This window comes from Cajanus cajan, chromosome 9 (assembly GCF_000230855.2).
Source record: "Cajanus cajan strain Asha chromosome 9, NIPB_CcT2T_4, whole genome shotgun sequence".
Taxonomy (NCBI): Eukaryota; Viridiplantae; Streptophyta; class Magnoliopsida; order Fabales; family Fabaceae; genus Cajanus; species Cajanus cajan.
In genome coordinates, this window is record NC_138525.1 from 43,607,698 (window position 1) to 43,751,876 (window position 144,179).

Sequence of the window (144,179 nt, forward strand, 5' to 3'; positions counted from 1 at the left end):
ATGCAATGCAAAAAGAAAATATTTTTGGTCTTTTCTAGGAATAAGACTAGTACTTGGAAGTCTAAGTGTACAAGTTGCACTATCAAGGGAGGTGAGCTACTAAGAGCCACTTAATAACCAAGCCTTTTCAAGTGGAAATCACTAAACTTCCTTATGGTAATCTCAATTCCACAAAACTTTTCACAAATGTTTAATGATTTATGATTTTCACAAGTGTTTTTAAATGATAACTAAACATGAACAGTTAATTCTACACAAAGCTAGTCGAATTAAGACAGTAAAACAAAGCAATTAAAGTTCAAACAACTCAAAGGAAGCAAGGTTAAGCAACTACTCGTTTTGCTCTAAGTGGAAGCTTGAAACATATGAAATTTCCAAGCCACTTCCACTAGTACTACACGTGAGTGAGCTACCAAGGGATTAGATATACCTGACCAGCTTCTTAATACTCCCTCCAAGCTTTACAAAATTGATTTAAAATACAAAAGAAATTGCAAAAATTTAAACTACACTAGAAAACAATTTGTGGCGGCTTTAGTGACCAATTAGTGACAGATTTGTTGTCCAATTTTTCTAACACTTGTTTAAGTGTTTCAATCCGCCACTAATCTTTGTTTTTGCTTGCTCCTGGACCCTGCACAAAGAACACAACAATGTGATTAATGTAGGCTGCTCACAAGGTTAAGGGAATGATCACTCTTGTGAAGGTAGTTTAGGAAAGTTTTGGTCACTAAATTAGGTCAAATTTGAATGTCTTTTGTGTCCAAATCTTTCCTACTTTTTGTTGAGTCAATGTTTGATCATTAAGCGAGGATTTGAGGTCACTTCCAGCACATAATTTTTAATCAAAGAAAATAAGACAAGCAACAAAAGCACAACTTAAAAAGCTTATACCAAAATTAAAGAGTAAGGTGTTTAAGACAAGACTCAAAGATTAGCCAAAAATTAAAAGAAGCTAGCACACAAAAGATAACCTATCAAAGGCACTAGAGTGGATTACAAAAACAAATCTAAGATTAGAAACAAAATTAAGACACAAAATATGTGGCTGGACTGAAAAAAATTATAGACAAGAACACACCAAAACCGAGAGCTAGGTATACAAGATTTTTCACTCCTTTTGGCTTTTTCTTTTGCTATTTTCTTTCTTTTATTTTTACAAAATATTTTTCACTTCTTTTTCTTTGATTAATCAGGAGTTTAAATGCCTTTTTAACACTTATAGGTCTTGGCCTTAGGCTATAAAAACTGCAGCAAAATTTTTCACACAAAACAAGAGGTGTTCACTTGCATTTTGTAACTAGTGCTTCACAATTTTATAGTGTTTTTAGGTCAAATTTTTAAGCACTCATTCTTTTGTTTTTCTCATGCATTTTGAACACTTACACCTCTGTTTTGCCTCTGTTTTAAGTGTATAATATTTGTTAAAAGTTTCAGCCACACAATAAGACTCAAGGAAACCTAATAGGAAAACGTGTTTAGTATTTTTTTTTTTTGACAAAACTTTTAACAAGACATAAAGGAAGCCTAACTCTAAGAAATTTGCTAGAACTAATAGCAAATCATGAACTAAAATATGTAAAACAAAAGCACATATAGGTAAGGTTCAGATTCAATAAGAAAATATGCAAAAAAATTTGGACACAAACAACACACAAACAATTAGGCTAAACAAGCTATTCTAGGAATTATCAACATATAAACAACTACACATAACTTTCTAAGAAAAAACAAGGATTCAAGAACAAAAATCTAATGCAATGGATGAAGTCCAATCACAGAAACATGCTAGGAAATGACAGACTCAAACAAAAACAAAAAGAAGCACAAGCAAATAGGTCCTAAACATATTGATTATGAAAGAAAATCAAAATACAATCAATCAATGGATCTATGGATAGAAATTTTTTTCAAAAAAAAAAAAGATCTGAAATGAAACTCAAACAAGACACACAAGAACACAAAGACAACAATACGAACGGACCAAAAAAATTAAGGAAACTTATCTCCAAGAAGAACCTTGCTCTTGATACAAAAAATGATGGCAAAGGAAGAAGAAGTGAATGAAGATGTTCCTCTCCTTAGCTTCACCTATGCTTGGATCCTCTTCAAGGAGACTTGAACCAAAGGTAAGAACACTTGATTGGAGGAATATTTTCGGATCTAAGGTTTCCTAGGCTATGGATGGAAGCATCCAAGCTTAAGGAACAAAGGAAAGCTCACTTCAAAAGGTAGAAAACCTAGCTAGGGTTTCTAAAAAGTGATGGCTCTCTCTTGGTGACTTTTAGACGAAATTTGGCTGAAGTAAGCTCTCAAATTTCATATATGTCAAAAGTGAATACAATGTGTGAGGAAGGATCTTTTGAATTTTCGGAATTTAGGTTACACTTGACGCCACATGTGAGGCCTCCACATTGGCGCCAAGATTTGAATTCAAATTTTGTATTTGAATTCAAATCTTGTCAAACATGTACAAGTCCGGTTCCCATGAGTGCTAGGTGTATTTAGGTTTGATTTAGTGTGCATTTAGGGTTGAATTTGAGTCACACATGTTCAGCCAAGGTGATGCCATCCATGTGACTCAAAATGCAACTTAAATGCATGCTAAATTAAACCTAGTTTTGCCTAATTCATTTAAACTAATAATCCTCCTTAAATCCTAATCTAATGACCTAAATACAATGGTCAATCAAATACAATAAATAGGAAAAATTACAAGAATGAAAATGAGTCCAATATTGGGTACCAAAAGCCCAAAGGCCCATGAAGCCCAAAACTAGGCCCAATAAGCCTATGGCCCAAAAAATGCTACTCTATGTGGTCCAAAATACAAGACCAAAATATGTGAAACTTATACTAATATAATATGTACAAAATATAAGAAAAATGGATTTATCAAGAGATGGCCCATGTGAAGCTCAAATTGGGCCTTCCAGGCCCATCGGGCCCATAGGGCCTTGACTGGCCCAATCCTCCATGCCTAGCCCACTCCTCTTGGATTTTTTAGGTTGTCACCTCTTGCCTTCCTAAGCATGATTCCATCAATAGGGAACCTACCTCAAACCCTAGAAAACCTCAAATATGGCCTCGGATGACTCAGTGAAGTTTCATAATCTCAAAAACCTCAACGCCATCCTTCTCAAAGAAACCACACACCACCGCCAGCAGATTGACTCTCTTAACTCCGCCCTCTACCGCTCCACCGTTGCCTCCGACATCGTCTTCGCCTTCTTCTAGAGCTATGCCAGGGAACTCACCCTCCGCCTCGATGATCTTCTCGCTGATAACCAATCGTAGATTGCGCATCTCCGAAGCGAGACCAAGCTCTTGGAGGAAAATGCCGATACGAGAAGGAACTCGCTGCTCTTGACGCATTTGAATGAGTGTTTGAAGAAGGACAAGCATGGCCACAAGATCCTCCGTATTATCGCCAAATTCCTCCCAGGTCAAATCCCTAATTCCTCTTAATTTCCCTATTTTTATTATTTATTATTTATTATAACTCACTAAATCATGAACAGATTCAACGCGTTTGGTGAGCGTCGATGTTCTCAACAAGTACCTGGAAGAGAGGATTTTCCCCAAGCTGGGCAAGAGGAAATTCGCGGTGCTCTATGTTCACATCGGCTTCTAGAGGAGAAAGAATTTCCCCGGAATCTCCAGTCTCCTGTGGATCTACAACGCGATTCCGGCAGCCATGAAGGACAGTTTGGTAGTCGTCTATTTCATTCACCCCGGCCTCCAGGCTCGCCTCTTCCTCGCTAGCTTTGGTTGTTTCCTCTTCAACGCTGGGTATGTGAATTTTAGATCCGGTATTGAACAATTTTTGTAACAAGTGTGTCATGTTGGGGTTTGGTTGCGTGTGGTAGGCTCTATGGGAAGCTGTGCTACGTGAGCAGGGTGGATTACCTGTGGGAGAGTGTTCGTGGGAACGCATTTGAACTCGCTACTCCTGCAATAAATTCCTTAGTAACTTGGAACTAATGATGGGGTTGTTTAATTGCTATGTTCGAGAGTACTCACTTGTGAATCAACAAAAGGTTTGTGCTTATATGTGTGGATGTCTGTTGTTGTGATTTTATTTATTTTAACAAATCAACATTTTGCTATTGTCTAATTGGCAGACGACCATCAAAATCTACAAACTTGTTGGAGAAGAGAGGTTTCTTCTTTGGGCAGTTTGTAGCATACAATTACAGGTTCTCCCTAGTTCTCTTCTTTTTATCTGAAAGTGAAATGCCATGATATGATGAATAGATTAGAAAGTAAGTTGTTTGGCATAGAACCTACACAAATGCTATTAGGTTAATGGTGATTCAATTATGAACATATTGCATTGCTGGGATAACAAAAAATATGACTAAAAGGTCTTTGAAATATAAAATTAACTTCATTCATTGGTTTTTTAGAGAAATACTAGTAACACTCCCTAACACTATCATTTGAACTTTAAAATTTATTGGAAATTACAAATTTTTGTGGGTCCACTTATTATTTAATGACTTTGATTTTGTAGTTTTTAATAAATTTTAACCAATGATAGAGTGTGTATTAAAAAAGGAGTGTGTTACTTTGCAATGGGATAGTCTTCAGTTGGGAATGATAATTATTTTTTCTAGAACATATTGTAATGATTTATTTTATGGGCACTCTTGATAGGTACTTTGTGGCAATGGAGAAGACAAACTTTTATTTCTAGCCGAAAGCTTACTTAAAAAACATGTTGCTTCTCATAGCTTACACGAACCTGAAGGTGATGTTATTCTTTCTTATTTGTTATTAATTATTTGGATAAAAATAAATTTGTCTAGATATAAAAGGAAATTATAGTAAGATTTGAGAATAAAAGACCTTCTTCAAGAATGAAAATATAAACAAAAGAGATTTAAAAACATCAATGAAGCAAAGCTTACACGTGTCTAATAAGAGAAACCTCTAACAAAACCACCAGATTTACATCAAGTAGAAGCCAAATATCTTCTCCTTTACCAAAGGCATAATAATGCATGATATAAGCGTATACTGCATCTTTCCAGAGATGTTTGGCTTTTTAACTAAAACTAAAAGTCCTCATTGAATACTGGGCCAAGGAAAATCTGTTGTGATTTTTTATGCTTACTTGTGATTATTGGTTTAAAGTTCAACCTATATTTCTTTTTCTGAAGTTTTTTTTTTTAAAAAATAAAATCTATTGTCTTGTTATTGTAAGTTTGATTGGTTAGTATTGAGGTTTTGGTTCAATATACTATACACATTGTAGTCCTACCTTCTCTTCATTGTTTTGTCAATCTGCTGCATGAAATGCAGAATGTGAAGCTTGCTAAAATTGCTCTCATACCTAGGGCTGGCAACATGGTCAATGGAATCCTCCGAAAGCTAGTTGTGCTTAAGGTTTTACTTTTCTGATTGCAATAGTCTTAATTGTGATAGTGGCAAATTATGAAGAATTTATGAAATCCATTGATGTTTGGTTTGCAGGAGAATGAAACTCTTCCTTTGCCCAAAGTGGAGGGTGATGACCGCGCTCAAGCACCAGATTTGGTAAGCCTGTAAGTATCAGCTACTCTTCAATTTGATACTGATTGTGAATTTTTAATTAAGTTTTGCAATTTTAATTTATTTACTTTCGTTTATTTATAATTAAATATTAATTGACATACTTATTATTTAGTTAATTACACTTTTGGAAGGCCTTTTTTATTAACATGATTTAGAAAAAAAGCCAATTTTTTTTTGCTCAACTGATGTTAATAAAACTATGGAGATAAATGATTGGGTTTAGTTTTTTATAGTGATCCTTCTTTGGAAGTCACCTGGAAGTCCTTTAATCCCAATTCAATGCTGGCAGGGCATGGAATTGGGCAATCCTCTCTCCCTCCTAAAACTTGCCACGAAAAATAATTCAAACACAATGCATTATTTAAAAATCCTTTTTCCAATAAAGGTTTCTAAGTATATGATTCTATATTGCAAGTCTGCTAACACCTCGATTTATGGTGACTCTGTTTGATTCTTTCATGAAATTGTTAGTGGATTTTATGCTTTTGTTTAGAAAATGTAATATGTAAAATTAATGTTTCAGGTTGATTTTATGATTCTTTATCTTGTTATTTGTGTAAAAGTAGTTTTTTTCCTCTGCAATCTGAACTTGATGCTGATATTTATAGTGGTTGTTCTGACTTTTTATTTTTACAATATTAGATTGTGTCCCTCTACCTTGCATTCCTAGTGGTACTTGGTATTGTAAATATTGCTAGAATGTTTTCTAGAAAGATAGGCATGGGCAGCATAATTTGAATGCTTTGGTAGTTGGAAGGATTGCAGGCACTGATATTTTTGAACAGATGAACCCAAGATGTATTCATGTTGTCAAAAATGTAGAAGTTGATCATGGTGGATGTGCCTTGGGCAGGCAATTCTGTGTTATTTATTTATTTATTGGCAAGCTTTTTAATGACAAAAAGTAAATTTTGTTTATATTTTAATTCCTCTGGCTCTTCTGTGGGTTGTTATGACTTCAACAACCAACTTAAAACTGGCTGGTATAACATATGGCTTTTCTATGGATTGATATGATGAGCATGTGTCAGCCATTTTTTTTCTGTTGCTTTTGAAATATTTCTTCTGGATCCAATTTTCTGGGTTCTAAAATAAGCATTTTTTTTTTTTTAAAATGCAATCTACATCGGTTCTCAAGAAAATCGATGTAGATTTATGCTTAAATATACATCGGTTTCAGAACGAATGTAAAAATGTATACATTTTCTACGTCGCTCTATTCTACATCGGTTTTACAACCGATGTAGATGACTTTAGAGAACCGATGTAGAATATGCATCTTGTATTAGTGAGGAAGTAATATGACAAAACCAAAGAGAGCCAAGAAAGACACAAAGCAACAATTAAAGGTTTATTTTCAACACTAGCACTCAAAGGAATAGTCCTAGGAATGGCTCTAGAATTGATTATAAAACCAAAACAAAATTTGTGCTAATATCTTGAGTATCTTAAAGTCCTTTTCCAGCCACTGGACATCAATCAAACCTCAAGAAAAATCACACAAAAATTCAAGGCCAAGTGCTCCTGATAGTTTCTTGTTTTCACTTTTCTTTTTCTAGGTTTTTCTCTTTTGTTTTCTTTTCTTTTTCTTGTCTTTTTGTCTCTTTATTTTCTTTTTCCTTTGAATACAGAATATGGTCACTTAAAAAAGAGGCCAAACAATTAACAAAGAAGTTTCCAAGTGGTGGAGAAAAGAAGAGCAAGAAGTGTAGGTATACTAGTAAAAAGTTTATTCACAAATGTTACTAGTTGTGGTACTAGTTTGTTCTTCTTTTTTGTACACTTTTATTTTCGTTTTTAATACACTTCTTACTCTGTTTTGTTTTTTAAAATAAGCACACAAAAGACACAAGGAATTTCTGGCCAAAAATTGCTAAGAAACTAATAGCAATTGAAGTTCACAAAAATTGACTCTAGAACATGTTAGGACTAATAACATGCATTAGAATCATTTTATGAGCACACTAAGATTTCATATATGTCCAGCCAGCAATAACACCATACAAGAACAGAGATGAATGAATATAGATTCAAAAAAAAAGGGCACACAAAGGATTTAATGACAAGCAAAACAACTACACATGACTCTAAGACAAAACTAGAAGATTAAGAAATGAAAAATGCTTGTATTCTTGTTTCTTTTTAGGAATTTCATTTTGACCGAATTATTAGGAGTCCAATGGAAGATAAAACCAATCCTAAAACATTAAAAAGAACATACAAAGAATACCTAAAGTCACACACAAAGATTGATTCATAAGAGGTAGTGCATGAATCAAAAACAAGCAAGACAATGTAGGTTTGTTCTATAGATTTATTAATGTGACACATGAACAACTCAAGGCACACAAACACAAGACAATGGAAGGAAATACATGTAGGAACACTTTAGACACAATATTACATGTTTTTGACCGAACAAAATTGAAAGAAAAAGCTCAAGAACGAATTTACCAAGGAAACCTGGCTCTGATACCAAATGATGAAAATCTTGTTGAGAAACCGGATTGATGTTGATTCCTCTTCAAGTTCCTCCCTAGACCTTTGGCTCCTTGATTCTTCTTAAGCTTCTCCAAGGTCTCTAATGGAGAAAGAGACCTTGGAAGCACCACAGTTTGGTAGAAACTCTCTCAAGAGACGCCACTCCTTGGAGAAGAGATAAGTCTCTTCAATTCTCACCACACTCTTCTATGGAAGGGATAAGAGAATTGGATGAATATCAAAGAGGTTAGGACTTTTAGAAGAGAGAAAAATTTCTGAAATTTTTTTGGATTTCACTATTAAATATTCCAAAAGTTGATTACAAGTGAAAGGAAAAGAGTTATATAGGGTGAGGGAAACTTATGGTGCAAGCTAGGCTAACTATGGTTCAAGAGAACCATGGTTAGCTTAGCCTGACCGGTCTAGTTAGCCTTGGGAGGCTTGTGGAGCAAGCTTCTAACTTAGAAGCTTGGAAAGCAAGATAATTTAGAAGCTTGGGCTACAAGTTTTCCAAGTGTACAAGTGAGACTAGGAATTCCGGCCAAGGCTCCAAGCTAGGTGGCTAAGCTTGTTTCTCCATGTTTAGTCCAATCAAGAATTTTGGAATTGGTTTAGTTAGGTTCACCATATGATGGTGAGGCCTAGCTAAATAAATTCCTTGAAAAATATGGAGCAAAACAAGCCCAATATGTAAAATTTGGCTTAGGCCCAGTCCTGGCCAATTACTAGTTGCACCTTCACACCTTCTATTTGTCACCTCATTTTCACTAATGAAAAATACAAAAATGGATGACCCAGAATACAAGGTCAAATGGAGCAAAAGTCTCCAAGTAATATACCTTAAATTCTAAAAGGATAACCTAAAATAAAAGAAAGAAAGTGCCTTACAAATACAAAGGCAAAATACAACTATACAAGGATTACTATGTACAAGTATCATACAATGTATATACAATGGAAGCTTATAAGACTAATAAGAGGAATCATACTCAATGCTCATGAAGAGCAAAGGTCTGAGAAGCACCTCCTCTGTAGAAGTCTCTTCTAGCTTCCTAACCATGGACCTAGTTAAAGGTCCAATGGCCTTCATGCATGCCTCCTCCTTGGATGGTCCTCCATCACCCTTAGTATGTGCTCTCCCCCTTACTTGATTATTTCTACTTCTCCCTGAGATAGGTTTAATAGATTCATTCAAATTTCTCCCCCTTTGTAATCATCAAAAGGAATAGGGGTTGACAAACAGTAGTTTATTTTTCACCTATCAGTTCCATTCCTAGCCTATCTCTCAGCCAGATATATCTATCTTCTTAAAGAGGCTTGGTAAGATATCAGCTAATTGTTCCTCTGTTTTAACATATACTAGATTGAAGGTTCCTTTTTGCACATGTTCTCTAATAAAATGATGTTTAATATGTTTAGTCCTAGAATGAAAAATAGGGTTTTTAGAAATGTTAATTGCAGCAATGTTATCACAAAGTACAGGAATACTACTTTCATAAATGTCGTAGTCTTCCAACTGATGTTTGATCAAAAGCAGTTGCGTAAGGCATTGTCCTACGGTGACATACTCAGCTTTGCAAGTTGATAAGATAATCGTGCTTTGTCTTTTGCTGGTTCATGAAACTAAGCAGCGTTCGAGAAAGTGACATCCTCTACTAGTGCTTTTTCTCTCCTATTTGTCCCCTACGTAATCTGCATCACAATATCCTAATAGGGAAAAATTCTGGCTTCTATAAAAGCTAATTCCTAGGTTAGCTGTTCCTTTAAGATATCCCAAAATACGTTTAACAGCTTGTAAATGTATCTTCTTAAGTCTCACTTGAAAAATCTGGTGCAGACACTGAACATAATGTCAAGTTTGGATACTGTTAGGTACAAAAGTGAGCCTACTATTCCTTGGTACATGGTGCTATCCACGTTTGGTGAGTCTTCGTCCAGACCAAGAGTTGTAGATGGATGCTTTGGAGTCTTCATTAGTTTTGCATCTTCCATCTTATACTTCTTCAGTAGCTCTTTCGTATATTTTGTTTGATGAATTTTGATTCCTTCGTCTGATTGGACGATTTGGAGTCCTAGAAAGAACTTCATTTCTCCCTTCATCCTCATTTCAAATTCATCCTGCATAAGCTTGGAAAAATCTTGACAGAGATTGTCATTTGTAGCTCCAAATATTATGTCATCAATATAAATTTGAACTATTATGAAATCATCTTTCAGTTCTTTTCAAAATAGGGTGCTATCAATTTTCCTCTTATAAAGTTGCTGCTTATTAGAAAAGAACTTAAGTTTTCGTACCATGCTCGTGGTGCTTGTTTTAGTCCATACAAGGCTTTGTTTAGTTTGAAAACATGGGTTGGAAGCAAGTCGCTTTCAAAACCAGAGGGTTGGTTTACGTAAACTTCTTCTGAAATTGTTCCATTTAAAAATGCGCTTTTAACATCCATTTGATACAATTTCATACCAGTGCATGCAACAAAAGAAAGTAGTATTCTAATAGCCTCTATTCTAGCAACAGGTGCAAAAGTTTCAATAAAGTCTATACCTTCCTGTTGTGAGTATCCTTTTGCGACTAACCTTGCTTTGTTCCTTACCACATTTCCTTATTCTTCTTTCTTGTTTCTATACACCCATTTCCAGACATCATTCTTTTGGAATTGGGTGAGTTTTTCTTGCATGGCTTGGACCCAGCTATCGTCTGATAAGGCTTCGTCCGTGGTTTTTGGTTCCACTTATGACAACAGTGCAATTTGTGCTTGGGTTTTCAATGAACTTCTCATTCTTACTGCATCTTTTGCCTCGCTAATGATCTGTTCTTGCGAATGATGAGCCATCATCTTCTAGTTTTGATTGACAGGCTCTCTTTCCTCTCTATCATCCTGTTGATCTTCAGTTTCTTTAGACTCATCTTCCTTTGACTGATTTTTATTTACTTTTATTCTCAAAGAAATTTCCTAGCTCTGATATTTCTTTATCAGGCTTGTTTTTGTCAAACTTAACATGAATGACTTCTTCAATAGTTATGGTTCTATTGTTGAAGACTCTATTGAAGACTCTATAGGCTCTTGACCTTTAAGAGTATGCAAGTAGGATACCTTTGTCTATTTTTGAAACTGTTCATTTTCAAATTCCATTTTCTTCACAAAAATCTTGAAACTGTTCGTTTTCAAATTCTCCCCTATGATCATTTCTTATAAACGCAATTGATATTCCTTTTTCATTTTGAACCCTTTTACAAAATACATGGAATACCTTGAAGGACTCATCCTCGTGGGTTATGAACAACACCCATGTCCATCTAGTGTAGTCATCAACAATGACTAGTCCATATCTTTTACCACTAACAGATGCAGTCCTAGTGGGATGGAATAGATCCATGTGGAGCAGTTAAAGAGGTCTTGAGGTGGAAACATGATTTTTACTTTCGAATGAACCTTTAACTTGTTTCCCCTTTTGACATGCTTCACATAAGCTATTTGACTGGTACACAAGACTCGATAGAGCTCTTACGAGGTTATGCCTTTTTAGCTTTGAGATTAATCTCAAGCTTGCATGACCAAGCTTCTTGTGCCACAACCATTGGTTTTCATAGGATACTAGACAATCAACATTTTGATTTTCTAGTTCATTAAGCATTATTTTGTGCAAGTTATTGCATCTGTTAGCCGTAAATAATATAGATGAATTAGTTTGACTAACAGTACATTTATTTTTATTGAAGGATACTTCGTAACCACTGTCACATAATTGGCTTATGCTCAGCAAGTTATGTGTTAATCCTTTAACATATAAGACGTTATCAATGGTGATAGAGAAATTGATACCTATTTTACCTATCCCCATGATTTGTCATTTCTATCCTCCGCCAAATGTGACTAGGCTTCCTTTCTTGGACCTGAGGTCTAGGAACATAGACCTTTCGCCTGTCATGTGTCGCAAGTAGCCACTGTTTAGGTACCATGACTGGACACTTCCTTTTCTTGTTGAACAGATCTGTAACAAGTATTATTTTAGTCTTTGGGTCCATAAATGTTAGCATTCGAGGTTTTGGAATACCCCTTCTTATGCATGTGACTGCACTTAGGCATGAAATGCCCATGCTTCCCATAAGTAGGATATGCAGATGTACTTGATTTGTTTTCTGATTTAGAATCAACATATCCTAATCCAGACTTATCATTTCTATTCCTAGAATATTTTAAAAGATTTTCAAGATTCTTAGTTCCTAGGGTGAACTTTGATAAATCTGATTCTAGTGATTCATTTTCTTTGTTTAGCAATTTTGCTTCTTCAAGACCTATTTTTGATTCTCTTAAAAATTTTGCATTTTCATTTTTGAGTAAAAGATTTTCTTCAAGTAGTTCTGAAATTTTTTTTCTTTTGTCCTTTATATGCTGTAGAGATCTTTGCTGAATCAATTAAAAGTTGATTATATGCATGCTGAAGATCCTTGAAATCAGATTCACTATCCTCTTCATCATTAGATTCTGATGATGAGTCTGTGTCTGTCATGAGACATATGTTCGCTTGTTCATCATCGTCAGATGATATCGTGTCTAGGTCTTCCCAAGTGGCCATGATGGCCTTCTTATTCTTTTCTTTCTCCTTTTCCTTTTCTAGTTCTGGACATTTTGTTTTGTAATGTCTTGGTTTCTTGCATTCATAACATAGTGGCTATGCTTTGTCTCTTAGAGTTCTGTTGTATTTTATCTAGTGTGACCCTCCCTTTTTCTTCATCATACAGTATATATTTCTAGACAAGAAGGATATCTCATTATCTGAGTCACACGTCTCTTCGTCCCAGCTCTCATCGGACGCTTTTTCTACTTTTAAGGCTTTTTGAGGATGATACACTTAGTGTAATGGACTTTTGTTTTCTTCCTGCTTCATCTTGTTGTAGCTCCATCTCATGGACTTTGAGTAGTCCTATGAGTTCTTCCAGTGAGAGCTTTTCAAGATTCTTGGATGCTCTCAAGGCTGTGACTTGGGGTCTCCACTTCCTGGGTAGACTACGAAGCAATTTGTCAATATGATCAAAATTATCAAAAGTCCTACCTAGAAAAGAGAGTTCATTTATAATAGTTTGAAATCTTTCAAACATAGTTTGGATAGATTCGTTCTCTTCCATCTCAAAGAGTTCATACCTATGGACCAACAAGCTTAGCTTGTTCCGTTTTACCTCCAAGGATCCCTCATAAGTTATGGCTAGGGTATCCCACATCTGTTTAGCACTTTTGAAGCTGTGCACTTTGGTGTATTCTTCCTCAGTCAAAGCACACATGAGCGCATTTCGGGCTTTAGAGTTCAGTATGAACCTTTTTTTTGTCCATCATTTTAGCATGCCTTGGGTATCTCCCTACCAGCCTCGTTCAACGGAATGTAATCTCCCTGTTCTACAACCTCCCACATGTTTATGTGACATGCATCAAAGAATGCAATCATTCTTTATTTTTAGTAGTCGTAGTTGGTGCCTCTAAAGAGAGGTGGGCAGTTCACCTCCTGTCCTTCGTTTTCCATTGATCTTACCCCTGTAGTGTTAGATGCTCAACCCTAAGGGTCAAGTTCTCATACCAATTGAAGTTTAGTGGAAAACACACAAAAGGGGGGTTGAATGTGTATTAACGAATGATTTCAAAAACATTTTTGCAAAGGGACTTATTTCTGTCTGAAAATAATATTTCAACCACTTAGAGAATGTACAAGATTGGTTAAAAGAAACTTTGCATCTGAAAATCTATTATCTGCTCAAAAATAGTTTCTTAAGTCAAACAAATATAATTTCATCTAAATATTGTTTAAAAAATAAGTAGTAGTGGATGAAGCTTTTCAGTGTAATATATCAATATAGGTAAAACTGTGTTTGTAAATCAAATAACAATGCACAGAGTTTTATACTAGTTCACTTCTGGTTCATCAACTTCACTTGCTGACGCTAGTATTCTTAAACCACTTTTGGTTGCCCGAGTATTCTCAACCACTCCTGGTTCATCAAATTCACTCACTGACGCTAGTATTCTTAAATCACTTTTGGTTTTTCAAGTATTCTTTTGCTAGCCTCTTCAAGCTTTACAGACGATAGATATTTTGAGTGTGTATTTAACTCTCAAAGAGAGGATAGTATGGTTTCTACACTCGCTAAGGTATTCAAGCTTAGTCTTACAAGGATATGTGTTTAGAGTGTGTATGTAACTCTCATAGAGAGGATGGGGTAATTTCTACACTCACTAAGATAAACTATCTTAGTTTTACATTGATATTCAAATCTGAACAAGAAGAGATGTTTGATTGTTTTGACGCTTGCTTTTGCTTATATTGCTTGTTGCTTCTCTCCTAATCGTTTCTTCTCTAGTCTTGATATTTATAGCCCTTGTGATAAATCTTTCCGTTTGAATTTGAATGTATCCGTTAAGGCAAAGCTTTCCATTGGTGTTGATAATCATTTGTTCATGGCTACACAGATCTTTTTTATTTAATGTGTTTGATCTTGCATTAAATGCTTGCTTGTTGAATTTGTGTTACAAGAAGTCCTTTGCGTAATTTGTTCCTATTTATTTTTTACTTCAATCATGACCTAGGTATGTTTGTCCTTTTTCTGTCATTGTAGCTGCGGAGGCATTGCCTTTTTCTAAAAAGTAGATGTACTTGCCTTGACACATGCAACTTTGACTTGTGAATTCATGTGCTTTTCTTATAACTGAAAATGATATATGATCTTCTTCGTTGTGACTAGTTGACTTCAGACACTTTTCAACATGTTTTGTTTGTGTCTGGAAATTTGAGTCTTCATCTAAAAGTTGGACTTTGACTTTTTCATCTTGTCTGATCAGTCATGAAGATGGATGACTTTTATTCCATCTAGAGTATTTCTTCATCTTACATTATCCAACAACTGATGTTTGTTTTGTTGACCTTTATGTGGTTGACTATTGAGCTTCATCTGATGTTTATTTGGTGCTGAGCTAACTTTTTCTTGGTCTAGTTTTGCTCTTGTTTTGATTTCTTATATTGCGCTCTAGATTGTCCTTGACATATCTTCGTTTGATATTCGTTATCGTCTGGTGCGTAATTCATGACGCTTCTATCATTTGTCTTGATTTGTTTTTTTCGACCATGCTTCATGCTTTAGTTTTTCCTATTCTTATATGTATCTGGAAATTTAATTCTTCGTCTAAAAGTTGGACTTTTACTTTTTCATCTCATCTGATCAGTCGTGAAGATGGATGACTTTTATTCCGTCTGGAATATTTCTTCATCCTGTGTTATCCAACGATTGATGCTTGTTTTGTTGACCTTTGCGTGGTTGACTATTGAGCTTCATCTGATGTTTATTTGGTGCTGAGCTAACTTTTTCTTGGTCTAGTTTTGCTTTTGTTTCTAATTTCTTATGTTGCGCTCTGGATTGTCCTTGACATATTTTCGTTTGATATTCGTTATCGTCTGGTGCGCAATTCATGATGCTTATATCATTTGGCTTGATTTTTTTTGTTCGACCATGCTTCATGCTTTAGTTTTGCCTGTTCTTATATGTATTTGGAAATTTGAGTCTTTGTCTAAAAGTTGGACTTTGACTTTTTCATCTCGTCTGATCAGTCATGAAGATAAATAACTTTTATTCCGTCTGGAATATTTCTTCATCTTGTGTTATCCAATGACTAATGCTTGTTTTGTTGACCTTTGTGTGGTTGACTATTGAGCTTTATCTATTGTTTATTTTGTGCTGAGCTAACTTTGTCTTGGTCTAGTTTTACTCTTGTTTCTGATTTCTTATGCTGCGCTCTGGATTTTCCTTGACATATCTTTGTTTGATATTCATTATTGTCTGGTGCGCAATTCATGATGCTTCTATCATTCGGCTTGATTTGTTTTGTTCGACCATGCTTCATGCTTTAGTTTTGCCTGTTCTTATATGTATCTAAAACACTACTACATAGGTTAGTATAACAATATGTCTTATATTTGTCATATTCAAAACCTCGCTAGGAATTGCTTCGTCTGACTTAACAATCTTCCCTTTTTTGATGATGACAAATATAATCTATCAATTCGTTTTAGATATAATATGGCTGATATACAAATTCATGCCAATCAAGCAGTTTATGCATTTCATACATACATCGGATCAATCAGTAGGTATTTAAGATTTTTAGGGTACTAAGGCTTTCCCCCTTAGTATGTGCTATCCCCCTTACTTGATTATTTCTACTTCTCCCTGAGATAGGTTTTATAGATTTATTCCAATTTCTCCCTCTTTGTAATCATCAAAAGGAATAGGGGTTACTAAAGTCCTTAATGAAGCGCTTTTAGAAATCTGCATGGCCAAGAAAAGATCACACCTCTTCCCCGCAAGAGGGGTAAGGCAATCGTGCAATAACAAATACCTTTGGTAATTTGGTCTCATTCAACATAGTCCTAGCTAATTCCTTAAGAGACCTATTTTTCCTCTCAACTCACAGAATTTTTGAAACAAAATATTTTGGAATTCACCTCCATGGTCACTTCTAATTGAGGTGATGTTTGTGTTCTTTTCATTTTGAAAAAGCTTGGCAAATTTCTTAAAGACATGAAAAGCTTCATTTTTGTTTGCAAGAAACATAACCCATGTGAATCTTGAATAGTCATCTACAATAATTAACCCATAGTAGTTCCCACCTAGACTTATGGTTTTTGAAGGACCAAACAAATTCATGTGAATTAATTGTAAAGGTCTAGTGGTTGAAATCTGATTTTTGCTTTTAAAGCTAGCCTTTACTTACTTGTCCTTTTGACAAGTATCACATAGTTTGTCCTTACTAAACTTGAGTTTATGTAATCCTATCACTAACTCCTTTCTAATGAGTTTGTTTAAGTGATCCATGTGAATATGTGCAGCTTTCCTATGCCAAATCCAAATATTGTCTTCTTTGGTTATTAAGCACTTGGTGTTGGAAATTTCTATTGAGTGCTTTAAGTTTAGGATGTATATGTTGCCAATTCTTTCTCCAATGAATCTAATTTCTTTTGTCTTTTTATCACATATTAAGCAACAAGTATTATCAAATTCAATTTTAAAGCCTTTATCACTAAGTTGACTTATACTCAGCAAATTATGTTTCAGCCCTTCAACAAGTAATACATTCTCAATCAATGTTAAGGAGGAGGAGTTACCAATGTTTCCATAATCAAGAATCCTCCCTTTGTTGTTGTCACAGTAAGTAACAAACCCTTCATTCTTCAATTTTAGACTTGAGAATTTTAAAGGATCTCCAGTCATATGCCTTGAGCAGCCATTATCAAGATACCATAATAAGCTTTTGGCATGTTTATGCTTTGATTAAAATCAACTCCACTTCTATCAAAAGTATTTCTTTGTCTTCCCAAAATGATATTCAAATTTGCATTTCCATTTGTAAACTTTGCAAGAGTAATTTTCAAACCATCATTTTCCTTTTCCAAAGTCTTGCAATTTTCCCAAACACCTTTTGAAGAAGGGGAGGTTTCACAATGAGCTTCATTGAAGTTCAAAATAGTTTGAAGATTGTCATGCTCATTTTTCAAATCCTCAAGCTCTTGTTCAACTTTAATTAAAGCATTTTCATACCATGATAGCTTGTTTTTAAGCTTTGAATTTAAAGCATCTAATTTCACATCCTTTTTGTGAATTTGAATGAAGGCTTCTTGAAGTTGATCATAGTCCGGATTAGATTCAAGGTCAGAATCACTTACTATTGTGTCTTGATCAGCTCCAGCCATCAAACACAAATTGTTCTCTTCCAATTCAGATTCATCACTTGTTGTGCTTGAGTTATTGTCTTCCCAAGCAATGTAGGTTCTCTTTCCTTTGCCATTTTTCTTCACTTTCTTTTCCTCTTGTTGCTTCTTTAAGAGGTTTGGACATTCAGCTTTTATGTGTCTGGTTTCCCACACTCAAAAAAATTGTAGGACGATGTACTTGTTTCCTCTTTCTTATTAGTCTTCTTGTTGAACTAGTAGGGAGAATTCATCTTTTTTCTTAGGAATTTTCTGAACTTCTTCACCAGCAAGTTGAAGTTCTCTGTTTCAGAATCATTGGAGCTTGATTCTTCACACACTTCTTTGCCTTTGACTGATTTCAAGGCTCTTAGTGACACTCCCTTGCCCTTTTTGTCCTGCTGTTCATTTTTCTCAAATATATGCAACTTTTTCTCATGCTCTCTAAGCCTTCCAAAGAGAGTAGCAAGGGTCAATGAAGTTAAGTCCTTTGATTCTTGATGGAAAACTTGATGGAGAATCCGGATTGATGTGAATCCTCTTGAAGTTCCTCCCTAGACCTTTGGCTCCTTGATTCTTCTTAAGCTTCTATAAGGTCTCCAATGGAGGAAGAGACCTTAGAAGCACCACGGTTTGGTGGGGAACTCTCTCAAGAGACGCCACTCCTTGGTGAAGAGATAAGTCTCTTCAATTCTCACCACACTCTTCTATAGAAGGGATAAGAGAATTGGATGAATATCAAAGAGGTTAAAGACTTTTGGAAGAGAGAATTTTCGTGCAAATTCTAATCTCACTCAAAAATATCATCCAAAAGTATTTTACAATGAAGGAAAAACGAAAATATAGGAGTAGGAAGCTTGGAGAGCAAGCTAGCCTTAACCATGGTTCACTAGGAACCATGGTAAGGTCTAGCTAACCTTCCATGGTCTAAAGGCTTAGAGAGCAAGCTACTCACTTAGCTTGCTAAGCTTGTGCTTCAAGCTTCTAAGCTTGAGTGTGAACAAGCAATGTGAACACAAATCAAGGTGGGCGGCTCATGGACTTTATTTTACTCCAACCGGTTTTGAAAAATGATGATTTGGTTTAGTTAGGTTCATCCAATGTGAATGAAACCTAGCTAAATCAAATCCATGAAAAATTAGGAGTAAAATGAGTCTAATATGTAAAATTTTGCCTAGGCCCAATTGCTAGTAACACTCTCTAGCTTGCTAGTTACACTCTCTAGCTTGCTAATGCCACTCCCAATCCTACTACTAGAAAAATAAGGAAAGAGTGTATTTCTAGATTAGGTTAAATGGAGTCAAAGTTCCCAAGTAACCTACCCTAGAAACAATATACAATAGCTACTAAAAGGAAATAAAGTGCCTATCAAATATAAAGGCAAAAATACACCTATACAAGTATCTACTATATACAAGATACAAGAAAACAAACTATACAATGTATGTACAATGGAAACTCAAGAGACTACTAAGAGGAATCATACTCAATACTCATATTGAGCATAGGTCTAAGAAGCACCTCCTCTGTAGAAGCCTCCTAACCATGGACCTAGTTAAAGGCCTAATGGTCTTCAAGGGTGAGCCTCCTTAGATCAACCTTCACCCTTTTTGGTCTTACCTCATCCAAAGGGATCCTTGGGGATTAGATTTCCATCATACCCTCCCCTTTCGAAAGGATTTGTCCTCAAATACAGTGGTCCTTCCACAAAGATAGCATCACCTACAATGGAAACAAGAAACAAAGCATTAGGGATGACATATTCATATAACATATGTGGAAAGTGCACCCTATGAGGAATTCCTTCTATAGTCCTAGCAAGGGTCCTTAGACTAGGAAGGATGGGTTCTCTAAGCATAAGAATAGGATCCTCACTATAGTGTATTCTTAGTGTAAAACTAAATCCTAAAAATGTGAAAGTGCTAAAACTATAAGAAACTAATGAAGTAGTCTTACATACTAAGATATCTTGCCTAAAGTACCCTATGTAGTAACGTAGGCTTCTATAAGAAAACAAAGTGAATATAACAAGGAAACTACCTAGACAATCCTTGATCATATTAAATATTAGATACATCATGGAAGAGGGTGTAAAGAGTTTAAGGAAAGTCATAGAATCTAATTTGGTCTTGAAAGGAAGTAGTAAAGTTATGTTCAAAGAAGTTTGAACTTCCCTTAAGATCAAAAATAGAAAATAAGACACCATGAGATATATCTAATAAACAATATAAACCAAAGGTTGGGTGCTTTATTAGAACAACTAAAGTAAGAGAAGTCCTAAATAGACAATGGCTGTCTACTTTGGGCACCACCAAAGTAGTAGCATAAGAAGTAGAACTAGGTGAAGTCCACTTCTTCTTCACAAGACTAAGAACTTGAGATCCTTTATTTTCAAAATTATTTAGGTTATGGATCTTAAGCTCTAAGTCTGTGGCAGCAATAGAAAAAGAGCTAAAATCTTTGTGAAGAAGAAAAGTCTTTTTGCAATCATTTTGAATTAAAAAGTGACTTTCCTTTTGCACAAGATTTTTGGAGGAGACACTATCCTCCTTACTCTTTTCCAAGAGTAGTGTCTTTTTAGTATTAAGAAGGTGAAGAGGTTGTTCAACTATAAGACATGATGGAATAACACTAAGGCCAAGAAGACCAAGAGGTGATATATTGAAGGAAGCAAGAGGAATGGGTTAGTGTTGAAAAACCATAGAAGGAGTAAGCCTACTTTTGGGCCTTAGCTCCTAAGTTTTTATAGCATTTATTTTTATTCCTATTTTTGTCCTTATCTTTAATTTCCTATTTTACCCTTGTATTTTGGGGTGCTTAGGACTTAGAACTTATTTTCCTTGTATTTCTCATTTTGCCTTTGTATTATGGGGTGCTCTAGATAATTAGGTTTTTAATTTTGGGCTAGGGTGTTAATTAGAGGGTGATGCATGTTTTTTGGTGTCATTGGGTCTATTTTTGGTGTTAGAAAAGCTTAGGTCCAAGTGGAGGGCAAAGGTTGCATGGTCTTATCATGCACCTAGATATAGCCAATCTAAACCCAAAGATTCCATCTTTGGCCACCAAGTTGCATCTAGGGTTCATTTGCATTTCATTTGGAATGCATTTGCCTACTCCAAATGCAACCCTAGATGCCTCCCCTCCTATAAATACCCAACACCCCACACCTTGTAAATACTTTGGAATTTATGATATTAAGAGAGCCTTTGTGCCTTAATATTCTTCCTTAGTCCCCTTGGTCATTTCGGCCACCTATCCTTCTCATCTTCACCGTGAGTGTTCTCACCTTTAGGAGTGGCCTTCATCCATCAATGAAGTGAGCCAAAACCCTAGAGTACCACCTTAGCATTTCATCAAACACCTAGCCTCCATAAACACCATTCGCCCATCTCCATCTCCAAGGCTAGAAACCTTGAGTTCCATGATCCAAGGAGTCCGGTCATCCCTCTTTCACGCTCTTAACTCAATCCATGCAAGGAGGGTTGCCATCAAGACATTTCTTAATAGAATGTTTTATTAAAAATTGACTTCTAGGAACAACTTCCTTGGAGGAGACACTACCCTCCAACTTTAGAACCTTCTTTTTCTCCTTTTTTTTTTTTTTTTTTTTTTGATTTCATAAATACTTGATCCTCCAACACTTGTGAAGGTGAAAGAGGAGTCAAGGTGTGTTTCTTGCCTAGGTGGACTAGGCAAATTTTGTTTGTAACACCATCATGAATGGCCTTCCTATCATGTTGCCAAGGCCTTCCAAGTAAAATGTGGCTTGCATCCATTGGAATTATATCACACAAAATTTTATCTTTATATTTTCCAATGGAGAAAGGAACATTTACTTGATCCTTAACTTCTATAGGTCCATCCTCATTAAGCCATTGAAGTTTATAAGATTTAGGATGGGCTATAGTAGTTAGGTTGAGCTTATCAACCAACCTTTGGCTTACAAAGTTATTACAAGATCCACTATCAACAATGAGAGAACAAGTTTTCTTAAAAATTTTGCATCTAGAATGGAAAAGGTTCTCTCTTTGTGATTGGTCTTGATCATTGGGTTGGTTAGTAAGTAACCTTTGAGCAATGAATAGGTCACCTTCACATGGTGCTTCCTCACTAGAACTAAGGTTTTCTTTTTCTTCACTTGAGGAGCATGAAGAAGATGAAGTGCTTTCCTCACTCAGGATCTCATTGCCCCTAATGATCATGGTCTTTTTTGTGGGGAATTGGGAAGCTATGTGTCCCCTCCCTAAGCATTTAAAGCACTTTATGAAACTAGTCCTAGTTTCATCGGAAGATTTTTCTTTTTCTTTTTCTTTTAGTGGCCTTTCTTTTGAATAGGAGGGTTGAACCTCCTTCTTGAAGTCCTTTCTAGGGTATGAGGTTGATTCCTTCCTAAGGGTAGGCTTTCTCTTAAGTTGTTCTACTCTCACATAAAGTTGAACTAGTTCATTTAGGTCTCTATAGGGTAATAGTTCAACTTTATCCCTAATCTCTAGGTTTAGGCCACTTTGAAACCTAGCTATGATGGTTCTTTCTTCTTCTCTAATTCCAGCCCTCATCATAAGCAACTCCATTTGTTGCCTATATTCCTCAACACTAAGGTTTCTTTGTCGGAGTCTTTGGAGCTTGTCCATCAACTCCCTCTCAAAATATGGAGGAATGTGCCTTCTCCTTAAGGCACTTCTAAGCTCATTCCAATATTGAATTGGAGACTCATGATGAGTTTTTCTTTCCCTTTCAAGGGAAGTCCACCAATACATGGCATACCCTTGAAAGCTTAGGGTAGCCATGGGAACCTTTCTCTCTTCACTCACATTGTGGTAAGTGAAGAGTTGTTCAACCTTCATCTCTCAATCTAGATAATCATCAACATTGTCTTTTCCATGGAAGGGAGGAAGGTCAAACCTAGGTTCTCTAGAAGATGTTGTTTCATGCCTAGGCCTATGTTGCCTAGGGGGTCTTTGATAGTAGCCATCATCATGGTGACTACTATAAAACCCTTCACTTCAGGATGAGTGAGTGTGTGAATGGTGACTATTGGACTTAGATGTTTCTTCTTCATGTTTATGCCTATGGGACCTAGAAGGCCCTTCACCATCATGTCTTTTGGGCCTAGTAGGCCCATGACCCTCATTGCCGTGGGGTTTGCTAGTCTCACCCCCACCACAAGCTTATTCAACAACTCTTTTATTGTTTCATTATTTTTTTTATTTTCTATCTCTTTTTTCCTAATATAATTCCTAAGTTCTCTAAGTTCATCTTTAGTGCTTTTATGACTCCTAGGAGAATAATGACCATGCACACTACTTTCATGAGAATGATCACTCATTTTTGCCGGAAAGGTTTTCACAAATCTTAAAGAATTTTGCAAAGTGAGTGATAAAGATTTTTACAAAAGATTTTCTCTTTTTGGTGCAATACTAAGTACTTGGAGGTCTAAGTATACAAGTTGCACTATCAAGGGAGGTGAGTTACAAGGAGCCACTTAATAACCAAGCCTTTTCAAGTGGAAATTACTAAACCCCCTTATACATTTATTACAAAACAAATTTTTCACACAAGCAAGTAAAGTAATTGTGTATGTGTGCACGAAAACCCTAGTAGGCAAAGGAAGCCTTCTAAACAAACTTAGAAATTAAACAAGTAGAAAACGTAAAGCATACACTAGTCGTAGGGTCCTGGGGTGGAAGTCCAAGTGACACTTGAAGCCTTTTGGGACACTTCCACAAGTCCTAAACGTATTATGAAAGCAAGTAAACTAGGCGTATCCTAGTGGAAGCCCAAATGGCACTTGAAGCCTTTGGGGATCCTTCCACAAGTACTAAACGTATCTAGGAATCTTTATTTAAGACTATTTAGGAAGTGGTGGAACTTAATCAAAAGTTTTCCCAAACAACCACTCCTAAATGTAAGTTTGTTTTCAACAAAAGAAAGTTAAAAATTAACCCAAGGGTAGGGTTAAGGAATTACAACAAGAAATTAATACAAATCAAAAGAAATTGGAGAGTCTCTTCAAAGGTCTTGAGGGCTGAATTTGGAACAGCTTTTGCAACAAGTTTAGTGACCAAAATGTTTGAAAATGAGGAACTCCACAAATCTGTCACAACCTTCCAAATCCGTCTCTAATTCCCTTCCAAAATTCATCTCCGACCTTCAACCTAAAATAAGAAAAATGTGTTGGCTGCAAAATGAACAAACAAGTGAGCCTTTCCAAGGTGTTTCACTCAAGTAATATGTACCTCAATCTCCTTCAAGTGTTGACCCCTTTGAGATTAACCCAATATGTCTCAATTAGCCCTTCCTTCCAAGTGTAATGGCTTGAAAAAGAATTATATCTCACCAAGGATTAACAATCAATCAAGAGAGAGTAGAGGCCAAGAAATTAAAACTGAAAAGCACAATTAGAATAGGCTACACTCTTATAGGAATTAATGTGACAAAACAAAGAGAGCCAAGAAGACACAAAGCAACAATTAAAGGCTAATTTCAAAAGCTAGCACACAAAAGATTAGTCCTAGGAATGGCACTAGAATGGATTACAAAAAACCAAAACAAAATTTGTGCAATTGTTTTGAGTGTTTAAAAGTATTTTTCCAACCACTGGACAGCAAGCAAACTTCAAGAAAAATCACACAAAAATTCAAGGCCAAGTGCTACTATAGTGATGTTTTGTTTTCACTTTGCTTTTTCTAGGTTTTTCTCTTTTGTTTTCTTTTCTTTTTCTTGTATTTTTTTCTCATTTCTTTCTTTCTTTTCTTTGAATAGAGAGAGTAAGCACTTAAAACATAGGCCACACAATTAATAAAGAGGTTTCCAAGTGGTGAAGAAAAGAGAAGTAAGAAGAGTATAAGTGTAAGTGTATTAGTCAAAATTTTCAACACAAAATGTTACTAGTTTTGGTACTAGTTTGTTCTCATTTTTTGTACACTTTGATTTTCGTTTTTAATACACTTCAAACTCTGTTTTATTTTTCAAAACAAGCACAAAAAGACACAAAGAATTGCTGGTCACAAATTGCTAAGAAACAAATAGCAATTGAAGTTCACAAAAATTGACTCTAGAACATGTTAGGTCTAACAACATGCATTGGAATCATTTTATGAGCACTCTAAGAATTTTTAATGTTCAACCAGAAATGACACCATATATGAACATAGGTTAACACATTTAGATTTAAAAATGAAAAGGAACAACAAGGATTTAATGACAAGTAAAACAACTACACATGACTCTAAGACAAAACTAGAAGATTAAGAAATGTAAAATGCTTGTATTCTTGTTTCTTTTTGGGAATTTCTTTTTAGTCCGAAATTAATAGGAGTCCAATGGAAGATAAAAGCAGTCCTAAAACATTTAAAAAGACATACAAAGAATACTTAAGGCACACACAAAGATTGATTCACAAGAATTTAGAACATGAACCAAAATCAAACATGACAAGGTGAGTGTGTTCTATAGATTGATGGATGTGACACAAGAACCACTCAAGGCACACAAACTCAAGAAAATAAAAGCAAACACTTATAGGAACAGTTTAGACACAATATAAGATGTATTTGACCGAACAAAATGGAAGAAGAAAGCTCAAGAATGAATTTACCAAGGAGACCTAGCTCTTGATACCAAATGATGGAAAACTTGATGGAGAATCCGGATTGATGTGAATCCTCTTGAAGTTCCTCCCTAGACCTTTGGCTCCTTGATTCTTCTTAAGCTTCTATAAGGTCTCTAATGGAGGAAGAGACCTTAGAAGCACCACGGTTTGGTGGGGAACTCTCTCAAGAGACGCCACTCCTTGGTGAAGAGATAAGTCTCTTCAATTCTCACCACACTCTTCTATAGAAGGGATAAGAGAATTGGATGAATATCAAAGAGGTTAAAGACTTTTGGAAGAGAGAATTTTCGTGCAAATTCTAATCTCACTCAAAAATATCATCCAAAAGTATTTTACAATGAAGGAAAAACGAAAATATAGGAGTAGGAAGCTTGGAGAGCAAGCTAGCCTTAACCATGGTTCACTAGGAACCATGGTAAGGTCTAGCTAACCTTCCATGGTCTAAAGGCTTAGAGAGCAAGCTACTCACTTAGCTTGCTTGGTAAGCAAGCTAAGGAGAAGCTTGTGCTTCAAGCTTCTAAGCTTGAGTGTGAACAAGCAATGTGAACACAAATCAAGGTGGGCGGCTCATGGACTTTATTTTACTCCAACCGGTTTTGAAAAATGATGATTTGGTTTAGTTAGGTTCATCCAATGTGAATGAAACCTAGCTAAATCAAATCCATGAAAAATTAGGAGTAAAATGAGTCTAATATGTAAAATTTTGCCTAGGCCCAATTGCTAGTAACACTCTCTAGCTTGCTAGTTACACTCTCTAGCTTGCTAATGCCACTCCCAATCCTACTACTAGAAAAATAAGGAAAGAGTGTATTTCTAGATTAGGTTAAATGGAGTCAAAGTTCCCAAGTAACCTACCCTAGAAACAATATACAATAGCTACTAAAAGGAAATAAAGTGCCTCTCAAATATAAAGGCAAAAATACACCTATACAAGTATCTACTATATACAAGATACAAGAAAACAAACTATACAATGTATGTACAATGGAAACTCAAGAGACTAATAAGAGGAATCATACTCAGTACTCATATTGAGCATAGGTCTAAGAAGCACCTCCTCTGTAGAAGCCTCCTCTTGCCTCCTAACCATGGACCTAGTTAAAGGCTCAATGGTCTTCAAGGGTGAGCCTCCTTAGATCATGATGGAATAACACTAAGGCCAAAAAGACTAAGAGGTGATATATTGAAGGAAGCAAGAGGAATGAGTTAGTGTTGAAAAACCATAGGAGGAGTAAGCCTACTTTTGGGCCTTAGCTCCTAAGTTTTTATAGGATTTATTTTTATTCCTATTTTGCCATTGTCTTTAATTTCCTATTTTACCCTTGTATTTTGGGGTATCTTAGTCATAGGATTTATTTTCTTTTGTATTTCTCATTTTACCCTTGTATTATGGGGTGGTTTAGATCATAGGTTTTTATTTTTGGGCTAAGGTATTTAATTAGGGAGCTAGACACATTTTTGGTGGTGTTTGGACCTATTTTTGGACTTAGAAAGGCTTAGGCCCAAGTGGAGGGCAAAGGTTGCATGGTCTTATCATGCACCTAGATATAGCCAATCTAAACCCAAAGATTACATCTTTGGCTACCAAGTTGCATCTAGGGTTCATTTGCATTTCATTTGGAATGCATTTGCCTACTCCAAATGCAACCCTAGATGCCTCCCCTCCTATAAATACCCAACACCCCACACCTTGTAAATACTTTGGATATTGAATATAAAGAGAGCCTTTTGTGCCTTTATATCTTTCCTTAGTCACCCTTGGCTATTTTCGGCCAAACCCTACCATCTCCACCTTGAGAGAAAAACCCTAGAAGTGGCCTTCATCATCAATGAAGTGAGCCAACCCTAGAGTGCACCTTTCAAGCCTTTCATCAAACACCTTCTACCCAACCTCCATTTTCATCCATTCCATCATCATCCATCCTAAAACCTTGTACCACCTTTGAAGAACTTGATCCTTGGAGAAGGCGTCCTCTTCCTTTCTCATCACCTCATGTTCATGCAAGTAAGGATGCCATGAGATCAATCTTCACCCTTCTTGGTCTTACCTCTTCCAAAGGGATCCTTGGGGATTAAATTTCCATCAATTCTTCTATGGCAGTAACCTTTGCTTGCCATGATCTATCCAAGCATTGCAGAACTTTCAGATTTAATTTTTCTTCTTCAAATTTCCTGTCAAGATCAACAAAGTGATTTATCAAGTGTGTAAATCTCTTTCGAAAATCAGAAATTGATTCACCATTTTTCATTCTCAACAATTCATATTCTCTTATTAGAGTATGCTTTCTAGATCTCTTTATATCACTTGTTCCTTCATGAGTGACTTGCAAAGTGTCCCACATTTCTTTAGCAGATTTGTATTGAGAAATTCTGAAAAATTCATCAATAGACAATGCATATGTAATTATGTTTTTTGCTCTATAGTCATATTGAGCTCTTTTCCTCTCATCATCACTCCACTCAGTCCAATGTTTTTCTCTCTTCCCATCATCATCTTTGGTCATAGGGATATAGGATCCATTTTCAATTGCATCTCACACAGCAATGTCAATTGCTTCAATGAAAATTCTCATCCTAATTTTCTAGTAGACATAGTTTTCACCATTGAAAACAGGAGGTCTATGAATATAGAAACACCCTTACCTTAAGGTAGGTTGCTATTGGCCATTTTTGAAATCTAGAATAACACTCAAGAACCTTGCTCTAGATACCAATTGTTAGAAAAGAATGGCTCAATTCAAGAGGGGGGTGAATTGGATTCTGTGACACTTTAAAAATTTTCAGAGTTCTTAGGATCTTTATTTCAATTCAAACTTTTCTAATATGAATTTTCAAAGAAGTTCCTTAAAGACTTGTTAATGAAAAATGAGTCATATATGCTTTCTTGATTAACCTTTGATAAACTTCAAAGTTAAGAGCAATCAATATACAACACTTTGATTTAGTTTAAAGCAATGTTGTGCATACAAACATGTTAATCAAGAATAATCTCTTTAACACATAACCAAGTTATTACTCAAAGTAAAAGATAAGGGTAATAGAAGATTGCACAAGTCTTTTATCCTGGTTCAGTCACTCCACATGTGACCTACATCCAGTCCTTAATCATAACCTGATCAAGATTTGTTCCACTATCTTAATGAAGAAGTTTTACAAGCATACCACACATGCATACAATCCTACATTCAAGATAATCACTTTCTTGACCCCAAGAAAAAACCTCTTGTAGAAACCCACTACAAGAATTCCTTACCACTTGAGGCACCTACTCAAGATTTACAATTATTCACAAAGAATTAAAGGAATGAATTCACCTGAAAACAGAACAAATCAGATAGTGAACTCAGAAGCAAATCTCAATCTTTCTTTTCAAGAATGTGATGATGATGATGATCTTCTCTCAAAGCATTTCAAAAACGTTTTACTTCTTGGTTTCATAAAGAAATCTCTCCAAGAAGGTCACAAAGACTTCACAATAACATTTTTCTCTTTTTGATTCTCAGTTCTATATTGTTCTGAAGTTTCAAAAATGTGAAAACTATTTATAACATTTTCAGAACTAGATAATCGATTATTTTAAAGGATAATTGATTATTTTGTTCTTCATGATTTCTAGAAATCAACAAAGAATAGATTAATCGATTATTTTACAGGATAATCGATTATTCCAGAGAGTGATTCCTAGGATAATTGATTATTTCACAAATAATTGATTATTACAGCAAGGCATCCTTTTCACCTGTTGCTAGAATAATCGATTATATTTTATGATAATCGATTATTTTGAGTCAGTTTTCAAAAGCTCTATTTTATGTCTCAAAATAACTTTTCAAGTTTCTAACTCATCATCATACTCATTCTTAATCAAATTAGATAAAGATTAACCTATGCACAAAGCACACGCATGAAAAAATAAGCTCAACAAACAATACAACTTATGAGCTACTCCTATTACACATCATAATAGCTATATTTTCTTCTTGACTTTGTTTTTGACTTGTTGATGTCCTTGGTCAACCTTGATTCTCAGAATCAACACTTTGTTATCATCTAAACCTTCATTCTCCAAGTTTGAGCTGATTCACCACTCCGTGAATCTCAACACTATAGTGATCTTGGGCTTTCAAAACCATAGTTTTCTTTGTAGGACATTAAGAAGCAATATGTCCTCTTCCAAGATACTTGAAGCACTTAATTTCACTTAACTTAGATTCTTTGAAAGTTGATTTTTATTTTTCTTTTTTCTTTTTCTTCTTTGGGATAAGGTTGTGAAAAGTGACCCTCCTTCTTAAAACTCTTGGAATAAGAGGGAGTGGAGTCTTTTCGAAAATATTTTCTTTAGAGTTGATGCTCCACCCTTGAACAAAGTTGAACAAGTTCATTTAAATCTCTATAAGGAAAAAGTTCAAATTTGTCTCTTATCTCAAGGTTAAGATCACTTTGAAATCTAGAGGTTGTGGTCCTCTCTTCCTCCCTAATCCCAGCTCTCATCATGAGTAACTCAATAGTTTTCCTATATTCTTCCACACTAGATGACCCTTGTTTCAATCTTTGAATGTGGAAGAAAATATGCACAAAAGTTTTGATGATGCCAAAGTGATTATAAAAGCATTGAAGAAGAATCAAGGTTGAGTTAAAGTAAGTTGATGCAAGAACAAGATTTCAAATGTTACATAGATAAGTCTTGTTCTAACCTCCTCTCCAGATTACATATGCTAATTATAACTAATTATTTATGGTTAATAATATTTATATTATTATAATGTGTAGAAAAGATACTTAAACAAATGAATTAAATTTATCTAATTAAAGTTTTATTCAATAAAAGTCACTAGATATTACAAACCATTTTATAACAACTTAGTAAAACAAAACTCCCAATCCTATACTCTGGCTTTTTTGCATCTGACCTTCTAACCGCACATTCAATTTTTTTTTTTTTTTGCATTATGAGATCTCCAATATCTAGGTTTAAAAATATTTATGGGGTTAGACATTTAATTTCATTCATATCTTACACAAACAAATCAAACAAGCACATAATAAATTCATACAATTATCAACACACACAACAATCTGATAATATTTTTCATTAATAATAGCCCAAATAATGCAATATGCTTATGAGAATGAGATACAATTTTTGATTGAAAATATACTTTTAAAAATCATTTTGACTCAATACTCCATGGAGATTTTCCCTTTCGAGTGTTTAGTGAATGATGGAGGACCATCCATGGAACTTCATGTGGGACCCATCAGTAATCCATGGCTAGGAGATTGGAAGAGGATAAGGAAGTCAAAAATCCTAGAAGACATGTTTCTTAAGATTAAAATACACTAATCATTCTCCTAAGCTTTGGTAGCCTACAATTTATGTTTATGCCTATTGTGCCCTTGTCTTTGATTTTCCATTTTTACCCTTGTATTTTGGGGTATCTTAGACATAGGATCTATTTTACTTGTATTTCTAATTTTACCCTTGTATTTTGGGGTATTTTAGTCATAGGGTTTATTTTCTTTGTATTTCCCATTTTACCCTTGTATTATGGGGTGCTTTAGATCATAGGTTTTTATTTTTGGGCTAAGGTATTTGATTAGGGTGGGAACAAAAACCTAGACATATTTTTTGTGGCTATTGGACCTATTTTTGGTGTTAGAAAGGCTTAGGCCTAAGTGGAGGGCAAAGGTTGCATGGTCTTATCATGCACCTAGATGTAGCCTAACTAATCTCAAAGATTTCATCCTTGGCCACCAAGTTGCATCTAGGGTTAATTTGCATTTCATTTAGTGTGCATTTGGCTTGTGAATTTCAGCTATGCACTCTCCAAATGCAACCCTAGATGCCTCCCACTCCTATAAATACCTTAGGCTATGCATCATGTAAATACTTTGGAATATATGAATTTGAGTGAGCATTTTTGCCTCAAATCCTCTCCTTAGTCACTAGGTCAATTCGGCCCACCTCTCTTATATCCTCCTTAGAGTGAGTTTAGGGATACCTTGAATGCCCTTCACCTCTACTTAGTGAAGAGAGCCAACTAGAACACCCAAAACACCATCCTCCCTTCATTTTTCATATTCGCCTAAGCCATCACCATCTACGCCCACCTTCCTTTTTGCCTCACCCTTGAAGGAAATCCACCCCCTAAGGTCACAATTTTGGCCTTGGCAAGGAGCTCCTCTTCACCATTGATGTTTGTTCATCCCGTTGGTGGAAGGAGTCCATCATTTGGTATCAGAGCCTAAAGCACAAAAGGAGGTTCATGAATAAGTAATGAACCATGGAGCAATATAAGAAGACATTTTTAACAAGGTTTTCATGGATGACAATGAACTCAAAGATGATGCAAATCAAGACTCAAAAAAAAAAGAAAAAAAAGAAGAAAAAGAAAAACCATCTTTTAAGGCATCTTCCTAAGACACTAAAACAAGTGATATCAAGTGTTTCAAGTGTCTTGGCCGTGGGCACATTGCTTCACAATGTCCCACCAAGAAAACTATGTTTTTAAAGGGCCAAGATCACTATAGTAGCCTTGATGAAGCTACTTCCTCATCTTCAAGTGATGAAGAAGAAGTTTTAGAATCCGAGGAAGAAATCTTACCTTGTGAAGGAGACTTATTGTTGGTTAGAAGGCTCCTTAACAATCAATCTAGTGAAATTGACCAATCACAGAGAGAACTTGTTTCAAACAAAATGCAAGGTCTTAGAAAGCACTTGTTCTCTCATTGTAGATAGTGGGTCAACTTCCAATTGTTGTAGCACTAGATTGGTTGATAAGCTAGCCTTAACTACAAAACCTCATCCTAAACCTTACAAAATGCAATGGATCAATGAGGAAATAGGTGTTGTAGTTAACCAACAAGCAAGCATACCAATATCTATTGGCAAGTATAAAGAAGAAGTTTTGTGTGACATATTGCCATTAGAGGTTAGTCATGTCTTGCTTGGTAAACCATGGCAATTTGACAAGCAAACAATCCATGATGGCCTCACAAATAAAATAAGTTTCCAACACTTAGGTAAGAAGTTTGTGTGGTGTCCTCTATCACCCTCTCAAGTGAATGAAGACCAACTCAAACTAAAAGCTAAGAAAGATGAAGAAGAGAAAATTAAAAACAAAAACAAAAAGAAAAGAAAAGAAAAAAAGAATTTTTCTTTTGAAGAAAAAGGGCTAGAACCTTAACCCTTGTGTCATCCTCATTCTTTTGGTGCCAAAGAAAGATGGCAATAGAGGATGTGCACCAATTTAGAAAGCCATCATTGAATAAAAGGCACTCAATCCCTAAGATAGATGATTTAGTGAATGAATTGCATGGGGGCCATAACTTTTTCAATAATAGTGATGCCTCTTTGGCTTTCTCCTTCCCCTAGCACTTTCATTCAACAAATTGTGTACCTAAGGATTGCATAGCTAAGTTTTAAGTAGTTTCTTTCCCTAATTGTGGTCTCACATCTCTTGAAGGTACCAAATGGAATGATTGAGCTTGAAGATTTGTGGTCAAATTCTTCTCAAGAAGGAGGGGATGATGGAGGACCATCCATGAAACTTCATGTGGGACCCATCACTAATCCATGACTAGGAGATTGGAAGAGGATAAGGAAGTCAAAAATCCTAGAAGACATGTTTCTTAAGATTAAAATACATTAATCATTCTCCTAAGCTTTGGTAGCCTACAATTTATGTTTATGCCTATTGTGCCCTTGTCTTTGATTTTCCATTTTTACCCTTGTATTTTGGGTATCTTAGACATAGGATCTATTTTACTTGTATTTCTAATTTTACCCTTGTATTTTGGAGTATTTTAGTCATAGGGTTTATTTTCTTTGTATTCCCATTTTACCTTTGTATTATGGGGTGCTTTAGATCATATGTTTTTATTTTTGGGCTAAGGTATTTGATTAGGGTGGCAACAAAAACCTAGACATATTTTTTGTGGCTATTGGACCTATTTTTGGTGTTAGAAAGGCTTAGGCCCAAGTGGAGGGAAAAAGTTGCATGGTCTTATCATGCACCTAGATGTAGCCTAACTAATCCCAAAGATTCCATCATTGGCCACCAAGTTGCATCTAGGGTTAATTTGCATTTCATTTGGTATGCATTTGGCTTGTGAATTTCAGCCATGCACTCTCCAAATGCAATCCTAGATGCCTCCCACTCCTATAAATACCCTAGGCTATGCATCATGTAAATACTTTGGAATATATGAATTTGAGTGAGCATTTTTGCCTCAACTCCTCTCCTTAGTCACTAGGTCAATTCGGCCTACCTCTCTTATCTCCTCTTTAGAGTGAGTTTAGGGATACCTTGAATGCCCTTCACCTCCACTTAGTGAAGAGAGCCAACTAGAACACCCAAAACACCATCTTCCCTTCATTTTTCATATTCGCCTAAGCCATCACCATCTACGCCCACCTTCCTTTTTTCCTCACCCTTGAAGGAAATCCACCCCCTAAGGTCACTATCTTGGCCTTGGCAAGGAGCTCCTCTTCACCATTGACATTTGTTCATCCCCTTGGTGGAAGGAGTCCATCAGTGAAGCTAAAGCTTAACATCACTCTGTCCAGTGATTCGGCAATGCCCCACTAAACGCGAACAAGTAGACAGTAGTCAGAGTGTTAGTGCACCTGGCAGGCTACCACGACACAGAATCAATAAAGATTGGACATCTATGGGATTGTCCATGCCCAAACACTCCTTAGACCAAAGGTCTATCCCCCAGACCAGAGGTCTCGTCTTACCCATTCTACTCAAACTACATTTACTATCTTCTGACTTTGGTAGCATAAAACAAATACCTTAGTCAAACTTTCACAACTATATGAAGCTCTCTGTAACTTTATCCTTTTCTTTATCCATCTCGTACTGCCAACTGTCCTTGACAGTACCCACTATCACAATCAATCTCTTGTCACCAATGTCTCAGCTAGTAAAACATAAAGAAAAGAATTTACGTAAAAAGTATCATTTCAAAATTACAAAACTCGTTCTTTTTCTATCAAATATCCTTGGTACAAAATTCATTTATCAAATATTTATTTATTAAAATTCTTTTCTTTTCCCCCCAAAAATCTTTTTACTAAAAAATGACATTATGCAATATGCAATATGAAATATGCAATAAGCATCACTATTAATCTATCACTTCAAAAATTATTCTCAATCAAACTCTTTAAATACAATTCAAACAATTTTAATAGAAACATTCAATCATAAACAATCAACCACTTCAAGATTCAACTTTAAAACATCAAATTTGTCAAAAAAGTACAATAAAAAACCATATCAACTAACCTAAGGTTCCATGAATCAAAACTTATAAGTAAAGATCAATATTTATTCTACAACTATATGGACATGAATAAAATTAAACATCTAACTCATACCTATTTCTCCAAGCTTGCTAGTTTTCTCCTAATATCCTTGATTTCTTCTTTTCATACTTCTTTTTCTTTCTCTTATCTTCTTCCTTTCTTCCCTTTTTCTTGAAATTTTAGTTGTTTACTCCTTGTTTTCCTTCTTGGTTGTGGAAAAGATGGAGTATTTTTTTGGGTGTTTCTTTGGCATTGGTTTATGTCTAGTTGTTAAGGGTTGTTGGTGAGCTTTTTGGTATGTGGTTTCTCCTATTTATACTAGTCTCCACCTCTATTCTCCAATATTTTAAATGTTGAGATATTTCTTGATATTTCCTAAGATATTTTAATAACATAGTGATTAGGTGTCCATTTTGTAGATATTTATAGGACTTTCTAGAATTTCCTTGAATTATTTAAGAATCTTAATGATTAAGTTTCCAATTTATTTAATAATTTGGTGATGAGATGTCCACTTTCTAGAATTTTGTAGAGTTATTTAAATATCTTAATGGTTAAGCATCTAATCCATTCTAGATTTCTATTATGTAGAATTTTATAGAACTTTCTTGAGTTATTTGAATATCTTAATAGTTAATTTTCCAACCCATTTAATCATTTGGTAATTAGATATCTACTTCGGAGAGTTCTGTAGAACTTTCTAGAACATTGTAGAATTATTAAAATATCTTGCAAATTAATTATAATTTTGAGAAACTAATATCATCATTAGAATCTTGATCATTAAAAATATAAACTTTTGTCTCTTGATCATCTCTTAATTATGTTAATTAATATTAATTAAATAAATTAGGATTTGCTTTTGTGTCATAATTTAATTGGTTGAGACTTGCATTTTAATTTCACCTAACTATACATTTTTATTAATAATTCTAAGCATACTATATCGATGATAAAATTATTATATCCTTTTGAACATTTTTCCACAATTTTCTAGCTTAAGGTTTTAGCAGAATATTTTTATCTAGTTAAATTCTTAGAGAATTTCTATAAATTTTAATTTAGAAATTTTCTCTCTTAACTGTATTTATTCTTAATCTACACTCAATAAATTATTATTTAAGTTATAGATTACTTAAATTTTCTCAAATTGAGTTTTTCATATTTTATAGCGTGCTCTCAACGCTGTCCGAGAAACAGTCAAATTAGATAATAAAATACATGTTATTAAATTTAGAAAATTTGGTTAAATAATGTTACATAAATTTCATTCACAGTAACTTACATAATATTTAATATATATATATATATAATAATAATTTGCAGAAAGTTATAGATAAATAGTTACAAAATTTAGGATGTTACACTTGTCAACTTAGCTAAGTATGTAAAAGAATCTTTTAGAATTGCAAGTATGCTTGGCCTTGAGAATAAGTTTTCAAATATCTCAAATTAATCTCTTTAAATTTAAGCAAGTTTTAAATTTTTTGAAAGTAGGTAAATATGTTTTCAAAAGACTTAACAAAATCTTTAAAGAATAGTTCAAATCATTTCTAAAAAGAGATTTTTGAAAGAAATTATTGATATAAAGTTTTCTACATAGAAGTTTTTGAAACAATGCAAAAATATGTTCTGGTAATCCATTACCAGACCTTGTAATCCATTACCAGAACAAGGAAACTTCAAAGTTCATAGTCTGAATACAAAATGTGTTCTGGTAATCGATTACCAGACCTTGTAATCGATTACTAGAAGAGAAAACTTCAAAAAATTTGAATTTAAAAGTTACAACGTTTCAAATTTTTTGAACTTAAAACTGTTGTAATCGATTACCAAGTCTTGTAATTGATTACTAGAGTATCTTTTCTGAAAAATTATAAAGAGTTACAACTCTTCATGAAAAGACATAACCTAAGAAACAATTGTTTATAAATACATATAATTTTTCAGAAATAGGTTACGAACTCTATTATGAAAAATTCATATACAAAAACATCTTGGCCAAATTCATTTGCATTATTCTAAAAGAGTTTATTAATATCATAAAAGTGTATATCTACTCTTTGTCGCCACCCGCCGAAACGGACGTTGGCATTCGCGACGATGGTCGGACTCTTCTTTTAGTTTTGAAAAATGATGGATTGTTAGAACGACTTATTCTCAAACTGAGACCTCATCGGACTAACAATTTTGTTAAATGATTCTCACCAACCCATGTTAATCCCAAACGGGACCCTCCATGGATTAGTGGTTTTCGCAAAAAAGGGGTTCTTGGAGTCGCCACCAATGTTTTACTCAAAACATTGGAAAAAGACATAAGGCAATTGATTTTCGCAAATCAACCTTGGCCATTACAACCAGAGTTGGGTAAGGGAGTCGATTACGTGTGGGGAAGGTGTTAGCACCCCACAACGCCCCTTTTGGGTTCCCTATGACGGATTATTTCATAAATAAAAGCGTAAAATTACTAAACTACCCCTATTTATTAGAACGATTATAGGTAAACTATCTACATGATGAAAGCTTTAAACGTGCAATGCAACAATCAAAAAGCGGTAAAAGAAAGGATTTGGAAAGAAACCTTCGAAGCGGGCTTTTATATACTCAAAAAGGAGTTAGGAGGCTTTTTGGCGCTCCTTCCCACTACACGTTCGCTCGCTCCTTTCCCTAAAAATAATATTTACTATGGAAATCAAAGAGATTTCCCTTCGACTTGTTCGAGTCTCAAGCTAAAGGCTCATGAACTCAAGAACTTAGTCGGATCAGCTTTCGGAGAGATTTCTAGGGCAGAGAATAGCTCAAAAACCCAAGAATACTCAGCCAGAGAGTGGAGAAATGCTCCAAATGTGTGGAAGACGAGCCAATGACGTCCTATTTATAGGATTGAGGCGCAGTACGGCCTAAGGAGTCAATATGGCCCGTACTGAGTTTTTGAACTACAGTACGGCCGTACTGAAGTTCAAAAACTTCAGTACGGCCGTATTGATTTCATTATGGCCGTATTGTAGTTCAAATGGCTCATTATGGCCGTACTGAACCTCTAGGAGGGTGTATTGAGCTCCAATCCTCACACACCCTTATTCTAAGCTACTCTAAGACTTCTAGACCTACAAAGAATCATCCTAGGGTCTTCCAGGAGTCCTTCTGGCTGACTTTCCTTCGGTCTTCGAGAGTCTTTGAGTCTTATTTCCGACCCGGACAATTTTAGGGGTCTACAGCTGCCCCCCCTTTACTTAGTCGATCGGCTTTTTTTGTGTACCGGTTGACAAGTAAAGGAGTTGACCCAATTGTCCGGGGAGTAAGCCATCCTTCCGACTTGTAGTGTCTTCAGGTGGGAAAATTGTTGAGTAGCCTCTCCAGGTTGAGTTTGCCCTCTCCAGGGTGAGTATTAGTCGTCGCCTCTCCAGGCTCGTGCATACCTCGGTGTTTCTGACGACTTCGGTAGCGTGAGTTTGCCCTCTCCAGGGTCTGCATGCCTCCGTGTTTCTGACGACGTTGGCAGCTGCATACCTCCGTGTTTTTGACGACGTCGGTAGCTGAGTATTAGTCGTCGCCTCTCCAGGCTCGTGCATACCTCGGTGTTTCTGACAACCTCGGTAGCGTGAGTTTGCCCTCTCCAGGGTCTGCATGCCTCCGTGTTTTTGACGACGTTGGCAGCTGCATACCTCCGTGTTTCTGACGACGTCGGTAGCTGAGTATTAGTCGTCGCCTCTCCAGGCTCGTGCATACCTCGGTGTTTCTGACGACCTCGGTAGCGTGAGTTTGCCCTCTCCAGGGTCTGCGGTTTGCCCTCCCTAGGGTTGCATACCTCCGTGCTTCTGGTCACTTTGGTAGCGTGAGTTTGCCCTCTCCAGGGATTTGTGATGATTTTGTCTCCACAGTCCACGATGCTGCTTCGACGGTTGTTTTTGATTTTGGTGCCGCTGAGGGCTGGATAACGCAGGGATCCATCTAGGGGATGTGCAGTTACTCATAGGTTCTTGTGTCCCAACTTTCCATTGCGTAGTTGGTGCCCACTGGGGAAATTCTGATTCCTTGGGGATGCAGACACAAAGATGCTCTTTCTGAGGTGAGCGATGCCTTATGGTTGGCTGACGTCCTTTCGACGTTGGTGGAGTATCCCGGTTATCCTTATTCGGGTGACTTTTTTTGATTTTCTGGTTTTGTTGCCTCTGCGTAGGCTGTTATCCGCTGGGGGATTCTGTCGTATTGATCTTGATTGACCTCTTCTGTTAGGCGGATTATCTTGACGTTCGGTGTTTGGATGAATACCGAATTCCGCTTGGGGAATGGTTATTGATCTTTTCGGATTTTCTCTTTTTGAAGGAGTGCCTCTGAGTAGGCGAATGGGGATTGAGGATCTTATGTATCCCAGAGTATTATTTAGAAAGCCTTTTCAAGCTTAGCTTCACTCGTCGCTCGAGTTGGAAAGCTATCTTCCACTGAGGAAGTCTAAGTCCTTTGACTCGGATATTTTATTTGGATGATCATGCTTCCATTGGGGAATCTTGCTGATCTTGCTCTGATAGCTTTCACTGGGAATTCGGCCCAAGAGTGCAAGCTGAGATGTCTCTGGGGAGTATTATTTCGGCAAGCCTCTCCGGGCTCAGTTATTCTGTACGATTGTTGGATTTTCTGAATTTTTGCCTTTTTTGTCGATTTTTTGGCTTTTTCTGTTGGCTGCTGTCATACACAAGAAATTTTTCCTATTTTTTTTATTTTATGCAACTGCCTCATGATAAGGTCTTTGAATGTGCAACTAATGTGTGTGATGCACAAAATGCAAGTTTAATCATTTTGTTAATGTTTTTAGAAAAATGAATGGCTCTCCCTATCCTCCTCTTCTTTGAGGAATTTCTATCGTCGACGTGAGGGAGGATTTCTGTTAGCCTCTTACGCAGGAGATTACGGATTTTATAGGAACCCCTCCAACTTTCTTTATTGACCGATTATTAAAGGAATTTCGTATAATTTTTTTTTTTTAAGAAACACCAATTTAGAGGCATAATCACATGGTCAAGAGAAGAGAAATGAATAGATATTTTATTGATATTCACAAATGTTTTTACAGAAAGATACACAAAAGGAATTTCTGAAGAATGGCTGGCCAGGGTAGGCTATATACATTAGGCTTAACAATTATATCTGTAATTGTTGCTCTTACGTTCCCCTAATTGCTTCGGGTGAGATGCCTGAGCCAGGAGTGTAGACACTGCAAGACGCTTGCTTCTAGAAGATAATCACTTGAACCGCCTTTCGGTTTTCGATTCAAGTGATCGTTGCTTGCTTTATTTTTGTGTCTTATTCTTTTGCCCCTAATTTTTGCCTAGGACGTATCCTAGCGGGGATAAATTCGCCTTTATTTTGCCTAATACCCTTGTACTGGCAGGCTTTTTATTTTGCCCTAACTTTTGCCTAGGACGCCCTTTTCGGGTTTTCATCCTAGCGGGCCTATGCAAGCAACGTCTTCAAGCATAGTACTTCTTTACCACGTCAGCGTTGACTGGGTATCGAAGTTCTTCTCCATCCATGTCCGTGAGGATCAATGCTCCTCCTGAGAAGGCTCGCTTCACCACGTATGGTCCTTCGTAATTCGGGGCCCACTTTCCGATTTTGTCCTTTTGAGCTGGTAGCAACTTCTTCATTACCAGCTCTCCCTCATGGTAGACTCGAGGGTGGACTTTCTTGTCAAAAGCCTTTTTGATCTTCCTCTGATAGGCTTGACCATGGCATATGGCGTTCAGCCGTTTCTCTTCGATAAGATTCAACTGGTCGTATCGGCTTTGAACCCATTCTGCCTCGGAAAGTTTTGCTTCCATGATTACCCTTAGAGAAGGTATCTCGACTTCGACAGGTAGAACTGCCTCCATCCCATAGACGAGGGAGAATGGAGTAGCTCCTGTAGATGTGCGTACTGAAGTCCTATAACCATGAAGAGCGAAGGGTAACATCTCATGCCAGTCTTTAAATGAAACAACCATCTTTTGCACTATTTTCTTGATGTTTTTATTGGCTGCCTCGACTGCCCCATTCATCTTTGGCCGATATGGGGAAGAGTTGTGGTGTTGGATCTTGAATTCTTGGCACAGTTCTTCCACCATTTTGTTATTCAAATTAGATCCATTATCAGTGATGATTTTATCGGGAATACCGTATCTGCATATAATGTTCTTCTTGATGAAGGATGTTACCACCTTTCGGGTCACATGAGCATACGATGCCGCTTCTACCCATTTGGTGAAGTAGTCAATGGCCACAAGGATGAATCTATGTCCATTGGATGCTTTCGGCTCGATGGGTCCAATAACATCCATGCCCCACATTGCGAATGGCCAAGGTGAAGCCAATACGTTGAGTGGAGTCGGTGGGACATGAATGTTGTCGGCGTATGCTTGACACACGTACTGGTAACAATCCCTTTCCATGGTCGACCAATAGTATCCCGCCCTGAGGATCTTTTTAGCCATTGCAGGCCCGGGGATATGGGTACCGAAAACCCCCTCATGTACTTCTTTGATCATATTTTGAGCTTCGACTCGGTCTATACATCTCAACAAGACCGAGTCATAATTTTTCTTGTAGAGGGTTTCACCGACTAGCAGAAATCCCATGGCCCTTCTTCGGATATGCTTCTTGTCATTATCGTTGGCCGCATCAGGATATTCCTCTTTTGTTAAATATTGCTTGATGTCATGGAACCATGGACGATCATCGACAGCTTTATCTATCAGAAGGCAGAACGCTTGCTTATCGTGCCACCGGATATTGATGATGGGCATTTCATGCTCACTATCCAAGGCGAACATCGACGAGAGCGTAGCAAGAGCGTCGGCAAACTGATTCTCCTCCCTTGGAATGTATTCAAAGACGACACTTTGGAAGAGATGTGTCAAATCTTTGATGTGCTCAACATATGGTATCAGTTTAGGATTTCGGACTTCCCAATCACCTCGTAGTTGGTAGATGACTAGGGCCGAATCACCAAACAATTTGAGCTTTAGGATACCATTGTTGATGGCTGCTTGGATTCCCAACGCGTAAGCCTCGTATTCAGCCATGTTGTTTGTACAATCGAAGTTGAGTCTTGCCGTTATGGGAATGTATTTTCCTTGTGGAGAGATTAGCACTGTGCCAATCCCTCGTCCAAGCATGTTGGAGGCTCCATCAAAATACATGGTCCACGCATCATCTTCAGGCTCTTCATGTTGTAGATTCATTATATCCTCATCGGGGAAATTATCCTGAAGGGATTGGTAGTCGTTGGTCGGCCCGTGTGCTAGGTAATCAGCTAGGGTACTGCCCTTGATGGCCTTTTGTGTGACATGTATGATGTCAAATTCTGATAACTGTACTTGCCATCGGGCAATCTTCCCAGTGATTATTGGTTTGTCGAACACGTACTTAATTGGATCCATTTTGGAAACCAACCAAGTAGTATGCCTAATCATATACTGCCTGAGCCGTTGTGTTGCCCATGCTAACGCACAGCACGTCTTTTCTAACGGCGTGTAGCGGGTTTCATAGTCGAGAAATTTCTTGCTCAGGTAGTAGATGGCTCGTTCTTTCTTTCCCGTTTCATCTTGTTGTCCTAGCACACCTCCCATGGACTCATCAAGCACGGTTAAGTAGAGGATTAATGGTCTTCCCTCGACAGGTGGCACCAATACTGGTGGATTGGCCAAGCACTATTTGATCTTATCAAAAGCTTGTTGACAATCCTCATCCCAAGATTCGGAATGATTCTTGCGCAACAGCCTGAATATTGGTTTGCACGTGTCAGTCAACTGTGCGATGAACCTTGCGACATAGTTCACCCTGCCGAGGAATCCTCTTATCTCTTTCTCGGTCTTAGGAGGAGGCATTTCCATTATTGCCTTCACTTTATCGGGGTCCACCTCTATGCCTTTTTTACTGACGATGAACCCGAGAAGCTTACCCGACCGAACTCCGAAAGTACACTTAGCCGGATTTAGCTTAAGTTGATACTTGCGAAGCCGGTTGAAGAATTTTCTCAAATATTGGATATGGTCCATTTCGTCCTTCGACTTTGCGATCATGTCTTCCACGTATACTTCGATTTCTTTGTGGATCATGTCGTGGAATAACATCACCATCACTCGTTGGTAGGTGGCACCCGCATTTTTGAGTCCAAAAGGCATCACCCTGTAGCAGAAAGTGCCCCAGGGTGTAATGAAGGAAGTTTTCTCGCGGTCTTCCACATTCATCTTGATTTGGTTGTACCCTGAGTACCCATCCATAAAGGAATAGAGTGTGTTCGTGGCTGTATGATCCACTAGTGTATCGATGTGCGGTAAAGGAAAATCGTCCTTTGGACTGGCACGATTCAGATCCCTGTAGTCAACACAAACTCTAACCTTTCCATTCTTTTTAATGACTGGCACGATGTTAGCCAGCCATTCGGGATACTGAGATACAACCAAGAATCCCGCGTCTAATTGCTTTTCTACCTCCTCCTTGATCTTTAAAGACCATTCGGGCTTGATTCGTCAGAGCTTTTGTTTGATGGGTCGAAACCCTTCTTTCAACGGTAACTTGTGCTCGACGATGTTAGAGTCCAAACCGGGCATATCATGATACGACCATGCAAATACGTCCTTATATTCCCTTAACAATTGGATCAATTGCGCCCTTATTTCATCACTGATATGGGTCCCAATGTTGACCTCTTTTATCTCTTGGCCCTGCCCCAAATTCACGGTCTCCAATTTCTCTTGATACGGTTGGAGTAGACGAGCTTCTTGATCTAGCAGTCTTTGCAGATCCGGAGAGATGGTCTCCTCATCACTGTCCAACTCAACCCATTCATCCTCAACTTTCGGATCCCGGTCGGAGCGAACAATCACAGACATAATTGTTTTTATCGGTTCTGTTTTTGGTTTAGAATTATTAATGTTAATGAGAGAAAGAGAGAAAAGAATAAATGAGAGAATGATGTGTGAAAAATGCCTCTTTATTGATATGTATAAAAAACTGTACAAAAAACCCTTATTTATATGAAAAGGATCTCATGATCTCGGGTACAGATCATGAGTCCCAAAAAGAAAAGAAAAATGTGGAGGGGCCCTATCGTGGCTTGCTCTTCTCTCTACTCCTGCTTCGGCAGAGGATTCTTGCTCACGTCGGGCGCTGTCGAATCAAAAGTGATCCACCCAGCATCGATAAGGTCTTGGACCTTATATTTGAGAGCTCTACAATTCTCCGTTGAATGCCCCGGTGCCCCCGAATGGTATAGACATTTGTCTTGCGGATTGTACCAATCGGGGTAAGGTGGATCAATTTTCCTTGGTGGAATGTAAGCTAGAAGATGAGCTTGCACTAGCTTCGGCAGGAGGTCGCTATATGTGGTCGGAAGTTTATCAAACTTCTTCACAGGGTTGTACTGTGACTTTCCCGAGTTCGAAGCGGAGGAAGATGAAGAAATAGTTACGGCGTTGACTCCTCCCTCCTTCTTCTTCCCATAGGTCTTGTTAGCTTCAAATGATTGGGAAGGCTTAGCTAGCTTCCCACTTTTCAGCCCTTGTTCCACTCTTTCTCCAATGGTGATGATGTCCGAGAAGAGCGTTGTCGTGTTCCCTATCATCTTGTCATAATAGGGACCGGTCAACGAGTTTATAAACAGGGACACCGTCTCCTTATCCGACAGCGGGGGCTCTATTTGTGCCGCCAACTCCCTCCATCGTTGGGCGTACGCCTTAATGGATTCATCACTTTTCTTACTCAAGGCTTGAAGATCGGACCTATCGGGTGTTAGGTCGATGTTATACTTGTAGCGCTTGAGAAATGCGTCGGCCAACTGCTTCCATGTAAGCACCTGATTCCCATCCAGCTGCATATACCAGTTGAGTGCGGTGTCAGCCAAGCTCTCTTGGAAGCAATGGATTAAGAGCTTTTCATTAGTGGCATATGCAGCCATCTTTCGGCAATACATGGTGAGATGACTTTTGGGGCAAGTCGATCCCACATACTTTGGGAGATCGGGCACTTTAAATTTGGGAGGGAATTGGATGTCCCTCACTAAGCACATGTCGACGGCATCTTTGATATCAAAATCATGCCCCTCCATAGCCCTCAGCCGGTCCTCGAGAGCGTGGAATTGCTCCTTTGAAATCTCGGGCTCTCTAATTGTAATCCCCGCCCTAAGGGGTACAGCTTGCGGAGGCTCTTGCTCTTGCTCCTCCTCATGATGAGATTCATGGTCATTGTGTTGAGCCCCGTGTATGTTTTGGTGACGCATGAGTTCCGTCATTTGCGCCATTTGCTCCTTGAGCTGTGAGAGCTCGGCTGTAAGCTTCCTATTTTGTTCCTCCAACGCGTCCATCTTCTTGAGTTTCTGCGCGCGCGTGAGGACAGAGAGATGACCAGCCACTTTCTAAAATGAATGCTTAATCTAATTAGTTTATTTATGGAATGAATACACTCTTGACATGAGCTTGATAACCTTCCATCTTTAAGGTGCTACCCTTTTAAGACGAAGGTTTACCACCCTCCTTGACTTATGATCTCTCCCCTAACAGAGAATCTCAATAGTCATGGGTCTCTTTCACTCATGTCAAGGGGTATTGGTGAGCCTAAAATGAATGGTTATGAGGATGCATGATGTCTTATTGGTAATGATGCACATGCTCCTCACTTTCATTATATTTTCACACATGGTCTTTCCTCTCATGTCATGACATTTTTCATGCATGGGGGTTATTCTTAGACCTCATCACGAGGTTTATTATTAATGCACAAACAATGTCACATAGACCTATACACAAACAATTCACTCATCCACGAACAGTCACGAGCGAATCACGAGGTAGGGGTATCCTGCAGACAAGTGCATATTCAAGGAGGTTCTAACTGTTCTCACCGGTCTAAGGCCCCCAACGTGCCCCCATTATAGGGACCCAATCCCTCTCGTCGTAAGTCGATGGAAAGCTCCAACGCACTGTCAGACTTGAGTTCATGATTTTCACCTTGAGTGATGCTTTTCGACAACGGTCTACGGGCACCTATAGACCCATTCGACAACCGGCCGTACTAACATCCACTCCCTATGGCTTTCCACTCATGCCCCCGGGTATAGAGGGAACTGTTGTGTGCAAAGGTTTGTGTGCAGTTTATATTTCAAACAATTGCGAAAATTTAAACACCCAACAGTTATTAAAGCCAATTAGGTAAAACATATTATCATACAAGCGAGGGGTAATGAAGTAATTTTAAACTATCATTTTAGAAATAATCCATCACTAAATGGGACTGACTCTCGAGGCTTTCCCAGTGAAGTCGCCATCTGTCGCCACCAGCCGAAACGGACGTTGGCATTCGCGACGATGGTCGGACTCTTCTTTTAGTTTTGAAAAATGATGGATTGTTAGACCGACTTATTCTCAAACTGAGACCTCATCGGACTAACAATTTTGTTAAATGATTCTCACCAACCCATGTTAATCCCAAACGGGACCCTCCATGGATTAGTGGTTTTCGCAAAAAAGGGGTTCTTGGAGTCGCCACCAATGTTTTACTCAAAACATTGGAAAAAGACATAAGGCAATTGATTTTCGCAAATCAACCTTGGCCATTACAACCAGAGTTGGGTAAGGGAGTCGATTACGTGTGGGGAAGGTGTTAGCACCCCACAACGCCCCTTTTGGGTTCCCTATGACGGATTATTTCATAAATAAAAGCGTAAAATTACTAAACTACCCCTATTTATTAGAACGATTATAGGTAAACTATCTACATGATGAAAGCTTTAAACGTGCAATGCAACAATCAAAAAGCGGTAAAAGAAAGGATTTGGAAAGAAACCTTCGAAGCGGGCTTTTATATACTCAAAAAGGAGTTAGGAGGCTTTTTGGCGCTCCTTCCCACTACACGTTCGCTCGCTCCTTTCCCTAAAAATGATATTTACTATGGAAATCAAAGAGATTTCCCTTCGACTTGTTCGAGTCTCAAGCTAAAGGCTCATGAACTCAAGAACTTAGTCGGATCAGCTTTCGGAGAGATTTCTAGGGCAGAGAATAGCTCAAAAACCCAAGAATACTCAGCCAGAGAGTGGAGAAATGCTCCAAATGTGTGGAAGGACGAGCCAATGACGTCCTATTTATAGGATTGAGGCGCAGTACGGCCTAAGGAGTCAATACGGCCCGTACTGAGTTTTTGAACTACAGTACGGTCGTACTGAATTCAGTACGGCCGTACTGAAGTTCAAAAACTTCAGTACGGCCGTATTGATTTCATTATGGCCGTATTGTAGTTCAAATGGCTCAGTACGGCCGTACTGAACCTTTAGGAGGGTGTATTGAGCTCCAATCCTCACACACCGTTATTCTAAGCTACTCTAAGACTTCTAGACCTACAAAGAATCATCCTAGGGTCTTCCAGGAGTCCTTCCGGCTGACTTTCCTTCGGTCTTCGAGAGTCTTATTTCTGACCCGGACAATTTTAGGGGTCTACACTCTTAAAAGAGAGTTATTCTGTATTTCCAAATTGATCATTGGATCTGTGAAGAAGAAATGATTTTTCTCCTTGTTGGTTTTTGAATCTCAACACAAGGAAAGGGAGTTCCGAGGTTTTGGAGGATTCAAGTCTTGTAAGGTTTACAAGAATAGTGGAAATCTCAAGTGGGAGACTTGAGGACTGGACGTAGGCAGGATTGGCCAAACTAGTATAAAATTGAGTTTGCAATTCTTCTTTCCCTACACTTTTAATTACTTGTTATTAATTGTGATTGAGTAGTTTGAATCATCAGTCATTCTTTACATATAAATTTATCTAAGGAATTGAATTTGTAAGAAAGTAATTTAGAAAAAAATTTATAAGAGGAAAATTTGGAAAACTTAATTCATCCCCCCTCTTAAGTTATACGAGGCTATTTGACTAACACTGAAGCTTGTCCATAAGCTCTCGATCATAGTATGAAGGAATATGCCTCCTTCTCAAGGCACTACGGAGCTCATTCCAATATTGAATTGGGGGCTCATGATTTATTCTTCTTTCTTTTTCTAAAGAGGTCCACCAATACATGGCATGCCCTTAGAAGCTAAGGGTGGCCAAAGAAACTTTCCTTTCTTCTCTCACTCCATGGCAAGAGAAAAGTTGTACAACTTTCATTCCCCAATCCAAATATGTTTTAACATTGTCTTTGCCATGAAATGAGGGAAGAGTAATGTTGGGTTCCTTATTGGAGGACTCCCTATGTCTAGGTTGTCTTGGGGGTCTTTGATAATAATCAACATTGTGATGACTACTATAAAGGCTCCCACTTGGAGGTTGGGTATGATGCCCTTCCTCCTCATGTATACTTGTAGGTATCCTAACCCCTTTTCCCTTTGAGGACTTAGGGGGAGGGACTCTTGCTCTAGATCCACTAGCTTCCCCCACAACCAATTTCGCAAGTAGTTGCCTTATTTCTTCAATATATTTGGCATTTTCTTTTTCTCTTTTTCTAATTTCTTCCTATCTTTTTATGTTTTCCTCTTCTTTTTTTCTTATGTACTCTTTCAACTCTCTAATCTCATCCCTAACACTAGGTATACTACTATAGAAGTTATGACCATGTACACTAGAGTGATCACTCATCTTTGGCACAAAAAGGTTTTCACAAAGAGTGAGTGATGAAAAGGTTTTCATAAAAAGTTTTTAAGGTGTAAGAGTGGTATAAAAAGGCTTAAGTGTACAAAGTGAACTATCAAGGGAGGTGGACTACTAAGAATTACTTAAAAACCAAGCCTTTTCAAGTGAAACTCCATGGAACTTGTTCAAGCCTTCATGAGGAAAACTCCATGGAACTTTTTCAAGCCTTCTTCGCGGATCCTTGAGATTGATGCAAGGATGAGGAAAAAATCCGGAGAAGCAAATGTAACCAAAGATGAGCCAAGAGTCTCGAATAGAAGTAGGGATTCCTAAATCTACAAAGAGAAAGGCTCAAGGTGAATTAGAGAAGAGTTTTCTCCTAGGTGACTTCGGTGAAGAGAATTGATTCAAATGATGAATTTTCATATATGCCAAAGTCAAAATAAGAATGTTTAAATTCAAATTTTGGTGCCAAGGCCGGTCACCCCCATGTGCTACTCCATTTGCATGTGATTTAGCATGCATTTGAGAGTAAATTTCGGTCACCCCATGTGCATGAGTGCACATGGCCAAAATGCCCTCTAAATGCAGTGTTAATTACATGTAAATTGAGATGCACATGAAACTCCTTTTTAATCTAAATCATGCCTAGACTACTTGGCCCAAAATACAAGGTCAAAAACAAAAATACAAGCTCATTAGGCCCAAACCTAATCTACATGGGCTTGAGTTAAAGCCCAACTAAAAAGTACTATGGGCTTCTCCTGAGCATTGTCCCATTCTTCATGCATCCTCTTGACCATAGCCCTAGTAGTTGGGCCCTTGGCCCATGGACCTTCATCATCCCCTCCCTCTTGAAGAGGATTTGACCACAAATCCAAAGAAGATTCCTCTTGATCAGCAAGTCCTGTAAAAAGAGATAAATAAGAAATATTGAAACAAGGACTAACCCCATACTCAGAAGGAAGATCTAGGACATAAGAATTATTGTTGATGCGCTTAAGGACTTGAAAGGGTCCATCTCCTCTAGGACTAAGTTTAGACTTTCTTTTGGAAGGAAATCTATCCTTCCTAAGGTGGAGCCAATCCAAATCCCCTTCATTGAAGACAACCTCATTTCTACCCTTATTATTATATTTTATGTATTTTTCTGTTTGGGATTGAATATGATTTTTAACCCTCTCCTAGCCTTTCTCACAAAGTTTTCCAAAAGTGGCTAAGGAACTTAACATCTCTATCAGAAACTATGGTGATGGAGGAAGCCCATGGGCCAAGGGCCCAACTACTTGGGCTATGGCAAGAAGGATGCATGAAGAGTGGGCCCAAGCCCAAGGGTAGCCCATCACTTTATTTTGTTGGGCTTTGTCTCAAGCCCAAGTAGATTAGGGTTAGTATAGGATTAGGCCTTAGTGCCTTGTATTTCTGGCCATGTTGCTTAGGATTTGCATTTAGAGGTCATGTGAATTTAGTGTTATTTTAGGTTACATGTGAAGTTGCATTACCATGTAATTAGAAACACATTTGGTGTGCATTTCGGCCATGTGCAACACATGCACATGGTGTGATCCGAAATTCAACTCAAATGGACTTCTAATTACATGCCAAATGAACTAGCACATGGGTGATCCAGGTTTTAGGCACCAAAATTTGAATTTTGAATTCAAATTTTGGGCGCCTAAGGTTAAGTGAACCTTACCATGGTTCCACTTAACCTTAAGCTAACCCAAGGTCACCTTAACCTAATTTTATCCTATAAATCACTATGGCTGAGACTTGTAAGGTTACTTTGGATTATATTGATGAGTTTTCCTCTCTTGAAATTCATCCCTCTGAAGTCACCTAGTTTCCTAAACTCTACCCTCCTTGAGTGCTTCTCTTTGTAGAGCTAGGAACCCTAGTCTTCTCCAGACTTAGCTTGTATGCAAGCTTAGGTCACATTGAGCTTTTGTGGAGCCTCCATCCTTGAAGCTTTTTCCAAGGATTTCTATGAAAGCTTGACGCATCCGTGTGCATTCTAAGTGGAAGCACATCAAGTGGTATCAAGAGCATCCGGTTTTCTTCAAGAGATAAGTCTTGATCTTTGTCTTTTGATGTTGTGATCCGTGGTTCATTATTTTCATTTTTGTTCATCTTTTTTTGAGTTCTTGTCACATGAGAGTTTCTTCATTCCTGGATCTAATTTTAACCGTAAAATTTGATGGATCTAGTTTCTTGTTTGCTTGAATGATTCATTATGCTTTTGAAATATTATGCTTCCATGAATCATGCTCTATTCGTGTGTCTTTTAGGAAATTTTCTGCCTATGAACTTTTTAATTTCTTTGAGTCATACTTGAAATCTTTTTCGGTCATTAAATGCTTGAGTCTTGTTGTTTTTATTTTTGAATCCATGTCTAGTAGGTTTGTGTAGTCCTTTGTATGTTCATCACTCTTAGCTTTGCTTGTTGATTCGTTTGAAATTTTTTTTTTTAAGTGAATCTTGAACTATTTTCTGGATTTGGCCGAGATCCATAATCATTGGTATAAGCTCATACGTTTTGTTTGATTTTAGAGTTCTTAAACTACTATTAGATCATTAGTAGTTTTCTTAGAAATTTTAGGTTTCCTAAATTTTGAAAATGTCTTAAAAAAAATTTTTCCTATCCGTGAGTGTTTGATCTTATTTTAATTGTGTGTGCTGAAAATTTGTGTTAGTAGTTCAATTTTGAATTTGAATTTTGGAGCCTAAAAACCGTGCATGTGCCATTCAAATTAGTAAGCAACAAAAGCATGTCAGATTTGCCTTGAATTTGAACCTAATTTGGTTTGTCATTTGGCATTTCTTTTGAATCTGGTTTTTAGTGCTATCTAAGAGTGACCGAGACTTATATGCTACATAAATTTTGGACAAAAAAAGGCAACTCCTAAAGATTAAAAAAAAAATTAGAAGAAAAAAGATCAAAAGAAAATTCAAAACAAATTGATTTTAAAAAAAAGGTGCTAAACCTAATTTGAAAAGCAAAAGCCGATTAAGGAGTTTGGTTTATCAATTGTTTTCTTCTCGGTTTGTATTTGTTCTTGAATCATAAGATTTTCAGCTCACATATCTTTGAGTGTTTTGGTTTTGTGCATCCATTCTAGAACTAATCTTAGGTCAATTCTTTCTTGTTCTAGTCAACTACTTGTTTGTGTCATCTAAATTGTCATCTCCTATTCTACTCTTATTTTCCTTACTTCTTCAATCCTCTTTGTTGTTCTTATAATTGATTAAACTCAAGTGTGGCCTAAGTTTGACCTAACCTATCTTCCTAGAAGCTAGTTCTACAAGGGTCATCAAAAGAAGCCTAAGAAAAGGAGGAGGAAAGGACATAGGTGTCTCGGATTTGGCAACTCAATTACACAAACACTAAACACTCTTGGCTGGAAATTTGGTGGTGGCTGGACTGGATCACTAGGACCCGTTTAGGTAGTTTAAATTCTTGCTTAATACTTGTCTTTAATTGCTTTCATACGTCTAGTATATCTTAGTTCACAAAACATCAAAAATAATTTTCATTGAAAAGAATTTGGTAGAGATTAACTACAAAGGGGATTAGTAATTTTTACTTGAAGAGGCTTGGTTTTTAAGTGACTTAGTAGCTCACCTCCCTCCAAAGTTCAATTTGTATACATAATCCTCCAAGTACTTAGTCTTAACCTTGCATAAAAATTGCTTTTCAAATTTCTTTCATCAAAAATAACCTTTCTCCTATAATGGAAGACTTTTCTACTCTACAAATGGATACTAATTCAAGTGATTACAATGACATGTCAAAAGTAACACATGAATTAAGATCACTTAAACTTTGGAAAGAGCAAGAGTCCAAACAAAGACTCAAAGAAAAACTTGAAAGGGAGGCTCAACTAGCTCTTTTAGAGGAGGAAATTCGGATATTAAAAGAGAAAGAAGAAAAATTACACCACAAGCACCGTAGTAGACATAACTCCCAACATAGTTCAACCCTAGGGGAATCAATGCATGATGATAGCCTAGCTTTAGGAGATCATTATCAACAACCTCCTAGAAGGGTTCATAGGACCCCCAAGCCAAGGGAATCTAGGCTAGATCTCCCTTATTTTCATGGAAAGGATGATGTAGAGGGGTACCTAGATTGGGAGATGAAGGTGGAACAAATCTTCACTTGCCACCAAGTGAGTGAAGAAAGAAAAGTCTCCTTAGCCACTCTAAGCTTCCAAGGTCACGCCATGTATTGGTGGACTTCTCTTGTGAGAGATAGGCGTCTCCATAATGACCCTCCAATTCAATATTGGAATGAATTAAGGAGTGCCTTGAGGAGGAGGCATATTCCCTCTTATTACACTAGGGAGCTTATCAACAAACTCCAAAGACTCCATCAAAAAAATATGACTGTTGAAGAGTATAGGCAAACGATGGAGTTATATTTGATGAGGGCTGGCATTAGGGAGGAAGAAAACATCACCATTGCTAGGTTTTTGAGTGGTTTAACTTTTGAGATAAGAGATAAGGTTGAGCTTCTCCCTTATAGGGATTTGAATGATTTGGTTCAACTTTGCATCAAAGTTGAACAACAAAATTTGAGAAAAGGTTTAAAACAAGCTCATACTCATCTTCTTTCTCTAAGGTTGATTACAAGAGGGAGGGTAAGAACAATGATTTTGAAAAGAAAAATACTTTTCCCTCCAAAAATCTATACAAAGGTAAAGAAAAGGAAAAAGACAAAAAAACAAACACCTCACACACTAGCACTAAGTCTAGTGATATAAAGTGCTTTAAGTGTCTTGGGAGAGACCACATTGCTTCTCAATGCCCTAACAAGAAAGTGATGATTTTAAGGGGCCAAGACATTTATAGTAGCCATGATGAAGCTACTACTTCTTCATCTTCAAGTAAGGATGAAGAAGCAAGTGAGGGAGAGTCATGTGAGGTCACTCACCCTTATAATGGGGAACTTCTTATGATGAGAAGGGTCCTCAACAACCAACCTAGTGATACACAATCCCAAAGAGAGAACATCTTTCATACAAGATGTAACATTTCAAACAAGGCTTGTTCTCTCATAGTGGATGGTGGATCTTGGTGCAATTGTTGTAGCACTAGGATGGTTGAGAAGTTGGGCTTGATTACCACACCTCACCCCAAACCTTATCAACTTCATTGGCTTAATTATGATGGGGATATGGTGGTCAACCAACAAGTGGAAGTAGAGTTTTCTATTGGGAACTATCAAGATAAAGTTAAATGTGATGTAATTCCCATGGAAGCTTGTCATATTTTATTAGGAAGGCCATGACAATTTGATAAACAAACTCATCATGATGGCCTAACTAATAAAATAACTTTCACTCATAAGGGTAAGAAGTTTGTGCTTCATCCTCTTTCACCTTCACAAGTGAAGGAAGATCAAGTGCAAATGAAGGCCAAACGTGAGCAAGAAAAAGGAAAACAAAAAAAAGTTAAAAAAAAATCCTAAAAATTAGTGAAAAAGAGGATTCTAGAGAGACTAGTGTTCCCTCTCTAGAGATAGTTCAAGGGGAGAATTTTGAATCAAAACCTTTATACAAAACCTCTCTCTTCCTTGAACCATCTTCTCATATCCTTATGTGTAAAGGAACACTAACTTGCACTACCACATCTTCTTTGGAAACTTTTCTACCTCTTGAGGTCAAAAATATTTTGAAAGAATTTGGTGATGTATTCCCTAATGAAGGTCCAATTGGACTTCCACCTTTTAGGGGAATAGAACATCAAATAGATCTTGTGCCTGGGGCTAGTCTTCCAAATAGGCCAGCCTATCGGACTAACCCACACGAAACAAAAGAGATAGAGAAGCAAGTACAAGAGTTGTTGGAGAAGGGTTGGATTCAAAAGAGTCTAAGCCCTTGTGTTGTACCAGTCATTTTGGTTCCAAAAAAAGATGGAAAATGGAGGATGTGTTGTGACTGTAGAGCCATCAAAAACATAACCATAAAATATAGGCACCCAATTCCTAGGCTTGATGACATGCATGATGAATTGCATGGGTCATCCAAATTTTCCAAAATTGATCTTAAAAGTGGATATCACCAAATTAGAATCAAGGAAGGTGATGAGTGGAAAACCGCTTTCAAGACTAAATTTGGACTATATGAATGGTTGGTAATGCCTTTTGGGCTTACTAATGCACCTAGTACATTCTTGAGGTTGATGAATCATGCCCTTAGGGATTGTATTGGTAGGTTTGTAGTTGTTTATTTTGATGATATTTTAATATATAGCAAGAGTCTAAGTGATCATGTGGATCACCTAAGACAAGTTCTACTTGTTCTTAGAGACAATGATGGAAGAGCATGGGCTAAAGGCCCAACCACTAGAGCAATGACCAGGAGGTTACTTGAAGATTTGACTGCTTCAGAGCTTAGTGGGCCCAATGGGCTTGGTGGGCCTAGGGTGCTTCTCACTTGGGTTTTAATTGATTGAACACCATGTTTAATTGTATTTTCTTAGTATAGGAATTTACTTTGTTGTTGGTCTTGTATTTTGACCATAGATTAGGGTTTAAGTGTCTTGGGCTTAATTTTGGGCTTCTTGAGCTTTGGGGTTTTGATACCCAATATTGGGCTCATTCTTCTTCTTATATTTTTTCCTATTCATTGTATTCATTAGACCAATGTATTTCGGTCATTAGATTAGGATTATATGAATAATACATTAATAGGAGAATTAGGTTTCATTTATGCATCATTTAGAGGTAATTTGAGATGAATTTGAGTCACATGGATGGCATGTAGTAGTTCTGGCCATGTGAGCTCAAATCCACTTCAAATCACTCCTAAATGACACCTAAATGAAGGTAGCAATCCGGTTTAAGCATGTGAGTGGCCAAAGTTTGAATTTCAAAATCCAAAATTTGAAATTCAAACTTGGCGCCAACTTTGCCTACTTGGTTGCCGCCAAGCTTGACCTAATTTTCCTCCTATAATTGTATCTCTTCCCTCCTTGTAAAGATACTTTTGAATATATGAGAATTTCTGAACAATTACTTCAGCTAATTCCCTCAAGAGTCACCGAAAATTCCAAGAGAGAAAACCTAAGAGAATGCCTTCAAAAACCTTAGGAAAACCTAGTTCTCCTTCCCTTTGAAGTGTGCAATCCTTTGAGTTCATGAGCTTGGATGCTTCCTTCTTTCATTTCCGCAGATTGTTCTTCATCTTCACGAGTCTTCAAGTGTGTTTCTATCTCCATTGAAGAAGATCCGAGCCTAGGAGGAGTTTAGGAAGAGTTTGAGCTTCACTCATACTACTCACCTCCATCAGACAATCACTTGTTTGCCAATGTAGACAAGTGCACTTTTTGTGTGGATAATGTTATTTTCCTAGGGTTTGTGGTAAGCAAAAATGGGGTTCATGTAGACCCCGCAAAAATCAAAGCCATCCACGAATGGCCTATTCCTATTAATGTTAGTGAAGTTAGGAGCTTCCATGGATTGGCAAGCTTTTATAGAAGGTTTGTTCCTAACTTCTCTACATTAGCTTCACCTCTCAATGAGTTGGTGAAGAAGGATGTGGTCTTTGAATGGCAAGAAAAACATAACTTAGCTTTTCAAGAACTTAAGCATAAACTTACTCAAGCACCTGTTCTAGCTTTACCTGATTTTTCTAAAACCTTTGAGCTAGAATGTGATGCTTCAGGTCTTGGCATAGGAGCTGTGTTGTTACCAGGTGGTCACCCCATAGCTTATTTCAATGAAAAACTTCATGGGGCTGCCTTGAACTACCCTACCTATGACAAGGAGTTATATGCTTTAGTTCGTGCCTTTCAAACTTGGGAACATTACCTTGTGACCAAGGAATTTGTTATCCATAGTGATCGTGAATCACTTAAATACTTGAAGGGTCAACATAAGTTAAATAAGAGGCATGCAAAATAGGTTGAGTACCTTGAGCAATTTCCTTATGTCATCAAATATAAAAAGGGCTCTACAAATGTAGTAGCTGATGCTTTGTCAAGAAGGCATGTTTTATTGAATATCCTAGGTTCCCAAATACTAGGGTTTGATGACATCAAGGAGTTGTATGAAACAGACCTTGATTTTGCTAATTTTTATTCTTTATGTATTCAAAAACCTTATCAAGGGTACTATATTTCTGAGGGGTATCTTTTTAAAGAAAATAAACTTTGTATACCCCAGGGATCTATTAGAAAATTGTTGGTCAAGGAGAGCCATGAGGGTGGGCTCATGGGGCATTTTGGGATTGAGAAAACTCTTTCACTTTTGAGAGAGAAATTCTTTTGACCTCATATGAAAAGAGATGTTCAAAGGTTTTGTAGTAGTTGCATTGCTTGTTTACAAGCAAAGTCAACCACTAAATCTCATGGACTATACACCCCCTTGCCGATATCCACTTCTCCTTGGGTAGACATTTCCATGGATTTTATCCTTGGTTTGCCTAGGACCCAAAAAGGAAGAGATTCCATTTTTGTGGTTGTCGACCATTTTAGCAAAATGGCATATACTTTATTCCATGCCACAAAGTGGATGATGCAAGTAACATTGCTAAGTTATTCATTCAAGAAATTGTGAGACTACATGGTGATGTGAATCAAGAAGAAGCAATAATGGACTAGGAATTTAAGTAGTTTGGGACTGAATAATTAATAAGTTCATTATCTTATTTTTAATGTAATTTTCGTTTTATTTTATTTTATTAAATAAATATGATAGGTTGCCTTGCCTTTTAGGTTGCTAAGGGGAAATAAATGCTAGTGGGAATTTATTGCTTAGTTAGTGGGCTAGTGAAGAGTCAATATTAAGTGTTAGTGGGAATTTATGTCATCTTGCCCATCTAAGCTTATAAATAGGAACCATTTGTAAAAGTTTGGGGAGAGAAAATGAATTATTCAGAATATGGATATTTTTCCAATTGAGAGGATTTTCTCTCTCTAGGTTCTTAGGAACTACTTTTGATTCTTATCCTTGAATTTCCTAATTCAAAGTGGCGAATCTTCCTCAACTTATCAATCTTTAGGGATTGTGGCGTTGTTCTTCCATTTCTTACCTCAATCCATATTTTTTTCTTTTAAATTTCTTAATTATGAGCTTTCCAACCTAGATAGATCCGTAAAACGAATCCATCCCTCTGGGTTCATATCACATGGGTTACCCAAAACTATAGTCTCCGATAGAGATGTTAAGTTCCTTAGCCATTTTTGGAAAACTCTTTGGGCAAGGCTAGGAACTAAACTTCTATTCTCTACCACATGTCATCCCTAAACTGATGGATAAACTGAGGTAGTGAATAGGTCTCTAGGGACTGTGTTGAGGGCAATCCTCAAAGGCAATAAAAAGTCATGGGATGACTATGATGGAAGACTTGTTGAGAAACCGGATTGATGTTGATTCCCCTTCAAGCTTCTCCCTATATATTTGGCTCCTTGATTCTTCCTAGGCTTGGCTAAGGTCTCCAAGGGAGGAGGAGACCTTAGAACCACCACGGTTTGGTGGAGAAACTCTCCCAAGAGGCGTCACTCCTTGAAGAAGAGATAAGCCCCTTCAATTCTCACCACACTCTTCTATGGAAGGGATAAGAGAATTGGATGCACTCAAAGAAGTTTAGGGACTTTTGGAAGAGAGAAATCTGAACTCAACTCAGAAATACAATCTCTAATTCATCAAAAGTGTCTTACAAGGTTAGGTTTACAAGTATATAGGAGTAGGAAGCTTAGAGAGCAAGCTAGTCTTAACCATGGTTCACTAGGAACCATGGTTGAGTCTAGCTACAACCGTCCAAGTTAAGAAGGCTTGGAGAGCAAGCTTCTCACTTGGCTTGCTTGGTAAGCTAACCAAGGAAAAGCTTGTGCTTCAAGCTTCCAAGCTAAGAAGGCCTCAAGCAATTCGGCCAAGTAACCAAGTGTGAACACAAATCCGGCCAAGTGTGAACACACTCCAAGGTGGGCGGCCTTTTGGTCTTAAGTTACTCCATCCATTTCTAAAAAGGTTAATTTGGTTTAGTTAGGTTCATCCAATGTGAATGAAACCTAGCTAAATCAAATCTATGAAAAATTAGGAGTAAAATGAGCCCAATATTAAAATTTTAGCCTAGGACCACCTTTGGCTAAATTGCTAGGAGCACACTCTAGCTTACTAAGGACACTCTCTATTTTGCTATTGCCACTCCTACTAGAAAACTAAAAAGGAATGTATTTCTAGGTTAGGTTAAATGGAGTCAAAGTGTCCAAGTAACCTACCCTAGAATCCATGTACAAAAGCTACTAGAAAAGAAAACAAAGTGCCTTACAAATACAAAGGCAAAAATGCACCTATACAAGTATCTACTATATACAATGTACAAGAAATCAAACTATACAATGTATTTACAATAGAGACTATGAGACTAACAAGAGGAATCATACTCAATACTCATATTGAGCATAGGTCTAAGAAGCACCTCCTCTCTAGAAGCCTCCTCTAGCCTCCTAACCATGGACCTAGTTAAAGGCCCAATGGTCTTCAAGTGTGAGCATCCTTGGATCACCCTTCACCCTTCTTGGTCTTACCTCTTCCAAAGGGATCCTTGGGGATTAGATTTCCATCAGACTATCTCCCTCATATGGAGTTTGCCTATAATAGGGTGGTTCACAAAACCACTAACATGTCTCCATTTGAGATTGTCTATGGTTTCAACCCTCTTACTCCATTGGATTTATTACCCCTACCCGATGTTGCTTCCTTTATTCATAAAGAAGGAACATCTAGGGCTGAGTTTCTCAAGAAATTACATGAGAGGGTTAGAGATCATATTCAATCCCAAACTGAAAAATACCAAAAATATAATAATAAGGGTAGAAAGGAAGTTATCTTCAAGGAAGGTGACTGGGTTTGGCTACACCTTAGGAAGGATAGGTTTCCTTCCAAAAGAAAGTCAAAGCTTAGTCCTAGAGGAGATGGCCCCTTTCAAATCCTTAAGAAAATCAATAATAAAGCCTATGTCCTAGATCTACCTTCTGAATATGGTGTTAGTCCTAGTTTTAATATTTCTGATCTATCTCTTTTTACAGGACTGGCTACCCAAGAGGAGGATGCTTTGGATTTGAAGACAAATCCTCTTCAAGAGGGAGGGGATGATGGAGGAAGCCCATGGGCTAAGGGCCCAACTACTAGGGCTATGGCAAGAAGGATGCATGAAGAGTGGGCCCAAGCCCAAGGGAAGCCCATCACTTTATTTTGTTGGGCTTTGTCTCAAGCCCAAGTAGATTATGGTTAGTATAGGGTTGGGCCTTAGTGCCTTGTATTTCTTTCGGCCTTGTATTTCCGACCATGTAGCTTAGGATTTGCATTTAGAGGTCATGTGAATTTAGGGTTATTTTAGGTTACATGTGAAGTTGCATTACCATGTAATTAGAAATACATTTGGTGTGCATTTCGGCCATGTGCAACAAGTGCACATGGTGTGATCCGAAATGCAACTCAAATGGACTTCTAATTACATGCCAAATGAACTAGCACATTGGTGATCCGGGTTTTAGGCACCAAAATTTGAATTTTGAATTCAAATTTTGGGCGCCTAAGGTTAAGTGATCCTTACCATGGTTCCACTTAACCTTAAGCTAACCCAAGGTCACCTTAACCTAATTTTATCCTATAAATCACTATGGCCGAGACTTGTAAGGTTACTTTGGATTATATTGATGAGTTTTCCTCTCTTGAAATTCATCCCTCCGAAGTCACCTAGTTTCCTAAACTCTACCCTCCTTGAGTGCTTCTCTTTGTAGAGCTAGGAACCCTAGTCTTCTCCGGACTTAGCTTGTATGCAAGCTTAGGTCACATTGAGCTTTTGTGGAGCCTCCATCCTTGAAGCTTTTTCCAAGGATTTCTATGAAAGCTTGACGCATCCGTGTGCATTCCAAGTGGAAGCACATCATATGGTTTTAGGTAACCCATGTAGTCTCACTACTTCTTGAAAGAATAATTTAGCAATGTTACTTGCATCATCCACTTTGTGGCATTGAATAAAATGTGCCATTTTACTAAAACTGTCCACTACCACAGATATGGAATACTTTCCTCTTTGGGTTCGAGGAAAATCATGGACAAAGTCCATAGAAATATCAACCCAAGGAGCATTTGATATAGGCAAGAGGGTGTATAATCCATGAGGTTTTGTTGTAGATTTAACTTGAAGATAAGCTAGTACAAAACCTTTGGACATCTCTTTTCATATGGGGCCAAAAGGATTTCTCTTTTAGAAGTAATAGAGTTTTCTCTATTCCAAAATGCCCCATGAGCCTACCCTCATGGCTCTCCTTTACCAAAATTTTCCTAATAGAACCTTGGGGTATGCAAAGTTTGTTTTTCTTAAAAGGAAATGATGGAAATCTAATCCCCAAGGATCCATTTGGAAGAGGTAAGACCAAGAAAGGTGAAAGTTGATCCAAGGAGGCTCACCCATGAAGACCATTGGGCCTTTAACTAGGTGCATGGTTAGGAAGCTAGAGGAGACTTCTAAGAAGGAGGTGCTTCAAAGATCTTTGCTCATCATGAGCATTGATTATAGTTCCTCTTATTAGTCTCTTAAGTATCCATTGTACATACTTGTATAGTTGTTTTCTTGTACCTTGTATATAGTAGATACTTGTATAGGTGTATTTTTGCCTTTGTATTTGTGAGGCACTTTATTTCCTTTTTAGTAGCTATTGTATATTGTTTCTAGGGTAGGTTACTTGGACACTTTGACTCCATTTAACCTTACCTAGAAATACATTCTTTTCTTAGTTTTTCTAGTAGGAGTGGCATTAGCAAACTAGAGAGTGTCACTAGTAAGCTAGAGAGTGTTTCTAGCAATTTAGCCAAAGGTGGTCCTAGGCTAAAATTTTCATATTGGACTCATTTTACTCCTAATTTTTCATAGATTTGATTTAGCTAGGTTCCATTCACATTGAATGAACCTAACTAAACCAAATTAACAATTTTCAAACCTAATGGAGTAAAATAATTCCAAAGAGCCGCCACCTAGGATGTGTTCACACTTGTGTTCACACTTGGCCGAAATGCTTGGTGCTTCTCAAGCTTGGAAGCTTGAAGCACAAGCTTCTCCTTGTAGACCCCTAAAATTGTCCGGGTCGGAAATAAGACTCAAAGACTCTCGAAGACCGAAGGAAAGTCAGCCGGAAGGACTCCTGGAAGACCCTAGGATGATTCTTTGTAGGTCTAGAAGTCTTAGAGTAGCTTAGAATAAGGGTGTGTGAGGATTGGAGCTCAATACGCCCTCCTAGAGGTTCAGTACGGCCGTACTGAGCCATTTGAACTACAATACGGCCATAATGAAATCAATACGGCCGTACTGAAGTTTTTGAACTTCAGTACGGCCATACTGAATTCAGTACGGCCGTACTGTAGTTCAAAAACTCAGTACGGGCCGTATTGACCCCCTAGGCCGTATTGTGCCTCAATCCTATAAATAGGACGTCATTGGCTCGTCCTTCCACACATTTGGAGCATTTCTCCACTCTCTGGCTGAGTATTCTTGGGTTTTTGAGCTATTCTCTGCCCTAGAAATCTCTCCGAAAGCTGATCCGACTAAGTTCTTGAGTTCATGAGCCTTTAGCTTGAGACTCGAACAAGTCGAAGGAAAATCTCTTTGATTTCCATAGTAAATATTATTTTTAGGGAAAGGAGCGAGCGAACGTGTAGTGGGAAGGAGCGCCAAAAAGCCTCCTAACTCCTTTTTGAGTATATAAAAGCCCGCTTCGAAGGTTTCTTTCCAAATCCTTTCTTTTACCGCTTTTTGATTGTTGCATTGCACGTTTAAAGCTTTCATCATGTAGATAGTTTATCTATAATCGTTCTAATAAATAGGGGTAGTTTAGTAATTTTACGCTTTTATTTATGAAATAATCCGTCATAGGGAACCCGAAAGGGGCGTTGTGGGGTGCTAACACCTTCCCCACACGTAATCGACTCCCTGATGGAGGAGGCCCATGGGCTAAGGGCCCAACTACTAGAGCAATGGCAAGAAGGATGCATGAAGAGTGGGCCCAAGCCCAAGGAAAGCCCACCACTTTATTTTGTTGGGCCTTGAATCAAGCCCAATTAGATTAGGGCTAGTATAGGAGTAGGCCTTAGTGCCATGTATTTCTTTTGGGCCTTGTATTTTCGGCCTAGTAGCATAGGAGTTTCATTTGAAGGTCATTTGAATTTAGGTTAATTAGAGTTACATGTGGAATTACATTAGCATTTAATTAGTAGCACATTTGGTGTGCATTTCGGCCATGTGCAACACATGCACATGGTGTGATCCGAAATGCAACTCAAATGGCTTCCTAATTACATGCCAAATGTGTGCACATGGGAGGGTGACCGGTTGGCACCAAAATTTGAATTTTAGAATTCAAATTTTGGCGCCTAGAGTTAAGATAACCATACCATGGTTTTACTTAACTCTAGGTAAACCCAACTTAAACCCTTAACCTAATTTAGCCTATAAATTTCCTTATGACCGAGTTTTGTAGACACTTTGGACATTATTGAATGAGTATTCTTCTCAAAGAAATCTCTCCTCCGAAGTCACTTTGCTCCTAGCCTCTACCCTCCTTGAGAGCTTCTCCTTGTAGAGCTAGGACACCTTACCTTCTTAGGACTTAGCTTGTATGCAAGCCTAGGTCACCTTGCTCCTTTGAGGCGTCTCTAATCCTTGAAGAATCATCTAAGGAATCCGAGAAGGAGTGAAGAATCCATGTGCATCCAAGTGGAAGCACATCAAGTGGTATCAAAGCTTCGGTCTTCAAGAGATAAGTTCATCTTCTTGAATTTTGATCCGTGGTTCCAAATTGTTCTTGAGTTCATCTTGAGTTCATCTTGTTAAATTTTTGAGTTCATGTCACAATTGAGTTGATTCTTTCCTAGATCTAGTTTTTGTTTCAAAATTTGATGGATCTAGTTTGTATTGCTTGAATGATTCATATGCGCCTATGTTATATGCTTTCATGAATCATGCTAATTTCTTCTTGTGTTCAATTAGGAATTTTCTGCCTATTAGCTTTTGATTTTGTTTGAGTCTTCTTTGCATCTTATTCGGTCAATTAAATGCTTGAGTCTTTTATTTTTAAATCCATGTCTAGTAGGTTTGTGTAGTTCTTATATGTTCATCTATCTTAGCTATGCTTGTTGATCCTTGTTAATTTTTGATTTGCATCTTGAAACAATTTTCTGGATTTGGCCGAGATCCATTTCTTTTCTTTGGTATAAGCTCATGAATTTTGTTTCATTTTTGAGTTCATAAACTACTACTAGATCATTAGTAGTTTTCTTAGAATTTTAGGCTTCCAAAATTTTATTGAAAATGTCTTACACAAAAATTTTAAATCCGTGAGGTTTGATTTTGTATGAGTTGGAGTGTGCTGAAATTGGTGTTTGGAAATTCAAATTTGAATTTGAGTTGGAGCCTAAAAACCGTGCATGTGCAATTCTAAATTACAAGCATAAAAAGCATGTCACATGTCACTTGAATTTGCACTTAATTTCACTAGTATTTGGCAACTAGTTTAAACCGGTTTTTAGTGCTAATATTAAGGGTGACCGAGAATCATTGGTGACCAATTTTTGTGAGCAACAAAAGGCAACTCCTATTTGATAAAAAAAAATTAGAAGAAAGATCAAAAGAAATTCAAAACAACATTAAAAAAAAAATGTGCTAAACCTAATTTGAAAAGGAAAAAGCCATTAAGGAGTTAGTTTCTCTATGTGTTTCTTCTCGGTTGCTAGTTGAATTTGATTCATAAAAAGAATTTTTCAACTCATCTATTTTGAGTGTTTTGGTTTTGTGCATCTACTCTAGAACTATTCCTAGGTCAATTCCTTCTAGTTCTAGTCAACTATTTCATTGGTGTCATATAAGCTTGTCACTACTTAATCTACTCTTGTCTTCTTTTCCTTCCATATTGTCTTTTGCTGTTCTAATCTTGTGCTAATCAAAGAGTGACCTAAGCTTGACCTAGCCTATCTTCTTGGAAGCTAGTTCTACAAGGGTCATCAAAAGAAGCCTAAGGAAAGGAGGAGGAAGGAAGATAAAAGTGGCTTGCGGTTTTTGACCCCTTAAACACAAAACATAAACACTTCTTGGCTGGAAATTTGGTGGATGCTGGACTGGAAAACCGTGAAGCAGCTTGGAGTTTAATTTCAATTGTATTTGAATTTAAAAAAAAAAATGTATAAGCATTAGTGACCGATTTTTAGTGACCGATTTTTACCTTACTAAATTTGAATTTTGTTGCAAAATTTGGTCACTAATCCATCACTAATTCTTTGTGGCTGTTTTTAATACTTCATTTCAGCCACTTGTTCTTTGTTGTTATACTTTGTATTTGGCCTTTACAAGGAGTGTCTTGGGAGTGTCTTTGGTACACAACCATCTCTCCTTAAGTTTACAATTTTCGTTAGTACTGGTGGGAGTGGTCCTTGATTGATCTTTGGTATCTCTCAAGCTCTCACCTTAGGATACGTTAGGTAGTTTAATTTTTGTTGTTTAATCCTTGTTTTAATTGCTTTTATACGTCTAGCTTATCATATTTCACAAAAACATCAAAAATCATTTTCATTGAAAAGAATTTGGTAGAGATTAACTACAAAGGGGATTAGTAATTTTTACTTGAAGAGGCTTGGTTTTTAAGTGGCTCCTAGTAGCTCACCTCCCTCCAAAGTTCAATTTGTATACATAATCCTCTAAGTACTTAGTCTTAACCTTGCATAAAAACAATTGATTTTCAAAAATCATTTCTCAAAAAGCCCCTTTCTCCTATAATGGAAGAGTTTTCTACTCCTCAAAGTGATAGTAATTCAAGTGATTACAATGACTTGTCAAAAGTAACACATGAATTAAGATCACTTAAGCTTTGGAAGAAGCAAGAAGCCAAGCAAAAACTTAAAGAAAAACTTGAAAGAGAGGCTCAACTTGCTACTTTAGAGGAAGAGATTCGAATATTAAAGGAGAAAGAAGAAAAATTACATCACAAGCACCGAAGTAGACATAGCTCCCACCATAGTTCTACTCTAGGAGAGTCAATGAATGATGATAGTCTTGCTTTAGGAGATCATTATCAACCACCTCCTAGAAGAGTGCATAGGGCCCCCAAGCCAAGGGAATCTAGGGTAGATCTCCCTTATTTTCATGGGAAAGATGATGTTGAGGGGTACCTAGATTGGGAAATGAAGGTGGAACAAATTTTCACTTGTCATCAAGTGAATGAAGAAAGAAAAGTCTCCTTAGCAACCCTAAGTTTTCAAGGTCACGCCATGTATTGGTGGACTTCTTTAGTGAGAGATAGGCGTCTCCATAATGACCCTCCAATTCAATATTGGAATGAATTAAGGAGTGCCTTGAGGAGGAGACATATTCCCTCTTACTATACTAGGGAGCTTATCAATAAGCTCCAACGACTCCATCAAAAAAATATGACTGTGGAAGAGTATAGACAAACAATGGAGTTGTACTTAATGAGGGCTGGTATTAGGGAGGAAGAAAATATTACAATTGCTAGGTTTTTGAGTGGGTTGATTTTTGACATAAGAGATAAAGTAGAACTTCTCCCTTATAGGGATTTAAATGATTTGGTTCAACTTTGCATCAAGGTTGAACAACAAAATTTGCGAAAAGGTTCTAAAAGCTCATACTCATCATCTTTTTCAAAAGTTGACTACAAGAGGGAGGGCAAGAAAAATGATTTCGAAAAAAATACTTTTCCCTCTAAAAACCTAGACAAAGGTAAAGAAAAAGAAAAAGAGAAGAAAACAAACACTTCACACACTAGCACTAAGACTAGTGACATAAAATGCTTTAAGTGTCTTGGGAGAGGCCACATTGCTTCTCAATGCCCTACTAAGAAAGTTATGATTTTAAGGGGCCAAGATATTTATAGTAGCCAAGATGAAGCTACTACTTCTTCATCTTCCAGTGAGGATGAAGAAGAAGCAAGTGAAGAAGAGTCATGTGAGGTTACTTACCCTTATAATGGGGAACTTCTTATGATGAGAAGGATCCTCAATAACCAACCTAGTGATACACAATCCCAAAGAGAGAACATCTTTCATACAAGATGTAACATTTAAAACAAGGCTTGTTCTCTCATAGTGGATAGTGGATCTTGGTGCAATTGTTGTAGCACTAGGATGGTTGAAAAGTTGGGTTTGACTACCACACCCCACCCAAAACCTTATCAACTTCATTGGCTTAATGATGATGGGGATATGGTGGTCAACCAACAAGTGGAAGTAGAGTTTTCCATAGGGAACTATCAAGATAAAGTTAAATGTGATGTAGTTCCTATGGAGGCTTGTCATATTTTATTAGGTAGGCTATGGCAATTTGATAAACAAACTCATCATGATGGCCTAACTAATAAAATAACTTTCACACATAAGGGTAAAAAGTTTGTGCTTCATCCTTTATCACCTTCACAAGTGAAAGAAGATCAAGTACAAATGAAGGCCAAACGTGAGCAAGAAAAAGGAAAACAAAAAAAAGTTGAAAAAAAAAAAAACTTTTAAAAATTGATGAAAAGGAGGATTCTAGAGAGATTAATGTTCCCTCTCTAGAGATAGTTCAAGAAGAGAGTTTTCAATCAAAACCTTTACACAAAACTTCTCTCTTTCTTGAATCATCATCTCATATCCTCATGTGTAGAGGAACATTAACTTGCACTGCCACATCTTCTTTGGAAACTACTCTACCTCTTAAGGTGAAAAATCTTTTAGATGAATTTGATGATATATTTCCCAAAGAAGGTCCAGTTGGACTTCCACCTTTTAGGGGAATAGAGCATCAAATAGATCTTGTGCCTGGGGCTAGTCTTCCAAATAGACCAGCTTATAGGACTAATCCACAAGAAACCAAAGAGATAGAGAAGCAAGTACAAGAGTTGTTGGAGAAGGGCTGGATTCAAAAGAGTCTAAGTCCTTGTGTTGTACCTGTCATTTTGGTGCCAAAAAAAGATGGAAAATGGAGGATGTGTTGTGACTGTAGAGCCATCAACAACATTACCATAAAATATAGGCACCCAATTCCTAGGCTTGATGACATGCTTGATGAATTGCATGGGTCATCCATATTTTCCAAGGTAGATCTTAAGAGTGGATATCACCAAATTAGAATCAAAGAAGGTGATGAGTGGAAAACCGCTTTTAAGACTAAGTTTGGATTATATGAATGGTTAGTAATGCCTTTTGGGCTTACTAATGCACCTAGCACATTCATGAGGTTGATGAATCATGCTCTTAGGGATTGCATTGGTAAGTTTGTCGTTGTTTATTTTGATGATATTCTAATCTATAGCCAAGTGATCATGTGGATCACCTAAGACAAGTTTTTCTTGTTCTTAGAAACAATCACTTGTTTGCCAATGTAGACAAGTGTACTTTTTGTGTAGATAATGTTATTTTTTTAGGGTTTGTGGTGAGTAAAAGTGGGGTTCATGTGGACCCCGAGAAAATCAAAGCCATCCAAGAATGACCTATTCCTACTAATGTAAGTGAAGTTAGGAGCTTCCATGGATTGGCAAGCTTTTATAGGAGATTTGTTCCTAACTTCTCTACATTAGCTTCACCTCTCAATGAGTTGGTGAAGAAGGATGTGGCCTTTGAATGGAAGGAAAAACATAACTTAGCTTTCCAAGATCTAAAGCATAAGCTCACTCAAGCACCTGTTCTAGCTCTGCCTGATTTTTCTAAAACTTTTGAGCTAGAATGTGATGCTTCAGGACTTGGCATAGGAGCTGTGTTGTTACAAGGTGGCCACCCAATAGCTTATTTCAGTGAAAAACTTCATGGGGCTACCTTGAACTACCCTACCTATGACAAAGAGTTATATGCTTTAGTTCGTGCCCTTCAAACTTGGGAACATTATCTTGTGACCAAGGAATTTGTCATACATAGTGATCATGAATCACTTAAATATTTGAAGGGTCAACATAAATTAAATAAAAGGCATGCAAAATGGGTGGAGTATTTAGAACAATTTCTTTATGTCATCAAATACAAAAAGGGCTCTACTAATGTAGTAGCTGATGCTTTGTCACGGAGACATGTTTTATTGAACACCCTAGGTTCTCAAATACTAGGTTTTGATGACATCAAGGAGTTGTATGAGAAAGACCTTGATTTTGCTAACTTTTATTCTTTATGTATTCAAAAACCTTACCAAGGTTACTATATTTCTGAGGGGTTTCTTTTTAAAGAAAATAAACTTTGTATACCCCAAGGATCTATTAGAAAACTTTTGGTTAGGGAGAGCCATGAGGGTGGGCTCATGGGGCATTTTGGAATTGAGAAGACTCTTTCTCTTTTGAGAGAGAAATTCTTTTGGCCTCATATGAAGCGAGATGTCCAACGGTTTTGTAGTAGTTGCATTGCTTGTTTACAAGCAAAGTCTACCACTAAACCTCATGGGCTATACACACCCCTGCCTATATCCTCTTCTCCTTGGGTAGACATTTCCATGGATTTTATCCTTGGTTTTCCTCGAACCCAACGAGGAAAGGATTCCATATTTGTGGTTGTGGACCGTTTTAGCAAACTGGCACATTTTATTCCATGCCACAAAGTGGATGATGCAAGTAACATTGCTAAGTTATTCTTTCAAGAGATTGTGCGACTCCATGGGTTACCCAAAACTATAGTCTCTGATAGAGATGTTAAGTTCTTAAGCCATTTTTGGAAAACTCTTTGGGCAAGGCTTGGAACTAAACTACTATTTTCTACCACATGTCATCCCCAAACTGATGGGCAAACTGAGGTAGTAAATAGGTCTCTCGGGACTATGTTGAGGGCAATCCTCAAAGGCAATAAAAAGTCATGGGATGACTATCTTCCTCATGTGGAGTTTGCCTACAATAGGGTGGTTCACAAGACCACTAACATGTCTCCATTTGAGATTGTTTATGGCTTTAATCCTCTTACTCCATTGGATTTATTACCTCTTCCGGATGTTGCTGCCTTTATTCATAAAGAAGGCACATCTAGGGCTGAGTTTGTCAAGAAATTACATGAGAGGGTTAGAGATCATATTCAATCTCAAACAGAAAAATACCAAAAATACAATAATAAGGGTAGGAAGGAAGTTATCTTCAAGGAAGGTGACTGGGTTTGGCTTCACCTTAGGAAGGATAGGTTTCCTTCCAAAAGAAAGTCCAAGCTTAGTCCTAGAGGAGATGGACCCTTCCAAATCCTTAGGAAAATCAATAACAATGCCTATGTTCTAGATCTCCCTTCTGAGTATGGTGTTAGTTCTAGTTTCAATGTTTCTGATCTCTCTTTGTTTACAGGACTAGCTACCCTAGAGGAGCATGCTCCGGATTTGAGGTCAAATCCTCTTCAAGAGGGAGGGGATGATGGAGGAGGCCCATGGGCTAAGGGCCCAACTACTAGAGCAATGGCAAGAAGGATGCATGAAGAGTGGGCCCAAGCCCAAGGAAAGCCCACCACTTTATTTTGTTGGGCCTTGAATCAAGCCCAATTAGATTAGGGCTAGTATAGGAGTAGGCCTTAGTGCCATGTATTTCTTTTGGGCCTTGTATTTTCGGCCTAGTAGCATAGGAGTTTCATTTGAAGGTCATTTGAATTTAGGTTAATTAGAGTTACATGTGGAATTACATTAGCATTTAATTAGTAGCACATTTGGTGTGCATTTCGGCCATGTGCAACACATGCACATGGTGTGATCCGAAATGCAACTCAAATGGCTTCCTAATTACATGCCAAATGTGTGCACATGGGAGGGTGACCGGTTGGCACCAAAATTTGAATTTTAGAATTCAAATTTTGGCGCCTAGAGTTAAGATAACCATACCATGGTTTTACTTAACTCTAGGTAAACCCAACTTAAACCCTTAACCTAATTTAGCCTATAAATTTCCTTATGACCGAGTTTTGTAGACACTTTGGACATTATTGAATGAGTATTCTTCTCAAAGAAATCTCTCCTCCGAAGTCACTTTGCTCCTAGCCTCTACCCTCCTTGAGAGCTTCTCCTTGTAGAGCTAGGACACCTTACCTTCTTAGGACTTAGCTTGTATGCAAGCCTAGGTCACCTTGCTCCTTTGAGGCGTCTCTAATCCTTGAAGAATCATCTAAGGAATCCGAGAAGGAGTGAAGAATCCATGTGCATCCAAGTGGAAGCACATCACTCCCTTACCCAACTCTGGTTGTAATGGCCAAGGTTGATTTGCGAAAATCAATTGCCTTATGTCTTTTTCCAATGTTTTGAGTAAAACATTGGTGGCGACTCCAAGAACCCCTTTTTTGCGAAAACCACTAATCCATGGAGGGTCCCGTTTGGGATTAACATGGGTTGGTGAGAATCATTTAACAAAGTTGTTAGTCCGATGAGGTCTCAGTTTGAGAATAAGTCGTTCTAACAATCCATCATTTTTCAAAACTAAAAAAAGAGTCCGACCATCGTCGCGAATGCCAATGTCCGTTTCGGCGGGTGGCAACAGATGGCGACTCTGCTGGGGAAGCCTCGAGAGTCAGTCCCATTTAGTGATGGATTATTTCTAAAATGATAGTTTAAAATTACTTCATTACCCCTCGCTTGTATGATAATATGTTTTACCTAATTGGCTTTAATAACTGTTGGGTGTTTAAATTTTCGCAATTGTTTGAAATATAAACTACACACGAACCTTTGCACACAACAGTTCCCTCTATACCCGGGGGCATGAGTGGAAAGCCATAGGGAGTGGATGCTAGTACGGCCGGTTGTCGAATGGGTCTATAGGTGCCCGTAGACCGTTGTTAGAAAGCATCACTCAAGGTGAAAACCATGAACTCAAGTCCGACAGTGCGTTGGAGCTTTCCATCGACTTACGACGAGAGGGATCGGGTCCCTATAATGGGGGCACCTTGGGGGCCTTAGACTGGTGAGAACAGTTAGAACCTCCTTGAATATGCACTTGTCTGCAGGATACCCCTACCTCGTGATTCGCTCGTGACTGTTCGTGGATGAGTGAATTGTTTGTGCATTGTTTATGTGACATTGTTTGAGCATACATTGCATTCTTTAAACATACAACATTCCCCTTTTAAAATAAGAATAAATAGGAATAAGAATCTTCCATTACATGGTGTTAACATCTACCCTCATCACATTCATGTAGGTAGTTTCCCTTTTCACCCAAAAATACAAAAAAATAAAATACCCAAAAAAGAAAAAGGGTTATTTATCCAAACCAAGCAATACCATGCATCATCTTAGGAGCATCTTGAAAACATGATAATGCTTAGTTGAATAAACACAATGCATGCATATTCAACGTCATCATCTCATATCATGCATTCTTATCGAAGATCATAGAGGGATCTAGGGGAGTGCAAGGGCAGTTGAAGAAAGTGGACTTCTTGTTATACCGTGCCGAGAGGTTGGACCACCTCTGTTCTTTGATGCCACATGAGGCTCGTGTTGAGTTCGAGAAATCATATGGACGAGTCCTCGATTTGATGAAGATATGTGTGAATCCGGCCTTTCTGAGAGCATTGGTTCACTTTTGGAGTCTCGATCTGCATTGCTTCGAGTTCCCCCAGTTTGACTTAGTTCCTACTCTCGAGGAGTACGAGCTCATGCTGCGATGGCCCAAATCAGCAGGAGTCTATGTTTTTCATGGTAATTATGTGGCCGTGGAGAGGGTCGCTACTCAAGTCAAACTACCATCACGATCATCTGCCTTAGTGGGGAACGGCAGTATCAAAGGTTGGAAGCTCGCTATGATTGAGGATCACCTTTCTTCCTTAGCTGGTGAGGGAGATTGGTTAGCTTTCAACAAGACTCTAGCGTTAGCCGTGTTTGGGACAGTCCTATTCCCCTTTCACGCTAACACAGTGGACCATGCCGCTATAGATGCTTTCTTCGCATGGGACGTGCACATGAAGAGTCCCGTGCCTGCCATTCTTGCCGACACCTTGCTTTCTGTCAACATATCTCAACAGAAGCAAGGGAAGATTATCCGATGCTGCACCTCCTTGTTATATGTGTGGAGCATCACACACTTCTACGCCTCTAGTCACATGGGGACTTTCCCCGATCCGTTGAGGAGCTTTTCGAAGATCCCCGTATGCCGCCGTTATGCTTCCGAATGGAAGGAAGAGATGGAACAGTGGAGCATCGAGCACTTCACATGGGTTTGTCCTTGGTTCCGTCCGAGCAACGTATTGATGAGATGCGGCAGTTACCCAAGCGTACCTTTGATGGGCCTCAGAGGTTGCATAGCTTATTCACCTAGATTGGCTATGAGGCAACTTATGAGGACTCAGATTGTTCCTACTAAAGAGGAGCTTGGAGGATTGTGTTTCTCCTTTGATTCCGAGCATCAAAGGGACATGCACACTGTCGTTAGAGCGTGGGAGAGACCAATCTACGAGGGAGATCGAGAGCTTGGAAAGCCTCGGGTATCCGTCTCCACCAACTACGAGACTTGGAGGAGCGAGAGGGGAGTGCCCCAACCATCCACCTCTTGCGCAACCGCAGTTACGAGGAGGTTGCTGCAAGAACAAGTCAATGCCTTGACCAAGAAGCTGGAAATCATGGGAGCTCAGATGAGAGTTCTTGAGGAGAAAAACGAGCCATTGACGGTCTACAAAGGCAGTGCAAGAAAAAAGACCATGAGATAGAGAGGCTCAAGGACGAGTGTGCTAACCTTAATGAGAAGGCTATTCGGGCATCCAAAATGCCAAAGGTCGAACCGAGTAGTCAACTCCGAGATGTCGACGCAAAGATAGCACGCCTTGAAGCCGAGTACGCAAGGCAGGCACAGTTGATCAAGGATATGCAAGATGATCTACTCTCGACTCGATCCGATGCGCAGCAATGGCGGGAAGTTGCTCAACAACAAACCGCAAGCCTTTCCGATTTTCGCAAGAAGGAAAGGGAAGGATTAGCACATATGGCTAAGCTCCGAGAGGAGAAGGATCGAGCCGAAGACGAGCTTAATGAGCTGCAAGCCATGATCAACTACTATATTCAAAAAGCGAAGGACGCTCAAAAGATTAGTGATAATATGAGCCAAGCGGTCCATACGCAAGCCGAAGCAATGGCCCGTCATGTAGAGGAAGCCGAAGTTGAATGGAGAAGAAACATGAACCCGCCTGTGGGTTTCTATCGGCTTTTCTCATTTTGTAAAAATTTGCTTCGAAGCATTGTATAATGAGTTGTACACTTTCTTTGATTAATAAATCGAATTTTTGAGATCTATGAAATCTTTCAATTGCCTTTGCATTTCATAGTCATTCATTTGCATACATCTCTCCTAGTAATTCATTAATAACATTAATAAAAAGAAAGGATTAATCGATGCGTATGTTCAGAATGGATCGCACGCCGTTTGTTATTAAGTGTAAGCCAACAACCGCGCCAAGCGAACGCACATCAACTCCGTTGTTGGTAATCAAGACGAATAAAGGGGAAGGTCCGACACCGTTGAAGATCACTGCTCCAAGACCTTTTCCCTACGAATCAAATAAAGCTGTGCCATGGATATACGACATCTATTCTTCTGCCGACAGCGATATCTCTAACATCGCTGGACTTGGGGGCATGACTAGGAGTGGCAGGATCTACACTCCCGAAGATCTTCATGATAAAGCTCCCAAGAATAAAGGAAAGGAAAAAGAAAAGGAGAAAACCGAGGAAAATAAAGAATCCGAGGAGGAGACTGACGAGCTGTTAAAATATATCCGACAGAGCGAGTACTCCATCGTGGATCAACTTCATAGGACGCCAGCAAAGATTACTCTGTTGTCGTTGATCCTAAGCTCCGAACCGCATCGGCAAGCTCTGTTGAAAGTCTTGAACGAGGCGTACGTGTCGCACACTATCTCCCAAGACAAGTTTGAGGGGATTGTTAGTCACATCACGGCTAATGATCACCTCACTTTCACCGATGAAGAAATCCCCGTTGAGGGACCGAATCACAACAAGCCCTTGCACATCTCTGTAAAGTGCAAGGAATATCACATCGCTAAAGTCTTGGTGGATAATGGATCTTCCTTGAATGTGATGCCAAAAAGAACGTTTGATCAAGTGGCAATCAAGGGAATCCAAATGCGCCCGAGCAACATGATCGTCCGAGCTTTCGACGGTTCTAAAAGAGAAGTGGTGGGAGAAATCAATCTTCCAATCCAAATTGGACCCACCATCTTTAATGTCGAATTTCAAGTGATGGACATTACTCCCGCGTACAGTTGTCTCCTCGGCCGACCTTGGATTCATGATGCGAAAGCTGTTCCCTCTACGCTCCACCAGAAAGTCAAATTCATAGTGGGTGATAAGTTGGTGACTGTACAAGCCGAAGATGACATACTCATCAGCAAGCCATCTGCCATACCTTACGTGGATGCAGCAGAGGAAGCTCTAGAGACCGCCTTCCAAGCATTGGAGATTGCCAATGTTGAAACGTTTCCCCGAGAAATGAAGAAGGTAGCCTACATGCTCACCAAGAACGGATACTTGCCTGGACAAGGACTTGGCAAGGATTCCCAAGGAATTCCCGAGCTACCCATTATTAAGGATAATCCGGGGAAACAAGGGTTAGGATACAACCCTAATAAAGATCAAAGGACGAAGAGGAACCAAGATCCTTCTCAACGTTCTTTAAGCCAGATCTTTAGGAAGGTCGGTTCACAAGCGTCAAGGCCGGTCGTCGTCATCAAGTGCTCTTCTTCTTCCGATAGGGATGTATAGACCTGATGACTGTTAGAGATCACTCCTCGGGGACAGCCCGACCCCCGAGCCTCGATAGGGCACATGTTTCCGCTAGAATTATAATAAAATCGTTCTTTATTAGTTCTTATTGCTTCTTTTATTGCTTGCAATAAATTTCTAGACCACATTATTTTTAACCCTGTTTGAATAAGCATGAATGAGGTTAAAATCGTCTTAATAACAATAAACCCGCATCATTTTTATGTGGAAGTGTGTGTGACAACTTGGAGCACCTTTCCTTGGCCTCGACAAGTGCCATCATGGATAAAAAAGAAATCCTTTAAGGACAAAATCCTAAAAACAAAAAAAAGCTCGGCAGGAAACCCAAAAAGGGGGCTGCGCAAAAATAAGAGCAAAGAACCCACTAGGAATCCCACGAAAGGGTGACCTAGGCAAAAATTAGGGTTGCAAAAATGAACAAAAACAAAGGTCCGCTGAGACGCCACAAAGGGGTGTTTTAGGAAAAAATAAGGACAATCAAAAAGCAAAAGAAATCCATGATGGTACCATGAGCTGAATTCAAAAAGAAAGGTTCAAGGGAAACTATCTAAGTTGTCGAATCACAACGTCAATAACAAGACTTTCTTAACTTCATAAGTGTTTAATCAAACAAGCCTAAACACATGAGCCTACCTTGGCCAGCCATTCTTACAAAAACCGTTTTCAAAACAATAATAATCCCCTCTAAAACACAAACTTTTGAACAAAAATATCTTTCCTTTCTTTTCTCTTGTCCCAAACGATTTTAGAATAATCTAGTGGAAACATGGAGATATAGTGGTCAATAGGAAGGTTGATACGTCTTCTAAAGGAAGGGAAGGATCACTGGGTTGATGACACCAATCTCGATATAACACGCATCATTCCTCGGTTACAGAAATCGGCAGCGCACAGCCCGTCTAGAGGAATGGCAAAAATTCAAGCAAAGAAACGCATCGGTTAATTCTTTTGAAAAATAAATCAAATAGAATTAGGTGCATCATACCGCATACATGCATACAGATGATAGGTGTACTGGAAGATCACTTATTCTCTGTTTATTGAAAAAAAAAAAAATGAACTTCAGAAAAAACAATGCGCCCGTACCATGTTCAGTACGCTCGTACTAAAATTAGGGTTATGAACAAATTTTCAACTCAATACAGGCGTACTGAAATGAATACGACCGTATTGGCCATAACGTCCACACCAATACAGGCGTATTGAATTCAATACGGCCCGTATTGGCCCATTCTTTTGTACATCAACAGTAAGATCAGTACGGCCGTACTGAATTCAGTACGGGCCGTACTGACCTAATTTTTTCTATAAATACGTCCCTCCTCCTCTCATTCATCACAACATCTTCATTCCTCTGCATACTTTATCTGTGAGTGTGTTTGAGATCCCTCCGATTCCGAAAAAATGGCCGAGTCTTCAAGGAAGAGGCAGAGGGTCCCTGCGCAACTTGAAATGACCGCGCGGCACCAAGAGAGGTTGGATTTCCTCGAGTCATTCGTCTTCCAGCCGTCGAGGGTGCTCGACTTCAGCATCCTTCGGGCAATGGAATGGGAAGATGAGGTCAGAGGCTACATCGATGCCATAGGATGGGGGTTCCTCCTTGATCCCCACCCTAAGATCTATCCGACCGCGACAAAGGAATTTCTGGCTACCGTCGGTGTCACAGAGTCGACGAACAGCTACGACGCAACGGTCTACTCTGTAGACTTCTGGATGAAGGGAGGATACCGCTCCCTGACACTGGATGAATTCAACGTCCAGGCTGGTTTCTTTCGGCGAGCCGATCAGTTGGAATATCGGGACGCCGTCTGTGAGTGCCCTGATAATCTGACCCCGACCGAGATGTGGAGAGAGGTCACGGGTCAGATGGATTATCACGCTGGAGTAAAGGGTACCCGGCTCCCGACTGCGCTCCGGATTTGCCACAAGCTGATCACCGGCTCCATCCACGCCAGACTGAAGAGTCCAGAGTCAGTAACGTGGCAGGATCTGCTAGCTCTTTACTGCATGGCCACCAGGCAGAAGGCCAACCCCGGATTCTTTTTTCTCGAGCATATAAAGAATCTGGGGGCAAGAGAGGGCAGCGACGCTCGGCGAGGATACATTTTGGTCTCTACGTTTCTTTCACGACTCGCCGAGACTTGGGGGTGCCCTAATGGCGTAGATGCGGGGGAGTTGGCGCCCAAGCCTATCAATGCTGCCACCCTGCTCAATATGAAGATCATTGCTAAGGCAGGGAGGCAATATGTACGTGCGACCACCCACGACACCTTCAGTGAGCTTTTCGAGAACATCGAGCTCCCAGGTGAAGGGGACCCGCAGACAGAGGCCGACACCTCGCAGCAAGACAGGGCCTACTTTGATGCTCGTTTCGACGCGTTGCAGCAGAGCATCGACGCCCGATTCGACAATGCGCAGCACAACATTGACGCCCTGAGACAAGATTTTGACAACCTGTCAGTCTGGCTGCATCGTCGCTTCCCAGACCCTTCACAGGATCCGCCGGCAGAGGAATGAAGACCGGCCATTTGCTGTGTTTTCCTGCTTTTTGTTTATTTTGATTGATCGGGCTGTGCCCCACTCTTTTTATCATCATTGTACAAATTTCATTCCGTTTGATTAATGAAATTTTCCACTTTCGAGTTCAAAATTCTTTAGCACTTTAATTTCTGTACAGAAAAAGCCGAAAAAGCTGAAATCGACAAAAAAGGCAAAAAATTCAGAAAATCCAACAATCGTACAGAATAACTGAGCCTGGAGAGGCTTGCCGAAATAATACTCCCCAGAGACATCTCAGCTTGCACTCTTGGGCCGAATTCCCAGTGAAAGCTATCAGAGCAAGATCAGCTAGATTCCCCAATGGAAGCATGATCATCCAAACAAAATATCCGAGTCAAAGGACTTAGACTTCCTCAGTGGAAGATAGCTTTCCAACTCGAGCGACGAGTGAAGCTAAGCTTGAAGAGGCTTTCTAAATAATACTCTGGGATACATAAGATCCTCAATCCCCATTCGCCTACTCAGAGGCACTCCTTCAAAAAGAGAAAATCCAAAAAGATCAATAACCATTCCCCAAGCGGAATTCGGTATTCAGCTAAACACCGAACGTCAAGATAATCCGCCTAACAGAAGAGGCCAATCAAGATCAATACGACAGAATCCCCCAGCGGATAACAGCCTACGCAGAGGCAACAAAACCAGAAAATCAAAAAAGTCACCCGAATAAGGATAACCGGGATACTCCACCAACGTCGAAAGGACGTCAGCCAATCATAAGGCATCGCTCACCTCAGAAAGAGCATCTTTGTGTCTGCATCCCCAAGGAATCAGAATTTCCCCAGTGGGCACCAACTACGCAATGGAAAGTTGGGACACAAGAACCTATGAGTAACTGCACATCCCCTAGACGGATCCCTGCGTTATCCAGCCCTCAGCGGCACCAAAATCAAAAACAACCGTCGAGCAGCATCGTGGACTGTGGAGACAAAATCATCACAAATCCCTGGAGAGGGCAAACTCACGCTACCAAAGTGACCAGAAGCACGGAGGTATGCAACCCTGGGGAGGGCAAACCGTAGACCCTGGAGAGGGCAAACTCACGCTACCGAGGTCGTCAGAAACACCGAGGTATGCACGAGCCTGGAGAGGCGACGACTAATACTCAGCTACCGACGTCGTTTGAAACACGGAGGTATGCAGCTGCCAACGTCGTCAGAAACACGGAGGCATGCAGACCCTAAAGAGGGCAAACTCACGCTACCGAGGTCGTCAGAAACACCGAGGTATGCACGAGCCTGGAGAGGCGACGACTAATACTCAGCTACCGACGTCGTCAGAAACACGGAGGTATGCAGCTGCCAACATCGTCAGAAACACGGAGGCATGCAGACCCTGGAGAGGGCAAACTCACGCTACCGAGGTCGTAAAAAACACCGAGGTATGCACGAGCCTGGAGAGGCGACGACTAATACTCAGCTACCGACGTCGTCAGAAACACGGAGGTTGCAGCTGCCAACGTCGTCAGAAACACGGAGGCATGCAGACCCTGGAGAGGGCAAACTCACGCTACCGAGGTCGTCAGAAACACCGAGGTATGCACGAGCCTGGAGAGGCGACGACTAATACTCAGCTACCGACGTCGTCAGAAACACGGAGGTATGCAGCTGCCAACGTCGTCAGAAACACGGAGGCATGCAGACCCTGGAGAGGGCAAACTCACGCTACCGAGGTCGTCAAAAACACCGAGGTATGCACGAGCCTGGAGAGGCGACGACTAATACTCAGCTACCGACGTCGTCAGAAACACGGAGGTATGCAGCTGCCAACGTCGTCAGAAACACGGAGGCATGCAGACCCTGGAGAGGGCAAACTCACGCTACCGAGGTCGTCAGAAACACCGAGGTATGCACGAGCCTGGAGAGGCGACGACTAATACTCACCCTAGAGAGGGCAAACTCAACCTGGAGAGGCTACTCAACAATTTTCCCACCTGAAGACACTACAAGTCGGAAGGATGGCTTACTCCCCGGGCAATTGGGTCAACTCCTTTACTTATGAACCGGTACACCAAAAAATCCGTTCGACTAAGTAAAGGGGGGGCAGTTGTAGACCCCTAAAATTGTCCGGGTCGGAAATAAGACTCAAAGACTCTCGAAGACCGAAGGAAAGTCAGCCGGAAGGACTCCTGGAAGACCCTAGGATGATTCTTTGTAGGTCTAGAAGTCTTAGAGTAGCTTAGAATAAGGGTGTGTGAGGATTGGAGCTCAATACGCCCTCCTAGAGGTTCAGTACGGCCGTACTGAGCCATTTGAACTACAATACGGCCATAATGAAATCAATACGGCCGTACTGAAGTTTTTGAACTTCAGTACGGCCGTACTGAATTCAGTATGGCCGTACTGTAGTTCAAAAACTCAGTACGGGCCGTATTGACTCCTTAGGCCGTATTGCGCCTCAATCCTATAAATAGGACGTCATTGGCTCGTCCTTCCACACATTTGGAGCATTTCTCCACTCTCTGGCTGAGTATTCTTGTGTTTTTGAGCTATTCTCTGCCCTAGAAATCTCTCCGAAAGCTGATCCGACTAAGTTCTTGAGTTCATGAGCCTTTAGCTTGAGACTCGAACAAGTCGAAGGGAAATCTCTTTGATTTCCATAGTAAATATTATTTTTAGGGAAAGGAGCGAGCGAACGTGTAGTGGGAAGGAGCGCCAAAAAGCCTCCTAACTCCTTTTTGAGTATATAAAAGCCCGCTTCGAAGGTTTCTTTCCAAATCCTTTCTTTTACCGCTTTTTAATTGTTGCATTGCACGTTTAAAGCTTTCATCATGTAGATAGTTTACCTATAATCGTTCTAATAAATAGGGGTAGTTTAGTAATTTTACGCTTTTATTTATGAAATAATCCGTCATAGGGAACCCGAAAGGGGCGTTGTGGGGTGCTAACACCTTCCCCACACGTAATCGACTCCCTTACCCAACTCTGGTTGTAATGGCCAAGGTTGATTTGCGAAAATCAATTGCCTTATGTCTTTTTCCAATGTTTTGAGTAAAACATTGGTGGCGACTCCAAGAACCCCTTTTTTGCGAAAACCACTAATCCATGGAGGGTCCCGTTTGGGATTAACATGGGTTGGTGAGAATCATTTAACAAAGTTGTTAGTCCGATGAGGTCTCAGTTTGAGAATAAGTCGTTCTAACAATCCATCATTTTTCAAAACTAAAAGAAGAGTCCGACCATCGTCGCGAATGCCAACGTCCGTTTCGGCGGGTGGCGACACTCCTTAGCTAGCTTACCAAGCAAGCTAAGTGAGAAGCTTGCACTTCAAGCCTCTTGACCATAGATGGTTAGCTAGACCTTACCATGGTTCCTAGTGAACCATGGTTAAGGCTAGCTTGCTCTCCAAGCTTCCTACTCCTATATTTTCGTTTTTCCTTCATTGTAAAACACTTTTGATGTAATTGAGATTGTATATTCTGAATAGAGTTCAGATTTCTCTCTTCCAAAAGTCCCTAAACCTCTTTGAGTTCATCCAATTCTCTTATCCCTTCATAGAAGAGTGTGGTGAGAATTGAAGGGACTTATCTCTTCAACAAGGAGTGGCGCCTCTTGGGAGAGTTTGATGGCATCCTTACTTGCATGAACTTGAGATGATGAGCAAGGAGGAGGACGCCTTCTCCAAGGATCAAGTTCTTCAAAGGTGGACCAAGGTTTTAGGGTGGATGATGATGGAATGGACAAAAATGAAGGTTGGGTAGAAGGTGTTTGAGGAAATGCTTGAGAATGGTACTCTAGGGTTGGCTCACTTCATGATGATGAAGGCCACTTCTAGGGTTGTTTCTCTCAAGGTGGAGATGGTAGGGTTTGGCCGAAAATAGCCAAGGGTGACTAAAGGAAAGATATAAAAGCACTAAAGGCTCTCTTTATATTCAATATCCAAAGTATTTACAAGGTGTGGTGCATTGGGTATTTATAGGAGGGGAGGCATCTAGGGTTGCATTTGGAGTAGGCAAATGCATTCCAAATGAAATGCAAATGAACCCTAGATGCAACTTGGTGGCCAAGGATGGAATCTTTGGGTTTAGATTGGCTATATATAGGTGCATGATGAGACCATGCAACCTTTGCCCTCTACTTGGGCCTAAGCCTTTCTAACACCAAAAATAGACCCAATAGGCACCAAAAATATGTGTCACCCTCTAATTAACACCCTAGCCCAAAATTAAAAACCCTAATCATCTAGAGCACCCCATAATACAAGGGTAAAATGGGAAATACAAGGGAAAATAAATTCTAAGTCCTAAACACCCCAAAATACAAGGGTAAAATTGGAAATACAAGTAAAATAAATTCTATGACTAAAATACCCCAAAGTACAAGGGTAATTTTGGAATCAAAGATAAGGGAAAAAATAGGAATAAAAATAAATGCTATGCTAATAAGAACTTAGGAGCTAAGGTCCAAAAATGGCCTCACTCCTCCTATGATTTTTTTTCAACACTAACCCATTCCTTTTGCTTCCTTCAATACATCACCTCTTGGACTTCTTGGCCTTAGTGTTATTCCATCAGAGTTTCTCCACCAACCGTGGTGGTCTTAAGGCCTCCTCCTCCTTAGGAGACCTTAACCAAGCCTAGGAAGAAGCTTGAAGGGAAATCAACATCAATCCGGGTTTCTCAACAAGTCTTCCATCAGGAAACCCCTCGGGGTATGCAAAGTTTCCTTACCACTTGAGAAACCTACTCAAGATTTTTACCACAACACACAAAACGATTAAAGGAACGAATTCACCTAGAAGCTGAACAAATAAGATTGTGAATTATAGACCAATCTTAATTCCTTTATCCAATAATGTAGTGATGATGATGATGATTCCTCTCAAAGCATTTCACAAAATGATTTACTTGGTTTCACAAAAAAAAAACTCCATGAAGATCACAAAGATCAAAAGTTTATCACAATCACTTCAAAATATTACTTGGTTTCTTCTCTCTTTGTTTTTGAATGTGAGAACTATTTTTATAAAGTTTTTAAACCTAGATAATCGATTATTTTTAAGGATAATCTATTATTCTAGAGAGCACTTTCTGGAATAATCGATTATTTCACAAATAATTGATTATTACAACAAGGTTTCTCAACCTCTTGAAAAACAAAGCTGAGATAATCGATTATAGTTAGTAATAATCGATTATTTTGAGTTAGTTTTTTCAAAATTCGATTTCACACATTCAAAACCTTTCCAAGTTACTTATCATCATCATACTCACTGTTAGACAATTTGGAATTAAGATTCAACTCATGCACAAAGCACAAACATGCATAGAAAATAAAATTGACAAACAAAGCGACTCAACACATAAGAACACATAAACTACTCCTATTACATTTGGTATTCATTCATGGTCTTCATGTCTTATCTTTGATTCATATCCTTTGTCATCATCAAAACTCTCAGAACTTGATTCACCATCCATGAATCTCAACAAAGTGATGTGAAATAAAGGAAACATGGCATTAAGAATAAAATCTTGATATACACGTGCCCTTTTTAATGTAGCTCGAAGGCTTAGGGCTTGCCCCGATTTCGTGATTCATACATAAGAATACGAGAAAAACATCCTTTCAAAGGGGCCTAGTTGATCTAATCACTAAGGTTGTTCCTCTGCTTGCTCGGATACCAGCGCCTTGAAAGATTTCATATAAAGTAGGGGTGATTGGCTTTTCCTTTTTGAGATCTGTTATTGGTTCATATCCCAAACCTTGTCACCTTGGATTGCTTATGTAGTTTGGTAACTCTTTTATTCCTTGGGTGCTCTTACTGAGCCCCTGCCCTGGTCGGTAGCCATTTTTGAACAAAATTTGTGCTACTGGGTTCTTTTTGTTTGGAATTTTTTGCACATGAGTGATTTCCAATGCATAAAAGGTCATTTCTAACGCTTCTTCAGTCGTATCTACATACAAAATGGTCAATGGCGTACTGATAATCATATCCTCCTCGGCTTGAACGACTACCAGCTTGTCATCCACTATGAACTTGACCTTTTGATGGAGCATGGAAGGTATTGCCTTATCTTGATGTATCCATGAACTTTTGAGGAGACAACTATAAGAGGGAGCGATATCCATTACTTGGAATTCCACATTGAAGATGGTTGGTCCTACTTGGATGGGTAAGATGACTTCTCCCATTATCAGTGAAGGTTAAGTGATTGTTAGCCATGATGTGGCTTACAATCCTATCAAATTTGTCTTGGTATATGTGATGTGCAACGTAGGCTTCATTCAAGATTTCAAAATAGCCTTTTTTTGTGGTTCCGAGCTCAAGATCAATGAAAGCAATGTGATCTTTGCAGGAGTATGATTAAGTTGATCGATGATGGAGTATTTGCTTTGTTGAATGAATTTGAGGAATTCGTATTCCTTGTCGAGTTCTGTTCTTCTTTCCTCTTTGTCTTTTCCTTTTGGGGACTTGTTCTCTGAGTCTATGGAAGTATAATTGCGTCCACTCCTAGTCATTCCCCCGATCCCGATAATATTTGATGAATCCAATGATGGAGGGTTTTGCACGTCACAGATCCATGGCATTTCCTTGTCACTTTCATAAAGGAAAGGACTTGGTACTCAGATGGTCAGCTTGGGCACGTTTTCCTCTTCATTTTCTTGTGTGCCTGTAGACCTTTCATGGAGCATTTCCTGATGTGATGTTTCGAGTTTGCATTTGATCACAAGTGATTTCATTATCTAAATGACATACACAGATTACATTTCCCTTTTTATTCTTTGTTAGCATACTAGAAAGGCGTATGTTCTAAATGAAATGCATTATAGGATGCAAAAACAATTGAGGAATTCAACAAATATCATTCTTATTGATTTGTTTGTTTAGTGAATATTCTTCATACAATGCTTTTCAATATTGATAAATCATAATTTTCGTGCATTTTCTTACCTTTATAATCCCCTATTAAGTATTATCAGTGCTTAATTGTTCTCTCTTGCCATATTTTACTATCTTGAGGTTTATTGGGCTATTAATTCATAATTTTAGTTAATTGGATTTATTATCCTAATTAATTTCATAACTATTTTGTAGAGGATTTGGAATCACTTATTGGACTGGGATCACTACCAAAAGGGCCTGCCACGTGGACCAACTTCAGCACAATTTTGATTTTAATTGTAATCTCATTTTTTGTTGCTGGATGGGCCAACTAGGCCATCCCATTCTCTTAACCTAGTGCACTCAAACTCGTAGGGAGACAAGATGCACACTAGGCATCAATATTAGGTCAGACTTGGAGAGGACATGAGATACACAGCCACCACCCCCTTTTGGTTAAAAACCGAGATAGAGAAAAACACCATTTTTTTACTGCATTTGTGCTTGCTTTTGCTGTAGCTTATTCTCTTTAGTTCTTCCATTTCTCTTTTCTTTTTTCTTCTTTTTTGTCTTCCTTCATGGAAGGCTAGATTGTAATACTCTCTTACGTTTTAATCCTTATGAATTTGTTGTGTTGGTCTTGTTTCCATGCTTGATGGTTTCGTTTTCAACTTAATTGGTTCACCTTGCTTTACTCATGGTTTGCTTAATCCTATGAGTAAAGATGTGTACTAATGCTTCGTTCGTATGTATGGGTTCAATGATAGTAATGATGCTTAGTGGTTACTCGGATTTGAACAGAGGGTTAGGCTAGTGAGAAATTTCAAACCAAGGATATGATGCTACAACTAAGTTAGAGAGTTACTATAAGTGGTTCTCTCTAATTCTTCAACTGACTTAGTTGCTACACCTGAGGAGACTAATAACCAACACAAATGCACGACATAACATGTAATTGGTTTACTGTTCATTGGTTCTCTTTAAGTCTTCAACTGACTTACTTGGTACACCTAGGGAGCCTAATAACCAACACAATTGCACAACATAACATGTAATTTGTTTACTGTTCATTGCTTCTTTCTAATTCTTTAACTTACTTACTTACTAGCTACACCTGGGGAGCCTAATAACCAACACAAATGCACGAAATAACATGTAATTGGTTTACTGTTCATTGGTTCTCTCTAATTCTTCAACTGACTTACTTGCTACACTAGGGGAGACTAATAATCAATACAAATGCACGACATAACATGTAATTGGTTTACATTCATTAGTTCTATTTAATTCTTCAACTGACTTAATTGCTACACCTGGGGAGACTAATAACCAACACAAATGCATGACATAACATGTAACTGGTTTACTGTTCATTGGTTCTCTCTAATTCTTCAACTGACTTACTTGCTACACCTGGGGAGACTAATAACAAACACAAATGCACGACATAACATGTAATTGGTTTACTGTTCATTGGTTCTCTCTAATTCTTCAACTGACTTACTTGCTGCACCTGGGGAGCCTAATAACCAACGCAAATGCACGACATAACATGTAATTGGTTTACTGTTCATCGGTTCTCTCTAATTCTTCGACTGACTTACTTGCTGCACCTGGGGAGCCTAATAACCAACACAAATGCACGACATAACATGTAATTGGTTTACTGTTCATTAGTTCTCTCTAATTCTTCAACTGACTTACTTGCTACACCTGGGGAGACTAATAACCAACATAAATGCACGATATAACATGTATTTGGTTTACTGTTCATTGGTTCTCTCTAATTCTTCAACTGACTTAGTTGCTACACCTGAGGAGACTAATAACAAACACAAATGCACGACATAACATGTAATTGGTTTACTGTTCATTGGTTCTCTTTAAGTCTTCAACTGACTTACTTGCTACACCTAGGGAGCCTAATAACCAACACAAATGCACGACATAACATGTAATTGGTTTACTGTTCATTGGTTCTCTCTAATTCTTCAACTGAGTTACTTGCTACACTTGGGGAGCCTAATAACCAACATAAATGCACGACGTAACATGTAATTGGTTAACTGTTTATTGGTTCTCTCTAATTCTTCAATTGACTTACTTGCTACACCTGGAGAGCCTAATAACCAACCCAAATGCACGACATAACATGTAATTGGTTTACTGTTCATTGGTTCTCTCTAATTCTTCAACTGACTTACTTGCTGCACCTGGGGAGCCTAATAACCAACACAAATGCACGACATAACATGTAACTGGTTTACATTCATTAGTTTTATTTAATTCTTCAACTTACTTAATTGCTACTCCTGGGGAGACTAATAACGAACACAAATGCATGACATAACATGTAACTGGTTTACTGTTCATTGGTTCTCTCTAATTCTTCAATTGACTTACTTGCTGCACCTGGAGAGCCTAATAACCAACACAAATGCACGACATAACATGTAATTGGTTTACTGTTCATTAGTTCTCTCTAATTCTTCAACTGACTTACTTGCTACACCTGGGGAGACTAATAACCAACATAAATGCACGATATAACATGTAATTGGTTTACTATTCATTGGTTCTCTCTAATTCTTCAACTGACTTACTTGCTACACCTGGGGAGCCTCATAACCAACCCACATGCACGACATAACATGTAATTGGTTTACTGTTCATGGGTTCTCTCTAATTCTTCAACTGACTTACTTGCTGCACCTGGGGAGCCTAATAACCAACACAAATGCACGACATAACATATAATTGGTTTACTGTTCATCGGTTCTCTCTAATTCTTCAACTGACTTACTTGCTGCACCTGGGGAGCCTAATAACCAACACAAATGCACGACATAACATGTAGTTTGTTTACTGTTCATTAGTTCTCTCTAATTCTTCAACTGACTTACTTGCTACACCTGGGGAGACTAATAACCAACATAAATGCACGACATAACATGTAATTGGTTTACTGTTCATGGGTTCTCTCTAATTCTTCAATTGACTTACTTGCTACACCTGGGGAACCTAATAACCAACACAAATGCACGACATAACATGTAATTGGTTTACTGTTCATCGGTTCTCTCTAATTCTTCAACTGACTTACTTGCTGCACCTGGGGAGCCTAATAACCAACACAAATGCATGACATAACATGTAATTGGTTTACTTTTCATTAGTTCTCTCTAATTCTTCAACTGACTTTCTTGCTACACCTGGGGAGCCTAATAACCAAAACAAATGCACGAAATAACATGTAATTGGTTTACTGTTCATTGGTTCTCTCTAATTCTTCAACTGACTTACTTGCTACACCAGGGGAGACTAATAACCAACACAAATGCACGACATATCATGTAACTGGTTTACATTCATTAGTTCTATCTAATTCTTCAACTGACTTAATTGCTACACCTTGGGAGACTAATAACCAACAGAAATGCATGACATAACATGTAACTGGTTTACTGTTCATTGGTTCTCTCTAATTCTTCAACTGACTTACCTGCTACACCTAGGGAGACTAATAACCAACACAAATGCACGACATAACATGTAATTGGTTTACTGTTCAATTGTTCTCTCTAATTCTTCAACTGACTTACTTGCTACACCTAGGGAACCTAATAACCAACACAAATGCACGACATAACATGTAATTGGTTTACTGTTCATCGGTTCTCTCTAATTCTTCAACTGACTTACTTGCTGCACCTGGGGAGCCTAATAACCAACACAAATGCACGACATAACATGTAATTGGTTTACTGTTCATTAGTTCTCTCTAATACTTCATTTGACTTACTTGCTACACCTGGGGAGTCTAATAACCAACATAAATGCACGATATAACATGTATTTGGTTTACTGTTCATTGGTTCTCTTTAAGTCTTCAACTGACTTACTTGCTACACCTAAGGAGCCTAATAACCAAGACAAATGCACGAAATAACATGTAATTAGTTTACTGTTCATTGCTTCTCTCTAATTCTTCAACTGACTTACTTGCTACACCAGGGGAGACTAATAACCAATAGAAATGCACGACATAACATGTAACTGGTTTACATTCATTAGTTCTATTTAATTATTCAACTAACTTAATTGCTACACCTGGGGAGACTAATAACCAACACAAATGCATGACATAACATGTAACTGGTTTACTGTTCAATGGTTCTCTCTAATTCTTCAACTGAGTTACTTGCTGCACCTGGGGAGCCTAATAACCAACACAAATGCACGATATAACATGTAATTGGTTTACTGTTCTTTGGTTCTCTCTAATTCTTCAACTGACTTAGTTACTACACCTGAGGAGATTAATAACCAACACAAATGCACGACATAATATGTAATTGGTTTACTGTTCATTGGTTCTCTTTAATTCTTCAACTGGCTTACTTGCTACACCTGGGGAGCCCAATAACCGACACAAATGCATGACATAACATGTAATTGGTTTACTGTTCATTGGTTCTCTCTAATTCTTCAACTGACTTACTTGCTACACCTGGCGAGCCTAATAACCAACACAAATGCACGACGTAACATGTAATTTGTTTACTGTTCATTGGTTCTCTCTAATTCTTCAACTGACTTACTTGCTGCACCTGGGGAGCCTAATAACCAACACAAATGCACGACATAACATGTATTTGGTTTACTGTTCATTAGTTCTCTCTAATTCTTGAACTGACTTACTTGCTACACCTGCGGAGCCTAATAACCGACACAAATGCACGACATAACATGTAATTGGTTTACTGTTCATTGGTTCTTTCTAATTCTTCAATTGACTTACTTGCTACACCTGGCGAGCCTAATAACCAACACAAATGCACGACATAACATGTAATTAGTTTACTGTTCATTGGTTCTCTCTAATTCTTCAACTTACTTACTTGCTACACCTGGGGCGCCTAATAACCAACACAAATGCACGACATAACATGTAATTGGTTTACTGTTCATTGGTTCTCTCTAATTCTTCAACTAACTTACTTGCTACACCTGGGGAGCCTAATAACCAACACAAATGCACAACATAACATGTAATTGGTTTATTGTTCATTGGTTCGCTCTAATTCTTCAACTGACTTAGTTGCTACACCTGAGGAGACAAATAACCAACACAAATGCACGACATAACATGTAATTGGTTTACTGTTCATTGGTTCTCTCTAATTCTTCAACTGACTTACTTGCTACACCTGGGGCGCCTGATAACCAACACAAATGCACGACATAACATGTACTTGGTTTACTGTTCATTGGTTCTCTCTAATTCTTCAACTAACTTACTTGCTACACCTGGGGCGCCTAATAACCAACACAAATGCACAACATAACATGTAATTGGTTTACTGTTCATTGGTTCTCTCTAATTCTTCAACTGACTTACTTGCTGCACCTGGGGAGCCTAATAACCAACACAAATGCAGAACATAACATGTTATTGGTTTCCTGTTAATTACTTCTCTCTAATTCTTCAACTGACTTACTTGCTACCACTGGGGAGACTAATAACCAACACAAATGCACGACATAACATGTAATTGGTTTACTGTTCATTGGTTCTCTCTAATTCTTCAACTGACTTACTTGCTACACCTGGGGCGCCTAATAACCAACACAAATGCACGACATAACATGTAATTGGTTTACTGTTCATTGGTTCTCTCTAATTCTTCAACTAACTTACTTGCTACACCTGGGGAGCCTAATAACCAACACAAATGCACGACATAACATGTAATTGGTTTATTGTTCATTGGTTCGCTCTAATTCTTCAACTGACTTAGTTGCTACACCTGAGGAGACAAATAACCAACACAAATGCACGACATAACATGTAATTGGTTTACTGTTCATTGGTTCTCTCTAATTCTTCAACTGACTTACTTGCTACACCTGGGGCGCCTAATAACCAACACAAATGCACGACATAACATGTAATTGGTTTACTGTTCATTGGTTCTCTCTAATTCTTCAACTAACTTACTTGCTACACCTGGGGAGCCTAATAACCAACACAAATGCACGACATAACATGTAATTGGTTTATTGTTCATTGGTTCGCTCTAATTCTTCAACTGACTTAGTTGCTACACCTGAGGAGACAAATAACCAACACAAATGCACGACATAACATGTAATTGGTTTACTGTTCATTGGTTCTTTCTAATTCTTCAACTGACTTACTTGCTACACCTGGGGCGCCTAATAACCAACACAAATGCACGACATAACATGTAATTGGTTTACTGTTCATTAGTTCTCTCTAATTCTTGAACTGACTTACTTGCTACACCTGGGGAGCCTAATAACCGACACAAATGCACGACATAACATGTAATTGGTTTACTGTTCATTGGTTCTTTCTAATTCTTCAATTGACTTACTTGCTACACCTGGCGAGCCTAATAACCAACACAAATGCACGACATAACATGTAATTAGTTTACTGTTCATTGGTTCTCTCTAATTCTTCAACTGACTTACTTGCTACACCTGGGGCGCCTAATAACCAACACAAATGCACGACATAACATGTAATTGGTTTACTGTTCATTGGTTCTCTCTAATTCTTCAACTAACTTACTTGCTACACCTGGGGAGCCTAATAACCAACACAAATGCACGACATAACATGTAATTGGTTTACTGCTCATTACTTCTCTCTAATTCTTCAACTGACTTACTTGCCACACCTGGGGAGACTAATAACTAACACAAATGCACGACATAACATGTAATTGGTTTACTGTTCAATTGTTCTCTCTAATTCTTCAACTGACTTACTTGCTACGCCTGGGGAACCTAATAACCAACACAAATGCACGACATAACATGTAACTGGTTTACATTCATTAGTTTTATTTAATTCTTCAACTGACTTAATTGCTACACCTGGGGAGACTAATAACCAACTCAGATGCATGTCATAACATGTAACTGGTTTACTGTTCACTGGTTCTTTGTAATTCTTCAACTGACTTACTTGCTACACATGGGGAGACTAATAACCAACACAAATGCACGACATAAGATTTAACTGGTTTACTGTTCATTGGTTCTCTCTAATTCTTCAACTGACTTACTTGCTACACCAGGGGAGACTAATAACGAACACAAATGCACGACATAACATGTATTTGGTTTACTGTGCCTAAGTGTTCCATTAGAGAGCTACTTGTGAGTGAATCACATGAGGGGGGATTGATGGGTCATTTTGGGGTTCAAAAGACGTTGGAAAGTTTGCAAGAACATTTCTATTGGCCCCATATGAAGCATGATATACATAAATTTTGTGATCATTGTATTGTTTGTAAAAAGGCTAAATCTAAAGTTAAGCCTCATGGATTGTATACCCCTTTGCCTGTTCCTGATTTTCCTTGGATTGATATATCTATGGACTTTGTTTTGGGGTTGCCTAGAACAAAGAATGGAAAAGATTCTATTTTTGTTGTTGTTGACAGGTTTTCAAAAATGGCACATTTTATACCATGTAAAAAGGTTAATGATGCTTGCCATGTAGCTGACTTATTTTTTAGGGAAGTTGTGCGACTCCACGGGCTACCTAGGAGCATTGTAAGTGATAGGGACACCAAGTTCCTAAGTCATTTTTGGAGAACGTTGTGGGGTAAGTTGGGTACTAAATTACTTTTCTCTACTACTTGTCACCCACAAACCGATGGACAAACTGAGGTAGTGAATAGAACTTTAGGCACTTTGCTTAGGACTGTTTTAAAGAAAAATATTAAATTTTGGGAAGAACATTTGCCTCATGTAGAGTTTGCATATAATAGGGCTGTCCATAGCACAACTAAATGTTCACCATTTGAAATTGTGTATGGATTTAATCCTCTAACACCACTTGACTTGTTACCTATGCCTAACATTTCTGAATTTAAGCATAAAGATGCACAGGCTAAGGCTGAATATGTGAAGAAGTTGCATGAGCAAGTGAAAGCTCAAACTGAAAAGAAAATTGAGAGTTATGCCAAACAAGCCAACAAGGGCAGAAAGAAAGTTATTTTTGAACTTGGTGATTGGGTTTGGGTACATATGAGAAAAGAGAGGTTCCCTGAACAAAGGAAGTCTAAACTTCAACCTAGAGGAGATGAGCCTTTCCAAGTCCTAGAAAAGATCAATGATAATGCTTACAAAATTGATCTACCAGGTGAGTATGGTGCAAGTTCTTCTTTTAATGTTGCTGATTTGACTCATTTTGATGCAGGAGATGAATTCATAGCTTTGAGGACAAATGCTGCCCAAGAAGGAGAGAATGATGTGGACATAAAAGCCCAAACTCAAGAGGCCCATGACCAGAAGGCCCAAGTCCACGACGAAGAGGACAAAGATCAAGATCCAATTCAAATCTTAAGTGGGCCTATGACTAGAGGGATGCTTAAAAAAACCCAAGAGGCATTGCAGCACAAAGTGGCCCATTTACTAGAGACCCAACAATCGACTCAACACATGGAGGAGGCTAGACTTATTACATGCATAGCTTGCTTGGGAAGCTAGGAGGCCAACTGGAAGATTTCGTTTTTATTTTATTATTATTATCTTTTTATGTCTTAAGTTTTAAAGTTGTGTTAGTTTTGTTTTGTAAAAGGCAGTATTAAAAATAAAAATAATAAACTACTACATTTCAGGATTTGAACCCAAGACCTTAAGCTTATAATGCCTTCATCAAACCACTTGGGCATATTAGCTTCTGTTGGGATATTAATATTTTAATTTTCTTTATTTACTTCCAAATGAGGCAAACTCAAACAAAAGTTGTATTAAACATTTTGAGAATTGAGAAAAGGACAGATTATTCAGATTACAAATTTTTGTGAGTTTTAGCTCTGCTAGGGTTTTTCCTTGCATCATTTGATCTTATCAAGAATTCTCCAATTCTTGTGGCGATCTTTCTTGGCTTATCAAATAATCATATTTGTGGCGCCTTCCTTATAATCGATTAATTCACATCATTTGGTATTCAGAGCTAGGTTGGGGGTACTGTTCACACAACACCGTCCTGGTACTGTTCATCGATACTGTTCACGCGCACTGTTCATCGTCACTGTTCCTGGTATTGTTCATCGATACTGTTCACGCGCACTGTTCATCGTCACTGTTCCTGGTACTGTTCATCGATACTATTCACGCGCACTGTTCATCATCACTGTTCACGGTACTGTTCAAATCCTGTTTTAAATTTTTTTTTCTTTCCTTGTTTCATTTCTTCTTGTTATTGTGTATCCACATATTTCTTTAGTGATTCTCTTTCATTCTGGAACATAAATTCTGCCAACAAAAAAAAAAGTTTTCTAAAAAAAAAAAAAATCTGCAGCAAAAGAAGTTAAAAAAAAAATATATATATATATATATATATATATATATATACAAATATATGGCAGTTGTTCTTCCTTAAATTTTGTGCACATTACCTGTTTGATAAAATTCCTAAGTGTCAAGTGTCTTCCTTGTTCGTTGCTACTTGTCCTTTGTGGGTACTACAATTCTATTTTATTCCTTATGATTGCTATCCTTGAAGGTGATTCTTGATTATAGATTATTTGATTCTTGTAAGAACCTTAAGTCAGAGATTGAGTGGAAAAAGGCAAGAGTGAATATTTACACAAAAGCCAAGTTGAGAGTAAACACGAGTGGTACATCTTTGAGTGCAAACACGTGAGAAGAGTGGTAAGGTCCTATTACTTCACATTTTTTTTTGTTTTCGGTTCTTTTAGTTGAACAATGGCAGGAGCGGGAGGTGGTGGTCCTCATTTAGATGGAGCTCAAAGATTGTTACTTGAAGCTATGACTGCACAAATGCAAAGATTGATGACACAAAATAATCAAGAGCTCTATGAGAGGATTGAAGGAATTGAAAATCAACTAAATCAAGATGATGGAGGTCCTAAATAGGGGAGGTAGAGGCGGCAATGGAGGTCCTAGACAAAACAGACTTGAAGGAGTGAAGTTGAATGTTCCCCCATTCAAAGGTAGGAGTGATCCAGATGCCTATCTAGAGTGGGAGATGAAGATTGAACATGTGTTTTCATGCAATGACTATACTGAAGCACAAAAGGTCAAGTTGGCTGCAGCTGAATTCTCAGACTATGCCCTCATTTGGTGGAACAAATATCAAAAGGAAATGCAAAGAGATGAGGAACGGGAAATAGATACATGGGCTGAAATGAGGAGAGTCATAAGGAAGAGATACGTGCCAACCAGTTATAGTAGAACTTTGCGTTTAAAACTTCAAAAATTAACTCAAGGTAGCATGACTGTTGAAGAATACTATAAGGAGATGGAGATGGCATTGATGAGAGCCTGCATAGAGGAAGAAAATGAAGCAACAATGGTTCGTTTTCTGAATGGCCTAAACACTGATATTAGGGATGTTGTGGAATTGCAGGAATATGTGGAGATGGAAGATTTGTTGCACAAGGCTGTACAGGTTGAACAACAACTCAAGAGGAAAGGTATAGCAAGGAAGAATTCTTCCAGTTCTTATAATCCAAACTGGAGGGATAGATTTAAGAAGGAAGGAGGAAATTCATCTAGTTCAGCAGTGACTCCTCCACAAGGGAAATCACCAACAAATCCAAATACATCTGTCTTTCCTACTGGAACTAGAAACATCAAATGCTTCAAATGCTTGGGAAGAGGACATATTGCTTCTGAATGCCCAACTAGGAGGATCATGATCATGAAGGAGGATGGGCAAATCACTAGTGAATCTGAACCTGATGGAGAAGAAGTGGAGAAAGAAGAGGAAGCATTGCAGGGTGATATACTAATGGTAAGGAGGTTGTTGGGAAGTCAGATACAACCACTTGAGCAAACCCAAAGAGAAAATATTTTCCACACTAGATGTTCCATCAAAGGTAAATTATGCTCTTTAATAGTTGATGGTGGAAGTTGTACTAATGTGGCTAGTTCCAGATTAGTATCTAAGTTAAATTTGGGAACCAAACCACATCCTAGGCCATACAAACTTCAATGGCTTAGTGAAGATGGAGAGATGAAAGTAACTCAGCAGGTTGAGGTGTGCTTCTCAATTGGAAGGTATAATGATAAGGTGTTGTGTGATGTGGTTCCAATGGAGGCAACTCATCTCCTCCTAGGGAGGCCATGACAGTATGACACAAAAGCACTACATGATGGATTCACCAACAAAATTTCTTTCATGCACAATGACCAGAAAATTATTCTCAAACCATTATCTCCTAGAGATGTGTGTGAGGATCAAATAAAAATGAGAGAAAAAATAATGCAAGAGAAAAGAGAGAAGAGTGAAACACCTATCAAAAGTAGAAAGAAGAAGAGTGAAACACTTGAGGGAAAGAGTGAAACACTTGAGGGAAAGAGTGAAACACTTGAGAGAAAAATGAGTTGTTTAGCAAAAGAAAGTGAGGTGAAAAAGATGTTTCTTGCTCACAAACCACTTTACTTGATGTACTGCAAAAATAATATTTTTGTTGCTGACAATTCAAATAAAATTGCTATTCCTCCTAGTGTTGAATTTATTTTGCAGGAATATAAAGATGTGTTTCCGAAGGAGTTACCAAAGGGACTACCACCTTTGAGGGGAATTGAACACCATATTGATCTCATTCCAGGAGTGTCATTGCCCAACCGACCAGCATATAGAAGTAATCCCCAAGAGACCAAAGAGATCCAAAGGCAAGTCGAAGAATTGATGAGCAAAGGATGGGGTACAAGAAAGCATGAGCCCATGTGCAGTTCCAGTCATTTTAGTCCCTAAGAAGGATGGAACATGGAGGATGTGCACTGATTGTAGAGCCATCAACAACATCACAGTTAAGTATAGGCATCCTATTCCTAGGTTAGATGACTTATTGGATGAATTGCATGGTGCCTGTATTTTTTTCAAAAATTGACTTGAAAAGTGGGTACCATCAAATTAGGATTAGGGAAGGGGATGAATGGAAAACTGCCTTTAAAACTAAGTATGGTTTGTATGAGTGGCTAGTGATGCCCTTTGGGTTAACTAATGCCCCAAGCACTTTTATGAGATTGATGAACCATGTCTTAAAGGAATTTTTAGGCAAATGTGTTGTGGTATACTTTGATGATATTCTGATATATAGCACTAACTTTGATTTGCATGTTGAACATTTAAGTGATGTCATGAATGTGCTCAGAAAGGAAAAATTGTTTGCTAATATTGAAAAATGTACCTTTTGCACTGATCATGTTGTGTTTTTGGGATTTGTTGTGAGTTCTAAAGGGGTACAAGTTGATGAGGAAAAGATTAGAGCCATCCAAGAGTGGCCTACCCCTAAGAATGTGAGTGAAGTGAGAAGTTTTCATGGGTTAGCTAGTTTCTATAGGAGGTTTGTTAAGGATTTTAGTACTTTGGCTGCACCTCTTAATGAAATAGTTAAAAAGCATGTTGGGTTTAAATGGGGTGAAAAACAAGAGAAGGCATTTTCTGAACTTAAGCACAAACTAACTAATGCCCCCATTCTTGCATTACCAAATTTTGCAAAATCTTTTGAAATTGAATGTGATGCATCTAATGTGGGTATTGGGGCTGTTTTGATGCAAGAAGGTCATCCAATTGCTTATTTTAGTGAGAAGTTGAATGGGGCTGCCCTAAACTATCCCACTTATGATAAGGAATTGTATGCCTTGGTGAGAGCTTTAAGGACTTGGCAACATTACCTTTTGCCCAAAGAGTTTGTCATCCATAGTGATCATGAGTCCTTAAAGTACTTAAAAGGACAAGGTAAGCTTAATAAGAGGCATGCTAAGTGGGTAGAGTTTCTAGAGCAATTTCCATATGTCATCAAGCATAAAAAGGGAAAAGGGAATGTAGTGGCTGATGCTTTGTCTAGGAGACATAATTTGCTCTCTATGCTTGAAACTAAACTATTTGGTCTTGAATCTTTGAAAGACATGTATATGCATGATGTGGACTTTGCTGAAAATTTTGCTGCATGTGAAAAGTTTTCTGAAAATGGTTACTATAGGCATAATGGGTTCTTGTTTAAAGCAAATAGATTGTGTGTGCCTAAGTGTTCCATTAGAGAGCTACTTGTGAGTGAATCACATGAGGGGGGATTGATGGGTCATTTTGGGGTTCAAAAGACGTTGGAAATTTTGCAAGAACATTTCTATTGGCCCCATATGAAGCATGATGTACATAAATTTTGTGATCATTGTATTGTTTGTAAAAAGGCTAAATCTAAAGTTAAGCCTCATGGATTGTATACCCCTTTGCCTGTTCCTGATTTTCCTTGGATTGATATATCTATGGACTTTGTTTTGGGGTTGCCTAGAACAAAGAATGGAAAAGATTCTATTTTTGTTGTTGTTGACAGGTTTTCAAAAATGGCACATTTTATACCATGTAAAAAGGTTAATGATGCTTGCCATGTAGCTGACTTATTTTTTAGGGAAGTTGTGCGACTCCACGGGCTACCTAGGAGCATTGTAAGTGATAGGGACACCAAGTTCCTAAGTCATTTTTGGAGAACGTTGTGGGGTAAGTTGGGTACTAAATTACTTTTCTCTACTACTTGTCACCCACAAACCGATGGACAAACTGAGGTAGTGAATAGAACTTTAGGCACTTTGCTTAGGACTGTTTTAAAGAAAAATATTAAATTTTGGGAAGAACATTTGCCTCATGTAGAGTTTGCATATAATAGGGCTGTCCATAGCACAACTAAATGTTCACCATTTGAAATTGTGTATGGATTTAATCCTCTAACACCACTTGACTTGTTACCTATGCCTAACATTTCTGAATTTAAGCATAAAGATGCACAGGCTAAGGCTGAATATGTGAAGAAGTTGCATGAGCAAGTGAAAGCTCAAACTGAAAAGAAAATTGAGAGTTATGCCAAACAAGCCAACAAGGGCAGAAAGAAAGTTATTTTTGAACCTGGTGATTGGGTTTGGGTACATATGAGAAAAGAGAGGTTCCCTGAACAAAGGAAGTCTAAACTTCAACCTAGAGGAGATGGGCCTTTCCAAGTCCTAGAAAAGATCAATGATAATGCTTACAAAATTGATCTACCAGGTGAGTATGGTGTAAGTTCTTCTTTTAATGTTGCTGATTTGACTCATTTTGATGCAGGAGATGAATTCATAGCTTTGAGGACAAATGCTGCCCAAGAAGGAGAGAATGATGTGGACATAAAAGCCCAAACTCAAGAGGCCCATGACCAGAAGACCCAAGTCCACGACGAAGAGGACAAAGATCAAGATCCAATTCAAATCTTAAGTGGGCCTATGACTAGAGGGATGCTTAAAAAAACCCAAGAGGCATTGCAGCACAAAGTGGCCCATTTACTAGAGACCCAACAATCGACTCAACACATGGAGGAGGCTAGACTTATTACATGCATAGCTTGCTTGGGAAGCTAGGAGGCCAACTGGAAGATTTCGTTTTTATTTTATTATTATTATCTTTTTATGTCTTAAGTTTTAAAGTTGTGTTAGTTTTGTTTTGTAAAAGGCAGTATTAAAAATAAAAATAATAAACTACTACATTTCAGGATTTGAACCCAAGACCTTAAGCTTATAATGCCTTCATCAAACCACTTGGGCATATTAGCTTCTGTTGGGATATTAATATTTTAATTTTCTTTATTTACTTCCAAATGAGGCAAACTCAAACAAAAGTTGTATTAAACATTTTGAGAATTGAGAAAAGGACAGATTATTCAGATTACAAATTTTTGTGAGTTTTAGCTCTGCTAGGGTTTTTCCTTGCATCATTTGATCTTATCAAGAATTCTCCAATTCTTGTGGCGATCTTTCTTGGCTTATCAAATAATCATATTTGTGGCGCCTTCCTTATAATCGATTAATTCACATCAACTAATAACCAACACAAATGCACGACATAACATGTAATTGGTTTACTGTTCATTGGTTCTCTTTAAGTCTTCAACTGACTTACTTGCTACACCTAGGGAGCCTAATAACCATCACAAATGCACAACATAACATGTAATTTGTTTATTGTTCATTGGTTCTCTCTAATTCTTTAACTTACTTACTAGCTACACCAGGGGAGACTAATAACCAACACAAACGCACGACATAACATGTAACTGGTTTACATTCATTAGTTCTATTTAATTCTTCAACTGACTTAATTGCTACACCTGGAGAGACTAATTACTAACACAAATGCATGACATAACATGTAACTGGTTTACTGTTCATTAGTTCTCTCTAATTCTTCAACCGACTTACTTGCTACACCTACGGAGACTAATAACCAACACAAATGCACGACATAACATGTAATTGGTTTACTGTTCAATTGTTCTCTCTAATTCTTCAACTGACTTACTTGCTACACCTGGGGAACCTAATAACCAACACAAATGCACGACATAACATGTAACTGGTTTACATTCATTAGTTTTATTTAATTCTTCAACTGACTTAATTGCTACACCTGGGGAGACTAATAACCAACACAAATGCACTACATAACATGTAATTTGTTTACTGTTCATTGGTTCTCTCTAATTCTTCAACTGACTTACTTGCTACACCTGGGGACACTAATAACCAACACAAATGCACAACATAACATGTAATTGGTTTACTGTTCATTGGTTCTGTCTAATTCTACAACTGACTTACTTCCTCCACCTTGGGAGACTAATAACCAACACAAATGCACGACATAATATTTAACTGGTTTACTGTTCATTGGTTCTCTCTAATTCTTCAACTGAATTACTTGCTACACCTGGGGAGCCTAATAACCAACACAAATGCACGACATAACATGTAATTGGTTTACTGTTCATTGGTTCTCTCTAATTCTTCAACTGACTTACTTGCTACACCTGGGAAGCCTAATGACCAACACAAATGCACGACATAACATGTAATGGGTTTATTGTTCATTGGTTCTCTCTAATTCTTCAACTGACTTACTTGCTACACATGGGGAGCATAATAACCAACTCAAATGCACGACATAACATGTAATTGGTTTACTGTTCATTGGTTCTCTCTAATTCTTCAACTGACTTACTTGCTACACCTGGGGAGCGTAATAACCAACACAAATGCACGACATAACATGTAATTGGTTTACTGTTCATTGGTTCTCTCTAATTCTTCAACTGACTTACTTTCTACACCTGGGGAGCCTATAACCAACACAAATGCACGACATAACATGTAATTGGTTTACTGTTCATTGGTTCTCTGTAACTCTTCAACTAACTTACTTGCTACACCTGGGGAGCCTAATAACCAACACAAATGCACGACATAACATGTAATCGGTTTACTGTTCATTGGTTCTCTCTAATTCTTCAACTGACTTACTTGCTGCACCTGGGGAGCCTAATAACCAACACAAATGCACGACATAACATGTAATTGGTTTACTGTTCATTACTTCTCTCTAATTCTTCAACTGACTTACTTGCTACACCTGGGGAGCATAATAACCAACTCAAATGCACGACATAACATGTAATTGGTTTACTGTTCATTGGTTCTCTCTAATTCTTCAACTAACTTACTTGCTACACCTGGGGAGCGTAATAACCAACACAAATGCACGACATAACATGTAATTGGTATACTGTTCATTGGTTCTCTCTAATTCTTCAACTGACTTACTTTCTACACCTGGGGAGCCTATAACCAACACAAATGCACGACATAACATGTAATTGGTTTACTGTTCATTGGTTCTCCGTAACTCTTCAACTAACTTACTTGCTACACCTGGGGAGCCTAATAACCAACACAAATGCACGACATAACATGTAATCGATTTACTGTTCATTGGTTCTCTCTAATTCTTCAACTGACTTACTTGCTGCACCTGGGGAGCCTAATAACCAACACAAATGCACGACATAACATGTAATTGGTTTACTGTTCATTACTTCTCTCTAATTCTTCAACTGACTTACTTGCTACACCTGGGGAGCATAATAACCAACTCAAATGCACGACATAACATGTAATTGGTTTACTGTTCATTGGTTCTCTCTAATTCTTCAAGTAACTTACTTGCTACACCTGGGGAGCGTAATAACCAACACAAATGCACGACATAACATGTAATTGGTTTACTGTTCATTGGTTCTCTCTAATTCTTCAATTGACTTACTTTCTACACCTGGGGAGCCTAATAACCAACACAAATTCTCGACATAACATGTAATTGGTTTACTATTCATTGGTTCTCTCTAACTCTTCAACTAATTACTTGCTACACCTGGGGAGCCTAATAACCAACACAAATGCACGACATAACATGTAATTGGTTTACTGTTCATTGGTTCTCTCTAATTCTTCAACTGACTTACTTGCTACACATGGGGAGCATAATAACCAATTCAAATGCACGACATAACATGTAATTGGTTTACTGTTCATTGGTTCTCTCTAATTCTTCAACTGACTTACTTGCTACACCTGGGGAGCGTAATAACCAACACAAATGCACGACATAACATGTAATTGGTTTACTGTTCATTGGTTCTCTCTAATTCTTCAACTGACTTACTTTCTACACCTGGGGAGCCTAATAACCAACACAAATGCACGACATAACATGTAATTGGTTTACTGTTCATTGGTTCTCTCTAACTCTTCAACTAACTTATTTGCTAGACCTGGGGAGCCTAATAACCAACACAAATGCACGACATAACATGTAATTGGTTTACTGTTCATTGGTTCTCTCTAATTCTTCAACTGACTTACTTGCTGCACCTGGGGAGCCTAATAACAAACACAAATGCACGACATAACATGTAATTGGTTTACTGTTCATTACTTCTCTCTAATTCTTCAACTGACTTACTTGCTACACCTGGGGAGACTAATAACCAACATAAATGCACGATATAACATGTAATTGGTTTACTGTTCATTGGTTCTCTCTAATTCTTCAACTGACTTAGTTGCTACACCTGAGGAGACTAATAACCAACACAAATGCACGACATAACATGTAATTGGTTTACTGTTCATTGGTTCTCTTTAAGTCTTCAACTGACTTACTTGCTACACCTAGGGAGCCTAATAACCATCACAAATGCACAACATAACATGTATTTTGTTTACTGTTCATTGGTTCTCTCTAATTCTTTAACTTACTTACTAGCTACACCTGGGGAGCCTAATAACCAACACAAATGCACGAAATAACATGTAATTGGTTTACTGTTCATTGGTTCTCTCTAATTCTTCAACTGACTTAATTGCTACTCCTGGGGAGACTAATAACCAACACAAATGCACGACATAACATATAATTGGTTTACTGTTCACTGGTTCTCTCTAATTCTTCAACTGACTTACTTGCTACACATGGGGAGACTAATAACCAACACAAATGCACGACATAATATTTAACTGGTTTACTGTTCATTGGTTCTCTCTAATTCTTCAACTGACTTACTTGCTACACCTGGGGGGCCTAATAACCAACACAAATGCACGACATAACATGTAATTGGTTTACTGTTCATTGGTTCTCTCTAATTCTTCAACTGACTTACTTGCTACACCTGGGGAGCCTAATGACCAACACAAATGCACGACATAACATGTAATTGGTTTACTGTTCATTGGTTCTCTCTAATTCTTCAACTGACTTACTTGCTACACATGGGGAGCATAATAACCAACTCAAATGCACGACATAACATGTAATTGGTTTACTGTTCATTGGTTCTCTCCAATTCTTCAACTGACTTACTTGCTACACCTGGGGAGCGTAATAACCAACACAAATGCACGACATAACATGTAATTGGTTTACGGTTCATTGGTTCTCTCTAATTCTTCAACTGACTTACTTTCTACACCTGGGGAGCCTAATAACCAACAATAATGCACGACATAACATGTAATTAGTTTACTGTTCATTGGTTCTCTGTAACTCTTCAACTAACTTACTTGCTACACCTGGGGAGCCTAATAACCAACACAAATGCACGACATAACATGTAATTGGTTTACTGTTCATTGGTTCTCTCTAATTCTTCAACTGACTTACTTGCTGCACCTGGGGAGCCTAATAACCAACACAAATGCACTACATAACATGTAATTGGTTTACTGTTCATTACTTCTCTCTAATTCTTCAACCGACTTACTTGCTACACCTGGGGAGCATAATAACCAACTCAAATGCACGACATAACATGTAACTGGTTTACTGTTCATTTGTTCTCTCTAATTCTTCAACTGACTTACTTGCTACACCTGGGGAGCCTAATACCAACACAAATGCACGACATAACATGTAATTGGTTTACAGTTCATTGGTTCTCTCTAATTCTTCAACTGACTTACTTGCTACACCTGGGGAGCCCAATGACCAACACAAATGCACCACATAACATGTAATTGGTTTACTGTTCATTGGTTCTCTCTAATTCTTCAACTGACTTACTTGCTACACATGGGGAGCATAATAACCAACTCAAATGCACGACATAACATGTAATTGGTTTACTGTTCATTGGTTCTCTCTAATTCTTCAAGTGACTTACTTGCTACACCTGGGGAGTGTAATAACCAACACAAATGCACGACATAACATGTAATTGGTTTACTGTTCATTGGTTCTCTCTAATTCTTCAACTGACTTACTTTCTACACCTGGGGAGCCTAATAACCAACACAAATGCACGACATAACATGTAATTGGTTTACTGTTCATTGGTTCTCTGTAATTCTTCAACTGACTTACTTGCTACACCTGGGGAGGCTAATAACCAACACAAATGCACGACGTAACATGTAATTGGTTTACTATTCATTGATTCTCTCTAATTCTTCAACTGACTTACTTGCTACATCTAGGGAGACTAATAACCAACACAAATGCATGACGTAACATGTAATTGATTTACTGTTCTTTGGTTCTCTCTAATTCTTCAACTGACTTACTTGCTACTCCTGGGGAGACTAATAACCAACACAAATGCACGACATAACATGTAATTGGTTTACTATTCATTGGTTCTCTCTAATTCTTCAACTGACTTACTTGCTACACCTAGGGAGACTAATAACCAACACAAATGCACTACATAACATGTAATTTGTTTACTGTTCATTGGTTCTCTCTAATTCTTCAACTGACTTACTTGCTACACCTGGGGACACTAATAACCATCACAAATACACAACATAACATGTAATTGGTTTACTGTTCATTGGTTCTGTCTAATTCTACAACTGACTTACTTCCTTCACCTTAGGAGACTAATAACCAACACAAATGCACGACATAACATGTAATTGGTTTACTGTTCATTGGTTCTCTCTAATTCTTCAACTGACTTAGTTGCTACACCTGGGGAGACTAATAACCAACACTAATGCACGACATAACATGTAATTGGTTTACTGTTCATTTGTTCTGTCTAATTCTACAACTGACTTATTTGCTACACCTAGGGAGAGTAATAATCAACACAAATGCACGACAAAACATCTAATTGGTTTACTGTTCATTGGTTCTCTCTAATTCTTCAACTGACTTACTTGGTACATTTGGGGAGACTAATAACCAACACAAATGCACGACATAACATGTAATTGGTATACTGTTCATTGGTTCTCACTAATTATTCAACTGACTTACTTGCTACACCTGGGGAGACTAATAACCAACACAAATGCACGACATAACATGTAATTGGTTTACTGTTCATTGGTTCTCTCTAATTCTTCAACTGACTTACTTGCTACACCTGGGGAGCCTAATAACCAACACAAATGCACAACCTAACATGTAATTGGATTACTGTTCATTGGTTCACTCTAACTCTTCAACTGACTTACTTGCTACACCTGGGGAGCCAAATAACCAACACAAATGCACGACATAACATGTAATTGGTTTATTGTTCATTGGTTCTTTCTAATTCTTCAACTGCCTTACTTGCTACACTTGGGGAGCCTAATAACCAACACAAATGCACGACATAACATGTAATTGGTTTACTGTTCAATGGTGCTCTCTAATTCTTCAACTGACTTACTTGCTACACCTAGGGAGACTAATAACCAACACAAATGCACGACATAACATGTAGTTGGTTTACTGTTCATTGGTTCTCTCTCATTCTTCAACTGCTTACTTGCTACACCTGGGAGACTAATAGCCAACACAAACGCACGACATAACATGTAATGGGTTTATTGTTCATTGGTTCTCACTAATTCTTCAACTGACTCACTTGCTACACCTGGGGAGCCTAATAACCAACACAAATGCACGACATAACATGTAATTGGTTTACTGTTCATTGGTTCTCTCTAATTCTTCAACTGACTTACTTGCTACACCTGGGAAGCCTAATGACCAACACAAAGGCACGACATAACATGTAATGGGTTTATTGTTCATTGGTTCTCTCTAATTCTTCAACTGACTTACTTGCTACACATGGGGAGCATAATAACCAACTCAAATGCACGACATAACATGTAATTGGTTTACTATTCATTGGTTCTCTCTAATTCTTCAACTGACTTACTTGCTACACATGGGGAGCATAATAACCAACTCAAATGCACGACATAACATGTAATTGGTTTACTGTTCATTGGTTCTCTCTAATTCTTCAACTGACTTACTTGCTACACCTGGGGAGCGTAATAACCAACACAAATGCACGACATAACATGTAATTGGTTTACTGTTCATTGGTTCTCTCTAATTCTTCAACTGACTTACTTTCTACACCTGGGGAGCCTAATAACCAACAATAATGCACGACATAACATGTAATTGGTTTACTGTTCATTGGTTCTCCGTAACTCTTCAACTAACTTACTTGCTACACCTGGGGAGCCTAATAACCAACACAAATGCACGACATAACATGTAATCGATTTACTGTTCATTGGTTCTCTCTAATTCTTCAACTGACTTACTTGCTGCACCTGGGGAGCCTAATAACCAACACAAATGCACGACATAACATGTAATTGGTTTACTGTTCATTACTTCTCTCTAATTCTTCAACTGACTTACTTGCTACACCTGGGGAGCATAATAACCAACTCAAATGCACGACATAACATGTAATTGGTTTACTGTTCATTGGTTCTCTCTAATTCTTCAAGTAACTTACTTGCTACACCTGGGGAGCGTAATAACCAACACAAATGCACGACATAACATGTAATTGGTTTACTGTTCATTGGTTCTCTCTAATTCTTCAATTGACTTACTTTCTACACCTGGGGAGCCTAATAACCAACACAAATTCTCGACATAACATGTAATTGGTTTACTATTCATTGGTTCTCTCTAACTCTTCAACTAATTACTTGCTACACCTGGGGAGCCTAATAACCAACACAAATGCACGACATAACATGTAATTGGTTTACTGTTCATTGGTTCTCTCTAATTCTTCAACTGACTTACTTGCTACACATGGGGAGCATAATAACCAACTCAAATGCACGACATAACATGTAATTGGTTTACTGTTCATTGGTTCTCTCTAATTCTTCAACTGACTTACTTGCTACACCTGGGGAGCGTAATAACCAACACAAATGCACGACATAACATGTAATTGGTTTACTGTTCATTGGTTCTCTCTAATTCTTCAACTGACTTACTTTCTACACCTGGGGAGCCTAATAACCAACACAAATGCACGACATAACATGTAATTGGTTTACTGTTCATTGGTTCTCTCTAACTCTTCAACTAACTTATTTGCTAGACCTGGGGAGCCTAATAACCAACACAAATGCACGACATAACATGTAATTGGTTTACTGTTCATTGGTTCTCTCTAATTCTTCAACTGACTTACTTGCTGCACCTGGGGAGCCTAATAACAAACACAAATGCACGACATAACATGTAATTGGTTTACTGTTCATTACTTCTCTCTAATTCTTCAACTGACTTACTTGCTACACCTGGGGAGACTAATAACCAACATAAATGCACGATATAACATGTAATTGGTTTACTGTTCATTGGTTCTCTCTAATTCTTCAACTGACTTAGTTGCTACACCTGAGGAGACTAATAACCAACACAAATGCACGACATAACATGTAATTGGTATACTGTTCATTGGTTCTCTTTAAGTCTTCAACTGACTTACTTGCTACACCTAGGGAGCCTAATAACCATCACAAATGCACAACATAACATGTATTTTGTTTACTGTTCATTGGTTCTCTCTAATTCTTTAACTTACTTACTAGCTACACCTGGGGAGCCTAATAACCATTACAAATGCACGAAATAACATGTAATTGGTTTACTGTTCATTGGTTCTCTCTAATTCTTCAACTGACTTAATTGCTACTCCTGGGGAGACTAATAACCAACACAAATGCACGACATAACATATAATTGGTTTACTGTTCACTGGTTCTCTCTAATTCTTCAACTGACTTACTTGCTACACATGGGGAGACTAATAACCAACACAAATGCACGACATAATATTTAACTGGTTTACTGTTCATTGGTTCTCTCTAATTCTTCAACTGACTTACTTGCTACACCTGGGGGGCCTAATAACCAACACAAATGCACGACATAACATGTAATTGGTTTACTGTTCATTGGTTCTCTCTAATTCTTCAACTGACTTACTTGCTACACCTGGGGAGCCTAATGACCAACACAAATGCACGACATAACATGTAATTGGTTTACTGTTCATTGGTTCTCTCTAATTCTTCAACTGACTTACTTGCTACACATGGGGAGCATAATAACCAACTCAAATGCACGACATAACATGTAATTGGTTTACTGTTCATTGGTTCTCTCTAATTCTTCAACTGACTTACTTGCTACACCTGGGGAGCGTAATAACCAACACAAATGCACGACATAACATGTAATTGGTTTACGGTTCATTGGTTCTCTCTAATTCTTCAACTGACTTACTTTCTACACCTGGGGAGCCTAATAACCAACAATAATGCACGACATAACATGTAATTAGTTTACTGTTCATTGGTTCTCTGTAACTCTTCAACTAACTTACTTGCTACACCTGGGGAGCCTAATAACCAACACAAATGCACGACATAACATGTAATTGGTTTACTGTTCATTGGTTCTCTCTAATTCTTCAACTGACTTACTTGCTGCACCTGGGGAGCCTAATAACCAACACAAATGCACGACATAACATGTAATTGGTTTACTGTTCATTACTTCTCTCTAATTCTTCAACCGACTTACTTGCTACACCTGGGGAGCATAATAACCAACTCAAATGCACGACATAACATGTAACTGGTTTACTGTTCATTTGTTCTCTCTAATTCTTCAACTGACTTACTTGCTACACCTGGGGAGCCTAATACCAACACAAATGCACGACATAACATGTAATTGGTTTACAGTTCATTGGTTCTCTCTAATTCTTCAACTGACTTACTTGCTACACCTGGGGAGCCCAATGACCAACACAAATGCACCACATAACATGTAATTGGTTTACTGTTCATTGGTTCTCTCTAATTCTTCAACTGACTTACTTGCTACACATGGGGAGCATAATAACCAACTCAAATGCACGACATAACATGTAATTGGTTTACTGTTCATTGGTTCTCTCTAATTCTTCAAGTGACTTACTTGCTACACCTGGGGAGCGTAATAACCAACACAAATGCACGACATAACATGTAATTGGTTTACTGTTCATTGGTTCTCTCTAATTCTTCAACTGACTTACTTTCTACACCTGGGGAGCCTAATAACCAACACAAATGCACGACATAACATGTAATTGGTTTACTGTTCATTGGTTCTCTGTAATTCTTCAACTGACTTACTTGCTACACCTGGGGAGGCTAATAACCAACACAAATGCACGACGTAACATGTAATGGGTTTATTGTTCATTGGTTCTCACTAATTCTTCAACTGACTCACTTGCTACACCTGGGGAGCCTAATAACCAACACAAATGCGCGACATAACATGTAATTGGTTTACTGTTCATTGGTTCTCTCTAATTCTTCAACTGACTTACTTGCTACACCTGGGAAGCCTAATGACCAACACAAATGCACGACATAACATGTAATGGGTTTATTGTTCATTGGTTCTCTCTAATTCTTCAACTGACTTACTTGCTACACATGGGGAGCATAATAACCAACTCAAATGCACGACATAACATGTAATTGGTTTACTGTTCATTGGTTCTCTCTAATTCTTCAACTGACTTACTTGCTACACCTGGGGAGCGTAATAACCAACACAAATGCACGACATAACATGTAATTGGTTTACTGTTCATTACTTCTCTCTAATTCTTCAACCGACTTACTTGCTACACCTGGGGAGCATAATAACCAACTCAAATGCACGACATAACATGTAACTGGTTTACTGTTCATTTGTTCTCTCTAATTCTTCAACTGACTTACTTGCTACACCTGGGGAGCCTAATACCAACACAAATGCACGACATAACATGTAATTGGTTTACAGTTCATTGGTTCTCTCTAATTCTTCAACTGACTTACTTGCTACACCTGGGGAGCCCAATGACCAACACAAATGCACCACATAACATGTAATTGGTTTACTGTTCATTGGTTCTCTCTAATTCTTCAACTGACTTACTTGCTACACATGGGGAGCATAATAACCAACTCAAATGCACGACATAACATGTAATTGGTTTACTGTTCATTGGTTCTCTCTAATTCTTCAAGTGACTTACTTGCTACACATGGGGAGCGTAATAACCAACTCAAATGCACGACATAACATGTAATTGGTTTACTGTTCATTGGTTCTCTCTAATTCTTCAAGTGACTTACTTGCTACACCTGGGGAGCGTAATAACCAACACAAATGCACGACATAACATGTAATTGGTTTACTGTTCATTGGTTCTCTCTAATTCTTCAACTGACTTACTTTCTACACCTGGGGAGCCTAATAACCAACACAAATGCACGACATAACATGTAATTGGTTTACTGTTCATTGGTTCTCTGTAATTCTTCAACTGACTTACTTGCTACACCTGGGGAGGCTAATAACCAACACAAATGCACGACGTAACATGTAATTGGTTTACTATTCATTGATTCTCTCTAATTCTTCAACTGACTTACTTGCTACGTCTAGGGAGACTAATAACCAACACAAATGCATGACGTAACATGTAATTGATTTACTGTTCTTTGGTTCTCTCTAATTCTTCAACTGACTTACTTGCTACTCCTGGGGAGACTAATAACCAACACAAATGCACGACATAACATGTAATTGGTTTACTATTCATTGGTTCTCTCTAATTCTTCAACTGACTTACTTGCTACACCTAGGGAGACTAATAACCAACACAAATGCACTACATAACATGTAATTTGTTTACTGTTCATTGGTTCTCTCTAATTCTTCAACTGACTTACTTGCTACACCTGGGGACACTAATAACCATCACAAATGCACAACATAACATGTAATTGGTTTACTGTTCATTGGTTCTGTCTAATTCTACAACTGACTTACTTCCTTCACCTTAGGAGACTAATAACCAACACAAATGCACGACATAACATGTAATTGGTTTACTGTTCATTGGTTCTCTCTAATTCTTCAACTGACTTAGTTGCTACACCTGGGGAGACTAATAACCAACACTAATGCACGACATAACATGTAATTGGTTTACTGTTCATTTGTTCTGTCTAATTCTACAACTGACTTATTTGCTACACCTAGGGAGAGTAATAATCAACACAAATGCACGACAAAACATCTAATTGGTTTACTGTTCATTGGTTCTCTCTAATTCTTCAACTGACTTACTTGGTACATTTGGGGAGACTAATAACCAACACAAATGCACGACATAACATGTAATTGGTATACTGTTCATTGGTTCTCACTAATTATTCAACTGACTTACTTGCTACACCTGGGGAGACTAATAACCAACACAAATGCACGACATAACATGTAATTGGTTTACTGTTCATTGGTTCTCTCTAATTCTTCAACTGACTTACTTGCTACACCTGGGGAGCCTAATAACCAACACAAATGCACAACCTAACATGTAATTGGATTACTGTTCATTGGTTCACTCTAACTCTTCAACTGACTTACTTGCTACACCTGGGGAGCCAAATAACCAACACAAATGCACGACATAACATGTAATTGGTTTATTGTTCATTGGTTCTTTCTAATTCTTCAACTGCCTTACTTGCTACACTTGGGGAGCCTAATAACCAACACAAATGCACGACATAACATGTAATTGGTTTACTGTTCATTGGTGCTCTCTAATTCTTCAACTGACTTACTTGCTACACCTAGGGAGACTAATAACCAACACAAATGCACGACATAACATGTAGTTGGTTTACTGTTCATTGGTTCTCTCTCATTCTTCAACTGCTTACTTGCTACACCTGGGAGACTAATAGCCAACACAAACGCACGACATAACATGTAATGGGTTTATTGTTCATTGGTTCTCACTAATTCTTCAACTGACTCACTTGCTACACCTGGGGAGCCTAATAACCAACACAAATGCACGACATAACATGTAATTGGTTTACTGTTCATTGGTTCTCTCTAATTCTTCAACTGACTTACTTGCTACACCTGGGAAGCCTAATGACCAACACAAATGCACGACATAACATGTAATGGGTTTATTGTTCATTGGTTCTCTCTAATTCTTCAACTGACTTACTTGCTACACATGGGGAGCATAATAACCAACTCAAATGCACGACATAACATGTAATTGGTTTACTGTTCATTGGTTCTCTCTAATTCTTCAACTGACTTACTTGCTACACCTGGGGAGCGTAATAACCAACACAAATGCACGACATAACATGTAATTGGTTTACTGTTCATTGGTTCTCTCTAATTCTTCATCTGACTTACTTTCTACACCTGGGGAGCCTATAACCAACACAAATGCACGACATAACATGTAATTGGTTTACTGTTCATTGGTTCTCTCTAATTCTTCAACTGACTTACTTTCTACACCTGGGGAGCCTATAACCAACACAAATGCACGACATAACATGTAATCGGTTTACTGTTCATTGGTTCTCTCTAATTCTTCAACTGACTTACTTGCTGCACCTGGGGAGCCTAATAACCAACACAAATGCACGACATAACATGTAATTGGTTTACTGTTCATTACTTCTCTCTAATTCTTCAACTGACTTACTTGCTACACCTGGGGAGCATAATAACCAACTCAAATGCACGACATAACATGTAATTGGTTTACTGTTCATTGGTTCTCTCTAATTCTTCAACTAACTTACTTGCTACACCTGGGGAGCGTAATAACCAACACAAATGCACGACATAACATGTAATTGGTATACTGTTCATTGGTTCTCTCTAATTCTTCAACTGACTTACTTTCTACACCTGGGGAGCCTATAACCAACACAAATGCACGACATAACATGTAATTGGTTTACTGTTCATTGGTTCTCCGTAACTCTTCAACTAACTTACTTGCTACACCTGGGGAGCCTAATAACCAACACAAATGCACGACATAACATGTAATCGGTTTACTGTTCATTGGTTCTCTCTAATTCTTCAACTGACTTACTTGCTGCACCTGGGGAGCCTAATAACCAACACAAATGCACGACATAACATGTAATTGGTTTACTGTTCATTACTTCTCTCTAATTCTTCAACTGACTTACTTGCTACACCTGGGGAGCATAATAACCAACTCAAATGCACGACATAACATGTAATTGGTTTACTGTTCATTGGTTCTCTCTAATTCTTCAAGTAACTTACTTGCTACACCTGGGGAGCGTAATAACCAACACAAATGCACGACATAACATGTAATTGGTTTACTGTTCATTGGTTCTCTCTAATTCTTCAATTGACTTACTTTCTACACCTGGGGAGCCTAATAACCAACACAAATTCTCGACATAACATGTAATTGGTTTACTATTCATTGGTTCTCTCTAACTCTTCAACTAATTACTTGCTACACCTGGGGAGCCTAATAACCAACACAAATGCACGACATAACATGTAATTGGTTTACTGTTCATTGGTTCTCTCTAATTCTTCAACTGACTTACTTGCTACACATGGGGAGCATAATAACCAACTCAAATGCACGACATAACATGTAATTGGTTTACTGTTCATTGGTTCTCTCTAATTCTTCAACTGACTTACTTGCTACACCTGGGGAGCGTAATAACCAACACAAATGCACGACATAACATGTAATTGGTTTACTGTTCATTGGTTCTCTCTAATTCTTCAACTGACTTACTTTCTACACCTGGGGAGCCTAATAACCAACACAAATGCACGACATAACATGTAATTGGTTTACTGTTCATTGGTTCTCTCTAACTCTTCAACTAACTTATTTGCTAGACCTGGGGAGCCTAATAACCAACACAAATGCACGACATAACATGTAATTGGTTTACTGTTCATTGGTTCTCTCTAATTCTTCAACTGACTTACTTGCTGCACCTGGGGAGCCTAATAACAAACACAAATGCACGACATAACATGTAATTGGTTTACTGTTCATTACATCTCTCTAATTCTTCAACTGACTTACTTACTACACCTGGGGAGACTAATAACCAACATAAATGCACGATATAACATGTAATTGGTTTACTGTTCATTGGTTCTCTCTAATTCTTCAACTGACTTAGTTGCTACACCTGAGGAGACTAATAACCAACACAAATGCACGACATAACATGTAATTGGTTTACTGTTCATTGGTTCTCTTTAAGTCTTCAACTGACTTACTTGCTACACCTAGGGAGCCTAATAGCCATCACAAATGCACAACATAACATGTATTTTGTTTACTGTTCATTGGTTCTCTCTAATTCTTTAACTTACTTACTAGCTACACCTGGGGAGCCTAATAACCAACACAAATGCACGAAATAACATGTAATTGGTTTACTGTTCATTGGTTCTCTCTAATTCTTCAACTGACTTAATTGCTACTCCTGGGGAGACTAATAACCAACACAAATGCACGACATAACATATAATTGGTTTACTATTCACTGGTTCTCTCTAATTCTTCAACTGACTTACTTGCTACACATGGGGAGACTAATAACCAACACAAATGCACGACATAATATTGAACTGGTTTACTGTTCATTGGTTCTCTCTAATTCTTCAACTGACTTACTTGCTACACCTGGGGGGCCTAATAACCAACACAAATGCACGACATAACATGTAATTGGTTTACTGTTCATTGGTGCTCTCTAATTCTTCAACTGACTTACTTGCTACACCTAGGGAGACTAATAACCAACACAAATGCACGACATAACATGTAGTTGGTTTACTGTTCATTGGTTCTCTCTCATTCTTCAACTGCTTACTTGCTACACCTGGGAGACTAATAGCCAACACAAACGCACGACATAACATGTAATGGGTTTATTGTTCATTGGTTCTCACTAATTCTTCAACTGACTCACTTGCTACACCTGGGGAGCCTAATAACCAACACAAATGCACGACATAACATGTAATTGGTTTACTGTTCATTGGTTCTCTCTAATTCTTCAACTGACTTACTTGCTACACCTGGGAAGCCTAATGACCAACACAAATGCACGACATAACATGTAATGGGTTTATTGTTCATTGGTTCTCTCTAATTCTTCAACTGACTTACTTGCTACACATGGGGAGCATAATAACCAACTCAAATGCACGACATAACATGTAATTGGTTTACTGTTCATTGGTTCTCTCTAATTCTTCAACTGACTTACTTGCTACACCTGGGGAGCGTAATAACCAACACAAATGCACGACATAACATGTAATTGGTTTACTGTTCATTGGTTCTCTCTAATTCTTCATCTGACTTACTTCTACACCTGGGGAGCCTATAACCAACACAAATGCACGACATAACATGTAATTGGTTTACTGTTCATTGGTTCTCTCTAATTCTTCAACTGACTTACTTTCTACACCTGGGGAGCCTATAACCAACACAAATGCACGACATAACATGTAATCGGTTTACTGTTCATTGGTTCTCTCTAATTCTTCAACTGACTTACTTGCTGCACCTGGGGAGCCTAATAACCAACACAAATGCACGACATAACATGTAATTGGTTTACTGTTCATTACTTCTCTCTAATTCTTCAACTGACTTACTTGCTACACCTGGGGAGCATAATAACCAACTCAAATGCACGACATAACATGTAATTGGTTTACTGTTCATTGGTTCTCTCTAATTCTTCAACTAACTTACTTGCTACACCTGGGGAGCGTAATAACCAACACAAATGCACGACATAACATGTAATTGGTATACTGTTCATTGGTTCTCTCTAATTCTTCAACTGACTTAGTTTCTACACCTGGGGAGCCTATAACCAACACAAATGCACGACATAACATGTAATTGGTTTACTGTTCATTGGTTCTCCGTAACTCTTCAACTAACTTACTTGCTACACCTGGGGAGCCTAATAACCAACACAAATGCACGACATAACATGTAATCGGTTTACTGTTCATTGGTTCTCTCTAATTCTTCAACTGACTTACTTGCTGCACCTGGGGAGCCTAATAACCAACACAAATGCACGACATAACATGTAATTGGTTTACTGTTCATTACTTCTCTCTAATTCTTCAACTGACTTACTTGCTACACCTGGGGAGCATAATAACCAACTCAAATGCACGACATAACATGTAATTGGTTTACTGTTCATTGGTTCTCTCTAATTCTTCAAGTAACTTACTTGCTACACCTGGGGAGCGTAATAACCAACACAAATGCACGACATAACATGTAATTGGTTTACTGTTCATTGGTTCTCTCTAATTCTTCAATTGACTTACTTTCTACACCTGGGGAGCCTAATAACCAACACAAATTCTCGACATAACATGTAATTGGTTTACTATTCATTGGTTCTCTCTAACTCTTCAACTAATTACTTGCTACACCTGGGGAGCCTAATAACCAACACAAATGCACGACATAACATGTAATTGGTTTACTGTTCATTGGTTCTCTCTAATTCTTCAACTGACTTACTTGCTACACATGGGGAGCATAATAACCAACTCAAATGCACGACATAACATGTAATTGGTTTACTGTTCATTGGTTCTCTCTAATTCTTCAACTGACTTACTTGCTACACCTGGGGAGCGTAATAACCAACACAAATGCACGACATAACATGTAATTGGTTTACTGTTCATTGGTTCTCTCTAATTCTTCAACTGACTTACTTTCTACACCTGGGGAGCCTAATAACCAACACAAATGCACGACATAACATGTAATTGGTTTACTGTTCATTGGTTCTCTCTAACTCTTCAACTAACTTATTTGCTAGACCTGGGGAGCCTAATAACCAACACAAATGCACGACATAACATGTAATTGGTTTACTGTTCATTGGTTCTCTCTAATTCTTCAACTGACTTACTTGCTGCACCTGGGGAGCCTAATAACAAACACAAATGCACGACATAACATGTAATTGGTTTACTGTTCATTACATCTCTCTAATTCTTCAACTGACTTACTTACTACACCTGGGGAGACTAATAACCAACATAAATGCACGATATAACATGTAATTGGTTTACTGTTCATTGGTTCTCTCTAATTCTTCAACTGACTTAGTTGCTACACCTGAGGAGACTAATAACCAACACAAATGCACGACATAACATGTAATTGGTTTACTGTTCATTGGTTCTCTTTAAGTCTTCAACTGACTTACTTGCTACACCTAGGGAGCCTAATAGCCATCACAAATGCACAACATAACATGTATTTTGTTTACTGTTCATTGGTTCTCTCTAATTCTTTAACTTACTTACTAGCTACACCTGGGGAGCCTAATAACCAACACAAATGCACGAAATAACATGTAATTGGTTTACTGTTCATTGGTTCTCTCTAATTCTTCAACTGACTTAATTGCTACTCCTGGGGAGACTAATAACCAACACAAATGCACGACATAACATATAATTGGTTTACTATTCACTGGTTCTCTCTAATTCTTCAACTGACTTACTTGCTACACATGGGGAGACTAATAACCAACACAAATGCACGACATAATATTGAACTGGTTTACTGTTCATTGGTTCTCTCTAATTCTTCAACTGACTTACTTGCTACACCTGGGGGGCCTAATAACCAACACAAATGCACGACATAACATGTAATTGGTTTACTGTTCATTGGTTCTCTCTAATTCTTCAACTGACTTACTTGCTACACCTGGGGAGCCTAATGACCAACACAAATGCACGACATAACATGTAATTGGTTTACTGTTCATTGGTTCTCTCTAATTCTTCAACTGACTTACTTGCTACACATGGGGAGCATAATAACCAACTCAAATGCACGACATAACATGTAATTGGTTTACTGTTCATTGGTTCTCTCTAATTCTTCAACTGACTTACTTGCTACACCTGGGGAGCGTAATAACCAACACAAATGCACGACATAACATGTAATTGGTTTACGGTTCATTGGTTCTCTCTAATTCTTCAACTGACTTACTTTCTACACCTGGGGAGCCTAATAACCAACAATAATGCACGACATAACATGTAATTAGTTTACTGTTCATTGGTTCTCTGTAACTCTTCAACTAACTTACTTGCTACACCTGGGGAGCCTAATAACCAACACAAATGCACGACATAACATGTAATTGGTTTACTGTTCATTGGTTCTCTCTAATTCTTCAACTGACTTACTTGCTGCACCTGGGGAGCCTAATAACCAACACAAATGCACGACATAACATGTAATTGGTTTACTGTTCATTACTTCTCTCTAATTCTTCAACCGACTTACTTGCTACACCTGGGGAGCATAATAACCAACTCAAATGCACGACATAACATGTAACTGGTTTACTGTTCATTTGTTCTCTCTAATTCTTCAACTGACTTACTTGCTACACCTGGGGAGCCTAATACCAACACAAATGCTTGACATAACATGTAATTGGTTTACAGTTCATTGGTTCTCTCTAATTCTTCAACTGACTTACTTGCTACACCTGGGGAGCCCAATGACCAACACAAATGCACCACATAACATGTAATTGGTTTACTGTTCATTGGTTCTCTCTAATTCTTCAACTGACTTACTTGCTACACATGGGGAGCATAATAACAAACTCAAATGCACGACATAACATGTAATTGGTTTACTGTTCATTGGTTCTCTCTAATTCTTCAACTGACTTACTTGCTACACCTGGGGAGCGTAATAACCAACACAAATGCACGACATAACATGTAATTGGTTTACTGTTCATTGGTTCTCTCTAATTCTTCAACTGACTTACTTTCTACACCTGGGGAGCCTAATAACCAACACAAATGCACGACATAACATGTAATTGGTTTACTGTTCATTGGTTCTCTGTAATTCTTCAACTGACTTACTTGCTACACCTGGGGAGGCTAATAACCAACACAAATGCACGACGTAACATGTAATTGGTTTACTATTCATTGATTCTCTCTAATTCTTCAACTGACTTACTTGCTACATCTAGGGAGACTAATAACCAACACAAATGCATGACGTAACATGTAATTGATTTACTGTTCTTTGGTTCTCTCTAATTCTTCAACTGACTTACTTGCTACTCCTGGGGAGACTAATAACCAACACAAATGCACGACATAACATGTAATTGGTTTACTATTCATTGGTTCTCTCTAATTCTTCAACTGACTTACTTGCTACACCTAGGGAGACTAATAACCAACACAAATGCACTACATAACATGTAATTTGTTTACTGTTCATTGGTTCTCTCTAATTCTTCAACTGACTTACTTGCTACACCTGGGGACACTAATAACCATCACAAATGCACAACATAACATGTAATTGGTTTACTGTTCATTGGTTCTGTCTAATTCTACAACTGACTTACTTCCTTCACCTTAGGAGACTAATAACCAACACAAATGCACGACATAACATGTAATTGGTTTACTGTTCATTGGTTCTCTCTAATTCTTCAACTGACTTAGTTGCTACACCTGGGGAGACTAATAACCAACACTAATGCACGACATAACATGTAATTGGTTTACTGTTCATTTGTTCTGTCTAATTCTACAACTGACTTATTTGCTACACCTAGGGAGAGTAATAATCAACACAAATGCACGACAAAACATCTAATTGGTTTACTGTTCATTGGTTCTCTCTAATTCTTCAACTGACTTACTTGGTACATTTGGGGAGACTAATAACCAACACAAATGCACGACATAACATGTAATTGGTATACTGTTCATTGGTTCTCACTAATTATTCAACTGACTTACTTGCTACACCTGGGGAGACTAATAACCAACACAAATGCACGACATAACATGTAATTGGTTTACTGTTCATTGGTTCTCTCTAATTCTTCAACTGACTTACTTGCTACACCTGGGGAGCCTAATAACCAACACAAATGCACAACCTAACATGTAATTGGATTACTGTTCATTGGTTCACTCTAACTCTTCAACTGACTTACTTGCTACACCTGGGGAGCCAAATAACCAACACAAATGCACGACATAACATGTAATTGGTTTATTGTTCATTGGTTCTTTCTAATTCTTCAACTGCCTTACTTGCTACACTTGGGGAGCCTAATAACCAATACAAATGCACGACATAACATGTAATTGGTTTACTGTTCATTGGTGCTCTCTAATTCTTCAACTGACTTACTTGCTACACCTAGGGAGACTAATAACCAACACAAATGCACGACATAACATGTAGTTGGTTTACTGTTCATTGGTTCTCTCTCATTCTTCAACTGCTTACTTGCTACACCTGGGAGACTAATAGCCAACACAAACGCACGACATAACATGTAATGGGTTTATTGTTCATTGGTTCTCACTAATTCTTCAACTGACTCACTTGCTACACTTGGGGAGACTAATAGCCAACACAAATGCACGACATAACATGTAATTGGTTTACTATTCATTGGTTCTCTCTAATTCTTCAACTGACTTACTTGCTACACCTGGGGAGACTAATAACCAACACAAATGCACTACATAACATGTAATTGGTTTACTGTTCATTGGTTCTCTCTAATTCTTCAACTGACTTACTTGCTACACCTAGGGAGACTAATAACCAACACAAATGCACGACATAACATGTAGTTGGTTTACTGTTCATTGGTTCTCTCTAATTCTTCAACTGCTTACTTGCTACACCTGGGATCTATCTAGGTTGGAAAGCTCATAATTAAGAAATTAAAAGAAAAAAATATGGATTGAGGTAAGAAATGGAAGAACAACGCCACAATCCCTAAAGATTGATAAGTTGAGGAAGATTCGCCACTTTGAATTAGGAAATTCAAGGATAAGAATCAAAAGTAGTTCCTAAGAACCTAGAGAGAGAAAATCCTCTCAATTGGAAAAATATCCAAATTCTGAATAATTCATTTTCTCCCCAAACTTTTACAAATGGTTCCTATTTATAAGCTTAGATGGGCAAGATGACATAAATTCCCACTAACACTTAATATTGACTCTTCACTAGCCCACTAACTAAGCAATAAATTCCCACTAGCATTTATTTCCCCTTAGCAACCTAAAAGGCAAGGCAACCTATCATATTTATTTAATAAAATAAAATAAAACGAAAATTACATTAAAAATAAGATAATGAACTTATTAATTATTCAGTCCCAAACTACTTAAATTCCTAGTCCATTATTGCTTCTTCTTGATTCACATCATACCCTCCTTCTTTGAGAAGATTCGTCCCGAATCTTTAGACTTTATTTATTTCCTAATTTATTTAATTCACTAACTACTGCCGAAACGTAAATGCTTCCTCCTGGGTCGAAGACATCTCGCTTGTATCCATCTCTAGCTTCACCTGTTGGTAAGTTATTAATCATCAATGAAACAAATAAAACCTCTTCAAACTCATAACCACAAACGTACTCAATGAATAGGAATTGAATCCCATTCAAGTGGCAGCTTTGGAAAATAGTAACTTCAAACAACAAATCAACTCCATTTTCCAGGTGCAAGGTCTCTTGAATTTTATTTTGAAAGGTGGACTGAATGTATAAAGGTGCATTAGGAATGATGTTTACATGCTTCTTCAAACAAGAAAACTTGTCCTTTTGTTCCTGTAAATTTGACACATCAAAAGAAGAAAATGTAACGTTAGAGTTGTCATCTTCCTCTCTATGTATCTCATCTTCTACTCTCCTCTTCTCTTCTCTTTCTTTTTCTATCTTTATTTTCAATTTCAGTTGATCCTCATGTACATCGTCGGATGATAGACATATCAACTTAATCCTTCGTCCACCATGCAAAAGAAATAGAAGGTCGTTCAGGATTTATAATTTTATTATACAACCATGGCCTCCCTAATAACATATGGCATGTCTCCATGGGGGCAATATCACAAAGAACTTCATCTTCATATGTTCCAATAGAGAATTTAATCATTGCTTGTCCATTTGTAGTGGGCAGACATAATTTCTCAACCGCCCTGCTGCTCACGACATTTCTGAAATTAAATTCATCTACTGCAACCAAGAATAGAGAGTCGTCAACCAAACATCTTGTATAGTAAATTTCCATTTCCATTCCAAACCCAGAGCCGAAGCTCTGATACCAAATGATATGAACCCAGAGGGATGGATTCGTTTTACGGATCTATCTAGGTTGGAAAGCTCATAATTAAGAAATTAAAAGAAAAAAATATGGATTGAGGTAAGAAATGGAAGAACAACGCCACAATCCCTAAAGATTGATAAGTTGAGGAAGATTCGCCACTTTGAATTAGGAAATTCAAGGATAAGAATCAAAAGTAGTTCCTAAGAACCTAGAGAGAGAAAATCCTCTCAATTGGAAAAATATCCAAATTCTGAATAATTCATTTTCTCCCCAAACTTTTACAAATGGTTCCTATTTATAAGCTTAGATGGGCAAGATGACATAAATTCCCACTAACACTTAATATTGACTCTTCACTAGCCCACTAACTAAGCAATAAATTCCCACTAGCATTTATTTCCCCTTAGCAACCTAAAAGGCAAGGCAACCTATCATATTTATTTAATAAAATAAAATAAAACGAAAATTACATTAAAAATAAGATAATGAACTTATTAATTATTCAGTCCCAAACTACTTAAATTCCTAGTCCATTATTGCTTCTTCTTGATTCACATCATACCCTCCTTCTTTGAGAAGATTCGTCCCGAATCTTTAGACTTTATTTATTTCCTAATTTATTTAATTCACTAACTACTGCCGAAACGTAAATGCTTCCTCCTGGGTCGAAGACATCTCGCTTGTATCCATCTCTAGCTTCACCTGTTGGTAAGTTATTAATCATCAATGAAACAAATAAAACCCCTTCAAACTCATAACCACAAACGTACTCAATGAATAGGAATTGAATCCCATTCAAGTGGCAGCTTTGGAAAATAGTAACTTCAAACAACAAATCAACTCCATTTTCCAGGTGCAAGGTCTCTTGAATTTTATTTTGAAAGGTGGACTGAATGTATAAAGGTGCATTAGGAATGATGTTTACATGCTTCTTCAAACAAGAAAACTTGTCCTCTTGTTCCTGTAAATTTGACACATCAAAAGAAGAAAATGTAACGTTAGAGTTGTCATCTTCCTCTCTATGTATCTCATCTTCTACTCTCCTCTTCTCTTCTCTTTCTTTTTCTATCTTTATTTTCAATTTCAGTTGATCCTCATGTACATCGTCGGATGATAGACATATCAACTTAATCCTTCGTCCACCATGCAAAAGAAATAGAAGGTCGTTCAGGATTTATAATTTTATTATACAACCATGGCCTCCCTAATAACATATGGCATGTCTCCATGGGGGCAATATCACAAAGAACTTCATCTTCATATGTTCCAATAGAGAATTTAATCATTGCTTGTCCATTTGTAGTGGGCAGACATAATTTCTCAACCGCCCTGCTGCTCACGACATTTCTGAAATTAAATTCATCTACTGCAACCAAGAATAGAGAGTCGTCAACCAAACATCTTGTATAGTAAATTTCCATTTCCATTCCAAACCCAGAGCCGAAGCTCTGATACCAAATGATATGAACCCAGAGGGATGGATTCGTTTTACGGATCTATCTAGGTTGGAAAGCTCATAATTAAGAAATTAAAAGAAAAAAATATGGATTGAGGTAAGAAATGGAAGAACAACGCCACAATCCCTAAAGATTGATAAGTTGAGGAAGATTCGCCACTTTGAATTAGGAAATTCAAGGATAAGAATCAAAAGTAGTTCCTAAGAACCTAGAGAGAGAAAATCCTCTCAATTGGAAAAATATCCAAATTCTGAATAATTCATTTTCTCCCCAAACTTTTACAAATGGTTCCTATTTATAAGCTTAGATGGGCAAGATGACATAAATTCCCACTAACACTTAATATTGACTCTTCACTACCCCACTAACTAAGCAATAAATTCCCACTAGCATTTATTTCCCCTTAGCAACCTAAAAGGCAAGGCAACCTATCATATTTATTTAATAAAATAAAATAAAACGAAAATTACATTAAAAATAAGATAATGAACTTATTAATTATTCAGTCCCAAACTACTTAAATTCCTAGTCCATTATTGCTTCTTCTTGATAAGAATCAAAAGTAGTTCCTAAGAACCTAGAGAGAGAAAATCCTCTCAATTGGAAAAATATCCAAATTCTGAATAATTCATTTTCTCCCCAAACTTTTACAAATGGTTCCTATTTATAAGCTTAGATGGGCAAGATGACATAAATTCCCACTAACACTTAATATTGACTCTTCACTAGCCCACTAACTAAGCAATAAATTCCCACTAGCATTTATTTCCCCTTAGCAACCTAAAAGGCAAGGCAACCTATCATATTTATTTAATAAAATAAAATAAAACGAAAATTACATTAAAAATAAGATAATGAACTTATTAATTATTCAGTCCCAAACTACTTAAATTCCTAGTCCATTATTGCTTCTTCTTGATTCACATCACCTAGGGAGACTAATAGCCAACACAAATGCACGACATAACATGTAATTAGTTTACTATTCACTAGTTCTCTCTAAATCATCAACTGACTTACTTACTACACCTGGGGAGACTAATAGCCAACTCAAATGCATCACATAACATGTAATTGGTTTACTGTTCATTGGTTCTCTCTAATTTTTCAACTCACTTACTTGCTACACCTGGGGAGACTAATAGCACACACAAATGTACGACATAACATGTAATTGGTTTACTGTTCATTGGTTCTCTCTAATTCTTCAACTGACTCACTTGCTACACTTGGGGAGACTAATAACCAACACAAATGGACGACGTAACATGCAATTGGTTTACTGTTCATTGGTTCTCTCTAATTCTTCAATTGACTTACTTGCTACACTTGGGGAGACTAATAGCCAACAGAAATGCACGACATATCATGTAATTGGTTTACTCTTCGTTGGTTCTCTCTAATTCTTCAACTGACTTACTTGCTAGGTCTGGGGAGACTAATAGCCAACACAAATGCACGACACAACATGTAATTGGTTTACTGTTCGTTGGTCCTCTCTAAGTCTTCAATTGACTTACTTACTACACCTAGGGAGACTAATAGCCAACACAAATGCACGACATAACATGTAATTGGTTTACTGTTCATTGGTTCTCTCTAATTCTTCAACTAACTTACTTGCTACACCTGAGGAGACTAATAACCAACACAAATCCACGACATAGCATGTAATTGGTTTACTGTTCATTGTTTCTCTCTAATTCTTCAACTAACTTACTTGCTACACCTGGGGAGACTAATAGCCAACACAAATGCACGACATAACATGTAATTTGTTTACTGTTCATCGATTCTCTCTAATTCTTCAATTGACTTACTTACTACACCTAGGGAGGCTAATAGCCAACACAAATGCACGACATAACATGTAATTGGTTTACTGTTCATTGGTTCTCTCTAATTCTTTAACTAACTTACTTGCTACACCTGGGGAGACTAATAACCTACACAAATGCACGACATAACATGTAATTGGTTTACTGTTCATTGGTTCTCTCTAATTCTTCAACTGACTCACTTGCTACAGCTGGGGAGACTTATAACCAACACAAATGCACGACATAACATGTAATTGGTTTACTGTTCATTGGTTCTCTCTAATTCTTCGATTGACTTACTTGCTACACCTGGGGAGACTAATAACCAACCCAAATGCACGACATAACATGTAATTGGTTTACTGTTCATTGGTTCTCTCTAATTCTTCAACTGACTTACTTGCTACACCTGGGGAGACTAATAACCAACACAAATGCACGACATAACATGTAATTGGTTCTCTCTAATTCTTCAACAGACTTACTTGCTACACTTGGGGAGACTAATAACCAACACAAATGCACGACATAACATGTAACTGGTTTACTGTTCATTTTTTCTCTCTAATTCTTCAACTGACTTACTTGGCACACCTGGGGAGACTCATAACCAACAAAAATGCGCGACATAACACGTAATTGGTTTACAGTCCATTGGTTCTCTCTAATTCCACAACTAACTTACTTGCTACACCTGAGGAGACTAATAGCCAACGTAAACGCACGGCATAACATGTAGTTGGTTTACTGTTCATTGGTTCTCTCTAATTCTTCAACTGACTTACTTGCTACACCTTGGGATACTAATAGCCAACATAAATGCATGACATAACATGTAATTGGTTTACTGTTCGTTGGTTCTCTATAATTCTTCAACAAACTTTCTTGCTACACCTGGGGAGACTACTAGCCAACTCAAATGCACGACATAACATCTAATTGGTTTACTGTTCGTTAGTTCTCTCTAATTCTTCAACTGACTTACTTGCTACACCTGGGGAGACTAATAGCCAACACAAATGCACGACATAACATGTAATTGGTTTACTGTTCAATGGTTCTCTGTAATTATTTAACTAACTTACTTGCTACACCTGGGGAGACTAATAACCTACACAAATGCATGACATAACATGTAATTGGTTTACTGTTCGTTGGTTCTCTCTAATTATTCAACTGACTTACTTGCTACACATGGGGAGACTAATAACCAACCCAAATGCACGACATAACGTGTAATTTGTTTACTAACCATTGGTTCTCTCTAATTCTTTAACTGACTTACTTGTTACACCTGGGGAGACTAAGAACCAACAGAAATGCACGACATAACATGTAATTGGTTTACTGTTCATTGGTTCTCTCTAATTCTTCAACTGACTTACTTGCTACACCTGGGGAGACTAATAACCAACACAAATGCACGACATAACATGTAATTGGTTTACTGTTCATTGGTTCTCTCTAATTCTTCAACTGACTTAGTTGCTACACCTGGGGAGACTAATAACCAACACAAATGCACGACGTAACATGTAATTTGTTTACTGTTCATTGCTTCTCTCTAATTCTACAACTGACATACTTGCAACACTTGGGGAGACTAATAACTAACACAAATGCACGACATAACATGTAATTGGTTTACTGTTCGTTGGTTCTCTCTAATTCTTCAACTGACTTACTTGCTACACTTGGGGAGACTAATAACCAACACAAATGGACGACATAACATGCAATTGGTTTATTGTTCATTGGTTCTCTCTAATTCTTCAACTGACTTACTTGCTACACCTAGGGAGACTAATAGCCAACACAAATGCATGACATAACATGTAATTGGTTTACTGTTCATTGGTTCTCTCTAATTCTTCTATTGACTTGCTTGCTACTCTTGGGGAGACTAATAGCCAACACAAATGCACGACATATCATGTAATTGGTTTACTCTTCATTGGTTGATGGAAAACTTGTTGAGAAACCCGGATTGATGTTGATTTCCCTTCAAGCTCCTCCCTAGATCTTTGGCTCCTTGATTCTTCCTAGGCTTTGTTAAGGTCCCCAATGGAGGAGGAGACCTTAGAACCAGCACGGTTTGGTGGAGAAACTCTCCCAAGAGGCGCCACTCCTTGTTGAAGAGATAAGCCCCTTCAATTCTCACCACACTCTTCTATGAAGGGATAAGAGAATTGGATGCTATCAAAGAGGTTTAGGGACTTTTAGAAGAGAGAAATCTGAACTCAATTTCAGAAATGAAATCTCAATACATCCAAAAGTGTTTTACAATGAAGGAAAAACGAAAATATAGGAGTAGGAAGCTTGGAGAGTAAGGTAGTCTTAACCATGGTTCACTAGGAACCATGGTAAGGTCTAGCTAACCACTCATGGTCTAGAGGCTTGGAGTGCAAGCTACTCACTTAGCTTGCTTAGTAAGCAAGCTAAGGAGAAGCTTGTGCTTCAAGCTTCCAAGCTTGAGAAGAACCAAGCAATTTGGCCAAGTGTGAACACATCTAGGTGGGCGGCCTTTTGGACTTATTTTACTCCAATCACGTTTGAAAATGGTTAATTTGGTTTAGTTAGGTTCATTCAATGTGAATGGAACCTAGCTAAATCAAATCTATGAAAAATTAGGAGTAAAATGAGTCCAATATGTAAATTTTAGCCTAGGACCACCTTTGGCTAAATTGCTAGGAGCACTCTCTAGCTTACTAAGGACACTCTCTATTTTGCTAATGCCACTCCTACTAGAAAAACTAAGAAAAGAATGTATTTCTAGGTTAGGTTAAATGGAGTCAAAGTGTCCAAGTAACCTACCCTAGAAACAATATACAATAGCTACTAAAAAGGAAATAAAGTGCCTCACAAATACAAAGGCAAAAATACACCTATACAAGTATCTACTATATACAAGGTACAAGAAATCAAACTATACAATGTATTTACAATAGAGACTATGAGACTAACAAGAGGAATCATACTCAATACTCATATTGAGCATAGGTCTAAGAAGCACCTCTTCTCTAGAAGCTTCCTCTAGCCTCCTAACCATGGACCTAGTTAAAGGCCCAACGGTCTTCAAGTGTGAGCATCCTTGGATCACCCTTCACCCTTCTTGGTCTTACCTCTTCCAAAGGGATCCTTGGGGATTAGATTTCCATCATTGGTTCTCTCTAATTCTTCAACTGACTTACTTGCTAGGTCTGGGGAGACTAATAGCCAACACAAATGCACGACATAACATGTAATTGGTTTACTGTTCATTGGTTCTCTCTAAGTCTTCAATTGACTTACTTACTACACCTAGGGAGACTAATAGCCAACACAAATGCACGACATAACATGTAATTGGTTTACTGTTCATTGGTTCTCTCTAATTCTTCAACTAACTTACTTGCTACACCAGAGGAGACTAATAACCAACACAAATGCACGACATAACATGTAATTGGTTTACTGTTCATAGGTTCTCCTCTAATTCTTCAACTGACTTACTTGCTACACCTGGGGAGACTAATAGCCAACACAAATGCACGACATAACATGTAATTGGTTTACTGTTCATCGGTTCTCTCTAATTCTTCAATTGACTTACTTACTACACCTAGGGAGACTAATAGCCAACACAAATGCACGACATAACATGTAACTGGTTTACTGTTCATTTTTTCTCTCTAATTCTTCAACTGACTTACTTGCCACACCTGGGGAGACTAATAACCAACACAAATGCGCGACATAACATGTAATTGGTTTACAGTCCATTGTTTCTCTCTAATTCCACAACTGACTTACTTGCTACACCTGAGGAGACTAATAGCCAACGTAAACGCACGGCATAACATGTAGTTGGTTTACTGTTCATTGGTTCTCTCTAATTCTTCAACTGACTTACTTGCTACACCTTGGGATACTAATAGCCAACATAAATGCATGACATAACATGTAATTGGTTTACTGTTCGTTGGTTCTCTATAATTCTTCAACAAACTTTCTTGCTACACCTGGGGAGACTAATAGCCAACACAAATGCACGACATAACATGTAATTGGTTTACTGTTCATTGGTTCTCTCTAATTCTTCAACTAACTTACTTGCTACACCTGGGGAGACTAATAACCTACACAAATGCATGACATAACATGTAATAGGTTTACTATTCATTGGTTCTCTCTAATTCTTCCACTGACTCACTTGCTACAGCTGGGGAGACTTATAACCAACACAAATGCACGACATAACATGTAATTGGTTTACTGTTCATTGGTTCTCTCTAATTCTTCAACTGACTTACTTGCTAGACCTGAGGAGACTAATAACCAACCCAAATGCACGACATAACATGTAATTGGTTTACTGTTCATTAGTTCTCTCTAATTCTTCAACTGACTTACTTGCTACACCTGGGGAGACTAATAACCAACACAAATGCACGACATAACATGTAATTGGTTTACTGTTCATTGGTTCTCTCTAATTCTTCAACAGACTTACTTGCTACACCTGGGGAGACTAATAACCAACACAAATGCACGACATAACATGTAACTGGTTTACTGTTCATTTGTTCTATCTAATTCCACAACTGACTTACTTGCTACACCTGGGTAGGATAATAACCAACTCAAATGCACGACATAACATGTAATTGGTTTACTATTCATTTTTTCTTTCTATTTCTTCAACTGACTTACTTGCCACACCTGGGGAGACTAATAACCAACACAAATGCGCGACATAACATGTAATTGGTTTACAGTCCATTGGTTCTCTCTAATTCCACAACTGACTTACTTGCTACACCTGAGGAGACTAATAGCCAACATAAACGCACGACATAACATGTAGTTGGTTTACTGTTCATTGGTTCTCTCTAATTCTTCAATACACTTACTTGCTACACCTTGGGATACTAATAGCCAACATAAATGCATGACATAACATGTAATTGGTTTACTGTTCGTTGGTTCTCTCTAATTCTTCTATTGACTTGCTTGCTACTCTTGGGGAGACTAATAGCCAACACAAATGCACGACATAACATGTAATTGGTTTACTGTTCGTTGGTTCTCTCTAATTCTTCAACTGACTTACTTGCTACACCTGGGGAGACTAATAGTGAACACAAATGCACGACATAACATGTAATTGGTTTACTGTTCAATGGTTCTCTGTAATTATTTAACTAACTTACTTGCTACACCTGGGGAGACTAATAACCTACACAAATGCCCGACATAACATGTAATTGGTTTACTGTTCATTGGTTCTCTCTAATTATTCAACTGACTTACTTGCTACACCTGGCGAGACTAATAACCAACCCAAATGCACGACATAACGTGTAATTTGTTTACTAACCATTGGTTCTCTCTAATTCTTTAACTGACTTACTTGTTACACCTGGGGAGACTAATAACCAACCCAAATGCACGACATAACATGTAATTGGTTTACTGTTCATTGGTTCTCTCTAATTCTTCAACTGACTTACTTGCTACACCTGGGGAGACTTATAACCAACACAAATGCACGACATAACATGTAATTGGTTTACAGTTTATTGGTTCTCTCTGATTCTTAAACTGACTTACTTGCTACACTTGGGGAGACTAATAACCAACAAAAATGCACGACATAACATGTAATTGGTTTATTGTTCATTGGTTCTCACTAATTCTTCAACTAACTTACTTGCTACACCTGGGGAGACTAATAACCAACACAAATGCACGACATAACATGTAATTGGTTTACTGTTCATTGGTTCTCTCTAATTCTTCAACTGACTTACTTGCTACAGCTAGGGAGACTAATAACAAACACAAATGCATGACATAACATGTAATTGGTTTACTGTTCATTGGTTCTCTCTAATTCTTCACCTGACTTACTTGCTACACCTAGGGAGCCTAATAACCAACGCAAATGCATGACATAACATGTAATTGGTTTACTGTTCATTGGTTCTCTCTAATTCTTCAAATGACTTACTTGCTACACCTGGGGAGCCTAATAACCAACACAAATGCACGACATAACATGTAATTGGATTGCTGTTCATTGGTTCTCTCTAATTCTTCAACTGAGTTACTTGCTACACCTGGAGAGACTAATAACCAAAAAAAATGTAGGACATAACATGTAATTGGTTTACTGTTAATTTTTTCTCTCTAATTCTTCAACTGACTTACTTGCTACACCTGGGGAGACTAATAACCAACACAAATGCACGACATAACATGTAATTGGTTTATTGTTCATTGGTTCTCTCTAATTCTTCAACTGACTTACTTGCTACACCAGGGAAGACTAATAACCAACACAAATGCACGACATAGCATGTAATTGGTTTACTGTTCATTGGTTCTCTCTAATTCTTCAACTGACTTACTTGCTACACCTAGGGAGACTAATAACCAACACAAATGCACGACATAACATGTAATTGGTTTACTGTTCATTGGTTCTCTCTAATTCTTCAACTGACTTACTTGCTACACCTGGGGAGACTTATAACCAACACAAATGCACGACATAACATGTAATTGGTTTACAGTTTATTGGTTCTCTTTGATTCTTAAACTGACTTACTTGCTACACTTGGGGAGACTAATAACCAACAAAAATGCACGACATAACATGTAATTGGTTTATTGTTCATTGGTTCTCACTAATTCTTCAACTAACTTACTTGCTACACCTGGGGAGACTAATAACCAACACAAATGCACGACATAACATGTAATTGGTTTACTGTTCATTGGTTCTCTCTAATTCTTCAACTGACTTACTTGCTACAGCTAGGGAGACTAATAACAAACACAAATGCATGACATAACATGTAATTGGTTTACTGTTCATTGGTTCTCTCTAATTCTTCACCTGACTTACTTGCTACACCTAGGGAGCCTAATAACCAACGCAAATGCATGACATAACATGTAATTGGTTTACTGTTCATTGGTTCTCTCTAATTCTTCAAATGACTTACTTGCTACACCTGGGGAGCCTAATAACCAACACAAATGCACGACATAACATGTAATTGGATTGCTGTTCATTGGTTCTCTCTAATTCTTCAACTGAGTTACTTGCTACACCTGGAGAGACTAATAACCAAAAAAAATGTAGGACATAACATGTAATTGGTTTACTGTTAATTTTTTCTCTCTAATTCTTCAACTGACTTACTTGCTACACCTGGGGAGACTAATAACCAACACAAATGCACGACATAACATGTAATTGGTTTATTGTTCATTGGTTCTCTCTAATTCTTCAACTGACTTACTTGCTACACCAGGGAAGACTAATAACCAACACAAATGCACGACATAGCATGTAATTGGTTTACTGTTCATTGGTTCTCTCTAATTCTTCAACTGACTTACTTGCTACACCTAGGGAGACTAATAACCAACACAAATGCACGACATAACATGTAATTAGTTTACTGTTCATTGGTTCTTTCTAATTCTTCAACTGACTTACTTGTTACACCTAATAACAACACAAATGCATGACATAACATGTAATTGGTTTACTGTTCATTGGTTCTCTCTAATTCTTCAACTGACTTAATTGCTACACTTAGGGAGACTAATAACCAACACAAATGCACAACATAACATGTAATTAGTTTACTGTTCATTGGTTCTCTCTAATTCTTCAACTGACTTACTTGCTACAGCTAGGGAGACTAATAACCAACACAAATGCATGACATAACATGTAATTGGTTTACTGTTCATTGGTTCTCTCTAGTTCTTAAACTGACTTACTTGCTACACCTGGGGAGACTAATAACCAACACAAATGCACGACATAACATGTAATTGGTTTGTTGTTCATTGGTTCTCTCTGATTCTTCAACTGACTTACTTACTACACCTGGGGAGACTAATAACCAACACAGATGCACGACATAACACGTAATTGGTTTACTGTTTATTAGTTCTCTCTAGTTCTTCAACTGAATCACTTGCTACACCTGGGTAGACTAAAAACGAACACAAATGCGCGACATAACATGTAATTGGTTTACAGTTCATTGGTTCTCTCTAATTCTTCAACTGACTTACTTGCTACACCTGGCGAGCCTAATAACCAACACAAATGCACGACATAACATGTAATTTGATTACTGTTCATTGGTTCTCTCTAATTCTTCAACTGACTTACTTGCTACACCTAGGGAGCCAAATAACCAACACAAATGCACGACATAACATGTAATTGGTTTATTGTTCATTAGTTCTTTCTAATTCTTCAAATGACCTACTTGCTACACCTAGGGAGCCTAATAGCCAACACAAACGCACAACATAACATGTAATTGGTTTACTGTTCATTAGTTCTCTCTACTTCTTCAATTGACTAACTTGCTACACCTGGGGAGACTAATAGCCAACACAAATGCACGACATAACATGTAATTGGTTTATTGTTCGTTGGTTCGCTCAAATTCATAACATGTAATTTGTTTATTGTTCATTGGTTCTCTCTAATTCTTTAACTTACTTACTAGCTACACCAGGGGAGACTAATAACCAACACAAACGCACGACATAACATGTAACTGGTTTACATTCATTAGTTCTATTTAATTCTTCAACTGACTTAATTGCTACACCTGGAGAGACTAATTACTAACACAAATGCATGACATAACATGTAACTGGTTTACTGTTCATTAGTTCTCTCTAATTCTTCAACTGACTTACTTGCTACACCTACGGAGACTAATAACCAACACAAATGCACGACATAACATGTAATTGGTTTACTGTTCAATTGTTCTCTCTAATTCTTCAACTGACTTACTTGCTACACCTGGGGAACCTAATAACCAACACAAATGCACGACATAACATGTAACTGGTTTACATTCATTAGTTTTATTTAATTCTTCAACTGACTTAATTGCTACACCTGGGGAGACTAATAACCAACACAAATGCACTACATAACATGTAATTTGTTTACTGTTCATTGGTTCTCTCTAATTCTTCAAATGACTTACTTGCTACGCCTGGGGACACTAATAACCAACACAAATGCACAACATAACATGTAATTGGTTTACTGTTCATTGGTTCTGTCTAATTCTACAACTGACTTACTTCCTTCACCTTGGGAGACTAATAACCAACACAAATGCACGACATAATATTTAACTGGTTTACTGTTCATTGGTTCTCTCTAATTCTTCAACTGAATTACTTGCTACACCTGGGGAGCCTAATAACCAACACAAATGCACGACATAACATGTAATTGGTTTACTGTTCATTGGTTCTCTCTAATTCTTCAACTGACTTACTTGCTACACCTGGGAAGCCTAATGACCAACACAAATGCACGACATAACATGTAATGGGTTTATTGTTCATTGGTTCTCTCTAATTCTTCAACTGACTTACTTGCTACACATGGGGAGCATAATAACCAACTCAAATGCACGACATAACATGTAATTGGTTTACTGTTCATTGGTTCTCTCTAATTCTTCAACAGACTTACTTGCTACACCTGGGGAGCGTAATAACCAACACAAATGCACGACATAACATGTAATTGGTTTACTGTTCATTGGTTCTCTCTAATTCTTCAACTGACTTACTTTCTACACCTGGGGAGCCTATAACCAACACAAATGCACGACATAACATGTAATTGGTTTACTGTTCATTGGTTCTCTGTAACTCTTCAACTAACTTACTTGCTACACCTGGGGAGCCTAATAACCAACACAAATGCACGACATAACATGTAATCGGTTTACTGTTCATTGGTTCTCTCTAATTCTTCAACTGACTTACTTGCTGCACCTGGGGAGCCTAATAACCAACACAAATGCACGACATAACATGTAATTGGTTTACTGTTCATTACTTCTCTCTAATTCTTCAACTGACTTACTTGCTACACCTGGGGAGCATAATAACCAACTCAAATGCACGACATAACATGTAATTGGTTTACTGTTCATTGGTTCTCTCTAATTCTTCAACTAACTTACTTGCTACACCTGGGGAGCGTAATAACCAACACAAATGCACGACATAACATGTAATTGGTATACTGTTCATTGGTTCTCTCTAATTCTTCAACTGACTTACTTTCTACACCTGGGGAGCCTATAACCAACACAAATGCACGACATAACATGTAATTGGTTTACTGTTCATTGGTTCTCCGTAACTCTTCAACTAACTTACTTGCTACACCTGGGGAGCCTAATAACCAACACAAATGCACGACATAACATGTAATCGGTTTACTGTTCATTGGTTCTCTCTAATTCTTCAACTGACTTACTTGCTGCACCTGGGGAGACTAATAACCAACACAAATGCACGACATAACATGTAATTGGTTTATTGTTCATTGGTTCTCTCTAATTCTTCAACTGACTTACTTGCTACACCTGGGGAGACTAATAACCAACACAAATGCACGACATAACATGTAATTGGTTTACTGTTCATTGGTTCTCTCTAATTCTTCAACTGACTTAGTTGCTACACCTGGGGAGACTAATAACCAACACAAATGCACGACGTAACATGTAATTTGTTTACTGTTCATTGCTTCTCTCTAATTCTACAACTGACATACTTGCAACACTTGGGGAGCATAATAACCAACTCAAATGCACGACATAACATGTAATTGGTTTACTGTTCATTGGTTCTCTCTAATTCTTCAACTAACTTACTTGCTACACCTGGGGAGCGTAATAACCAACACAAATGCACGACATAACATGTAATTGGTATACTGTTCATTGGTTCTCTCTAATTCTTCAACTGACTTACTTTCTACACCTGGGGAGCCTATAACCAACACAAATGCACGACATAACATGTAATTGGTTTACTGTTCATTGGTTCTCCGTAACTCTTCAACTAACTTACTTGCTACACCTGGGGAGCCTAATAACCAACACAAATGCACGACATAACATGTAATTGGTTTACTGTTCATTGGTTCTCTCTAATTCTTCAACTAACTTACTTGCTACACCTGGGGAGCGTAATAACCAACACAAATGCACGACATAACATGTAATTGGTTTACTGTTCATTGGTTCTCTCTAATTCTTCAACTGACTTACTTTCTACACCTGGGGAGCCTATAACCAACACAAATGCACGACATAACATGTAATTGGTTTACTGTTCATTGGTTCTCTGTAACTCTTCAACTAACTTACTTGCTACACCTGGGGAGCCTAATAACCAACACAAATGCACGACATAACATGTAATCGGTTTACTGTTCATTGGTTCTCTCTAATTCTTCAACTGACTTACTTGCTGCACCTGGGGAGCCTAATAACCAACACAAATGCACGACATAACATGTAATTGGTTTACTGTTCATTACTTCTCTCTAATTCTTCAACTGACTTACTTGCTACACCTGGGGAGCATAATAACCAACTCAAATGCACGACATAACATGTAATTGGTTTACTGTTCATTGGTTCTCTCTAATTCTTCAACTAACTTACTTGCTACACCTGGGGAGCGTAATAACCAACACAAATGCACGACATAACATGTAATTGGTATACTGTTCATTGGTTCTCTCTAATTCTTCAACTGACTTACTTTCTACACCTGGGGAGCCTATAACCAACACAAATGCACGACATAACATGTAATTGGTTTACTGTTCATTGGTTCTCCGTAACTCTTCAACTAACTTACTTGCTACACCTGGGGAGCCTAATAACCAACACAAATGCACGACATAACATGTAATCGGTTTACTGTTCATTGGTTCTCTCTAATTCTTCAACTGACTTACTTGCTGCACCTGGGGAGACTAATAACCAACACAAATGCACGACATAACATGTAATTGGTTTATTGTTCATTGGTTCTCTCTAATTCTTCAACTGACTTACTTGCTACACCAGGGAAGACTAATAACCAACACAAATGCACGACATAGCATGTAATTGGTTTACTGTTCATTGGTTCTCTCTAATTCTTCAACTGACTTACTTGCTACATCTAGGGAGACTAATAACCAACACAAATGCATGACGTAACATGTAATTGATTTACTGTTCTTTGGTTCTCTCTAATTCTTCAACTGACTTACTTGCTACTCCTGGGGAGACTAATAACCAACACAAATGCACGACATAACATGTAATTGGTTTACTGTTCAATGGTTCTCTGTAATTATTTAACTAACTTACTTGCTACACCTGGGGAGACTAATAACCTACACAAATGCATGACATAACATGTAATTGGTTTACTGTTCGTTGGTTCTCTCTAATTATTCAACTGACTTACTTGCTACACATGGGGAGACTAATAACCAACCCAAATGCACGACATAACGTGTAATTTGTTTACTAACCATTGGTTCTCTCTAATTCTTTAACTGACTTACTTGTTACACCTGGGGAGACTAAGAACCAACAGAAATGCACGACATAACATGTAATTGGTTTACTGTTCATTGGTTCTCTCTAATTCTTCAACTGACTTACTTGCTACACCTGGGGAGACTAATAACCAACACAAATGCACGACATAACATGTAATTGGTTTACTGTTCATTGGTTCTCTCTAATTCTTCAACTGACTTAGTTGCTACACCTGGGGAGACTAATAACCAACACAAATGCACGACGTAACATGTAATTTGTTTACTGTTCATTGCTTCTCTCTAATTCTACAACTGACATACTTGCAACACTTGGGGAGACTAATAACTAACACAAATGCACGACATAACATGTAATTGGTTTACTGTTCGTTGGTTCTCTCTAATTCTTCAACTGACTTACTTGCTACACTTGGGGAGACTAATAACCAACACAAATGGACGACATAACATGCAATTGGTTTATTGTTCATTGGTTCTCTCTAATTCTTCAACTGACTTACTTGCTACACCTAGGGAGACTAATAGCCAACACAAATGCATGACATAACATGTAATTGGTTTACTGTTCATTGGTTCTCTCTAATTCTTCTATTGACTTGCTTGCTACTCTTGGAGAGACTAATAGCCAACACAAATGCACGACATATCATGTAATTGGTTTACTCTTCATTGGTTGATGGAAAACTTGTTGAGAAACCCGGATTGATGTTGATTTCCCTTCAAGCTCCTCCCTAGATCTTTGGCTCCTTGATTCTTCCTAGGCTTTGTTAAGGTCCCTAATGGAGGAGGAGACCTTAGAACCAGCACGGTTTGGTGGAGAAACTCTCCCAAGAGGCGCCACTCCTTGTTGAAGAGATAAGCCCCTTCAATTCTCACCACACTCTTCTATGAAGGGATAAGAGAATTGGATGCTATCAAAGAGGTTTAGGGACTTTTAGAAGAGAGAAATCTGAACTCAATTTCAGAAATGAAATCTCAATACATCCAAAAGTGTTTTACAATGAAGGAAAAACGAAAATATAGGAGTAGGAAGCTTGGAGAGTAAGGTAGTCTTAACCATGGTTCACTAGGAACCATGGTAAGGTCTAGCTAACCACTCATGGTCTAGAGGCTTGGAGTGCAAGCTACTCACTTAGCTTGCTTAGTAAGCAAGCTAAGGAGAAGCTTGTGCTTCAAGCTTCCAAGCTTGAGAAGAACCAAGCAATTTGGCCAAGTGTGAACACATCTAGGTGGGCGGCCTTTTGGACTTATTTTACTCCAATCACGTTTGAAAATGGTTAATTTGGTTTAGTTAGGTTCATTCAATGTGAATGGAACCTAGCTAAATCAAATCTATGAAAAATTAGGAGTAAAATGAGTCCAATATGTAAATTTTAGCCTAGGACCACCTTTGGCTAAATTGCTAGGAGCACTCTCTAGCTTACTAAGGACACTCTCTATTTTGCTAATGCCACTCCTACTAGAAAAACTAAGAAAAGAATGTATTTCTAGGTTAGGTTAAATGGAGTCAAAGTGTCCAAGTAACCTACCCTAGAAACAATATACAATAGCTACTAAAAAGGAAATAAAGTGCCTCACAAATACAAAGGCAAAAATACACCTATACAAGTATCTACTATATACAAGGTACAAGAAATCAAACTATACAATGTATTTACAATAGAGACTATGAGACTAACAAGAGGAATCATACTCAATACTCATATTGAGCATAGGTCTAAGAAGCACCTCTTCTCTAGAAGCTTCCTCTAGCCTCCTAACCATGGACCTAGTTAAAGGCCCAACGGTCTTCAAGTGTGAGCATCCTTGGATCACCCTTCACCCTTCTTGGTCTTACCTCTTCCAAAGGGATCCTTGGGGATTAGATTTCCATCATTGGTTCTCTCTAATTCTTCAACTGACTTACTTGCTAGGTCTGGGGAGACTAATAGCCAACACAAATGCACGACATAACATGTAATTGGTTTACGGTTCATTGGTTCTCTCTAAGTCTTCAATTGACTTACTTACTACACCTAGGGAGACTAATAGCCAACACAAATGCACGACATAACATGTAATTGGTTTACTGTTCATTGGTTCTCTCTAATTCTTCAACTAACTTACTTGCTACACCAGAGGAGACTAATAACCAACACAAATGCACGACATAACATGTAATTGGTTTACTGTTCATAGGTTCTCTCTAATTCTTCAACTGACTTACTTGCTACACCTGGGGAGACTAATAGCCAACACAAATGCACGACATAACATGTAATTGGTTTACTGTTCATCGGTTCTCTCTAATTCTTCAATTGACTTACTTACTACACCTAGGGAGACTAATAGCCAACACAAATGCACGACATAACATGTAACTGGTTTACTGTTCATTTTTTCTCTCTAATTCTTCAACTGACTTACTTGCCACACCTGGGGAGACTAATAACCAACACAAATGCGCGACATAACATGTAATTGGTTTACAGTCCATTATTTCTCTCTAATTCCACAACTGACTTACTTGCTACACCTGAGGAGACTAATAGCCAACGTAAACGCACGGCATAACATGTAGTTGGTTTACTGTTCATTGGTTCTCTCTAATTCTTCAACTGACTTACTTGCTACACCTTGGGATACTAATAGCCAACATAAATGCATGACATAACATGTAATTGGTTTACTGTTCGTTGGTTCTCTATAATTCTTCAACAAACTTTCTTGCTACACCTGGGGAGACTAATAGCCAACACAAATGCACGACATAACATGTAATTGGTTTACTGTTCATTGGTTCTCTCTAATTCTTCAACTAACTTACTTGCTACACCTGGGGAGACTAATAACCTACACAAATGCATGACATAACATGTAATAGGTTTACTATTCATTGGTTCTCTCTAATTCTTCCACTGACTCACTTGCTACAGTTGGGGAGACTTATAACCAACACAAATGCACGACATAACATGTAATTGGTTTACTGTTCATTGGTTCTCTCTAATTCTTCAACTGACTTACTTGCTACACCTGAGGAGACTAATAACCAACCCAAATGCACGACATAACATGTAATTGGTTTACTGTTCATTAGTTCTCTCTAATTCTTCAACTGACTTACTTGCTACACCTGGGGAGACTAATAACCAACACAAATGCACGACATAACATGTAATTGGTTTACTGTTCATTGGTTCTCTCTAATTCTTCAACAGACTTACTTGCTACACCTGGGGAGACTAATAACCAACACAAATGCACGACATAACATGTAACTGGTTTACTGTTCATTTGTTCTATCTAATTCCACAACTGACTTACTTGCTACACCTGGGTAGGATAATAACCAACTCAAATGCACGACATAACATGTAATTGGTTTACTATTCATTTTTTCTTTCTATTTCTTCAACTGACTTACTTGCCACACCTGGGGAGACTAATAACCAACACAAATGCGCGACATAACATGTAATTGGTTTACAGTCCATTGGTTCTCTCTAATTCCACAACTGACTTACTTGCTACACCTGAGGAGACTAATAGCCAACATAAACGCACGACATAACATGTAGTTGGTTTACTGTTCATTGGTTCTCTCTAATTCTTCAATAGACTTACTTGCTACACCTTGGGATACTAATAGCCAACATAAATGCATGACATAACATGTAATTGGTTTACTGTTCGTTGGTTCTCTATAATTCTTCAACAGACTTTCTTCCTACACCTGGTGAGACTAATTGCCAACTCAAATGCACGACATAACATGTAATTGGTTTACTGTTCGTTGGTTCTCTCTAATTCTTCAACTGACTTACTTGCTACACCTGGGGAGACTAATAGTGAACACAAATGCACGACATAACATGTAATTGGTTTACTGTTCAATGGTTCTCTGTAATTATTTAACTAACTTACTTGCTACACCTGGGGAGACTAATAACCTACACAAATGCCCGACATAACATGTAATTGGTTTACTGTTCATTGGTTCTCTCTAATTATTCAACTGACTTACTTGTTACACCTGGCGAGACTAATAACCAACCCAAATGCACGACATAACGTGTAATTTGTTTACTAACCATTGGTTCTCTCTAATTCTTTAACTGACTTACTTGTTACACCTGGGGAGACTAATAACCAACCCAAATGCACGACATAACATGTAATTGGTTTACTGTTCATTGGTTCTCTCTAATTCTTCAACTGACTTACTTGCTACACCTGGGGAGACTTATAACCAACACAAATGCACGACATAACATGTAATTGGTTTACAGTTTATTGGTTCTCTCTGATTCTTAAACTGACTTACTTGCTACACTTGGGGAGACTAATAACCAACAAAAATGCACGACATAACATGTAATTGGTTTATTGTTCATTGGTTCTCACTAATTCTTCAACTAACTTACTTGCTACACCTGGGGAGACTAATAACCAACACAAATGCACGACATAACATGTAATTGGTTTACTGTTCATTGGTTCTCTCTAATTCTTCAACTGACTTACTTGCTACAGCTAGGGAGACTAATAACAAACACAAATGCATGACATAACATGTAATTGGTTTACTGTTCATTGGTTCTCTCTAATTCTTCACCTGACTTACTTGCTACACCTAGGGAGCCTAATAACCAACGCAAATGCATGACATAACATGTAATTGGTTTACTGTTCATTGGTTCTCTCTAATTCTTCAAATGACTTACTTGCTACACCTGGGGAGCCTAATAACCAACACAAATGCACGACATAACATGTAATTGGATTGCTGTTCATTGGTTCTCTCTAATTCTTCAACTGAGTTACTTGCTACACCTGGAGAGACTAATAACCAAAAAAAATGTAGGACATAACATGTAATTGGTTTACTGTTAATTTTTTCTCTCTAATTCTTCAACTGACTTACTTGCTACACCTGGGGAGACTAATAACCAACTCAAATGCACGACATAACATGTAATTGGTTTATTGTTCATTGGTTCTCTCTAATTCTTCAACTGACTTACTTGCTACACCAGGGAAGACTAATAACCAACACAAATGCACGACATAGCATGTAATTGGTTTACTGTTCATTGGTTCTCTCTAATTCTTCAACTGACTTACTTGCTACACCTAGGGAGACTAATAACCAACACAAATGCACGACATAACATGTAATTGGTTTACTGTTCATTGGTTCTCTCTAATTCTTCAACTGACTTACTTGCTACACCTGGGGAGACTTATAACCAACACAAATGCACGACATAACATGTAATTGGTTTACAGTTTATTGGTTCTCTCTGATTCTTAAACTGACTTACTTGCTACACTTGGGGAGACTAATAACCAACAAAAATGCACGACATAACATGTAATTGGTTTATTGTTCATTGGTTCTCACTAATTCTTCAACTAACTTACTTGCTACACCTGGGGAGACTAATAACCAACACAAATGCACGACATAACATGTAATTGGTTTACTGTTCATTGGTTCTCTCTAATTCTTCAACTGACTTACTTGCTACAGCTAGGGAGACTAATAACAAACACAAATGCATGACATAACATGTAATTGGTTTACTGTTCATTGGTTCTCTCTAATTCTTCACCTGACTTACTTGCTACACCTAGGGAGCCTAATAACCAACGCAAATGCATGACATAACATGTAATTGGTTTACTGTTCATTGGTTCTCTCTAATTCTTCAAATGACTTACTTGCTACACCTGGGGAGCCTAATAACCAACACAAATGCACGACATAACATGTAATTGGATTGCTGTTCATTGGTTCTCTCTAATTCTTCAACTGAGTTACTTGCTACACCTGGAGAGACTAATAACCAAAAAAAATGTAGGACATAACATGTAATTGGTTTACTGTTAATTTTTTCTCTCTAATTCTTCAACTGACTTACTTGCTACACCTGGGGAGACTAATAACCAACACAAATGCACGACATAACATGTAATTGGTTTACTGTTCATTGTTTCTCTCTAATTCTTCAACTGACTTACTTGCTACACCTGGGGAAACTAATAACCAACACAAATGCATGACATAACATGTAATTGGTTGATTGTTCATTGGTTCTTTCTAATTCTTCAACGGACTTACTTGCTACACCTAGGGAGCCTAATAACGAACACAAATGCATGACATAACATGTAATTGGTTTACTGTTCATTGGTTCTCTCTAATTCTTCAACTGACTTACTTGTTACACCTGGGAAGACTAATAACCAACACAAATGCACGACATAACATGTAATTGGTTTACTGTTCATTGGTTATCTCTAATTCTTCAACTGATGTACTTGCTACACCTGGGGAGACTAATAACCAACACAAATGCACGACATAACATGTAATTGGTTT

The 144,179-nt window shown here is 38.0% G+C and overlaps 1 protein-coding gene across 37 annotated transcripts; it reads left to right on the forward strand.

The window, feature by feature from the left end:
- The first annotated feature begins 3,043 nt into the window (after positions 1–3,043).
- LOC145951662 (uncharacterized) lies at positions 3,044–84,955 on the forward strand. Of its 37 annotated transcripts, none has more exons than XM_083063323.1 (12): positions 3,044–3,445; positions 3,522–3,792; positions 3,870–4,040; positions 4,125–4,199; positions 4,660–4,753; positions 5,308–5,391; positions 5,479–5,549; positions 7,191–7,271; positions 17,132–17,224; positions 17,687–17,838; positions 51,566–51,719; positions 69,561–78,862. In XM_083063323.1, the coding sequence occupies exon 12, from the start codon at positions 73,580–73,582 to the stop codon at positions 74,966–74,968; it is 1,389 nt and encodes a 462-aa protein (XP_082919449.1). In that variant the 5' UTR covers positions 3,044–3,445; positions 3,522–3,792; positions 3,870–4,040; positions 4,125–4,199; positions 4,660–4,753; positions 5,308–5,391; positions 5,479–5,549; positions 7,191–7,271; positions 17,132–17,224; positions 17,687–17,838; positions 51,566–51,719; positions 69,561–73,579; the 3' UTR covers positions 74,969–78,862. The 37 variants fall into 35 exon arrangements, 29 of the variants coding, with proteins under 29 accessions (XP_082919449.1, XP_082919450.1, XP_082919451.1 ...); XM_083063324.1 differs by having other exon boundaries at positions 7,191–7,267; XM_083063325.1 differs by having other exon boundaries at positions 5,479–5,541.
- The last annotated feature ends 59,224 nt before the right edge of the window (positions 84,956–144,179 follow it).

Coding starts and splice junctions, on each gene's coding strand:
- LOC145951662 (XM_083063323.1), top strand. CDS start 73,580: ATGCGTATGTTCAGAATGGATCGCACGCCGTTTGTTATTAAGTGTAAG.